The following is a 144,179-nucleotide window of genomic DNA, read 5'->3' as shown; positions in this document are numbered from 1 at the left end:
AGACCAGAGTGCTACTTAGGACATCTGCCATTCTATGAGTCTGCTGTGTATCCTGCTTCCCATGATGGATCGTTCTCTCCCTTTTTGATTCTATCAGCTAGTATTAGCAGACACTAGACTTGTTTGTGTGATCCCTTTGACTCTTGGACCTATCACTGTGATCAACTGTGAACTGAAATTGATCACTTGGACTAGTGAGATGGCATTGGTACATGCCACCTTGATGGGATTGTATATTTGATCAAGGATCCAAAACCAATCCCTGGAGTAAGGACAGTCTATTCAATAAATGGTGCTGGGAAAATTGGATTTCCACGTGCAGAACCATGAAGCAAGACCCCTACCTTTCACCTTACACAAAAATTCACTCAACATGGATTAAAGACTTAAATCTATGACCGGACACCATCAAATTATTAGAGAGCATTGGAGAAACTCTGCAATATATAGGTACTGGCAAAGACTTCTTGGAAAATACCCCAGAAGCACAGGCAGTCAAAGCCAAAATTAACATTTGAGATTGCATCAAATTGAGAAGTTTCTGTACTGCAAAAGAAACAGTCAGGAGAGTGAAGAGACAACCAACAGAATGGGAAAATATATTTGCAAACTATGCAACAGATAAAGGGTTGATAACCAGAATCTACAAAGAAATCAAGAAACTCCATGACATCAAAGCAAACAATCCACTTAGGAGATGGGCCAAGGACCTCAATAGACATTTTTCAAAAGAGGAAATCCAAATGGCCAACAGACACATGAAAAAATGTTCAAGATCACTAGCCATCAGGGAAATGCAAATCAAAACCACAATGAGGTTTCACCTCACCCCGGTTAGAATGGCTCACATTCAGAAATCTACCAACAACAGATGCTGGAGAGGATGTGAGGAAAAAGGGACACTAACCCACTGTTGGTGGGAATGCAAATTGGTCAAGCCACTATGGAAGTCAGTCTGGAGATTCCTCAGAAACCTGAAGATAACCCTACCGTTCGACCCAGCCATACCACTCCTTGGAATTTACCCAAAGGAAATGAAATTAGCAAACAAACAAGCTGTCTGCACATTAATGTTTAGTGCAGCTCAATTCACAATAGCTAAGACCTGGAGCCAACCCAAATGCCCATCAACAGTAGACTGGATAAAGAAATTATGGGACATGTACTCTATAGAATACTATACAGCAGTCAAAAACAATGAAATCCAGTCATTTGCAACAAGATGGAGGAATCTGGAAAACATTATGCTGAGTGAATTAAGCCAGTCCCAAAGGGACAAATATCATATGTTCTCCCTGATCGGCGACAACTAACTGAGCACCAAAGGGGAAACCTGTTGAAGTGAAATGGACACTATGAGAAACAGCGACTTGATCAGCTCTTGTCCTGATGGTTGATGTACAATGTAATACTTTATCTGTTTTAGTATTTTCTCTTTGTTTTGTTCTAGTACTATTGGTTGAACTCTGTGATTAACACACAATTATTCTTAGGTGTTTAAATTTTAACTGAAAAGTGATCCCTGTTAAATATAAGAGTGGGAATAAGAGAGGGAGGAGATGTACAATTTGGGACATGCTCAATCGGACTTGCCTCACTTAAAATTTATGCATTAATGTACAAGTTTATAACTGAGGATTTCATATATATACTCAAAGCTTTCAATCATGCCTTATGACTCTTCTTACTCCCTTTGATTACTCTTGTCCTTTCTCCTCCAACACCTAACATCTTATCTAACTACTTAGTCTTTATTGATGACTTTGCCTCGTACTTCATTAAAAGAACTTAGACAATCAGAAAACAATATGTGGTATCCTATGCCACATTTGCTTGTATACAGTTGTTGGATATGTAATGATTTATTGGTTACTTTAAAAAAGGAGATAAAATATTCATGCTCCTCTCTCAAACCAATCCTTTCTTTTTGTACTAGATCTTTTTTGATTCCTACTGTAGAGTTTTTATCTTATACTCAATTATTTTGTCAATGTAAAACATCTCTTCATATTTTTCATAAAGTAAAATCATGTTGTCATTATTTGATTTATCTGTTTGTTCTCCTATAATGTAAACCACTCCAAAGCAAAAACAAAATTAGGAAAAGAGGGATATCTGTTTCCTTCAGAGAAATTATTAATGAATCTTCCTTGCAAAAAGCAAGGGAGGGGGTGGGGGAGAAGACCAGACAAGTTCCATTAAAAGACCTAAACCTCTGAAAATTGGCCAAAGTCAGCCAGCCACCACATTGAGAAACACTTATTTCCCCCTCCCCAGTCTCTCTCCACACATCTCTCTTTAACTCTGTCTTTCAAATACATAAATAAAAAGTTAGAAAAAGAAGATGGTTCTTATGTTGTGTGGTGGATTGGACTAACACCTGCAATGTAGGCATCCAATATAGATGCTGGTTGTAGTCCTGGTTGCTCCATTTCTGATCAAGATCCTTGCAAATGTGCCTGGGAAGATAGTGGAGAATCCAAGTGCTTGGATCCCTGTCTCTCCACTTTGCGAGACCTTGATGGAGTTGCTGGTTCTTGGGTTGGGCCTGGCCCAGCTCCAGCCATTGCATCCATTTGGAAAGAGTATCAGAGAAAGGATGAGGATGATTCCCAACCCCAGCCTCCATAACTCTGTCTTTCAAATAAATAAATAAAAACCCAGAACCATTCATTCTTGAAAAACTCATACAGCTAAAGTCAAGTAGACCATTATTCCACCATGGTTTAGACTGGTTGACAAATTAGTGCTAACAATGGGCACACACTTAATTTGAGATGGAGGAGGAAAGGGTATCTCTCTCTCTAACTATTTCTCTTGCTCTGTTTTTCAAATAAATAAATGAAAATTTATTAAAAAGGTTAATTTATTTGGGTACAAATAAATTTAGAATGCCATGCATAATTTTTTTCATAATATGCATTTTCATGGACTTTGTGAAGATCCATCATATGGTGTTGTTTCGATAATTTTTAGTTTCCTAGATGATAATCAGGTGGTGTTACTAAGGAGAAATCTGATCTGGAGATCAAGAAAGAATTCAGCCTGAAGATTTGGAGTTAGTTAGATTAAGGAATAGGGGAAAAGTCCAAATAAAGGACACATAACATTTTTTTTTTTTTTGACAGGCAGAGTGGACAGTGAGAGAGTGAGACAGAGAGAAAGGTCTTCCTTTTTTTTTTTTTTTTGACAGGCAGAGTGGACAGTGAGAGAGAGAGACAGAGAGAAAGGTCTTCCTTTTGCCATTGGTTCACCCTCCAATGGCCGCCGCGGTCCGCGCTGCGCTGATCTGATGGCAGGAGCCAGGTATTTATCCTGGTCTCCCATGGGGTGCAGGGCCCAAGCACTTGCACCATCCTCCACTGCACTCCCTGGCCACAGCAGAGAGCTGGCCACCGGGACAGAATCCTGCGCCCCGACTGGGACTAGAACCCGGTGTGCCGGCGCCGCAAGGTGGAGGATTAGCCTATTGAGCCACGGCGCTGGCCAAGGACACATAACATGATCTCTGAAGAAGAAAAATCATCAACGGAAGTTGAGGACTGGAAATTAATTAGGAGAAAAACCAAGCAAATCTAGTGCCCCAGAAACCAAGGAAAGAATGTAATACCACAATGTGGAAATTTCTCACTGTATCTAATCCTGTTGAAAAAGAAAGGAAGAGGGGGCCAGTACTGTGGCTCACTTGGTTAATCCTCTGCCTGCGGTGCCAGCATCCCATGTTGGTGTCGATTCTAGTCCTGGTTGCTCCTCTTCCAGTCCAGCTCTCTGCTGTGGCCTGGGAAAGCAGTAGAAGATGGCCCAAGTCCTTGGGCCCCTGCACCCGCATGGGAGATCAGGAAGAAGCACTGGGCTCCTGGCTTCAGGTTGGCGCAGCACTGGCCTTGGCGGCCATTTGGGTAGTGAACCAACGGAAGGAAGACCTGTCTGTCTTTCTCTCTCTCTGTAACTCTACCTGTCAAATAAATAAAAAAGAAAAAGAAAGGGAGATAAGTAATGTTCTTTGCATTTAGCAATGAGCAGACATTGGTGACATCTGCAAACAGAGTTTCAGGGGATGAGAAAGAACACTTGCTGAAGTGAATCTAGGAGAGTTAGGTCACGGTGTTAGCACTCAGAGAAAAGAATGAGGGAGTAATGAAAAGGGCATGAAACCAGGGTAAACTTTTCTTTCACTTTTTAATTTTAGAGGAACGATTGTAAAAATTAGGAAAATAAAATATAGCTGTATGTTGATATAGCTGGTGATACACCATTCGTATAGCACTGGGATGGGTTCTGAGTTTGGATGGGTTGCCATCACAGGGATGCACTATGAAAATTCAGGTTCTCTAGAATATAGAACAAACAGCAAATACACATAGAAGCCTGAGTCCATTCAGCCTTTTGCCCTAGGAGTATATTCAAGAAGAGAGATGGTCATGTCTCCAGAGAATCACTCAAGAGGAAATGCTGGAAGAGAGTGCTCCTGGTTTTAACCTTCTGTGAAGTTGTGGTTGTCAGCACTAGAAAAGAGCCTTGTCTCCCAGACCAAGTTTTCAGTGAACTGGGGAAAAATGTTCAGCCTTGGTATTTAACCTTCCTTGAGGACGCTGTCACATTATGCCCACAGTATGGGCAGTTCATAGAAAAAGTGTAAAGGTCAGGTCTGAGTGGCGGGAGCAAAGGGGGTGTGGCCTACTGAATTTGGACAAATCATTGTCCTTGTAGATATAAGTTGATCATCTCATTAGAACCACACAGGACTTCAAAACATCATAATCAGAGAATCTGGATTTTGTGTTAGTTTTGGAATTTGTCTACTTTGCCATCCTCATTCTGATTCTGGAAGTGCTGAGCTGATCTTTTGGACTAAGCTCCCAGCCTGCCAAATGTAGTGTTTCCTTTGTGGTCACTAGTGCCTAAGAATCAATTTTCATTATTCTTCTTGCTGATTTTCACTACCCCTGATTCCAACTAGTGCATCATCATTTCACCCTTGGCTTGTCTGGGACCTGCTTCCAATTCATCTTTATATAACCATTAATGATTAAGTTATAAGTCACAGGGACAGATTCACAGACTCCATTATCTGGAGTTCTGCAACAGCCACCACTTGCAAGTCATTGGGCTAAATGGGCTGAAAGATGAGTGATTGACCCAATAAAGAATTTGATCAAACTGTATAAATAATACATGGGTGGGTATTCAGATAATTAAACATAACACAAATAGTCTTCATGGCTTATAAATGTAGAGAAAGATAATTTTCATAATCAAATATAAAGTGAATAGATGAATATTGGTTATAGATAAATTTATTGAGTATTTATTATTTGCCTAATAGTTAACTATAGTTACTGAAAAGTACCTTATTTTTATTAAAGGTAACATATTAATAGGTTTCAAGAATGTGGAAATAGACACTGAGGTCATTAGTCTGTCTATCACAATTGGTCTTTGTAAAGATTTTCTTTTACCTGCAAGCACAGGAGCTGTTAGTATCCATGTACTCTGATGAATACAAAATACTAGAGTTTTATGTCACTAAAAATTATCTTTCCTCCTCCATCTCACATCATGAAAGTATAGATATTATGCCCTAAAGATCATAAATAACTCTCCCCACACACATTATGTTTGTGCTTAGTTTAGGTTTTCACTTGATGATATTTCCTTTCTAGTTACTATTTTCAGTGTTTACTACCCACATGAATATGTAATGTCAAATTTTTCCTTAATATACTATTCTGAGAGTCAGCTAACTTCTAGATGTTTTCAAATGATGTAAATCCCTACTGGATGAAGAGGTCAATTGAGGTTATTTTTTTCCCTTTCCTTTAGATATTTTTAGCATTTCATGATCAGTAACAGAATTATTGCTTCAGGAGGCAGGGTCATTTTTTTTTTGTATTATCAGATCATGAACTTGAGTGTTAGAATAATATTTAATTCACTTCCTCTTAAGACTACCATCTCAGTATTTAGCACCACTGATTGCAATTGAAGGTTGTTTGGTTAAATGAGTCCTTGTCTTTTTGCTTAGTTAAACCTCTATTCCACTGCGTCATGACTCAGTCAACGACTGATAGCAGTATAGTATCATTGGTAGACTGGCTGTGATTTTCATGATCATATTTAATGCCTTGATGCTTTTGGTTTCTTATGTTCTAATCTTTGTGGCATTGCTTTTTTACTATTTGGCAGTGTTACTGAGGAAGAGAGGCTAAAGTCTCAATACCCACCTCACATGTTTACAGCACTGCTGTCTTATATACCCCTCATTGACATAATCCTGATTTATCACCATGAGATGTGTGTATTCTCAGTAACACACACACATGCACACACACATGGTCAGTATCAGCCTTCAGGTCCCTCCTGTGCTTAGTACCACTGTGTATAATGTTAGTACCTAGCAGATCCAATGGTGGATTCTCCATGTGCTCTGTGGTGGCACGACTGGCCCTTAATAGTGTTTACCACTTCTGTTCAAATGCAATCAAATCACAGAAGAGTATCAAATGCATCCCTGAGCAAAGAAATTCCTGCACAAATGGAAATTCTGTACTTTTCTGTTTAATGTAGAATCTACACATAGATATAGAGCACTTGAGTCTTTGATAGTGAACATGTGGTACTAAATTTTAAATCTTATTTAATTTTAATTACTTTAAATAGAAATTTAAATAGTTATAGTTAGCTAGTAGCAATTGCATCATATAGTACAAATCTAATAGATGTTGACATGCCGTTGCATACTGATTTGGATGAAAATAAGAATTTACATTACATAGTATGATAAAAAATTGATCCTTCATACCCCAATATGTTATATAGCAACTTCCCAATATTTATATATGATAAAATTTTATTATTTTGATATATAGTACTATAAGTTTTGACAGATGCATGGTCATATACCTACACTGAAACCAAGATACTAAACAACTTTTTCACTCCCTTAAATTTTCTTATGTTGTCCTTTGTAGTCAGCTGCTCTATTTACACTCAATCCCTGGAAATATTTGGTTTGTTCTCCACCCCTATAATTTTTTTTCTAGAATGCCACACAAATGGTACTCTCCAGTATCTGTTCTTCTGAGTCTAACTTCTTTATTTTTGTTCCAACCTACCCTCTCTCTCCCCCAACCCTCCTTCTTTTTTTATTTTTAATTTTACAATTAGATACTTTACATTTACTTTATAATCACAAGCTTAACCCTGAGTCTAACTTCTAGGTGTAATGAATTTGAGATTCACTCATGTTACAAGTAATGGAAGTTAGGCCGGCACCGCGGCTCACTAGGCTAATACTCTGCCTTGCGGCGCCGGCACACCGGGTTCTAGTCCCGGTCGGGGCGCCGGATTCTGTCCCGGTTTTATACCTACCTTCTCATTATATCTGAATGGTTCACACTAAGACAAGGCGCATTACTTGATGTGTGAGTTTATGAAGTTACTTAATCTCTTTAGTTATTCAGCAGAACAAGCGCCTTGTCTTAGTGTGAACCATTCAGATATAATGAGAAGGTAGGTGGGGAAAATGTTTCAAAGAGTATAAAATGCCAGAGAATATTAGATATGATCAGGATCTTTTATTTACTATCTACTGTGATGAGTTGGATTTTGATAAAAGTGAGGGTTAAACCAGATGTAGGCATGTAGTCAAGAATCAAGCAACTTATAGGATGGATTAATTGAGGACCATGCATTGAAAACACATTTCCTGAAAGTTTGAAACTGCTGAGGATAGCATATTAGTTAAAGAGCTTTGGAGATAGATAGACATGGGCTTGAACAGCCGTTCTGTAATTTTCTAGCTTTTACATGGATTAAGCAATTCAAAATCTCTCTAAGCTTCAATTTTTTCAACTGTGAAATAAAAAAGAATATTACTTAACCTATAAGATTGATCATTAATTTATAGAACAGTGTATTCAAAGAATATAGTACAGTTTACATTTTATATTATAGAGTCATCAGATATTGAGTTACTTATGCTTGACAGGAGGGTGGGCTACATATGTGGCTCAAATAGAAAGGTTTCCTTGCAGGGGTCCCTGTGTAATCCAAGGGCCATGAGAATGACTAGAGGAATGACCAGAACTGTTAGGAAGAAAACATTGAAACCGGAAAATAGAGGGGTGACTCTTTCCTCTTCTAATCCTGCTTTGACATTCTGGAAGACTTTCCGACTGAGAATATATGGCCTAAGGCTGGGTAAAGAGGAATCGGTGTACTTACCTGGTACTGGCAGGCCATTTTTGCAGACAATATTACTGTCAGCCCCTAGGGCCAGAACTCTGCTCCCAGTTCCTGATGGATGGAGTTTGCTTAGGCCCGAGAGCAGGGTTTGACACTATGTCTGAGTAGCTATGGAGTATCAGATTGAAATGGGTCCCATCACTCTTCTTCTAACCAAATATACTTATAAATAAAAATCGCTTCCTGTTGCCTGGTGACTCCACTAGGCTGCCTTAAAAAAGCCTCTATCCTTGGAAGCTGGCTTAGTCCCTGTTCTGTGATGGGACTGGAAGAACTTGATGGTGTTTCCCATTGATGTGACCAGGTAAGGAAAGTGCATATTTGGGAAGGGACAAAGGAGAAGGAATTAAAGAATGAAGAATGGTAGAAGAAGGGGGGAAGAAGAAAAAGTGATGATTCAATGGAAGTTAAAAGTGAGGTGGATGAAAGAATGGCAGGGTTCAATGGGACCTGAGAGAAAGTGAGATAGGAAGACTCACAACAGGAAGGAAATGAATGGAAAAAGAGAAGAGGAATCAGGATTCAGAACTCTTCCTGTGGCTGTGAGTGTTGAACTTTCTGTTACGCCAGATCATCCTAGGAGCTGGTATTGAGAGGTGAAAAACATACCTGATAAAACTTTCATGGAATCCACACTCTAGACAGGAAAAATGATACGTGTGTACATAAATTAGCAGTATTGGCTATGGTCCATTATTTAGAAACAAGTCAAAGCTCCAAGCATTAAATAGTGCAAAGATTTAGAGGTAGACGGAAAGTTTCAGCTTGACATGTCTTGGAGGTTTCAGAGCAGATTTTGAATTGTGGAAGGAAAACAATTCAGCGTTATGACCTAAGTTAAATACCACTAAATGAAGAGGGTAAGTCCATGTAACTACTGATACCTGAAAACATGGATGTTGTTCTTTGGATGATTAAGTTGAGTTGGATGTGTCTTATTCAAGCCATTTCATCTCATCTAGCCTTTTATGTAAGAGTGGACAAATGCCATCTCCTACCTTGCCTGCCTGATACAGATTTGTACCTGAAAACAGAGAGCATAAGTTTATTATTTTGGTTAATCAGCAATGTAGAGAAAACCTTGATGAACTGGGCTCCCAGCTCCAGAGTGGGTAGAGTCACTGAATCCAGAATCTCTGTACTTTCTGTCTGTTCATCTCCAGTCCTTAAGGAAAAGTCACCCAGCATCAAAATGAACCACTGTCTTCTTTCTTCCTACCCTCTCACATTATTCAGTGTATTATTGTGTGTGTGTGTGTGTGTGTGTGTGTGTCTTGTATGAGCTACAATTTTAAACAGAAAATAATTGGTATCTACTCTATGGGCATCTTATCTCTTGATTGATCTTCTATTCTAAAATTCCTCTGCATATGCAGATACACACAACAAGGCTACAAGCAGACATTCATGCATACTTTTAAACACACCTGAACTCCACAAATAATCTTCTTTAGACATACAGTTCTATTACTGATTTCTCATACCTTTCATCTTCTGAATTATAGGTAATTAATAGAATATAGGAATTTTGTATTATAAGAGAAGAAAATCACAATGGCCAACTATCCAAATTATCTCACAAACCTGGTCTTTATGATGGCTTATATTTTATAATAAATAATGGACTTTGGAGTTAGTAATCTGGTTTTTAATTCTGAATCTGGTCTAACTCTTTTATATTGGATACATTATGCAAAGCACTCCTGAAAAAGGTTCAACAGATATTGTGTTGCAGAGAGATTCCTGGACAGAACCACAGAAAAATAAATTCAGGTGGTATCTATGTTAATTAGGCTGTGGTGAAGAATGGTTTAGAAATTTTAATAGCCTTCTAATTATATGTATGGCTATTTGGTCTTCCTTCATTTCCTCATGATAGTGGTCCCCTAATAATGTTTTCCTTTGGTTTCTCATTTCACTCAATTCCACTACGTCCAGAGAATTTTGAATGCAGATATTGTTCTTTACCCTCTTAAGTCTCTCTGACCCTCAGCACAGTACCTTGTATTAAAATTGTCACTAAGAGTTCAGTTCAACCTTGGATAATGGAATACTATATATTTTGGCAGAGAAAGCAGTTAGTCTTTTTTCTCTTATTGGGATAACAAATGATTATTTCTATTACCATTTTCAGTAGACTAGAGGAGAGAGAGAAACATGATTAGTATTTCTGCATATTAACCCTTATATGATGAAGGGCCAAAGCTATTACTAGCAAAGTCTTTGTGTTTACTTTGTCACTGGGACAAGGAGTCTGGTCTATTAAAAGGTGAGGACTCAGGGCTGGCAATGTCCACACAACAAATAGCCTTCTTGTTAGTTCTTTGTTAATAAAAATTTAAAAATTAGCAAAGGTGATTTTTGACCAGCAGTCAATAAACAAGCCCTGAAAAGAATTGCATTCATCATCTTAAATATAAATCCTATGCTTCTGCCTCCCTACGGTATCATTTCTGTTTTCTTTGCAGCATCATTCTGCGACTTTCTTACCTATTAAACTAGTTGACATTCCAGTCTGTAATTTCACCTCAGACTTTCTGTTGCTAAATTGCTTTCTTTTATTAATCCCTGCTTCCAACCCAATCATGGTTTTTCCAAAGGTATTCATCACATGTTGCTGCACACTTCCTATCTGTTTCACTTGTCTGTGGACGGCCTGAAGGTCATGCCCACGTGAACACAGCCAGGGCTTCAGCCAGGCCTTCGAAGAGAGAACTTCACTAATTTACCTGGGATTAATCTCTCCATAGGCACATTTGGTTTCCTCTACAAGATAAGGAGAGAAAAGTTAGCAAAATGCAGTCTGGTCCTGAATCCTCCCAGTAACATAAATGCTGCAAGTATTCATAGCCCCACTAAGCATAGACAATGAAGCAAGGTGTGACCTCCACAGAGACTCACTGAATTCTTTTTTTTTTCAAGATTTTATTTATTTATTTGAAAGTCAGAGTTACACACACACAGAGGAGAGAGAGAGAGAGATAGAGAGAGAGAGATCTTCCATCTGATGGTTCACTCCCCAATTGGCCGCAACTGCCGGCGCTGCGCCAATCCGAACCAGGAGCCAGGAGCTTCTTTCGGGTCTCCCACATGGGTGCAGGGGCCCAAGGACTTGGGCCATCTTTCACTGTTGCTTTTCCAGGCCATAGCAGAGAGCTGGATCGGAAGTGGAGCAGCCGGGTCTTGACCATATGGGATTCCAGCAGTTCAGGCCATGGTGTTAACCCGCTGAGCCACAGCGCTGGCCCCAACTCACTGAATTCTAATTGTTATTTTAGCAAAATATCAGCTAAGCTTATACAGCGAGTTATTTCATCTAGGCCTACCTACTAACCCTGGATCAGGATGCTTAGGATTGTATATTCCAGAATAATGTTTGGAAACCTTTATAGGAGTCAGTGTAGTAGTCTACTCACAGTGAATGGGCTGAATACCACATGGCAGATATTCATGGACAGAAATAAGTACTGCAAAGTATAAGATGGGAAAAATAACAGGACTCTATTTTGGCAAACCTGGAAAACCATACAGAAGAACAAAAATAGAGGACAGGATGAGGCCAAGTCTCATAAATATGTGGAGTAGAGAGGGATTAAGTATGGAAACTGTATCAGTGTGGGATGGAATAGAAAAACTCAGGTACTAAAAGGAGAGTGTGAAGAGAGGGTGGCTGATAATTCAAGATTAAGGACAACCATTAATGCAACATCCCAGGCCAGCTCCCAGTAAGAACATGGTGGACCTTTACAGGTGCCCAGAGTGGTTTTATGTACTTCTTCCTTACTTCTGGGGCAATTTATGTAGCTTGGAGATCTAATGCAAGACCCATCACAGTGTAATTGTGACTGTTGCAGGTTTATTGATATGTGGGCATGTGTGGCTTAAGTCTACAAGCATTTATTACTTCAAGTCAGGGTTATTCTGGGCAATAGTGTGGGGATGAGCCTAGGAAGAATGATAGTTATAATCATGAGAGTATTATAGAGCAGGAAAATGGTGTCATGCTCTAACAAAAATTCTATCAGACACTGTAGAATTATACATTAGATGGAGTGATTAAATTGGGGGTTTTGCATTAAAAATTGTGTAATTTAAAAAGGATTCATGAGAGCATTAGGACTTTTTTTTAAAAAAAGGATCAAATTATAGATACCATCATTATTATCTTTCTTTTCAGGGTGTGTCCTCAACTCACCATGTTAATTTTCAATAACACCACATCATCTTCCTCAAACTTCCTCCTCACTGCCTTCCCTGGGCTGGAACTTGCTCATGTTTGGATTTCCATTCCTGTCTGCTGTCTCTACACCATTGCCCTCTTGGGAAACAGCATGATCTTGTTTGTCATCATCACTGAGCGGAGACTGCACAAGCCCATGTACTATTTCCTGTCCATGCTCTCAGCTGTTGATCTGTGTCTGACCATCACAACCCTTCCCACGGTGCTTGGGGTTCTCTGGTTTCATGCCAGGGAGATCAGCTTTAAAGCTTGCCTCATTCAAATGTTCTTTTTGCATGTCTTCTCCTTCCTGGAGTCCTCAGTGCTGGTAGCCATGGCCTTTGACCGTTTCATGGCTATCTGTAACCCACTGGAATATGCAACCGTGCTCACAGACATGATGAGTCTGGTCATTGGACTGGTCATCTGCATACGAGAAGTGATTTTCATGTTCCCCTGTGTGCTAGCCGTGAAGAACATGTCCTTCCACGAAGGGCAAGAACTTTCCCACCCATTTTGCTACCACCCAGATATGATCAAATATACACTTTCCAACAACTGGATCAGCAGTTTCTGGGGTTTGTTTATTCTGCTCTACCTGAATGGCACAGATCTATTGTTCATTCTTTTCTCTTATGTCCTGATCCTACGTACTGTTCTGAGTATTGTGGCCCCCAAGAAACAGCAAAAAGCACTGAGCACCTGTGTCTGTCATATCTGTGCTGTTACTGTTTTCTATGTGCCGATGATCAGCCTGTCTCTGGCGCATCGCTTCTTCAGTTCCACGCCAAGAGTGCTCTGCAGTGTTTTGGCCAATATTTATCTGCTCCTACCACCTGTACTGAACCCTATCATTTATAGTTTGAAGACAAAGACGATCCGCCAGGCGATGTTACAGCTGCTCCAGTCCAAGGGTTCGTGGGGCCTAAATGTGAGGGGTCTTCGAAGAAGCATGGACTAAAGGGGAAAAACTGCCAGCATGTAAAGTATACACATGTAAAAGAGGGCTTTGGGACAGCAACATTCTCAGGCATTTTGGTTACTGGGTTACTGAGGCAATTTCAACTGAATTATAGGAGGGAAAGACAGCTGTATTTTGTTCCTGGTTTTATCAAAGTTTTTTAAAAAAGTGCAATTTAAAATGACCTTAGTTTTGTACACGTCCCTCAAACATTTAAAGCAATGACATAGACTCCTACATGCACACATTACAAAGCATAATAAGATCACATTAATCCAATGGAACAATTTATCAGCTTTAAAACAGTAATTCTTAGATAAAAAATAATTGATAATACTGTCATTTTTGCATTCAGCTGAACAAAATCATTTTTCCCTGGAGTCAAATTACCCAGGGAAGAATGACTTTTTTTTTTCAAATAGCTTATAAAAGGAGACGTTTGCATACACCAATAAATTTGTAATTAAAACTTTAAGGAATTTTTGTACACTGGATTCAGTTCCTAGAGTCACTTCTAGAGAGCACTGTCTCTTCATAGATATATGCCCTGTACCTCTGTCTTTTCTTTAATCCTTTCTTTTTTTTTTTTTCCCTTTCTTGACTATAAGGATACTTTCAGTTCTAACTGCTACTTTGCGTACAGCATATAAATTACACATTGCCTTTCATTATTTTCCCATTGCCTAGGTATTTTTTTTTTAACAATTCATTTATGTATTTGAAAGTCAAAGTTAGGGAGAGTGAGAGAGGGAAAGACAGAGAGAGATCTTTCATCTGCTGGTTCCCTCCCCAGATGGCTGCAATGGCGAAGGCTGAGCCAGGAGCTTCCTCCAGATCTTCCAAGTGGGCACCAGGGATCCAAGTGCTTGGGCCATCTTCCACTGCTTTTCCTAGGCTATTAACATCAGAAATGGAGTAGCCAGAAGTCAAAGCAGCACCCATATTGGCCCATATTAGATGCCAGTGTCACAGGTGGTGGCTTTACCTGCTAGCCACAATGCAGGCCTCTTGGGTATCCTAATACAGCTCTGATTCTGATTTCACAGCTCTTCCTCAGAGCTAACACTGACTCAAGACTTCCTTTTTCTAAAAGCACTTGCTGTTGGGTTGTCAATTTCAACCTGGTATTGCTGCCCCCACTTTCTAATGTACTTGTCACTATAAAATCACAAAACGCTAACATGAACTGATGTGAATATATTTGTGGCCATTATTTGCTTTGCGTAGTGTGAATGTTTACACACTTCACTCAGAAATACTCATGTATTTGAACACAGGGTAATACCTCAAAAGCTGAATAATCTTTTTAAAGTTAAGAAATTCTGAATTTCAAGGGTTTTCGATGAGTGTGAAAATGTGCAATCATTTTATTTCACTTTTATGACAGTCAATGCTTAAGGCGGTGTGCCATATGTGTTTTAATCTTTTATTACTCCAAGTGTACTTTTCTTACCTGGATTAACATATTATCTGCCTGTTCAACATCAAACACAATTTCATTAATGAAATTCTTCCATAAAGTAATTGTAAAGAAGATGTGAATTTGTGTTTTGTTATTTCAAGCAGTGAATTTAATATATGTGGAGTTTTTTTTTCTGATTAAAATGTCATATAGGCTACACACAAGTAAAATTTGTGACTGTAGTGAGATATACAGAAAATTATTTTCAAAAATATTCCAATCCTAATGACAGATTATATAACATATAACCTAAACTTTTTTGGCAACATGTTCATATTACAAAATTGGCAAGGATGGGCTAATTCTAAGTTTTACATTTTGTTTTTTTACTTGAAAAGCAAAGAGACAAATGGACAGATACAGAAATCTTCTGTCTGTTGACTCATTCTTCAAAAGCCCCACCAGACAGGACTTGGCCAACTCAAAGCCAGGAACCCTAGAAAACCAATCTAATTCTCCAATGGGAGTAGCAAGGACTCAACAATGTGAGCCATGACCTGCTCCTTCCATGCTGCACATTATCAAGAAGCTGGAATACAACAGGAATTGAAGTCAAAGACTTGAACCAAGGCACATTGATATGGGATGAAGCTATCCTATTTGGCATCTGCTGTTGCTCCAAAAACTTGCCTCTCCTTTTTTTTTTTTTTTTTTAACTTTGTCTATCTGAGTAAGTACTCACAAGTAAAAGGTAGACGAGAAACAAATGATTTAAAATACCAATCATCTTTTGTTGATCATTTACCTCTTTAAAATATAGAGCCATAAATGTATGTGTATGATTTTATATTGTATAACATAAAGATATTTTTGCTAGTTAAAATTAGATCCAGCTTAGTTGGTATAATTAACTAAATAAAGGTTAAATTTATTAATGCCTAAACATCCATGAGCATTATTACTTTATAACAACTATTTTAGGGCAATTCATCAAAAATATCAGTGCTTTAAAATTATTATTATTTCTTTTTTAAAAAAATCCCTCCCATCTTTTACAAAAATCAGTAATCTCTACGTTCTCCTGTTAGTAGCTATGGCTTCTTGGGAACCCGGAGTAAATAGAGAGAAAAAAGCTGTTTTTTTTTTTTTTTTTCTTAAAGAATGTAGTCAGACTTTATCGTCATAATTCAAGGTTTGAAAACCCCAAGGGAAAGAATTTGGCCCTATTTGATTGTTAAGAGATGAGAAAAGGCCGGCGCCTCGGCTCACTGGGCTAATCTTTTGCCTGTGGCGCCGGTACCTGGGGTTCTAGTCCGGTTGGGGTGCCAGATTCTGTACCGGTTGCTCCTCTTTCTGTCCAGCTCTCTGCTGTGGCCCGGGAGGGTAGTGGAGGATGGCCCAGGTGCTTGGGCCCTGCAACTGCATGGGAGACCAGGAGGGGGCGCCTGGATCCTGGCTTCGGATCGGCACAGCGCTCGCTGTAATGGCAATTTGGGGGGTGAACCAACGGAAGGAACACCTTTCTGTCTCTCTCTCTGTCTAACTCTGCCCGTCAAAAAAAAAATTAAAAACTAAAGAGATGAGAAAAGAGGTAAGATTGTTAACCAACTCATATTTGATGATAACATTCTTTTAAAATCAGAAATCAATAATTCCCACAAAATTGAATGATAGCATACATAATAACAAACATAATGTATCTCGAAACACCTTAAAGAAAACTAGCAACTGGAGTGGGATTACTTCCAATATTCAGTTCCTTTAATATATTCATGGCCTGCAGGGTAACAGGAAGTCTACTTCCATGTGTACTTATCTTGTGCTGCAAGCAAGGGTATCAGTGTGTCTTATTTTTATTTTTTAATTATTATGAATTTTTATTGAAAGAGTGGTAGAAAGGGAGGAAGAGGCAGAGTTCTTCACTCCCTTAATGCTTTCAACACCCAGGGACAGGCCAGGCTGAAGCCAGGCCAGGAATGCTATCCAAGTCTCTCATATGGGTCACAGGAACCTCTATACTTGGGCTGTTTTCCAGGCACATGAGCAGGAGCTGTGGGAAACTTGGAGTAGTTGGGACTCAAACCAGAACTCTTAATGGAATTCAGACAGCCAAAGTGGCAGCTTAATCCACTGTGCTGCAACTCCCACCTTAGTATCAGAGAGTTAATTCAGTATTTTAATAATATTTGTGTTGTATAACTGTGCTGCACACCTTGTCAATACTCATAGCAGTTCTACAGGCACAGATGTCTTAGTCTAGACAGCCCTCAGCCTGGGAACTATACTGATTATCCGATGATTAAGAAGGATAATAATTAATCATTGATAATACATTGCTGAAAAAAATAATTTTCTTCCCCACTTCTGGCTGACTCTGCCCCATTTTCCCCCATATCTTTATTCTTAACGCAGTTTTCCTAGACACTTTCACAAATTTACTGCACTAGAGTCCAAATGTGGCACCTGAAAGAAAATGCCAGCAATGAGAATCTGTGCCACTAGGGTCTCAAACCTGCTTGCCAAAGTGGTACACAGATGCAAAAAAATTGACGGTCACATAGAAAATGAGCACAGTACAGATGTAAGTAACATAGGCTTTCAATCACTCTTTATGGGATCCAGTTCCCATTGCTGCCATTGCTGTTCTCAGGATGAACACATAGGACCAGCAATGAACATACTGTCTGACATTACACAGAAGGTGACAAAGAAAGCCTGGGAAAAGCTGCCTGTGTTCTGACTGGAGGTCAGCTTCATGCCATGCTGCTGGAGACAATAAGAGTGAGAAAGTTAACTCTTCTGTATGTTAATCTTTTAGGAGTAAAAGGAAATGGAGACCCTAACAACATGCTTTTCATGAAAAAGAGCGATCCCATTTTGTCAGCTCTGGCACTGGTGAGGACAGAATTGTATCTCAGAGGGTTTCCTATATGGCTGAAAGTTATGATAAGGAATACTGAGGACTCCTTATCTGTGAATCCATGGATAAAGAACTCTTGAACTAGACAGGTATTACTGGAGATTCTCATGCCATTGAACACAAACATCCTCAGCATAGTGGGGAAGAGGGAAAGGGGCAGGCCTAGCACAGAGATAGCCAGCCTGGAAAGAAAACAGACAGGGTTCATGAGTGAGGATTCAGTCTTGAACACAGTAGAACGGTGCAGTTGCCCAGGATGGGTGCCAGGTATCGAAGGCACATGGGGATGGAGATCCACACATGAACACGATCCAGTCCTGGGATTGACAGCAGAGGAGCTGAGAATTTTCAGAGTCTGTTGGAAAGCATTCATTCCCAGATCTGAAATGAAATGTCAGGGTGGATCTGTTGTGCTCATCATCCTCATTGCAGCACACTGTTCTGTTGAATATCCTGGCTTACTCTGATTTTATAGTTGCCTCATTTGTAATTTTTCTTCTTTTGTTTACATTCTTTCTTTGTACTTTTAAGATATTTTTTATAAAAGTCATATTACATTTAAAATTTTTCATTTTTAATCCAATAACCACTTTTCTTTTAACTAGGAAATTTAACTCATTTAAGATTACTATGGTTTTCTCATCTTCAGAACAATTTCTGCAATTTTATTTCTCACCTCCTAATCTTTATACTTTTATTCCCCATTCTATTATTTTCCTTTTATTTGAATAGGTCAAATAATATTCTGGATTAAAAATTGCTTAGCTTGTTGTGAAAATTTACCCCAAATTCAGATCCATTTTCAAGCTTATTTTTCTTTGTTGATTTCTTTTATTATTTATATTTTTCTTACATCCCACAAGATGTGAATCCATAATTAAGTTTTATAATTTTGCTGCTTTCATTGATATTTGTTGTCAGGGGTATGTCTGATAATAATCTAGGAAGAATCTTGTAGCTTGGTTCAAGTGTAGACAACAATCTGCTTTTCTAAGTTCAGCTTGGTGACTTCTGCAAGTAATGTTGATTATTCACTATTCAGCCTTCTTTTATAAATTATTCACATATAATTTTGGTTCCTCTAAATGCATAAACTAAGAAAATAATTGTAGAGCAAGGTGATTACTTGGTGGCTGATCCCAAGAAATACCCATAAGGGAGAGGAATAGTTGTATAAAGAAAAAAGTGGGAAGTAAGTATTTTTATTGAGCAAGTTACCATGAAATCTTAGTTTTTCTGGGTAACTCTGGCAGACAGTTTAGAATATGCCCTCAAAGCTTTTTCCCCTTAATAAGGACATTAGAATATTTCTGTTTATGTTTGTCAATTATTGGCGAGGGCTGTTCCAGGTGGATTTTATATCTGCAGCACATCTGGATTGCTATATACTGACTGGCCTTCACATGAAAGCCTCAAATTAAATAATTGTGTGTATTAGAATTTAGAAGTCAAACTGGCTTTTCATACAATGTTAAGTCCCAAGAGGATGGGATAGATTTGAAAAGCATCCTCTAGAATATTTCAGAATTATTATTATTATTATTATTATTATTACTATTACAGAGGCGGGGAGAGAGAGAGAGAGAGAGAGAGAAAATGAGAATGAGAATGTATCCCCATCCTCTGGCTCATCCCTCAAATGCTTATAACTCATGGGGCTGGACATGAGCTGGGAATTCAGTTCTGGGCTTTCACGTTGGGGAGAGGAACCCAACTGTTTGAGCCATCAACTGCTGCCTCCCAGGGCTTGTATTAGTGAGAACATGCAGTTGGGGGTTAGAGTTGGGACTCAAGCTCAAGTACTCTAATACGTGACATGGGAATCTTAATTAACGTCTTTCCTGCCAATTGGGCCAGATAACCAACCTCTTCCTTCTTCAGAGAAATTTATACCTTGTATTTGAGCCTTGTTATGTATTTTTATGTCATTCCTCTTTAAAATTGGAGAAATTGTTAGTTTTTTATTTGAAAAAAAAAAGTGACTGACACAAAGAATAACCCTAAACAGCTTCTAGTGAATATAACAATTCTAGCCATGTATGCTGTAGAAGACATGCAATTTTGTGATAGCTGCTTGGAATTCTAGTGTGAGGTGCCTGCTCATATCTATTTCTTTTTAGCCAACATTAATCTAATGATACTGACTAGAAATGGATCATAACAATAAGTGGAATTACAAGCAACCTATTTTCTAGATTATAAACTACTTTCATAAATATGTGACATTTGCATGGCACTATTCCTATTGTGTGGATGATTAGAGAGAGATGAAGAAAAGTCAAGTGGTATGGCTTGGAATTAGAACTAACATGTTCTGATTACAGATATCCTGTTGTTTCAGCTCTACTTCTGCATCTCTAAAAATGCTGCATGCCATATTTCTTCTTTGGATGTGATTTCTAATATTTATATTTCAGTTGAATAATCTCCCACTGTTTCATCTCTAGCTCCTGTTGCAATACCCGAGTATCAAAGAGTTAATGTATCAGCCCCAAGATAAGCCCTTTCTGTGTAAGGTTATTGGGAGTTCCCAGAGGATACTGTTTTAAAAATACTCCCAGGGGTCTACACTCCTTAGGAAAACAGAAATAGAGACATTTAGATAAAGTAGAGGTCAAAGTGGAGAGTTTTTGTTTTTATTTTTCTTGGACTTATTGAGCATCTGGTTCCTGTAAGTGTAAAGAATGAAAAATCCCTTTGGCAACCTAAAACTAAGCTTTGTTAAACAACTTATATCTGAATAAATGACTGTGAGGAGGAGAAAATAGTTGCTTTGGTGTGTGTGTGTGTGTGTGTGTGCGCGCGCGTGCTAGTAAGTGGAAGGTAGATGCTCTCAAGGTTAAATAGGAAACTTAATCATAGGATATTTTACTAATACTCTAACAGTACTTGATTCCCATTCATATGATACGCTGGCAAACAAATGAAAACATTATTGTCCATAACAAAAAAAGAAATTTCTTGTTTGGCCAGTCTAGGACTTGATGTCTGAGAGGGATGACTGTGGAATTTTTTTTAGGTAATTAGTAGTGGCTAGTATTTACTATCTTCATTGTGTTAGAGACTGTATCATGCTGGCTCAAGTCTGTGTAGGTACTGTTATTTTCTATAACATATAACAGAAGAGGAATTATCTGCATCGTGGAATAAATAGCTCTTACAGATTCACATAAAGTAAGTTACCAGCCTGACGTTTATGCACAGACATTTGTGCAGTAGCCTGAGGGAAGGTTTCTTACCTTAAAGAATCAAAATTCTCATCAGTCTGGGCAATGTTTGCTGGAAACTATTATGCAGTCAGAATTAATATTTGCAGATAGTTGTTTGTGATTTAATCGACCTAAATCTCTATTTAGTACTACATAATTATCTATAACATCAAATTTACTATGTTAGTATTCGTTTTATAGATCTAAAATGAAGAAGAGATTGGTTAAAGAATTTAAAGTCAAAGAAATGGCAAATGTGTTTCAACACAAATCTTGTGTTCATTTTAATACATTTATTAATATAATACATATATTTATTTATACAATATATATGTATATACCTCATGAAATTTAATATACTATTTATCTATTTACTTTTAAATTTATTATTTATAAAATATTTTAAGTGATTTCCTATTATTTTATTAGACTGTATTTCAAACTTCTACTAAGTTCAGGGATCTTATAAAGCTGATACTACTAAATATTGTATGGGAAAAGCAGTGGAAAAGATTCTGAGTGTTGTATTAGTGATTCAATCAACATAGCCCTACTTTGATGTATTCTGTATATTTGATAGAGAATATTGGAAAAGTAGTAAACAGTTTTATTCAAACATGTAACTTTTTTCTTGTTTGTTTGATTTCAGATCTAGTTGAAGAACTTTTGTTCATATTCATCATGTCTGTTTTTAATGACTCTGAGGTCAAATTTTTTCTTCTGATTGGGCTTCCAGGGCTGGAACATGCCCACATTTGGATCTCTATTCCCATTTGCCTCATGTACCTGGTTGCTATCATAGGCAACTCTACTATCCTCTTCATCATAAAGACAGAACCCTCACTTCATGAACCTATGTATTATTTCCTTGCCATGTTGGCTGTCTCTGATATGGGGCTGTCCCTCTCCTCCCTTCCTACAATGTTGAGGATATTCTTGTTCAGTGCCATGGAAATTTCACCTAATGCCTGCTTCGCCCAAGAATTTTTCATCCATGGATTCACAGTCATGGAATCTTCAGTACTTCTAATTATGTCTTTGGACCAGTTTCTTGCTATTCACAATCCACTAAGGTATAGTTCTATCCTCACTAGCAAAACAGTTGCTAAAGTGGGACTAATCTTAGCCATTAGGAGCATTATTTTAGTGCTTCCATTCCCTTTCACCTTAAGAAGATTAAAATATTGTCAAAAGAATATCCTTTCTCACTCCTACTGTCTTCACCAGGATACTATGAAGTTGGCCTGCTCTGATAATAGGATCAACTTCATCTATGGCTTCTTTGTTGCTCTCTGTACCATGCTGGACTTCATGTTGATTGCTCTGTCTTATGTGATGATCTTGAGGACTGTTCTCAGCATTGCATCTCTGGCAGAGAGGTTAAAGGCCCTCAATACCTGTGTCTCCCATATCTGTGCTGTGCTTGTCTTCTATGTGCCCATCATTCTTCTGGCTGCTATGCATCGCTTTGCAAAACACAAAAGCCCCCTTGTTGTAATCCTCATTGCAGATATGTTCTTATTGCTGCCACCCTTGATGAACCCCATTGTGTACTGTGTAAAGACTCGACAAATACGGGAGAAGGTCCTGGGGAAGCTGCTTCACAAGTGTGGGAGATAAGAACTTGAATATGTAGATAATGAATGACAAATCAGTATTTATTAGCAACTACTATGTGTTCAGTGCCCTGCAGTCATCATCTAGCAGGGACAGAGCAGGGAGAGTGAAAAGCTATACAGTAAATAATGTGTAATAAAATTGGGAATGCAATTTAAACAGGAAAAATAAATAATCAGAATCTATATGATGTGATTCATAGAGGTTTAGTTAACTTTTAAAGAAGTTGAAACAAAATACTTCTGTGATGGAGCAGTTTGGTTTTAGCCATCAAAGAATGGATTCACTGTAGGAAGATTAAGATTATGACTCAATTAGGATTCATTTAACAACATATATAATATATAATCTCTATACTGTCTAGGTAAGTTAAAATAGCAGAGTATTTAGTAGCTATGGAGGACGTTAGTCTGGTTGAATAGAGAATGTAATTTGGCAAATAGTGAGTGATAATATTGGAAAAAATGGATGGGGAACTGCCTTTTGTAATGTCTAGAAAAGCTTTGAAAAGTCTAAATTTAGGAGGTATTGGAAAGCCAGTTTAGTCTTACCCAACATGATAAACCTAATTTTAAGAACAGCATGTCTGAAATCCTGGGCAAGATGGATTGAATTTGAGTTAAAGAAGGGAGATCAACAGGAGACAGTGCAGCAATCCTACTGTGAAGTGGTGACTCTGGGAATGGGCAGAGAGTAAATGTAATGTTCGTGTTATTTCTGTTGTTGTAGAACAAGCATGCAACATATAGGAACGTCTCAAATTCCACCAAATGACTAATAATTAATTTCTGACTCTATGATTTTACTTGTTAGTCTTTTCTATGATGTAGTCTTTCTCCATGCCCTTTCAGTTCTTCACCATCTCTGTTTTTTTTTTAATTGGCTTCCTAAAGTGTACTGAACAGTATACCAACATATTTTCGCTAAAATTTATATTTTAAACATTTTCTCACATATAGAAGAAATATGTGAAGGAAAAACCAAGATTGCATAGACAATTGAAAATTCAGATGGGAAGAGGACAAGGAGTTAAGATCGACATGACAGTTTCTTTGGGGTATTGAACAGAACAGAACTTTTCAAAGGGTTTGGAGGTTTGAAAGGTGGATTCAAATTTTGTCTTGGTGATTTGGCACAGGCACAAGTGACTGAATACTCAAAATCAGACATCCTGTAGAGAATTGGAAAGAGGAGTCTGGTAGACTATCTGTCATGACTAGGGAAGTCATGTCTTTTTCAAGATGAGAATACTTAGATGTACATATGCAAATAAATATATATTTTAAAAGTTTTTGGTCGTCAAGCTGAAGATCCTCCCTTAGTACAGCATTTATAATTTGCTTTATTGTCTAGTAATTCCTACTGCTGCTGTGTTAGTTTAGATTTAAGACTTCCTCTGATTCTCTAATTCTCCAGTCATGTCTTACATTTAGACTAGATGTTTCTTTAGGAACTTAAGCATGCTTAAAATTCTCCAATTGCTGTCTAAAAACTTCCAAGATAATGGCAAGGCAAAGAGGCTTTGAATTGGTCAATACTTATTTTTCTCCATTTCTTTATCTGTCAATGTTCTCTGTCTTGCTCATCAGTAGTGTAACAAGAATACATGGTGTAACCAACACCTAATCCCTTACTTATGATGTGTTTTCTGCCAGGAATATTGTTTTAGTGTTCTTTTTATTAATATGAAGGGAATAGATTTCATTTAGCTCACAGATACAAATCTATGAATATGATAATTTCCTGCTTCCCTCCTTCCTTCCTTCTTTTTTCTTTTTTTAAAACAGCATACATTTAAATTTACTTTATGATCACAGACTTAATGTTCCACCAAAGAGTTCAACAAGTGAAAAACAGAAAGATCACTGTTCAGCAAAAATACAGACGCAGGTTATAAACGATAGTCAAAAACACGTTGCTTATTTATTTGAAAGACAGAGAGACATACAGAAACAGACAGAGAAAGATCTATCTGGTGGCTCATTTTCCAAATGCTCATAACTGCCTGGGGTATTTGGCTGAAGCCAGGAACCTAAAACTGAGTCCAGGTCTCCCGCATGGAAGGTAGAGACTCAAGTGCTTGAACCATCACTGCCACCTCCCAGGGTATGCATTAGCAGGTGATTGGAATTGAGAGCAGAGCTGGGACTCAGACAGAGCCACTCCAATGTGAGATATGGTCTTAACAAATGGCATTGTAACTACTACACCAAATTCCCACTCTTAGGCCTGAGTTTTTTTTTTTGTTTGTTTGTTTGTTTGTTTTTGTTTTTGTTTTTGACAGGCAGAGTGGACAGTGAGAGAGAGAGGCAGAGAGAAAGGTCTTCCTTTGCCGTTGGTTCACCCTCCAATGGCTGCCGCAGCCAGTGCGCTGCGGCTGGCGCACTGCGCTGATCTGAAGGCAGGAGCCAGCTGCTTCTCCTGGTCTCCCATGCAGGTGCAGGGCCCAAGCACTTGGGCCATCCTCCACTGCACTCCCGGGCCACAGCAGAGAGCTGGCCTGAAAGAGGGGCAACCGGGACAGAATCTGGCGCCCCGACCGGGACTGGAACCTGGTGTGCCGGCGCCGCTAGGCGGAGGATTAGCCTAGTGAGCCGCGGCGCCGGCCCAATAATTAAGGTTTTGACTTCAAAAGTATGAGGCCGAGAGAGGGAGAGAGACCATCCACTAGTTCTTTCCCCAAATGGCTGCAATAGCTGGAGCTGAACCGATCCGAAGCCAGGAGCCAGGAGCTTCTTCTGGGTCTCCCACACGGGTGCAGGTTCCCAAGGACTTAGGCAGTCTTCTACTGTTTTCCCAGGCCATAGCAGAGAGTTGGATCCGAAGTGGAGCAGCCAGGACATGAACCGGTGCCCATATGGGATGCTGGTGCTGCGGGCCGCGGTTTAACCTGCTGTGCCATAGCGCTGGCCCCCTCAATAGATTTTTTTAGAATTATTTATTTATCTTAGAGGCAGAGGGGCACATGGAGAGAGAGAAAGAAGAGAGAGTGAGCGAGTGCCCATCAGCTAGTAATTCTTTCAATGCCCACAAGCCACTGGGTTGGGTTGAAGTCAGGAGTTGGGAACTCAGTTAAGATCTGCCATGTGTGTGACAGGGACTCAATAGCTTCAGCCATCACTACTGCCTCCCAGAATTTGTACCAGCAAGAGGCTGGCGTCAGGAGCTAAAGCCTTGCATGCAGCTCAGGTACTCTGTAATGGCATGTGTACATGCTTACTGGCATTTCAGTTACTGGACCAAATGCCTGCCACTGCCCTTCATCAGTGGATTTGTTGCCTTCTGCGGAGTCTAGTCTCCTGCTACTATTTATATTCCCTTTGTTATTATTATCTAAGATTTATTTCAATATTATAAATTTGCACTATTTTCCATCCATCCATCCACACATTTTTTCACTGCAGTAGAGAGAAATATGTAATATAAAAATGTCTGAATACACAGGCAAAATCAGAAAAGTATGGCTCCTATAAAATAGGTATTTTTCCCAGTAATGATGAATGAAAGGTCGTCCAGATTAAAATGATAAAGTAGATTTTCAATGAAAAATAACATTAGAAAGAATCAGAGAGAACCACAAAGAACAGAATGATATTTTGGTAACCTAGATAAGGCACAATGGTATCTGGAACTATTGTAGAGTAACAGAGAGATGGATTTGAGAGAATTTTATTAAATGAAATCAGTCTTACTTACTAATGAATGCAGTCAGTGATGAATAGCCAGCACCATTCACTTGAGGTAGAAAAGTAGTAAGCTTGGTCTTAATTTCACTGGATTAGGGTATGTCACAGTTTTGTTTAAATATTTCTGTATTTATTTTTCTATGTCTGTAAGTTCCTATGACCAAATCTTTAGCATGTCCAGAAAAGAAACACACAAGAACACGTTTGCATAAAATAATATCATAGAAGGTACACATTAATTATGTATCATAAGAGACAAATGATGAAGGAATACACATGGTTATTGTTGGTGGCTTAAAATTAGTGTTTAATAATAATGGGATATATACATGAATTTCTGGAGAAAATTCTCAATAAGCTAAAAAATTGCACTTATTAATGGGGTGTTTTTACAGTAACCTAAGCTCTTCTCTTCCCTCATTATTTGTATGTTAATAAAAGTGACATCTACTGCAGAAGTCTTAAAATATTTTGGCCTTAGGATTCCTTGTAACTCTTGCAAATTACTGAAAACATCACATATCTTTAATTATAGCCAGTATAGACATTGATATTTATCATATTAAAAGCTAAAACCAATTAGCATTAAGTATATATATTTAGTTTTTTATTCTAATTTTAATTATTTTTGATAGATTTCAATATGGTTTGTAGATATAATTCTAAGAACAATGATATTCCCTTTCTTTCTCCCTCCCACTCTCCCCTTCTCTTCTTTCCACACTTCTTCCTTTTCTCTTTCTTACATTAAGTATATATTAATCAATCAATTAATTAAACTAGTAAGAAATACATTATGTATTAGCCTAAGCAGAACATTTTTGAAAAATAAAATGATGAAAAACTAAAATAACTTAATGAGAAGAGTGGTATTGTTTAAAATTTTTGGAAATCTTCATAATTTCTGGCTTAATAGAAAATAGTTGGATACCTGTATCTGCTGTGCTTAATCTTTTGAGTTATTACATGTCCTATGGCCCTTGTAAAATCCCATCATATGCTTGTGAAATAACATGAATGATTCTTTTTTTAAAGAGCACAAAGCCAAATACTATTACGAAAATAATTATGACCTCAGGAACTCTCAGAAGTGTCTCAGAAACCACCCAGAGGTCCCATAAAACATTTTAAAAATCATTAATTAATTTATTTTTAAAAGATTTATTTATTTTTATTTGAAAGTCAGAGTTACATGGAGAGAGAAGAGGCAGAGAGAGAGAGAGAGGGGTCTTCCATCCGATGGTTCACTCCCCAATTGGCTGCAATGGCCGGAGCTATGGCGATCTGAAGCCAGGAGCCAGGAGCTTCTTCCTGGTCTCCCACCCGGGTGCAGGGACCCAAGGAGTTGGGACATCTTCTACTGCTTTCCCAGGCCATAGCAGAGAGATGGATCGGAAGTGGAGCAGCCAGGATTAGAACTGGCACTCATATGGGATGCCGGCGCTTCAGGCCAGGTGTTAACCCGCTGTGCCACAGCGCCAGCCCCATGAGAATCATTAATTTATTAAAGTATAAGATAGAAATGACAAAAAGTCAATCATAATAGATTTCAATATGAATAATCATAAAATACATGTTCTCTTCCCTAAAAATAATTTTCATGCCAGGAGATAGAAGAGTATGTCAATGATAGAGTAATGATCTTTTTTTATGACATGTCTGGTTAAGAGAGCTGATGTTTGGGGCTGAAGCTCTAATTGGTGATTTCCAACCATGGTACATATTTGAATCATAGAAACTTGAGAGTGTGTTCATGACTTCAGGTAAGATCTGAATACATGTGATGCCATGAGCATTTGGTGTAGCGGTTAGGATGTCACTAGGGATACTTGTATCCCATATTGTGGTGCTTGGATTCAAGTTTGGCTTTGCTTCCTATTCCAGCTTCCTACTAATGCTTACTCTGGGAGGCAATAGGTAACAGCTCAAGTACTAGTGTCCCTGCCACCTCATGGGAGACTCATGTCAAGTTCTGGGTTCCTAGTTTTAGCCTGCCCAGCCCTGACTGTTGTAGGCATTTGTGCAGTGAACCAGTAGCTGAATGATCTTTCTCTGCCTCTGTCTCTCTGCCTTTCAAATAAGATAAAAATGGACATAAAACTTGTATAAAATACCAATTCTACATCTTTCCTTAAATCTACCTGTCATCATCCAAAGTCAGATTTCTAGGAATATCCTGTTTCTATGATTAGCACAGAGTTGGTCCTCTTATATAAAGCCATACTAAAAGTGAACCATAATGAAGAAGGAGATGGGAGAGGGAATGAGAGGTGGGATGGGAGGTAGGATGGGAGCTGGGTGGGGTATGGGGGAAAGAACCATTATATTACTAAAATTGTATCTATTTAAAAATGCATTCATTAGATAAAAATGAAAAAAATGAAAAATAATCCAGTGAAAACACCCTATTAGCTTTACCTTCTAAATCTCTTCCTAATTTGTTCTCTTCACTCCATCTCCATTGCTGCTACCTCAAGTCTCACAAATTTACAGTTATCTTTCACTGGAACTATGTAGTGTCATCTATAGTCTTGTTCTTTCTGAGCTTCCTGGCATGCAACTCCATCTAGGTCTCCTACATGGGTTGCAGAGTCCCACGTACTTGAGCTACTTTCCTCTTCCTTCCCAAGGCGTTAGAATGAAGCTGTATAAGAAGCAGAGTAGCCAGGACTCGAATCAGTATTCCAATATGGGTTGCTAGCTTTGCAAGCAGAGGCTTAATCCACAATACCAGCCCCTCCTAGTGATTTATAATCCATCAGTTAATGTGGCTGCTTGCTTATTTTGCTCCAGCCACACTGGTCCTCTTGCTGTTCCTGGAACACTCATGTTATCATTACCTCAGGGTCTTTGCACCTGTTCCAACTTTCTGAAATGATATTCTCTTATTTTTTTCATATATAACTTGACTGTGTCCTCAGCATTTTACTCAAAATCTCTCTGTATGATAAAGGAGGATTTTCTTATCTCATCCATTCCACCACCCTCAATCCCTCACTCAACTTTGAAAGTCTGAAATAGTTAATCATTTGCTTTTCTATTGTCTGTCTCTTCCTCAGACAAGTAATTCATGAGCAGGTCCTTTGTTATCCTTCTGCACATTATATCCTTAGAATGCTTAACTAACTGTGCCAGAAAAGAGTAAACAATCAACGCCCATTTTTTCCCAGCTAACATGTGCTTTTTCTTTAAGCCTCTGAAGGCAGCCTCTGTGGAAATGCTCCCAGGCCTCCTCCTGCTCAGGGCTGTCCCTCAGCTCCCTCATACATTTATCACATTTTCTCTATGATACATCTGGCTCTGCTGCTATGCACTTTATTTTAGAACTGAAAAGAACAAGGTTTATTGTGAGTCTCCCAGAAATGCTAAAAGGTACGTTAGAAACTTCCATATATACTATATATAATTATGTACACAATATTATGAGATGGACATTGTTAGACCCCTTTCAAATGGAAAATTGAGTTCAAATAAGTAGAATAATTTGCCCATATTACAGAGTTAAAATGGTTAATATACTTTCTTGTATATCAAAATAACTCTTCAATTCATTGCAGGGGATGGAACATATGAGCACATAGTACTATAGAGACTCACTGTGTGTTGTTTGTATGCCTCAGAGTGCTCAGTGGTTTTTCTCAAGTTCTGTGTGCCCATGGGCAGATGCACAGAGATAAGCCACCCATGACCCTGACATGCACATTCTACTTTACTCTGCATGTATAGCTCATTTTCAACCTCCCACGTGAAGACACCAAGGTTCACATATAAACATCATTACAGAAACAGTTTTCTTATGACAGACAGGGTGAGGCACTATTGGTGGGGTTAGGGGCATGACAAAAATTAAATATCATGAGAGTGAGAGAGCGATAATACCTTTTATGGCCTACTCTTGAAAATCTCACAAGGTCATTTAACAAGGTTCAATTCATTGAGGCAGTTACAAAGTCCTACCCAGTTACTTACAAGGGCAGAATAAATAGACCTAATACCTTGATGAAGAGTGACAAGTTTCTAGAAGAGAATGTGGGGTTAGAACATTTTTGTGGCCAATTTTGGAAACTGTAATCATCCTATATTAAATTCTCCACACTTGCACTCTTGATCTTCTGCCTCCAGTGTCATAGTTTGTGAGGGCTGTGACATATTGTTCAGTCCCACGTATATTTCCTGAGTGAATGATGTCTTTTCAATTGCATGCACAGGTATACCATAAAGAACGCAGGAATAAGGATACATTTAAGGAGATAGTGTCTCCAAGTCTAGACCTAGTTAGCAACAAAAGGCATGGGTCACCCGGTCTCGGATCTGTTTGGTCTTCACACTGTAGACAATGGGATTCATCAGGGGAGGGCATAGAAGGTACACAAAACCCATGATCACCTGGACCAGATGGGGTGCCTGCTTCCCAAAGCGGTGGATGACAGACAAACCAATCATGGGGATGTAGAAGAGGAGAACAGCACAGATGTGGGAAACACACGTGTTAAGAGCTTTGAGTCTCTCGGCCCTGGAGGCAATGGAGAGCACAGTGCGCAGGATCATGGCGTAAGAGAAGAGAATGAGCAGTGAGTCCACACCCACCGTGGAAACAATGACAAACATGCCATAGATGCTATTTGCCTTGATGTCTCCACAGGCCAATTTCATTACTTCTTGGTGGAGACAATAGGAGTGTGAAAGGACAGGGGAGCCACAGTAGGGGAATCTTTTGAGCATGAAAGGCAAGGGGAAAATGAGTGCCACACTACGGCCCAGGGAAGCCAGGCCAATCCTGCCAATAACCGTGTTGGTGAGGATGGAAGCATAGTGCAAGGGGCGGCAAATGGCCACAAAGCGATCAAAGGCCATGGACAGCAGCACGGAGGACTCCAAGAAGGACAAGCAGTGAATGAAGAAGAGCTGGGCAAAACAGGCGTCATGACCGATATCTCGTGCCCCAACCCAAAAGATGCCCAGCACCGTAGGGATGGTGCAGAGGGACAGACCCAGATCTGTGAGAGCCAGCATGGATAGGAAGAGGTACATGGGCTCATGAAGCGAGGGCTCTGTTTTGATGATAAAAAGAATGGTGCAGTTTCCCAGGATGGAAACTAGGTACAGGAAGCACAGAGGGATGGAGATCCAGATGTGCGTGTGCTCCAGCCCAGGAATGCCAGTCAGCAGAAAGGTAGAGGAAAGGCCGCTGCTGTTTCCCAGGAAGCCCAGGGCCATGGTGTGTGCAGAGAAGTGGGGAGCTGGATTCCCTTCAGAATTCTGGAACAAAGTGAGAAAGCACTGGTTGTACCTGGCAGAAATTCTTTAAAAAGAAGAAAAGAGATTAGAATCAAACAGACCTGGAATTGTACAGCTTCTTCCTTAGTTTATTTCATTCTGGTCCCTGGCTTCCTTGCAAAACCTTTTAAGGGAAATATTTTTTCAGTTTCATGGTCTCAACAAGAAGCAAAGATGTGGAACTGTGAAGTGGCTTGCTGAGGTCATGCAAGAGTTAATCTAATCCTACATGAGCGTTCCACCATTCTCACTCTGCTGGGACCTCTCTCAGTAACATGCACTTAGGAGAGAAGAGCCTGGAATGGGGGAGAGTTTGGGATCTCTCCCTGTGGCATTGAAGGTCAGTAATTACTGTGCCCACCACTGATGGTTGCTGGTCTTATTGGCAAACTGAGTTCTATAGCAGCAAACTTGTACTTCCTTGAATTCTAGCGACTGCTCTTTCTGCTGCTTCCAGCTAATGGGCAGCAGCAACTTTATAATTTCCTTGGCCACGATGTCTACCCCTTATGAATAGACCTCTCATTAAACACTCATCGCAGGCCTCTTTTCTCCCAAGCCCTAGTTAATGCCCCAACTTTCTTCTGTTTTCCCATTCTTTCTCATGTCTTGCTTTTGATGCTATTATTTTATCTTTATCTTTCCTTTCTCTTTTCTATTTATTTTTAACATCACAGGCCACATAAAACTCCTAGCCCTAGGCACAGAGTAACCCTTCACTCACCTTCTCCCTCCAGATAGCTCGTAAATGCTGCTCAGCCCAAGGAGAACTGTGAGGCTATTCCCGACTCCAAGAATATGAAATCAAAGGCACAATATTCCGCCCAATAGTAACTGATATTCCTGGAAGTCTAGAAATCCAAGTGCCATAGGTGGATCTAGGTGGGAGATGTTGAAGCCTCATTAGCCATGGACACATTCTTAATCATAAGGCTGAATCTACCAGAGTCCATTGAACAAAGGGCAATGACACTGATAAGGCTGTTTTCCCACAGAGGAGGCAATAGACTCAGGTGAATTCAATCACTGGGCATAGATCAGGCTCCAGTTAAGGCCTCCTAACTTCTGGAGCAGTGATCTGCCTACTCCCCATTAATAATTCCTCTAGAATGTCAACTCAAAGAAGACGGGGGACTCATTTTGCTTTCCTCTGTAAAGCCAGTGTTCAGAATATGACCTGGTGTCTAGCATGTGTTCTGCATAATTTCCTCCTTCATTTGAGAGTTGAATTGTATTTAGTTTGCTATTAGTAAATTGGTGCATATTTATCTTTTGAAAATATCCAGTAAATAAAGTTATATGTTTGGTAGCATGAGGAAACAAAGCTTACAGAAAATTTTAACATTTCTAAAATCAGAGAAATAGTGCCCAAAATGTAATTTCAACCATGATTTGACTTCTATAAATCCCAGTCTGTTATACTGTTATAACTATTACACTGTTATATACAGAATATACTGTTATATAGCTGTTATACTTTCTTCCCACATAAGTGATAATTCAGTGTCAAAAAGAAGCAGTTAGCTTACTAGGCATTTTTTAGAAGTGCTGACTCTTCAGCTAAGTTAATAAATTAATTTGAAAAATACAGAAATATATAGATAGACATTTTATTTCTCACACCAAATACCAGTGACACTAACAGCCAGTGTCATTAACTCACTGTCCACTTGAGGTCAGGTTGGCTACTGTGTTGTGCTCCTTCTTTTCTGGTGTGGCCATGACTTGTGGTTACCACATTATTCATCACTGTGAATTCAGGAGAGCTGTGGTAAAGGGACTTGGTGAGGGCAAGCAAGCTATGTGCTGGTTCATAATACAGCTCATAAAGCCTAAGACAGAAAACAATTCTGACATGAAGATGAAGTAGGGTCATGACAAAGAAAGAATCAGATTTAGACCTTAGAAATGCCTTGTAAATATTATTACCTTGGTTTGCTATCAAGGAAAGAAGTTTTAGGGAATTTATTAATGTGTCTAAAGTCAGATGGCCAATAGGTACTAGAACTGAAATTCAACATAGATCTCTGGGGCTGCAAAGTTCATATTGAAAATTTGGAAAACTTTAGGTTAACAGATCCAAGCAACTATTTAAATGAGCGGAGTTTAAATGACAAATGGAATCAATAAAATCTGGTTCCCAACTTCTGTTTGCTATAAACTTCGGAGAGACTCTTTTTGGAACTGGAAGTTGTGCTTCATATTTTCATTGGAATAGAGAAGAGTAGGAATCAGAAGGAAAATGATGAAGATAGGTTGGAGGAGGAGACCTGGAAATAAAAAAAAATTGGAGTAATGAAGCAGAGAAAATCTGCCCTGGAAAGATCACTTTGAGCATGTTGGGTGATGAGCTCTTAGTAAGATAACTAACTATTCTAACTGCTTATTATTTAAAGATTATCAGTGTAGCCCTTATAAAGGTTTGGGGAGGAGTCCATTGATCCTGACCAGTAGGAAAGCAGTTGTTCAGAAAATGTGAACATGAGGGGATTTTTTTAACTTAATATTTCATTTACTATCTTTGAGATAACATTTTAATTTACAGTATATCAAAGGCTTAATGCTCCACCAAATAAAAAGACATAGAAAGTAAAGAGACCATAGTTGAACAGAAAAATAGACAAAGGTTACAAATAATAATCAAATAAAAAGATGCTCAACTTCACTCATACAAGTTTTAAAATAAAATAGTCACAAAATCATGAAAACTTTAGTAGCATATGATCCTTAGCAATTTTGTTAACAAAAGCTTGACAAAACACTGGATTAAAGTAAAACTGTCATGAAGGGATTTAAGCCCTGGCCTTTCTGCTTGTAAAACTACTTTTTGAATGTACTTAAGCAAGGTCAATGGCGATTCCAATTCTGTCACTCACACTCTGTGGTCACTCACAGAAATGTTCTTTGATGTCACAGAAAATATTTTCTTCTTAAGGATCAGATTCTTTTCTAGCTATCTCTCTCCTGGCTTATTGGAAGTAACTCCTGCTTCAATTCATCCTCTGCTTAAAGATAAGGAGCATATGCTGAGCCATCAGCGAAGCTCATCTCATGCCTGTACCTCAGTTTTGCCCAGAAAACTTAGTTATCACCCTTGGTCTCATCAATACTCCAACTGTTATTGAAGGGATGGGAAACCCAGGGAGTGAACAGACGTGAGAAAACTGTTTTCTGCTGCCTGAGCTACTGCTAAGAGCAGACCTGGGTTCCCACAAAAGGAATTAGAGTTGATTATATTGGTTACCATCTTCTGCAGGCACCCGCTCTCCTCTCCAATGCTACAGCTCAGGCTGAGCCTTCTGAGATCTCTTAAGGCTTCACAACTCAGCACCTAGTATTTGCCTAGCACATTGACTCATTGCACGCCAAGGTGAGGTCCAGAGACTCTAGACCTTACAACAAAAGGAGGGAAGGCTGAAACTGGCAGTCATGGGAAGGATGGAGAGATTGGGTAGCGGATATTTAAATCCCAAATTTTTATGCAACTGCCTGAGGTACCCATTGAGACAAAGTTGAGGTGTCTTTAGTCAATTCCCTGCCAGGACTGGATCCCTGGATGTTATTACCTCAGACCCTGGGGATAAAGAAAAAAGAGGAGAGAAACAGCTTGGGAGATACTTACATGGAAACCCCATAGGGTACGAGGCACTGGTAGTCATTGCTGAAGGATATGGTGAAAGTTCCGAACAAAAGTAACAACTTCTGAAAGCAAAGTTTCTGTTATTGATAATGCTTGGCATATGATGAAGTACAACTATAGTTTATGCACATACGGAATGAGAATGTGCAGGCTAGATACGGGTACTTAAAAAGTCATGGGAATTATCTTTTTTATTTTGATGCAATAAAATTTTGAAATCTATGTCATAGTTTATTTTGAAATGCATAATGAATGTTTTATTTTTTCCAATTTTTATTTAATAAATATAAATTTCCAAAGTAAAACTTGTGGATTATACCAGCTTTTTTCCCCATAACCTCCCTCCCTCCCACAACCATCCCATCTCTTACTTCTTCTCCCATCCCATTTTTCATCGATTCATTTTCAATTATCTTTATATGCAGAAGATCAACTTCTTTTTTTTTAATTTTTGACAGGCAGAGTGGACAGTGAGAGAGAGAGACAGAGAGACAGGTCTTCCTATTTGCCGTTGGTTCACCCTCCAATGGCCGCCGCGGCCTGAATGCTGCGGCCGGCGCACCGCGCTGATCCGAAGGCAGGAGCCAGGTGCTTCTCCTTGTCTCCCATGTAGGTGCGGGGCCCAAGGACTTGGGCCATCCTCCACTGCACTCCCTGGTCACAGCAGAGAGCTGGCCTGGAAGAGGGGCACCGGGACAGAATCCGGCGCCCCGACGGGGACTAGAACCCAATCTGCCGGCGCCGCTAGGTGGAGGATTAGCCTATTGAGCCGTGGCACTGGCCAAGAAGATCAACTTCTATATACTTATATATAAGTAAAGATTTCAACAGACTGCACCCACACAGACACACAAAGTATAGAGTACTGTTTGGGTAGTAGTTTTACCATAGTAAAACATAGTACACGCATAGTACACGCATAGTACAACACATTAAGGACAGAGATCCTACATGGGGAGTAGGTGCATATTGATTCCTGTTATTGATTTAGCAATTGACACTCTTATTTATGATGTCAGTAATCACCGAAGGCTCTTGTCATGAGCTGCCAAAACCATGGAAGCTTCTTGAGTTCACCAACTCCACTCTTATTTAGAAAAGGCCATATTCAAAGTGGAAGTTCTCTCCTCCCTTCAGAGAAAGGTACCTCCTTCTTTGATGGCCCATTCTTTCTGCTGGGCTCTCACTCACAGAGATCTTTCATTTAGGTCATTTTTTTTTTTTTTTTTTTTTGCCAGAGTGTCTTGGCTTTCCATGCCTGCAAAAATCTCAGGTGCTTTTTAGCCAGATTTGAATGCCTTAAGGGCTGATTCTGAGGCCAGAGTGCTATTTAGGACATCTGCCATTCTATGAGTCTGCTGTGTATCCTGCTTCCCATGTTGGATTGTTCTCTCCTTTTTAATTCTTTCAGTTAGTATTAGCAAACAATTGTTTATGTGATATGTGTTTTGTTTATGTGATCCCTTTGACATGTAATCCTATCATTATGATCAATTATGAACTGAAACTGATCACTTTGACTAGTAAGATGGCATTGGTACATGCCACCTTGATGTGGTTGAATTGGAATCCCCCGGCATGTTTCTAGCTCTACCATTAGGGGTAAGTCCGAGTGAGCATGTTCCAAACTGTGCATCTCCCTCTCTTATTCCCACTCTTATATTTAACAGGGATCACTTTTCAGTTAAATTTAAACACCAAAGAATAATTGTGTGTTAATTAAAGAGTTCAACCAATGGTATTAAGTAGAACAAAAAAAATTCACAATAGCTAAGACATGGAATCAACCTAAATGCCCATCAACAGAAGACTGGATAAAAAAATTATGGGATATGTACTCTATAGAATACTATATAGCAGTAAAAAAAAAAGTGAAATCCAGTCATTTGGAATCTGGAAAACATGCTGAGTGAAATAAGCCAGTTCCAAAGGGACAAATAGATGCTCTCCGTGATCTGTGACAACTAACTGAGCACCTAAAAGGAAACCTGTTGAAGTGAAATGGACACTATTAGAAACACTGACTTGTTCTGCCCTTGTCCTGACTGTCGAGGAACAACTTACTATTTTATTTCTTTTAGTATTGTTTTGTTCTACTTAATGCCATAGTTTTTTTTTTTCATTTTATACTTATGCATGGACTCTTTCAAGTATCCTCATATGTAAAACTAAAAAAGGCTTTTTGATTAAGCTTTTTTCCCATCATCAATTGAAAGAAGGCAGTCAGTCCACGTTTAGAAATGCCGTCATGGTGTTGATGCTTGTTCTTAGTGCCTCCAGTTACCCAGTGTGCTCTATCCTCTACCTATGTGCCTGCAGTCCATCTCCTCTTCCTTCTCTGATCTACCCAGGATGCAGCCTTTTGTTTTTATATATCAAAAGAACTAACAGGAGAAACTAATCTATTTTTATACCTGTGTAAGTGATTTGAAGCCTGGAAAGGACAACTAAAACTGAGAAGGAGTTTTTACATGTTAACATAGGGATATAAAGAGCTAATCACCCACTCTTAGATTCCGTGAAAACTGATTGAGAAGACACTTTAGAGAGAGGAATGGAAGGCCGTTTCTCTGTACTTATTATCCACATACCTTGGATCTAGCCTACGGGATCTCTCTTGGGATTATAAAGGAATAAATATTAAGGAATGTTCCAGGATCTCCAAACAAATCACTAGCGGTCATTCTAATTCATTGACCAGGCTGCTTCCTTTGGAGTGTTGCAGGCTTCCTCCTGTTGCCACCTTCAAGTAACTTTTGATCAAGCATATTGCATGTTATTTAAGTATTATGAAGCAATGCTTTTCAAATCACAGTCCTCAGATGATGTGGATCAAGATCTGTTGTGATGCATAATAAAGTGCAAATTTATAGGTCTCATCTTTACCAGGCAGAATCAGAAAGTTTGACATTTGTTTCAACTACAAAAGTTTAGGGATTTTCAGACATTTTTTCTTTATGATTTGTTTTCAACTTAGATTCTAGAACATTCTATCATCTCCATAGTTAAATGGACATTTTCACTTTTAGTCTGGAATTTGTTCCCAAACATAGTTACCTATTATGTTAGTTTGCTAGGTTTGCCCTATAAAACTGCGGACTGGATAGCTTAACAACAGAAATTTTTCTTTCACTGTTCTGGAGACCAGCAAAATCTGATTAAGATATTGACAAGTTAATTTCTCCTGAGGCCTCTCGGTTTATAGATGATCATCTTCAGTATGTCTTTCCATGGCCTTTCCTCTGTAGTGTACACTTTTGGTTTCTTTTTAAGGCCAAGATTCCTCTTTCGATAAAGACAACAGTTCTATTAGATTGGGATCCACCATTTTGGTGTCATTTTAACTCAGTAGCCTCTTTAACAATCTTCTTTCCAAATATATTTGTATCTTGAGGTCCTGGGAATTGAGCCATTACCATAATCAACATATGAATTTTTGGCAGAAACAATTCATTCCATTAAACTTTCTGCCAATTATTTATTTGTCTATTTAGCTAATATTTCATAATAAATGTAATGTATTGCAGATAATAAAATGAAGAATTTAATTCTTTACTCCCTACTCCAAATAATATATATATATATATATGTATATATATATATATATTCACAGGGTCTGAGGTCAAACTCTGGGAAGAGAGGACTATCATTACTTGATATTACATATGTTTTTAGTAGAAGATAGGTTTGAATGCTGCTGGATAGATAGAGAGAGATAGGAGAAGGGAAGGGAGATAGAAGAGAGGAGAATTTAGGTTGTCTACAATTAATCTTTTAACAGCTTCAAGTAGAAAGAACATAGAGATTGACCCATAATCAGAAAGTATACTACTGTCTGCTTTAAATCTGAGCTGTGACTCTTCTATGAGAAAGATACCCAACATGATCTGATGTGGGGAACAAGAGTTCAGAAAGTTTAAACATCTCATTATCAGTAAGTTCAGGCTTTGAGTTCAGACAGGCCAGCATGTGGTTCTGAGCTCCATTTTTCAGATATGTGATATTGGCTGGAGTAATTTTTTTAGCCTATTGTCTAAAACATTTATGTAAGAATCAAAGAGGAAACAAATCCTTTTATAATGGTAAAATGGTGCTGAATAAAACTAAAATGAAGAAAGTAAAGTTTTATCAAAATGATTGATATTCAATGCTAGACAAATGACCATTTCTAAACATGTGTTAAAAGCACATCTTATAACTAACTTTCAGGCAGAAATGGACACTAAAAAATTGAAAAATGTAAGCCATTTAGAACATGTCAGCATTTATCATTACAAAGACAGTCATGAGAGTCTAGCATTGTGGCTCACAGGGTTAAGCTGCTGCCTACATTGCCAGCATCCCATGTGGGCGCCAGTTCAAGTTTCAGCTACTCCACTTCCAATCCAGCTCTTTGCTAATGCTCCTGGGAAAGCAACGGAAAATGGCCAAGGTACTTGGGCCCCTGCCAGCCATTTGGGAGGCCCAGATTAAGCTTCTGGGTTTGGCCTTACTTAATCCTAGCTGTTGTGGCCATTGGGAGAGTGAACCAGGGACTGGAGAATCTCTGTCTCTCCCTATCTGTAACTCTTTCTTTAAAAAACATAAATATATCTTCATTTAAAAAATTCATGAACCGTATAGTTTGAAGAATAGAAAAGAGATTTTTTTGCTGACAAACACTATTTAGTACAAGAACAGTGAGAAGGTAGGAAACTCAGGTAATCAGTGTAGGCTCCCAGGTGCAGTCATACAAGCCACTAGTATATATGAGATAAGGGTGTAGAAGGTGACAACAAGGAGCGCACCCATACCCAAAGCTGCAACAGTTCCACAGGCTATAAATGTACTTTGTGGCTATACAAGAGCAGGCCAAGTTCATATTATCTTGATGTGAATTGGAATGGGGTAGAGTGCTCAGAATCATCAAAGAAAGAGAAGAAGAGAAGGACCAGTCTCTTACAAAAAACTTAAAAAAAAAAAAAAACATGAAAAATCATCCCACTTATTGGCCTTTGGAAACAGTAAGCATTGAGGTGCATCTCACAGGGTCAGAAATCACTGCCCAGTGGCCCAAGACCATAGCAAGAAGAACTGAAAATTCAAAGCAGGAGGAAAAATAGATGCAGACATGAAGACAACTTCAACAACATCAGATGATTAAACCAGGAGGTTACCAGGATACCAGAAAGGTTAGAATTGCATTATAATGTATATTTATTTGAATATATGCATTTAAAATACTTGAATCATTGTTTAAATATATTGTGTAATTTTGGATGTATTTCTGTCCATAAGTGCCTATGTAAAATTGTTTTAAAGTGGCTATTCTGGTAGTTCTCTTTCTTCCTGTGTTTCTCACAGGGAAAAATTAGGTTCCAAAATTGATTATTTAAAAATATAGCTGACTTTCTCTTATCATCAATAATTCTATTTTCATCCACTTCATGATGAATGTTGTATCTTTGTGCTTCTTTTACAATGACTTCTTGGCATCTGGAGTCAAGACAAAGTAATTTGTAGGGAAAGAAACTACTGAACCTAAACTTTGCTTCCCATGACTCTAGGTAAAATCTTTCAGGAGGACACATCTGCCTATATGAAAGCTACATGAATATATAAAGCATTAAAATTTATTCAATATGCATCTAAACATATGTGATAATGTACAGAAATGAATTCAAACAAAATGACCAACTGGAACATGTATACCAACACAAATAAGCATGGAACACCAAATAAACCTACACAAGAACATCAAAAAACAATAAGAACACAACAACAAAAATGTCTGTGTGTGTGTGTGTGTGCATTATTTGACATGGCTAGATACATAGATGAGAGAAACATCTTGCAAATAAACATCAAATAATGCATGATTTTCTACCACTTTCCCCCCCTAGTATACTTAACAACTAAATCAAGAGATCAAACCCTTCAACTATATCCTAAAGATGTTGGGTGATAATGCTTAACCTCAGTTACTTTTCCTGAAGACTATTCATAAATAATTTTGTATTATTTCAATCTGATACCTTCTCTCAAACTTATCTACTCCTTTATTTAATTTGGGGATATGCATTTGGCAAGCACCTTCATGAAACGTCATTACTTGGTCTGCAGGTATGGGAAATGCAATGTGTTATAAATGAATAAAATGATAATTATAATAAAGCAACACAAATAAATTAAAACATCAGTTAAAAATCAGTTATTGGTGAATCTCTACGCACCAGAAAATTGAAAGATAAAACTAATATATTCTTTTAGATTTCCTCAGGTAATAATAGCTAATAATTATTGAAAATTCTATATCCTAAACATCATTACTATGTTAAAGATTTATACAAGTTATCTCACTTAATTTTCATATCCTTCCTATGAGAAAGGAAGGTATTATAATTGCTTCCATGCTTATTTCTCCAATTGAGAAAACTGAAGAACAGAGATAGGTAACCTTCCCAAAGTCACCCATTTTGCATGTTGAATAGGTAATTACCTTTTGTTTCTCATTGGGAGTATATTGTGTTTTGTTTTTTAGTGGAATCTAATTAAAGAAAAAAGCAACAAGAATCTGTTTACTTTGTGCCCAGACTTTCTTCCTTTCATGTTAACCTAATCCTGAGGAAAACATCTAAAGGGATTTTAGAAACTCAAACTTCTTAATAATACGGAGGCGGATTTGCTTGGTCTTGATGCTGTAGACAATGGGGTTCATGAGGGGTGGTACCAGCAGATATACGTAAGACATGAGGAGGTGTACAATACGGGGCAGATGTTCACCAAAGCGGTGCACGAGAGACAAACCAATCATGGGGATGTAGAAGAGCAGCACAGCACAGATGTGGGAGACACAGGTGTTGAGGGCTCGAAGTCGCTCCTGGCGGGAGGCGATGCTCAGCACGGTGCGGAGGATAAGGGCATACGAGAGGAAGATGAGGAGGGAGTCCACGCCCACAGTGCACGCCACAACGAAGAGCCCATAGATGTGATTCACCATGATGCTAGAGCAGGCCAGCTTCATGATCTCTAGGTGCAAACAATAGGCATGAGCCAGCACATGGGAGCGGCAGTACTGGAAGCGCTTAAGGAGGAAGGGCAAGGGGAGGATGAGGAGGGAGCTTCTAATCACTGAACTCAGTCCCATCTTGACAATACGAGCAGGTGTCAGGATGGTGGAGTAGTGTAGTGGGTTACAGATGGCCACATAGCGGTCAATGGACATGGACAACAGAACTGATGATTCCACTAGAGACAAGGTATGGATGAAGAAGAGCTGAGTAAAGCAGGCAGGGATGCCAATTTCTCTGGCATCAAACCAAAAGATGCCCAGCACAGTGGGCAGAGTGGAAAGGCAAAGGCCCAAGTCTGTGAGGGCAAGCATGGCCAAGAAATAGTACATGGGTTCATGGAGGGTGGCATCAGTACGGATGACATGGAGGATGGTAAGGTTCCCCAAAATAACTGTCAAGTAGATGGAGCAGAAGGGAATAGAGATCCAGCCATGGAGATCTTCCAGACCTTGGAAGCCTGTCAGGAAGAAAGTGGCTTTTTGGAGGCTGCAATTTTGAAGGATGGTCATGGCTTACAATCTTGGATTCACCAACCTGCAATACAGAAGGAGATTCTTACAGAGTGATAACGTGAATTGCTACCTAAAAGTGCCAGTGTCACTGGATCAGGAAGAGTCTGAAGGTGGTGTGAGAGAGAGTTGAAGGGACCTGATTGATGTATTAGCCTTTACCAGAGGATCTAGGAAGGGGGCTTCTGGAGTGGATTAGTAGAGCACATATATACAGCATGAATTAGAATCATGGTGATAAATACACCAGTGTTGCCCTCTCAGAAGTTCAATAAGATCATCTCAGATGGTGCTTTTTTCATGTGTTCTTCCCTGAAAGATTCTTCAATTCAATTACTAAAACATTCAGAATCTATATCAGATATATGGGGAATTGGTACTACCCATCATTTTTATAACTGTCTACTAGGATGAACCATATAATATGAAACTTTGTATGTATTTGTAATTTGCCTGTGGGTTTTATTTCATGCCATGGTATTTGGTCTACAGGGAAGTATTTAATAAATGTATGTTGAACTCCTTGAACTTGCAACTTCTGATCAGAGTAGCAGTTGGTGGTAAAGACACAAATGGTAAAATGCAAATTTGAAACCTGGAACTGAGGGACTGTTATTAGAATATTCGGGAACTTCTGAAAACAATTATAGCAAAGACAGCTTTGAGATTCTGAGAGACACCAGGGGAGACATGTGTTTCCACTTACAGGTTGGCTAAGCCAGGTCTTGATGTGTAGATTTGGATGCAAAAGGGGTATGCATCAGATCTAAAGCACAAGAACAAATAAGGGAACTTTGAAATAGCCAGGAAAAGCCTCTGATCTTTAGCTTAGATTGAAAAGGCTAAATCTGAAGGTACTCAGAGTGAGGTATGCCTCTTGGGTTTGGAGAGATATGACATTTAGATATAGTTCTAATCTTATAACATTATATATTTTAAGATTGTTTTATTTATTTGAAGATCAGAGTTATTGGGGAGAGACAGACAGAGAGAGACTCTTCCATCTGCTTCTTCACTGTCCAAATGGCTGCAACAGCCAGGACTGGGCCAGCCCAAAACCGGGAGTCTGGAGATTCATCCAGGTTTTCCACATGGGTGCAGGGTCCAAACCCTTGGGCCATCTTCCGCTGCTTTTCCCAGGCCATTAGCAGGGTACTATATTAGAAGTGGAGCAGCCAATACATGAACCAGCATCTTCACCCACCATGCCACAACATAAGCCTGTTGATCCTATATGATTTAAATTGGATTTTCCTTTGCTCTGCCTTCAGAATTTTTATTCAATTACATTATAAAATGCTTTATGTATACAATATACATATTTTATGTATACAGTATTATGCAATTAGTATATTGTTGATCACATGCATATAAACTTTAAAGAGATAATATTTATTAAATATTGCATGTTCTTGTAACCTTTTTAATGCCTAATGTGTATTATGTCATTTAACTCTGGCACCAATTTTATCAGGTTTTATAGTTAGGAGCAAAGTGCAGGGTGAGAAAATTGTGACTTTCAGAGATCAAGTAACCTGGGTAAGTATATAGAGCCAGTAAAGGAGGAAATTCAGTGCCAGAGTCTACCTTACTGTTTTTATATCATATTTCCTACAGCTGTTGCATAGAAAATTAGCTGCTAGAAGAATCAGAAAATTAAAAAAATAAATCTGGTGGGTTTCCTACCTTGGATAAGTCCATGATATTCATTTTTATATCAACAACATTAGATAAACTGAGATGTATCATAACGGAACTGGGACATGTTTTGGCAATGGAGTTCAATTTGAGGCATGTTGTAGGTGACTTTAGTAAAGAATTCCTGGTTAAAGTGCATTGATCTCTGGTTTGAATGAGAGCTTGAATTTCAAGATATCAGCCATGAGTAAGGAAAGTTTCTAAGAGATACAATGTGGAAAGCAAAGATTTGCTCAGATCATAACACTGGGTGCTGTTTTAAAGAGAGCAGAACATAATATTTGAGTTAGAAAACAGAAAGAATGCAACAAGCATCAGAGAGGCAGGGGAAAATAGAAGAATGTGATGTCAATAGATACAAGTCACCACTGTTAATTCCAAAAATTAGATGGAGTAGGATAAGGGTTTTTAAAGAAAAATTGTGCTTGTGATGGTGAACTCAACATGAGTTTTTCAAAGTATATTTGAATAGCCTGGAGAAGAATTATAAGGATTTAAGTTATCAGTAGGTGAGGGCAGAATGAGTACAAAGTCTTTACTCTGTGTAATTTCCCTCTATGAGAAGAATCTACTGATGGATGAGAATATTGGGAATTTGTTTAAGGGAGAAAGATGGGAAGTTGAGTGTACACTTTCAAAAAGCTTTCTTTTTCCAAGTAAGGTACAGGGACGTTGAAAACATGAGGTTGAAGAAATAACAAAGTCCCTATCCTGTTTTTGCTTCTCACACTTCAAACCAAAGGAAGTTATTATGGCACACTAATAAAATAATGAAGTAATAAAACCACTATGCTTTTTCTGATTCTCAAGGAGAAACAAGGAAAGAATGTGAAGAGGGACAGTTGGAAAGGAGAAAAAGTGAAAGGGGGAAGTGGAAGCTTGGCGAGGGGTGGGCTGAGAAGGAATAATGGGTGTGGGAGGGGTAGGAGGGCATGTGGGTGGTCCAGCAATCATACTAGCTCCATCTGAGATTGAGAGAAGTGTTAAGGGAGTGATCACAAGATTATCTTCACAATAATTTGCCTGGGATTTCCTATGAGTAAGGGACTATGCAAACAAAAGTCTGAGTATCTGCATAGTCTTTCAGCAGCAAACTCACAGGGAGTATCATTTCCTCTATCTCACATTGAGACATTCTAGCTTGAGAAATGAACATTCAGAGATCACCTACAAGAATATTTCAAAAATTTCATGGGGACATGGAATTAAAAGATGTGTAATTTAATGCAACTTTTTTTTGGGGAATCTATGTACTTTCTTCATAATACACATTTTCCATGAACTTTTTGAAGGCCAGAAAGGGAAGTTATTCTGCCTGCCAAGTGAGAAACTGTATAGTGTTCCATCCCAGCTATTATTTCCTCTCTCAAATATATTCACATTTTGGGTTGTTAAGAGGCAAGTGTATATGAGGCTGGCTCTGTGGCATAGTAGGCTGACTTTGCCTGCAGCACTGACATCCCATATAGGTGCTGGTTCATGTCCCAGCTACTCCTCTTCTGATCCAGTTCTCTGCTGATGGCCCTGGAAAGCAGTAGAAGATGGCCCAAAGGATTGGGCCTCTGCACCCACATGGGAGACCTAGAAGAATCTCCTGGATCCTGGCTTTGGATAGGCCCAGCTCCAGCCATTGTAGCCCAGTTCCAGCCATTGTAGCCATTTGGGGAGTGAACTAGTAGATGAAAGACTTTTCTGCCTCTCTCCCTTTCTGTGTAAACTACCTCTCAAATAAATAAATAAATATTTTTTTAAAAAAAGCGGTAAATGTACAAGGTATGAAGAGACAAATATTCACTATCACGCAAGAGACAGAAAATCTTGAGATCCTGGCATAGACCTAGAACTTCATAGAATGCTGAGAAAGAGAGGTGGTATAGGAGAGGTTAAATGCAACAATTTTTCATGCAGTATTATACATGTTCTTAATGGTACTCACCTGGAGATCAATGAATCAGAGAACCGTCAGCTGATTCTTTCATTAGACTATATGATACAGTCTAAATAACTTCTTCAGCTCTAATTTATTGGAATAAAGTGATGTCATCCTATGGTCAAAAAAAGAAAGGTAGAGGGAGAGGGAGAGAGGGAGAGAGGGAGAGTGGGAGAGATAAGAAGAAGGAGGAGGAGGAGCAGGAGAAGGAGGAGGAGGAGGACTGAATAATGATCTCTTGATGATCTGACTTTCTGACTGAAATTCCTATTGCAACTGCACACAAAGATTGGCTATTATCAGCCTCTGACTTTTGTATGGATGATCACAAATAGATGTCAAATCCACTTTAATACCTAGTTATAAAAATTCAATAGTAAGTTAAAGAAAACATAAAGATTATAATTCTAATTTTAAACACAAGGAACTAGTACCCCAAATGCTAGTAAAGAGATAATAAATAGTAGGAAATAAACAATGATTATGATGACTTCCAGAAGATCACACAGTGATAAAACTAAGACTAAAATGGCAGATCTTGTATGTAAGTGGATCTGCCTCTCAAAACTGCCTCGACTAATGTGATGCAGAGGTTTAGCATGTGACTAGGACTGAGCTCAGTGTATGGCTTTGTTCTATAAGCACAGTTATTCCTGAGATGCTGACACAGTTATCTGTGTGACTGTAGTACGTACCTAGGCAGCTGGGGAGAAAAGGGCTTGCAGGGATTGCTTCCATCCAGAACTTGGGTCAGATGGTAGTTCAGCTACAAGAATATTCTCTATTTAAAATAAGTGTCTTTTTAAAGTGCCCAGGAGGTTCTCCTCAGGGGCTTATGCCAAGGCTGAGAATTCCCTAAAGAGTTCACACAGCACTTCATTGAGAATAGAGGCCCTGAGAGGTTAAGCAACCCCAATATCTGAGAATCAAGAAACAAACAAATAATTCAGGAAAAAAAAGCAAGACTCAAGTGTAAAGGGTTGGGGTGGGGTGAGGTGGGTGTTCACCTTCTCTGTGGACAGGGGAGATCTTTGAGATGTGAATGTGTTTCTAGTTATGGATTTCATGTGGTGAAACTGGAAAAGAAAACAGATTGTCCTGGAGAGTAATACACACACACACACACACACATACACACACAGAGATTTGTTTGAAATTTAGATTAAAAAATAAAGCTGATTCTAACCTTATCTGTGATACTTTCTAATGATGTGACCCAGGGAAAGTTTCCCTCTGAGATTTTTCTTTGTGACATGTAGTAAGCATCTTTCTCTCCGTCTTTCTTTTCCTCCCTCCCTTCCTCACTTATTTTTCTTTAGTACAGTTTCTGGTACCATCAAGCATTCTCTGTTTTGGGAGGTGACTGATGAATGTGATTTGGTTTGAGGTTAGGGAGAAGGAAGTTCCTCTTTGACCGCTGGTCTTAAACTACAGTTTTCTTCATTACTATTGGCCATTCTTTGTGTTATCTCCCTAAGATACACGTGGTTTAAGTCATAATTCAGAAGCATACATTCCAAATGCCAATTTTATACCTTCAAATAGTTCTCTAACCTATTTTAACTACCAACATCTATATCAAGAGTTCTCCCAGGGTACATTTAAATGATTAAAATAACCACTGGAAATGAATAGCTGATGCTTAATGGGTTCTCAGTAAACACCATCATTAAAATAATTAATAGAGTGAACAGGATCATGAGCCTAATTCTTCAAGCCTGATATATACTTGTTGTCTTGATTTTTCAATCTTTTTGAACCTGTCCCAGGTTCTTCCATTTCCTTCAAAGTGTGATAGGTAATTTCATTAAATAAGCCAAGATAGGTTGCTAGATCTTCACTCTGTAATTCAAGTTTCTGCTGTAGCTTCATTTAATAGAACATGAGAAACATGTACAGGAATCACATTTCCTACTGTAACACATTTCTAAATTTGAAGATGACAGCTGGTATCCTATATCCCCTTTCTTGATCATTTCCAATGCAGAATTAACAAAGCTATAAAGATATCAAGCAGGGTTTTCCCTGATAAAAATGAAATGTACTGATAAACAAGCCTGTAGATACAGCTTACTCCTTTCAGGATTGGTGATGGGAAAAGGGAAAAATATATATATATAATATATCATTTATATATAATATAAATTTTATATATATAGGCCAGTAGTATAAAATAAATTTTCCACTTGTTATCATATATTATATATATATAAATATTTATTTTAAAGGCAGAGTGACAGAGAGGAAGAAAGACACACATATACATACACACACAAACATGAGAGAGAGAGAGAGAGAGAGAGATCGAGAGAGATCTCTTCCATCCACTATTTTACTCCCCAAATGCTCACAATATTCAGGGCTAGATGAGGCCAAAGCCAGGATCATGAAACTCCATCCGAATGCCCCATATAGGTGGCAGGAATCCAAGTACTTTAGCGTCATCCATTGCCTCCCAGGCACATTAGCATGAAGATGAATCAGAAGTATGGAATAGCTAGGACTTGAATCTGACCCTCTGATATGAGATATGTGCATCTCAAGCATCTGCTTAACTGGTTGTGTCACAAAACCCAACCACCAAACACCTTTTTAGCCATTCATTTTTATTACTCCTTGTGCTAAATCCACTTTGAAGTGAATGAAACCTATGAGCTTCCAATTGTTGATGAACAGTAGAAAATGATCTGATTAAGTGAACCCAAAAATATGTACAGGAAATAAAGACCAATGAGTCTATGAAGCTTATTATTTAAGTAGTGGAATGATTTACTTAATTGTCTGAAAAGCTTAATTTAAAATAAATCCATTGGCCATGTACATCGTAATGAATCAATGTTCATACTTTAAATTTGAATTATTTATAGTTCTTAGGAAATTTGGTATTGACCTTAAAACTCATGCAAAATGTTTTCCAACATATCTCATCAATGTGGTAGCCAAATTGATATAATTAATCACATGACATCCAGAATAAAACAATAGCATTTACTTCAAAAATTTGGAAATTTTTTTTTAAGAACACTGTATCTGCACCTGGCTATCATATATGGCTTTGAAGGTAGACTTACCTGTTCTGCTTTAAATTCAGGATTTTTCACATAAATTGCATAACTATTTATTCAGATTAATTGTATTTCTTTTTAGTTGCAAGTTTCCCAATCATTATGAAAAGGGAAGTGGTAGTATTACCTCCATAGACAAATGCTAACTTAAATCACTCTTCAGGCAATTCAGATAGAAAGCAGTTAATTATATAAGTTCTTTAATTATATTATTCCAACTCATTATTCAAAGGAAAAATTTTAAGCATTTATTTAGTCCAAATTATACTCTGTAAAACAAGTAAACTTGTATGAATGCAGTTTTGAATTCAGTTAAGAAATTTAATAATAAATTTACATTCTTTCAAATGTAGCCATAATGCAGTTGAATATTTAGCAACAAAACAATTTCCTTGCAAAATTAAGAAGTTTCTTAGAAATGTACTCAGAGTATTGTGGTGCAAATATAACTCATGATTACATCCAGAAATATCTTCTTTCCAGGATATTTTGTTTTTGTTTTTATTTTTGTATATATTAATGTTGACTGGAAAATTAGGAAAATTTTGTGACAAGGCTAATTTCTAATTTAAAAAATAAGAATTTTGGTATTTGGGTACACATTTTATCTTTTTCTGATAATCTTTAATTATATTCTAAAGGCAGAGGATTTGGAAGCACTAGCGGGTCCATCAGCACAGTCTGGTGCAATGAGAATGAAGATTCACTGCTCATATCCCGCTTGCAGAAAACAATTTGTCTCCCAGTTGCAGTGTGGTCAGCTTCAGGATTTACTTTATTTTTCCAGCAAAGGTCACACTCTTCTCTGATAGATAATGAATGAACAAAGTGGTGGTGTAAATGCTTGGTTCTTTGTGAATCATAGAAACCTGTGTCAATCAATTTTGACTTGGGAACTCCCATATCAGCAAGCAGAGTCTTCATCATCTCTGAATTATGGGTAATGACACTGCCTACTCAATCCCGACTCTAACCTCTCTTCTTCATATATGTGAACCTTTTAATTGATAACTCTGGCTCAGTACCTGCTTTCCAGAGAACCCAAACTCTTGTTTTGTGTTTTGCTGAAAAAGTTAGTTACATCTAATTAAGGTATTGAAAAATCAGATTGCCAAAAGTTTAGCTTTACTGTTTTTAGAAAGTTAAAATTATTTCCTAATATAAAGCTTACAACAGCAACTTGTAAAAAAGTATATAGATTGCTTTACTTTAGAGTAGACTTTGCCCCAAAAATGATCAAAACTGTTTTACTCATCATAAAAGATGTTACATTTTCCAATTAATAAATATTATATGTAATCATATATAATTTTATTTATTGTTTTCATTTAATAAATATTGTATATAATGTGTACATACATAATCTTTAAAGATTTATTTATTATTTTTTTAAAGAAAGTTAGAGAAAGGAAGACACACACACATACACACACAGATATCTTCTATCTGCTGCTTCATTCCCTAAATACCCACAACATCCACGAGTAGGCCAAGGCAAATGGCAGTCTGGGCCTTCTATATCGGTGACAAGAAACCAAGTACCTGGGCCATGATTTACTGATCCTCAGGCTTATTAGAAGGATGTTGGATCAGAAGTGGAGATCCAGCATTCAAACCAGTGCTCCAGTATGGGAAAAGGGCATGCCAAAAAGCACTGCAATGCCTGCCCCTGCATATGCGATTGTATTGATTTTTCTAACCCTGTTGATTTTAAGAAGTGCCTAATTATTAACTTTGAAAGTTTTAATTATTAATGAAAAGAATGCATTTTGAGATGTTAGAAAAAATATAAGTATAAACAAAACTAGAAGTTAAGTTTAATTATATTTAATTTCAAAAAATTTTTACTTAGTTTTTATTATTTCTTCATAAAGATTTAATTATTCATTTGAAATTCAGAGTTACCAAGATAGAGGTAACTGGCTTACTCCTCAAGTGGCTGCAACAGCCAGGGCTAAGCCAGGAGCCTGGAAGTTCATCCAATCTCCCATGAGAGTGGCAGGTGCCCAAGTACTTTGGCCATCTTTGCTATCCCAGTCACATTAGAAAGGAACCAGATATAAAGAGGAGCAGAGAGGACTTGGAACTCGCACTCCAAGATGGGATGCTACTGTCATAAACACTGGTTTTACCCACTCCACAACAATGAGTATGTGGTTTGAGTCCCAGCTATTCCACTTCCCATTTAGCCACTTGCTAAAGGACACCTGAGAGGCAGTAGATGATGGCTCAAGTATTTGGGGCCTTGCTACACACAAAGGATATCTGGATGAAGTTTCTCTCTCTCTCTCTCTCTCTCTCTCTTTCTCTCTCTCTTTCTCTCCCTTTGAAATAAAATTAAAATAAATAGATAAAAATTAAGAAGAAAGCAATTTCCATAAATGATTATATGTAAAATGGAATTTAAATTATTTTTTGTTTTGTTTTCACAAAGACCACTAATTAATGGAGATATGATCATTGCATTTTTTTTTAAAAATAGCCTTGGTATTATAATAATGTAATTGTCTTGTATGACTTTCAACTTAATGGTCCATATAGTTTAAATCTGTGTGCAATTATGCTGTTGTTGTACAGATTTTAAAATTAGTGACCATCTACAGGGTTTTCTGGAGTTAAACTGATCAACCACAGCATCATCACGAACTGAAGAAATGCTACAGCTTTTGTTTTCTTAAAAAGTGAAGAAAGTAGGGGAACTTTTTTTTTTTTTTTTACACAGGCAATGATATGTGTACTCTAATAAAATTATTTACTGGCATAAATTCTAAAATACTGGAAACAGAAACTTCCAGTCTTCCCTCATGACTCAGATTTTTTTTTTTTTTGACAGGCAGAGTTAGACAGTGAGTGAGAGAGAGACGGAGAGAAAGGTCTTCCTTTTTCCGTTGGTTCACCCCCCAAATGGCAGCCACGGCCAGCGCGCTGATCCAAAGCCAGGAGCCAGGTACTTCCTCTTGGTCTCCCATCTGTGTGCAGGGCCCAAGGACTTGGGCCATCCTCCACTGCACTCCCAGGCCACAGCAGAGAGCTGGACTGGAAGAGGGGCATCCGGGACGGAATCTGGTGCCCCAAATGGGACTAGAACCTGGGGTGCTGGCGCCGCAGGCGGAGGATTAGCTTAGTGAGCCGTGGCTCCGGCCTTGACTCAGATTTTTAGATGCACTATCTAGGGATCAGAGCTAGAGTGCTTTCTCAAGAACCCAGGGACTTTAAGGATTCTTACGGTACTGAGTATCAGAAGCCCTTAGATCTCTGAGCTCTTTCTGACTGTAACACTCAAGACCGTTCTACTGTTTCTTGCTTTGGCATTGGCATTGAAAGCTTGTTTAGATATCACTTATACATCCAAATGGAAAAACAGGTAGTCTTCCTGCCTATTTATAGAAGGCACTCTGAGTCATACTGAATAGGTAGTCTTTGGCTAATACATTCTAACTTACCTCCAATATTAATATTTTTTTATTTGACAGATAGAATTAGACAGTGAGAGAGAGAGAGACAGAGAGAAAGGTCTTCCTTCCATTGGTTCAACCCCCAAAATGGCCGCCACGGCCAGTGCGCTGCGCCGATCCAAAACCAGGAGCCAGGTGCTTCCTCCTGGTCTCCCATGCGGGTGCAGGGACCCAAGCAACTGGGCCATCCTCCACTGCCTTCCAGGGCAACAGCAGAGAGCTGGACTGGAAGAAGAGCAACCAGGACTAGAACCCAGAGCCGATATGAGATGCCGGCGCCGCAGGTGGAGGATTAACCAAGTGAGCCAAGGCGCTGGCCCCCGATATTAATATGCTAAATATTACCTAAAATTTTCCTTTCTATGATTGAATACTCAGATTGTTTTTCTTCCTTGAATTTAATTAACATGTGTGTTTTAAAAAGATTTTATTTATTTATTTGAGAGGTAGAGTTACAGTGAGAGGGAGAGACAGAAGGTCTTCCATTTGCTGGTTCACTCCCCAAATAGCCACAAGGTTGGGAGCTGGGCTGATCCGAAGACAGGAGCTTCTTTTGGGTCTTCCATGTGGGTTCAGGGTTCCAAGTACTTGGGCCATTTTCTACAGCTTTCCCAGGCCATTAGCAGAGAGCTGGAAAGGAAGATGAGTAGCTGGGGCACAAACCAGCACCCATATGGAAAGCTAACGCAGCAGGTGGAGGCTAAGGCTATCATGCCACCATGCAGGCCCCTTGATATAGGTTTCTAAAAACTCCAGTATTGTTTTCTCCTGCAAATACATAATCTAATTCCATTTACACAAAGTAACTTCTGTATTATTTCCCATAATGTTGTCTGATTAATAGATATCTTTGCCTAATAGTAGAAAATAAGGATAGGAGATCATTGCACTGTTGACTGCCTCATTTCCAGTACTTAGCACAGCAACTGTAATTCAGTTGCAGCATCATAATTATTTATTTTGCCAAATTTGAAGACAGTAATAATTTCCTCAATTTTTCAGGCTAAAATCTACCTGTTCTATCAAATAATAGAGATATAAATTTTCCATGCTTCTTTGTTTTGTTTTGGATTCCTTGTCCTGTGCTCCTCAAACAAACAAAAAATAATTCTGAAAGCTTTTTATTCAAGTCATTATGGTATTGAATCCATTTAACAAAAAGATGACAGATGTAATGGTAAACACCGGGAAGCACACATTTCCATTTTGAAAGAAAACATGTTATAAACACACAAAGATGCAGCAAATATTATAATATTCAGGGTGGTTTTTTTTGACATTTCAGGTGTGAAATATTTTTAAGATAAATTTGTTTTAAAATAATTAATAATTTCCATAGACTTATAAAAACAATTGAGATCAATATTTGGAGACCCTGACATCCACAAGATGCTCTTGAATAATGTCAGTTCAATAAAAAATTACCAAAATGGAGTTCATATTTTTTCACCATTAAATATATTAAATATATCAAATTACCAATATAAAAATCTGCTAAAATTGACATTCCAAGTGAGGGCAGTGCCAAAGAAAAACAACATCAGGTTCTTGAATATTGCAAAGTGTTTATGCAAGATTTCTTTAGCCATTGCTGCCATTTGGGGAGTGAATCAATGGATGGAAGACTTCTCTCTCTCTCTGCCTCTGCCTCTCTGTAACTCTGCCTTTCAAATAAATAAATAAATCTTAAAAAAAAAGATTTCTTTGGTGTGTTCATGAAAAGGGAACTTTCATTAAAGCCTATATAATTGATACATCAACAAAAAAGTGATAACTACTTAAATATTTTCATATGTAGCTGTAGCTATTTGTTTTAGAAACCCAAGTTCTTATGCTTTTAAAATATTTATTTATTTATTTAAAAGGCAGAAATACAGAGACAAGGAGAGAGCAATAGCCAGAGCTGGGCCAGGCCAAAGCCAGGAGCCAGGAACTTCTTCCAGGTCTCCCAAGGGGGTACAGGGGCCCAACCACTTGGGTCATCTTCCACTGCTTTCCTAGTTTGTCAGCAGAGAGCTGGATCAGAAGAGGAGTAGCCAGAACATGAGCCACATGAGCCAGTACCCATATGGGATGCCGGTGCCTGAGGCGGAGGCTTAGCCTACTACACCACAGTGCTGGCCCCTTACGTGTGCCTTCTAAAGAAGGAAAGTTGACAATTTCTTATCCAAAAAACCCCAAACAATAAATTCTCTTTAATATCAAATCTGATTCTCCTATTTTCAAAAACTTTGAGCATCTGTGATATGTCTACACTTGGAATATACAACTTAAGAAAATTGCATGCTGTGTCAGGGGGATACTACTGAGCTCAAAACAAACAATACCTTTATTCCAAATATGCCATTGTTATCTTTTTTTAAAAAACTTTTATTTAATAAATAAATTTCAAAAGTACAACTTTTGGATTATAGCAGTTTTTCCCTCCATAACCACCCTTCCAACTGCAAACCATCTCATCTACTCCCTCTCCCATCCCATTCTTAAGATTCATTTTTAATTATCTTTATATGAAGAAGATCAACTTAGTATATACTAAGTAAAGATTTTAATAGTTTTCACCTACACATTCACACATTAGCAGTTGTTTACTGAGATCTACTCTGTGCCAGAAATATACTAGATATTAGGTATGTATATATAAAGGCAATAAATGAGTATCTCCATTCACTGAGAACAATTTTATCAGGAAGCAGACAGAAAGTAAATATACCCACATGATATTTGTAATTTAAGATAATAACTATAATTAAAAGTAAAAAAGTTGGAGTTTGACGTGCACAGGGCCAGAGACGCTGCAGCTCCGCCACCCGGAGCAGCTCGGAGCGGTGAATAATAGCTCTTCAAGTCTGTAATAAAAAATGGCCTCCAATAAAACTACATTGCAAAAAATGGGAAAGAAACAGAGTGGAAAGAGTAAAAAGGTCGAAGAGGCAGAGCCTGAAGAATTTGTGGTGGAGAAAGTATTGGACTGACGTGTAGTGAATGGGAAGGTGGAGTATTTCCTGAAGTGGAAGGGATTTACAGATGCTGACAATACTTGGGAACCTGAAGAAAATTTAGATTGTCCAGAGTTAATTGAAGATTTCTTAATTCTCAAAAAGCTGGTAAAGAAAAGAAAATCTTTATCTGACAGTGAATCTGATGATAGCAAATCAAAGACGAGAGATGCTGCTGACAAACCAAGAGGCTTTGCCAGAGGTCGCGATCCTGAAAGAATAATTGGTGCCACAGACAGCAGTGGAGAATTGATGTTTCTCATGAAATGGAAAGATTCAGATGAGGCTGACTTGGTGCTGGCAAAAGAGGCAAATAAGAAATGTCCTCAGATTGTGATTGCTTTTTATGAAGAGAGATTAACTTGGCATTCTTGTCCAGAAGATGAAGCTCAGTAATTGTTTGCATTGTGTGTGTGTGTGTGTGTGTGTGTGTGTGTATATATATATATATATATAAAATCTGGGTCTTGGTTTTTGATTTACTAGTGTGAAGAAATAACTACATTCTAATGAAAATCAAGTTTGATACATTGGTTTTGAAAGTAGTATTGGGGGAGTTGTGAATTTTTTAATTTTTATTTTTTTTTGCATCGGTAGCACTGGTTACTTCTAACAGATAAAAGCTTTCTGAAGTTGCTTCCTTTATCAGAAAAGAACATTTGCTTTTCTGAATATTGGGGAAAGTTGTCATAGTCAGTTCTTCAATCAGAACTTGATTTTAACTGATACTAAAGGACCATTCTGGGTTGTTGTATATGTATACTTTCATAAATGGTTTTCTTTTTTTGTTTTTAAATTTTACCAAAAGAAAAACCATGGGAAGACCCATGTTTCTGAGGTTCCATCATTCTGAGCAACCTAAGAAATAAGTCCCTTCAAGTTAAACTGAAGATTTTTCATGAAGCCATAACCTTTTAAATTAGTTTGTAAGTCATTTGGACAAGTTAAATTAGATAATTTAAAAGAAGCCATATCAGAACCTGTATCTAAATCTATAGTCATAAATGCAATGGCTTATAAAAACTTTATTGGTACTAGTAGTCATCCCTCCCGAGATCAGAAAATAGACATCCTGGTGTGCTGTAATAAACTAAGCAAGGTAAATGGACATTTGAATATTTGTTCTAGCGAGCCATTACTTTACAAACGCCAAAATCTTGTGCTGTATCAACTAAAAGGCCGTGATTCATGGAATGACTAAGATTTGGCTGCTGAAAACCTGATCAGATTGTTAGAGACATTGGCAGTTTAGGACCTGCTGGCATAAGTGGGTAAACAAGTGGTTGTAATCTAAATTATTAAGCTGCATGTTTTGTCTTTGTCCTGTCTCATTCCTTACATGTAGGCTCAATCTTCGCGGTATTTGGGTTACTGGTTCAGCAGATGCCAGGAAAAATAACTTTGTAGTAATCAGAATGTTATTGTTTACTTTATTGTAAATACTGGTGAACAGTGGTCAATAAATAGTTTTATATTCCTTTAAAAAAAGTAAAGAAGTTACTAATAACACGAATTAAAGTAAGCTATAGTGAAATTGAGCTGAAATTTTAAAAAATGAACAAAAATGAGTTAGATGTAATTGAAGCTAAAATATTTTAATAAAAATAGCTTTATGTGAAATCCACAGGAAACAAGGAAATTTGTAAATTCAAGAGATTTTCAGAAGATCACTGTGGCTGGAGTTTAATCATTATCAGATGATACTGGAGAAGCAGAATCTGTCCTGTCCACATTTCTTTCTCCAGTATCATCAGATAATAATTATTTATGATTTACTTACTTATATCTATATATCTAATAGCTAGAGTATGTACTTTATTGATTTACTTGTGTAGATAATTAGGTAAGGTTTATTTTTAAGACAAGGACTTCACCACATAATTTACCTTTTGGAAAAAATGATTCTTGTAAAGGGAGTCAATTGGAAGTCAAGTAGACATTCAGAAGCTTAGGGAGAGGGATTGCATTATTTCCTAAAGAAATGCTGGTGACAGAATGCTTAGAAAGGAGGGAATAAGGAGGACATAGAATTAACATGTAACTCAGATCAAGAGTGAAAAGATTTTTGAAAGATAAATTGATGGTGGGGATAAGGATCCACTTCGGTTAGTGCTATATACATGATCTTTTTTCTGTCTTGGTTAAAATTTGTTGCCTTTGTCAAAGATGACATTATAAGACATCTGTTTTTGGTTTTCTTAACTGAAATAGATACCTCAGATAACATGCTTCCAGTTTCCAGTTCAATATCTATTCTTAGTATCTAGAGTGAATGAATAAACCTGATACCAATAACAAAACATGTATATTGATGGCTCTTTGTGTCAAATATTGGATTTCCTCATGTTTGCTTTAAATCTCTTACTAAAGACATCTGTCACTGTTTCTTATCACAAATCACTGCTATATCTGCTTCTTACATAATTTTGCTACGACTCTCACTCTGATCTGCTTAGTGTTATCACAACAATTGGATTCATCTGTGGAGGTACATATAAGAGAACATTTGCCATTAGAACATTAATGAGGGGAGAGACATGCCAGGAAAAGCAGTGGACAATACCCAGGTTTACGATAGGCGGATAGAAGATGACCACTGTGCAGGTGTGTGAAACACAAGTATTGGGAGCCTTGAGCTGTACTTATGCAGTCACTGAGAAGGACATTCTGCTTGGTGGTACTTCTTTCAGATTCCTTCTGCTCTGTGCAAAGTTCTATGTGGCTGAATTCCAAAAAGAGAAGTAAAGGCCAACTAAACAAGGTTTCTGGGCTTCTACCAGAGAGTTGATATTTTGGTGAGCACGTCTGAGAAAAGATAGAAAATGCTGGTAAATAAATTCAAGGTATCATTAAATTTGTCACTGAAACGTTCTCCTGATGTTTAAGGGGTAAATCTCTTCCTATTCTAATCATCTGCTGCAGGCTCACTGAGACTCTAGGAGATTGCAGCCAGTCTGGATGTGTTCTGAGCATAAGAATGAACATTTATAGATGCAGTAAGTCCACAGAGATAGTTGATACCAGATCATTACAATCATTCAGATCATGCACAAGGGACTGTTTTGGAGCAGGCAACAGAAAGATGAGCTAAATCCTTTGTAAACATTATGATTCCCTTGTTGAATAATTGGCTTACATATTGCTCCTCTACCAGGAGAGGCTAAGCAGAGATGCATGAGTTAAGTCTGCATATCCAAAGAAATGTTTCAGGACAAACCCCTGAGACATATTTGTAGGCTAGACTTTAATCCTGAACACTGGAGCCATCCTTCCAGGTCCTAAGAATATTATTAACAAAACATCCCTTAAAACAATCTTGTTTAATTTAGATAGATGCAACAGATAAAGGGTTAATAACCAGAATCTACAAAGAGATCAAGAAACTCCACAAAAACAAAACCAACAACCCACTTAAGAGATGGGCCAAGGACCTCAATAGACATTTTTCAAAAGAGGAAATCCAAATGGCCAACAGGCACATGAAAAAATGTTCAAGGTCATTAGCAATCAGGGAAATGCAAATCAAAACCACAATGAGGTTTCACCTCACCCCGGTTAGAATGGCTCACATGCAGAAATCTACCAACAACAGATGCTGGCGAGGATGTGGGGAAAAAGGGACACTAACCCACTGTTGGTGGGAATGCAAACTGGTCAAGCCACTATGGAAGTCAGTCTGGAGATTCCTCAGAAACCTGAAGATAACCCTACCGTTCGACCCAGCCATCCCACTCCTTGGAATTTACCCAAAGGAATTTAAATTGGCAAACAAAAAAGCGGTCTGCACCCTAATGTTTATTGCAGCTCAATTCACAATAGCTAAGACCTGGAACCAACCTAAATGCCCATCAACGGTAGACTGGATAAAGAAATTATGGGATATGTACTCTTTAGAATACTATACCGCAGTAAGAAACAACGAAATCCAGTCATTTGCAACAAAATGGAGGAATCTGGAACACATCATGCTGAGTGAAATAAGCCAGTCCCAAAGGGACAAATACCATATGTTCTCCCTGATCGGTGACAACTGACTGAACACCAAAAAGGAAACCTGTTGAAGTGAAATGGACACTGTGGGAAACGGTGACTTGATCAGCATAGCCCTGACTGTTAATGAACAACTTAATACATTATCCCTCTTAGTATTTTTTTTTGTCTGTTCTACTTAATATGACTGGTTTAATTCTGTAATTAATACACAGTTATTCTTAAGTGTTGAAAATTAACTGAAAGGTGATCCCTGTTAAACATAAGAGTAGGAATAAGAGACGGAAGAGATGTACAATTTGGGACATGCTCAAGCTGACTTGCCGCAAATGGTAGAGTTAGAAACATACCAGGGGATTCCAATTCAATCCCATCAAGGTGGCATGTACCAATGCCATCTCACTATTCCAAGCGATCAATTTCAGTTCACAATTTATCATAATGAAAGGACTAAGAGTCAAAGGGAGCACATAAACAAGTCTAGTACCTGCTAACACTAACCGATAGAATAAATAAAGGGGAGAGTGATCCAACATGGGAAGTGAGATACTCAGCAGACTCATAGAATGGCAGATGTCCTAAATAGCACTCTGGCCTCAGAATCAGCCCTAAAGTCATTTGGATCTGGCTGAAAAGCCCATGAGAGTATTTCAGGCATGGAAAGCCAAGACACTCTGGCAAAAGATCTCTGCGAGTGAGATCCCAGTGGAAAGAACAGGTCATCAAAGAAGGAGGTACCTTTCTCTGAAGGGAGGAGAGAACCTCCACTTTGACTATGACCTTGTCTAAACAAGATAAGAGTCGGAGAACTCAGAGGGCTTCCATAGCCTTGGAAACTCATGACTGGAGCATAGGGAGATTACTGATGCCATAGACAGGAGTATCAATTGGTAAAGTCAACAACAGGAGTCACTGTGCACTTACTCCTCATGTAGGATCTCTGTCCTTAATGTGCTGTGCATTGAGATTTAATGCTATAACAAGTACTCAAACAATATATTTCACTTTGTGTTTCTATGGGGGTGCAAACTATTGAAATCTTTACTTAATGCATACTAAACTGATCCTCTGTAAAAAAAAAAAAAAAGAAATTATTAACTCCCAACTTGACTCTCACTGGGATTAAACATGACAATAGGTCTGATCTGATTTCATCATCATTTAAAAAAATCATCTATTATTTTTCACTTTATGTTTCTGTGTGGGAGCAAACTGTTGAAATCCTTACTTAATGTATACTAAGCTGATCTTCTGTATATTAAGATAATCGAAAATGAATCTTGATGTGAATGGAAGGGGAGAGGGAGTGGGAAAGGGGAGGGTTGTGGGTGGGAGGGACGGTATGGGGGGGGAAGCCATTGTAATCCATAAATCGTACTTTGGAAATTTATATTCATTAAATAAAAGTTGAAAAAATTGTGCTTTTGAATGTTTGTGTCTCACACTAGATTTAACTTTCTCAAAAATGCAAGCTTTTCCTTTTACAAATCAAGAAGTTTTTTCTTTTAATTATATATTGGTGTCTACTTCTCGACCCATTTTCCTTCCTTTAGTATGGTTCCTGGTTGAATCAATCTGGTTATTGTCCTGTCAGTTACTGGTTGGGTTTCCATGAGGTGAAGCATCCCAGTGAGCTTTACTTCTGGCGCAGTTTCCCTACAATCAGGCTTCTTATCTGCTGACTCTTCACACAGTACACAATGGGGTTCATCAGTGGAGGCACCAGGAGGAAAACATCAGCCATAAGGATTCTGCTGATTGGAGAACTGTGTTTGGATAACCGGTAGATGACAGAAAGGGAGATAATAGGCACGTAGAAGATGAGCACAGCACAGACGTGGGAAACACAGGTGTTGAGGACCTTGAACCTTTCCTTTTGGGATGCTATGCTTAACACTGCTTTCAGTATCATCACATAGGACATGAAAATAAATGTTATGTCTAAGATGCCTGAGAGAGCCACAAATAAGCCATAGATGACATTGACCTTGTTGTCAGAGCAGGCCAGCTTCATGACATCCTGATGGAGGCAGTAGGCATGGGACAGGAGGTTCTTCTTACAGTATCTTAGATGTTTTAAAGTGATAGGAAAAGGAAGAATCAACAAAAAATTTTTGAGAGAAAAGGCAAGTCCAATTTGAGTGACTCTGGCACTGGTAAGAATGGTGGTATATCTCAGAGGGTTGCAGATGGCAATGAAGCGATCAAAAGACATAATGAGAAGCACAGAAGACTCCATAGCTGAGAATCCATGGATGAAAAACTCTTGCGCAAAGCAGGCATCAAGAGAAATTCCTGGAGCATTGAACAAGAAAATTCTCAGCATGGTAGGGAGAGAAGAGAAGGAAAGTCCTAGGTCAGAGAGAGCCAACATGGAGAGGAAATAGTACATGGGCTCATGCAAAGAAGGCTCTGTTTTTATGAAAAATAGGATGGTACAGTTTCCCAGGATAGCAATGATGTACACAAGACAAATGGGGATAGAAATCCAAATATTGGCAGATTCCAACCCTGGGAACCCAACTAAATAGAAAGTAGAGATTTCAATCTCAGAGATGTTGAGTATGGACATCTCAATATGTGAGGTAATCAAGATGAAAGGCTCAGAACAGTCTTCTTGTGATGGTGCAAGTAGGTTGGCTTAAAAGCTGACTCTTTGCTTTTGAAATCATTGTGGCCTTGTGAAACCAAGTAAAAGGGACATGATTCTCAGATACAAACCTAAAGAAAGAGAAATAGGTCAAGAAGTAAACATCAATATGTAATTAAAAGAAAAAACAGAAAATGAAAGCAAACTGATTTAAAAATCTAATCTTAAAATAAATACAGGTAACATACAAGTCCTATACAAAGAAATTCGTTTGGCAAAGATAATTGTGAGGGTACTTATTATCAACTTAAAAATATGACACTTTGATTTTTATGTAAATATTGATAATAATGTATTTAAAATCTCAGTTAATTTACATAAATTCCAGAAAAATATATTTATGTCTTTTAATGTAACTATGTGTTTTACTTTTCTTTTCTCAAATTTTCTTTTTCCTTTCTCAAAATATGTTGTCATTTTTCCATAGATTTTCTGTTGCTTATAAAATATGCTTTTCATAATCTTTATGATGTTTTTGCTGAATTTCATTTATTCTAGATTTTTTTTCTATTTTTCATAGTGGTTACTGGCCATGTAGAAGAACATTATAAATTTTATTGTAGAGCCCTGTAATCATCTTATGCTGCTTTTTTCCTGTTCAGGTCCCCTCTTTTCCATAGATCATTGAATTCTTCTGCATTTCCTGTTGTTACCATAATGTACACACTTCTGAAAAGAAATCCTTCAATAAAAACTTCTCAATGGACTCAATATATATTGAGTTCTTGCTAACATGAAAGCTTTTAGATATTCTCTTTATTATCGATGTTCTGTACTGCAATATCTAGTGCACAGGTAGGAGTTTATAATTAATTTATTTTGCTTAGAACTTGGTAAGCATTTCTAATGAGAAAGTCATACATTTCTTTTACTTTGGATATCGTCAACACCTTTTAATAATGTGTATTAAGCAGTCTATCTTGGTGAAAAATATAGAAATTCCTCAGTCTAATTTTCTAGCTAGATTGCTTCGTATTTTCAAATTCTTCATTCACTTGTGTTCCATTTCTGGTGCATCTCTTACTATTATTTCCTTATTTATTAAGTTCTGTTTTCACATGTGTATTGTCTTAAATATATCCTATTTATTATTTTTCTTTCAACTATTTTGTTTTTGAGTGAAGGTTATCTTAAATGACCTTTCATTTCATTCATATCTACCAATCTCTCCACAGTGTTTCATTTATTTTATTCTTGCTACATTTCCTTTCAATTTTGAGGATCTTTCATATCTACTTTAAAATTCATTTTAGTTTCATTTCCTATTTCTTTTTTCATGAATGGATATTGTTACTTTTAATTGATAAGTTACAACTACATATTTTTGAGATACACTGTGATGTTCTGATATATGTACATGTTCTGTGGTTACATCTCTGACACCTCATATACTGATTTTTGTGAGAACATTTGGAATTTACTCTTTCAGTAACTGAAATATATAGCACATTATCAGTAACTATAGGTACCATGTTGTTCAATGGATCTCTAAATATTATTTTTCCCAACAGAAATGTTGTACACTTTGATTAACAGCTCCTCAATTCCTTATTCATTATAATTGAAAACAGAGTTTCTTTCATAGTGTCTGTCTTCATATCTGTGTTTGAATTTTGTTTGTAATCTCATCTTCAGGGGAAATTTCTCTGTTTTTCTGATGCTGTATTTTTCATATGACCCACAATTAGACATGGTAATTGACTGTTGCTCTTTTCCTGAAGTTTGCCATATTACTAGGTTTTTAAATAACAGTTAAAAGATTTTTTTTCAAATGAGAAATGAGTACAGCTTTGACCATTTTTTCCTACCTATTCCAAGACCGGCCTTGTTTTGGGCATTGACTTCAGCTGTAATGATAACTATTTCCACATCCCTTGCAGTTTAACATCTTTATGCCCAATCTGGAACAGTTTAGACACACAGAGAACTATCATGCTGAGTCCTACACAGGTATTAAACTACCAACCATCAGTATGTCCCCAAACTAGAAGTCAAGTGGACCCAAGGCTTTAACTCCAATGCACAATTATGTGTTTTCACTAAAGCCTGTTATCTATCTGGCATATATGTTCCTATACATTTTTCAATGGAGCATATTTTTTTACAGCATGTCTGCTGTAAACACTAATTCAGTTGTATAAAGTGGTTAAACTATCAATAGAGAGCTATTTTTCAGACTTAATGTCCTCTAAGTCTCAAGACTTGCTTCTGATGCTAATCTGAATGAAGTGAGAGAAGTGTTCAGTGGAAAACTGAGGACATGAGGTCCTTTTAAAAGAGTTCATAGAAAAAATGGAATAAAAAGATAAGTTTATTTGGTGCAAAATATACTCAAGACATGAGATGGATGGGGCGGAGCCATGGTACAGTAGGTTAATCCTCTGCCTGAGGTGCCAGCATACCACGTGGGCACCTGATTTAGTCCTGGTGCCCCTCTTCCAACCCAGCTCTCTGTTATTGCCTGGGGAAGCAATAGAGGATGGCCCACGTGTTTGGGCCCCTGCACCCGCATGGGAGACTGGGAAGAAGCACCTGGCTCCTGGCTTTGGATCGGCACAGCTCTGGCTGTTGTGGCCATCTGGGGAGTGAACCAACGGAAGGAAGACCTTTCTCTCTGTCTTTCCCTCTCATTGTCTGTAACTCTACCTCTCAAATAAATAAATAAAATCTTAAAAAAATGAAAAGACATGAGATGGTGTCAATAATACTAACCTTTCCACAATAAACACTATATATAATATATACAACACTATATATAATATAAAGAACATGATGAACAATTTTATATTTAACAATGTCTGTATATATACTGAATTTTAATCTATCTTCATTATTGACCAAAATTCTGTATGTGTTACTTCAAATATGTGGTGACTTTTGGTTCCCTTAACATATTTTATGAACTAGAGAATGTAGTAGTGTATGCCCTTTTGAGTTAAGACAGAATAATGGAAGATCATGTGCTTATGTCTCTGTTTTTCTTTAGATTCTCTAAAAAGGGCACGCTTTCTAATAAAATAAAATGTTTTTATCCAGCCACGTATAGGTAGAAACACATCTAAACCGAGAAATTGTAATAGGTTATTAGGATTAAGACATTTATCCAAATGCCCTGGATTGATGAGATTCACAGTTGAAACATTAAGGTTTTCAATACTTACCATGATGACTACCATTTGAGATGCACATTCAAGTTCAACTGAGATGAAGTCAGGATGAAACCAATACAAGTTATAAGGCACAAGTATAGATTATAATAGTCTGATTCTTGCCTTCTCCCCTGACACTTTTTAATTGAACAGAGGCTTCTAGGGATGACAACTCAGGGAGCTAGCTATATCTAGAGGTTCTAGAATCCCACAGGTCTTTCACACAAGTGAGCCCTTAAATGAGAGTAGACTCAAGAATAATTCACTGTATTCCCACTATGCATGTAGATTAGCCATATGGTTAATACCTTTTAAGGCCTCCCTTGCTCCAGACAACAGAATTAATTGCTCTCTCCCTTGCAGTTTCAGGTTCTTCTAGAGAATTGGGCAAATTTCATTTTCTAAAGTGATTATTTTATACCACTAGAAGATTTGTTTTCGCTTTTTACTGGTAAATGTGATTGTCACTTTACAAAAAGAAACATGTTAGTCTTCTTTGTATGTTCAAGAAAATTTGAATTTCTTTTTAAGGTTCAGTTTATGGAATCTTTTGTCCATTTAAATTTTATTTATTACTTTTGAGAGTCCTTTTCATGTCAAACAAATCAGTCTTTTATTTGAGATGTCATTTGCAAAGAATTTTTCTTTTTGTGTCACTTGTATTTGTTTTTGATAATTAGGTAGTTCCAAGCTGGATTTCTTTTAATTAAACACTGGAGTAAGCATTTGTGTACAGAAGTTTATTCAGGGTGTGCTCTCAAGTTAAACAGCCAAGTAGGCAAGAAGGAAATGGAACTAGTGGAGAGAGAAGTTGAACTCCATTAATTATAATGAAAGCATCCTCCAATCCTCCAATCCTTCAATCTCTGGAACCAAGATGTCTGACTTCCTTTCAGAATTTTTGTGAATGCAAGAAAGGTCTGGACCTTTGTAAATACCTATTGACTGGTCATTGCATGTGGTTTTTCATGTGGAGGGCACATGACTTTGAGAAAGGTGACTCCGATCAGAGGACAGAAATTCTTAAGAAACACTCATATGAGACCTGTAATCTGTAACATTCTTACTAGAGAAGTGGGAGCTGATTCTGGCCTGGCAGGATGCTATGCCAGTGATGTACTATGGCATCAACTACAGACAAAAAACCATTGGACCTAAACACTCTGGAATAAACTCTGGAAGCAGCTTCCTTAGGAATCATGCAACTTTATTTTATTCACTGTGAAAGGAAAGTAGGATGAGGAATATGGTGATCTACAGATCCCTATGTTGCTGCTGTCCTGAGCCTCTGACTATTATATACTACCTCTCTTCTATAATTTTAGATTCCCATTACTGTAAACTAGTATTTCATCCTCAGTCACCATAGATTTCTCAAACTGTGACTTTTCATTTATTCATTCAAAACCAGGCAAGACGTATCAAAATATGCCCAAGAATCATCTAACTATAAGCATATTTTCACTTGACTGCATTGCCACATTGAATGTCAGTGGTACTAAGTCATCCTGATTATTAGGGTCAGTTAATTCCTTTCTTTACTTCCTGGTATCTTAGAATAACATGGTGGCAACTCCAAATGAAGTTTTAAAAGGATTGCAGGCCTGTTGGCATAATACTCCACCTCTGGAACCAGGGTCCCTAAACCACAATGCTCAGCACAGGGTAGAAAACACAGATTCCTTGTGTGGGTAACTGGAGGTACTGTTTAGTGATGGTGACACTGTTTCTACCCCCAGGCCCATGTTTTCTCCTCATTGCAGAGAAGAGTATAATGAATAATGCCTTTTTTTTTTTTTTAAGTTCTGTACCATGTCTAGGAGGACTTTGCCAGAGCATCTCAGATATCACCACTAAGGCAGTTTCAACTTTGACAGGGCATGACATCACACTCTGTCAGACTAGAATCACCTATCACCTATGGAGTAAAGTCTGGGAAAGAACAAGAGAGTCAGATTGTTAGGGTTCTACTTAGTTGACTTTCTTTGCTTACATTTGGGTCTCTTGGTTGGACTTGATATCATTCCAGATGCTGTGACAGTGTCACTGATGCTCTGTGGAAAGAAAATTGACAGGGATGAGTGTTAGGCAATTGTAAGTCAAGCATGAAAGCAAGTGGGTTTCTTAATAGTAAACTAATAAGCTCTCATTTCCTACAGCAGAGCATAGAGGAAGCTAAAAACCAATATCAGGACTTAATTGTAGAGAGACTGAACTTCAGCAAAGATAAACATCCAGCCATGGCAGGTTTCCGATACTAAGATCAAGGTCCTAGAAGTGAAAACCTAGGCCCTAGTACATGAGATAAATATTAGTGGATAGACCCAAGGATTTTGACTTCCACAAACTATTCTGCAACTTCTGATAATGCAGAAGTAAGAAATATCTCTCCTTCCTAAGTGTTAGTATCTTCTCTCTTCCCCAGTTCTTTGGAATACTGTAGAGGCGTGATCCCTTCAAGCCAGTATGTGCCCCTCTCAGGCCCTATCATCACCTACTTTGCTGATGCAAGGCCTATATTTAGGGATAATTTGCATCATAATGAAATAGTAAGGTGCTGGGCTTGATGAGAGAAGAAAGGGATGATGCTTTATAGGAGCTGTAAGAACAAGATTACATGTACCAGCAAGATACAGCAAATTAAGCATGTTATTGTATACTGAATATACTTCAACCAAAGGACTGGAAAGCACAATTAGGTTAGGAAGAGTAAAAATTACTTGTGAGCACTCTCCCAACATATGTATTTGGTACACAGAAAGTCCCTGATGATCTGGTACAATTTTTTAAGGTTATCACAAACACATATGAAAACTGATACTTTCATATTCAAAAAATTAAGAGATAAGAATAGTATATGGTAAAGGAAGGAATTAAACGATTCAGGAGTGAGTCTTCTGCAAGAATAGGTTATATACAGCCAGAAGATCTGACAGTAATTATGCACCACAGGAAGACCTGGAGGACACACTGTTTCTTCTGTTTCCTAAGCTTAAGGATCGGGTTGGTGAGAGTAACACCAGAATCAGAAATCAATGGTGGTTTTCTTATGGAGACCAGAATTGGTGTTAGGAGAGAGTTTTCTATTAACTACTCCATGACAGAAATGGGGAAGATACTATCCCCAAATTACAGAAGCTACTATGGAGGACAATTATAATGATACGTAATAAGATCAGAACAGCAGCAAATGAAAGCCAAGACACAGAGAAGCAAAAACAGTTAACATTTTATGGAAATAGTTGAAATTTTTATCATTTGTAAGAGGGAAATAATAAGTTAATATGGTGATATTTAGCTCATATCTGCAGAATAGAAGACAGATGATCATGAAGCTAGGAGCAGAAGCCTATCAGTGGTTTATAAGTTCTTGGCCAGTCTCTATATATGAAGTAGTTTTAGACTCAAAATTAAATGACTGATGTAAACTGGTCTCAAGGTAGGAGTTTCTAATAACAGTGTGATACTTATCCACAATACTGATTTCATTATTCTTTCCCAATGGGATTTAGGACTGTTTGCTCAAGTAACTGTACTTTGGTGAAAAAATGAATAGTCAGATAATTTGAGGACTGCTGGATAAAAGATGTGAACCAACATCGATGCCTGGAATGCATAATTGAAGTTGTGGCTTATTCCCCACATGTGCCTATGCTTTATTGAGTAGGAGACTTTGCCACACAGAAGGCCAACTAGAAGCCTATGATATGTAGTCATTGATATGTCTAACATTTCTATTCTCTCCTAGTATGAAAAACATGAAAAGATTAAAAATGTCACAAATGAGAGAACTATGCAATTCTTTTCTTTCTTTCTTTCTTTCTTTCTTTCTCTTTTTTTTTTTTTGACAGGCAGAATTAGACAGTGATAGAGAGAGAGACAGAGAGAAAAGTCTTTCTTTTTCCATTGGTTCACCCCCCAAGTGGCCGTTACGGCCGGCGTGTTTGCTGAGTCCACAATTGTGAGGACAGAAAATACAATACCTCCTGTGACACATGTATTCTTTCTTTGGGGTCATAGGAATTTTTGTAAAACATATACATATCTACTGTGTGTATTAGTGTACCTTCCCGTCTCTCTCTCTCTCTCTCTCTCTCTCTCTCTCTCTATATATATATATATATAAATATATGTATATGTGTGTGGGTGTGTGTGCTTGTGTGAAAGTTAAGAATTGCAGGCTCTGTCTGTCATAAACTAACTTTGTTCAATCTATTTAATTCACTGTCTTAATTCTCTAATCTGTAAAATGAGGGTTGTTCATATAATTATATCAGAGAATTTATGTAGCAAACAGTAGGCATTGACTGCTCTTATTATCATGGCTACCATTTTCATATTTATTATACTTGTTTGAATTAGCACCAATATAAATAAACACTTATAAGATGTAAATAGCATTCAATTTTGTCTGTGACTTATTAAATCCCAAGGATCTGGTCCTTATCTCCCTCTCCATCCGTATCTCTATCAGCCAAATTTATACTCCAACCTAAAGAAATGACCTAAGGTTCTCTGCTGTCCTCCTTAGTTTCTACAATACTGTTTAAATCTATAGGCCCAGTACGCTTCATCTCCTCTGTGAATCTCCTCTGATCAACTCAGCAAGCTAAGATCTCACTCCTGTTAGTTTCTAGACTGCCTTGTGCATGTTTATTAAAGGCTTATCATTGACTCACAATTGTATGTTTAATTAACAGACAACCTACGGGATTGTAAAATAGCTTAAAGAGTGATCTGAGTCTCAGTAACCTTTCATCACCAATTCTATAGTCTTCTCTGTATGGAAAAGTAAATGATTAATGCAGGCTAGATTTAGTAGAGAAAACATGTGTCCCATGCTAATAAACACTCCTGTGGTCTGTACTTCCAGAGGAATATTTATGACTCTTTGTAGCCTGCGCTGTCCCATTGTCCTCATCTCTCATTAAGCTCTATGTGCCATATCAGTAATTCTTTCAATGAAAGCCCTTAGTCAGTCCCTGTGGTGGAAGAATTTGTTCTACATTAAGATGAACTAGATATCCAGTAATTCTTTCCAAGCAGAGCTGCCAGTGTTGTAACAAAGACCAATTTTCCAGTGGTAGAAAGCATCCCCTAAGTTCCTTCTCCCCTCTTTTGGCTTTGGAGGTCATGGAAAAGGTGATTAGGATTCTTATGCTTTCAAAACTGCTTTTCTCCTGCTTTCAAGACAGTTTGCCCAGAAGATAGGGACCCATCCAGACTTCTAGAAAAGGTTGCTTTCAGCTCCAGATATTATTTGTTATGGGCATGATGAAGGTAAGAGGAAAGATATGTTCCTGTTTCTCATAGTTTGAAAATTTTAAAAAATTTATTTTTTAAAAAAATGAAATATTAAACTTGCTATATGTTCTTATTTGATTCACAGTTTCTGCATTTCCTGCATATGCTATAAAGCTGCTTCATAAATCCAAACTATGGTCTTAAATCAGCAGCTTTGACATCACCTAGGAGTTTGTTGCAAATTTGAGATCTATTAAATCTGAATATATATTTTTGTTAATATTCTCAGGTGACACATATGTATATTTCATCTTGAGAAACATTGCCATACTTTGAATATACTTTCCTATCTGCAGCTGAATCATTAATAAGTTCATCATTTTCTTTCTTAGTTAAGCTGAATCTCAGCACTCAGCACTCATTCATTTTTGTGCTGGGTCAATCTTACTGTTGGTCACTCACCTAAATCTGCCCTATCAGATTATATAGCGTGCACTAATGCTTCCAGGAGCTGCCTCAGAGAGAAGTGTGACACCCCGAGAAAGCGGTCATGTCAAAAGTAGAAGTCTGGTCTAGTGATTAAAGGTTCTGTCTTCAGAATAAAAGACTATTTATAACTTTTATATCCTGATTTGAGCATTGTGACAAATGATGATCAAATGACGTCAAAAACCCATTTCCTCAATTACAAAATGAAAGTAATAAAGCACCTACTTTATCAGATGATTTTGTTGATGAAGAGAGCTATTATATTTTTGGCACCATGTATTTGCTTAATAAATTATTGTAGTAATAAGCTGCCTTGGGCTGAGAGAGCAGAATTATATGCTCATATTTGTCACTAGTAAATGTGTGCAGGTACACATAAATAACTCATTTCCAGTCTCATTAGTAGCTATGAGAATCTTTTCCTAATAACTATTATTAAGTTACTAAACAATAAGTTCCTTTTAGATTGCAAAGACAATACTACATTATTAATTCAAACAAGAAGTATCTGTCATCAATGCATCTGCTGTACAGGTATAGATATGTAAATATAGGAGGGTCCCCTTTTTTGAGAGAGAGACTCCCCTCTGCTGGTTTACACAGCCAGAGCAGGGCTGGGTCAAGCCAAAGCCCAGAGTTGGAAATTCTTCCCGGAACACAGTCCTGGTCTCCCACATGAGTAGCAGGCACCCAATTACTTTGAACCACCACTTGCTGCCTGTCAGGATACATTAGTGGGAGCTGGAGTTGAGATATAGGTATGGGATGTAGTTGTCATAAACTGTAACTTAACACCTGTACCAAACGCTCACCTCATTTATTCTGTTAATGATGCACCCATATAACCTGAGACTTAGTTTCATTTCCTTAACCACAAGGATCCTGAGGGCTGTCAGGTGTGAAATGAGTGTGCAAATACATCCTGGAGCTGCTGCCATCACCTTGGTAGGCTATTCACTCTTACCTCGATCTCACATGGGTAAAGACAACATTCACTCATGCAAAGAAAGAGCAAACTAGCAGTGTGAGTCACTGATTCTGGTACTTCTATAAAAGCCTGGTGATCCATGTGGGGTACATGAATTCGGGCAGTAGGAAAAATGAGTGTTTGCATAAAGACTGCCATCTTTAAATTCACTGTCTTTCTGCCTGTGTGTCTGGCTTTTCCAGTGCCTCCTGCAACAAAATTTGAAGGATGGGACTTTGTCAAGGTAGGAGTGCTAACTAAGACTACTTTATCACATTTTGACATGTGTGGGCTCTTCTGTGTGTGTGTGTGTATGTGTATGTATATGTGAGGGATATCAAAGTGTGTATAGAATATGCACCTTAATGTTTAATTCCATTTTTCCATGATCTTTTTGTGGTACCTCATTGTGTGATTTCATGGACAATTAGATACACACATATGCATATAAAGACATATATATTTATACATATATATGATCACATGGTATAAGACAAATATATCACAACATATTAAAGCATTTTATTCAATCTATGTGTTAATATTTTTCTTCGGGTTCTAAAACATTTTGGTGGCCCTCTGAAAGTATTTTTGGCCATTCTCATTGTTCCTGATGCACCTAATGAACAATACAGGTCTCCTGTTCATTTCTCATACTCTTAGCCTTTTGTATGGTTAGGATGAATAATTCAGTATATGGATCTCAGAGTATGTTAGATTGTGAGGGATACAGGGAAGTAATTCAAGTGGATTAATATGTTGTTCCTATTGAATGACATATCTTCCAAATAGTCTACCGTACACTTTCAATTCTTCAAGAAGCTGGATTTGTTCAATATCCTTTAAGCATTCAAAATTTAAAAAAAAAAAAAAAAAACTTGTTTCAGTCTTGTATTTTCTAATTTTTTAACAAACTGGCTTATTTTCCTACTAATATTTAGCTCAGAAAGATATGGTAACTCATTCATTTCTGAGAACCCAGAATAGCTAATAATAAAACAAAGACATTGAAATGCAGTTTAAAGCAATATGCATAAATCTATCAATGAAATACTGTCATTAAGAACAGTGGGATAGATACAATTTTATTAAACAGAGTGTGGCCCTTAAATTACTTTGAGTGTTGCTGGTGCTCAACTGTAAATATAGAAATTCTGATTGTAATCCAAGGTGTTAGTGTTTTTCAGCAGCTGAGATTTAGTACATTGGAGTAGTAATGGAAACAGCAGAGATAAGGAAAAGGTGAATAATGGGCTCTTAGCATTTTAATGGACTAGGTTATAAAAATGCAAATGGACTGAGGAATACAAAAAAAATGGCCAAATCCCTGGTTTTAGGAATCACTTATTCTGTCTTGACTGAAAGAGCCTAAATTGGTTTGAAACACTAAGGCCCTGTTCTCCAGACATTGTTCTTTTTTTTTTTTTTTTTTTTTTTTTTTTGACAGGCAGAGTGGACAGTGAGTGAGTGAGACAGAGAGAAAGGTCTTCCTTTGCCATTGGTTCACCCTCCAATGGCCGCCGCAGCTGGCAAGCTGCTGCCAGCGCACCGTGCTGATCCGATGGCAGGAGCCAGGTACTTATCCTGGTCTCCCATGAGGTGCAGGGCCCAAGCACTTGGGCCATCCTCCACTGCACTCCCTGGCCACAGCAGAGAGCTGGCCTGGAAGAGGGGCAACCGGGACAGAATCTGGCGCCCCGACCAGGACTAGAACCCAGTGTGCTGGCGCCGCAAGGTGGAGGATTAGCCTAGTGTGCTGTGGAGCCGGCCAGACATTGCTCTTAAAAATTTCCTTTTCTTTATACTTAAGTTCTCTGTCCTGAAACTCAGATGCCTTATTCTTGAAGAACTGCTTGCAACTTATGTAGCTCAGTTTTATTCTGTTACCTATGATTAGTATCATCTCTCCAGTGACATGGAAAATTAGGAATGGTTGGCACCTTCTGACTGAGAATGGAAGGTGTAAGAAAGCCAACTCAACAAAAAGCCATCTTTGGTAGGCCCTCAAGAAAGACTAAGCCCTGGGAAAGTGATACTCTGAGTCTTCCCTATTGTCTCTAAGTTCTCATCCTTCCTTGATCTGTCACCCAGGACTATTTCCATCCATTTTTCCTGATGAAGAAGGAGTCACCACTTCTTGCTTATGAGGAGAAGACAAAGTTCACGCAGCCGATTGATCAAAATGGAACAGGCCTATTAGATGAGAAGATTGTAACAGTGATGCACCAGCCTCGCTGTGGGGTACCTGATGGGATTCATCACTCTACCAACCCAGGAAGGCCCAAGTGGAATAAGTCCAATCTGACTTACAGGTGCTCACTAAGACCTGTGGGGTGTGTGGGAGGATTCCCTAGGAGCACTTTCTACAATGAGGTTCTCTGTTGTCCTCTTTCCCTGACAGTTTCTCTAAAGCTCAAAATCTCCCTCAGAGAAAGCAGTTTTCCCAGTTATTCTAGTTTCCTAAAAGCATGTCTTTAGGAAGTGGAGTTTAACCACTCTGCTTCAGTCATAATGATTATTTATCCTTAAATATTTCTCTTTTTTTTGTTGTGGGTGATTATAAGACATAATTTTGAAAATTTTACTCTCTGCCTATGTTATTCTTTCTTTTGGAGATTCTAAATATATTGAAGACATCCAAAACAAAAAAATAATGCTAAACTGTGTAGAATGCTATATGAATCAATTTAGTTCACATTGACTTATTTGCTTTTCCCCCAATCACCATGTAAGGCTTGTATTTTTCATTCAGGCTTCAGTTCATGTGACAGTAATGTGGGGTATTTACTGAAGTCTTTGGAAATCTATAGTTTGCATGTTTAATTCCTTGACTTTCTGATTCAGTTAGTGTAGGATTAACTCAATTATGTAGGTAAGCAAAATGAAGTCTAAAAATATTAAGTAATTTTCCCCAAAGCAGAATCATTCATTTTTAGAGTTTTTACTCCCATACCTGTGAACTATGTCACTCACATATTTTTTTATTCTTAGTATCATCAATTATCCATATGGCATGAGGCCATCCACAGTGAGTGGCATTATAGGTGGCGCAATTTCCGTCTGGAGCAGTGTGACCCCCTTGATGTTTCAGCAAGTGGAGAGCCAGGATGCAGACATTGAGCTTTCATTCCGGAAGAGGGGTAAGAACTTAGACATGAGAGGGAAGGCATGATGCATGGTGTAAGGACAAGGGACTCATTCCATAAACACAACCAGCCCACCTAGCATAGCTTCTGAGAAACAATGAATCCCCATGCAAGCCAACGTCTATAACACAGGGAAGACGTTTTTAGTACTGTGAAACAATAGTTAGGGGAGTTAGAGGTGTGGATAGAGTAAGGTGAGAAACTGCACATTTCTTTTTAAAAAGATGTTGTTTAACTCCAAAATCTGTTGAAATTGCTATTCAACATTGGTTAACCTATAAGAACTTTCTCTCTTTCCACATTATTTCGAATGTTTTTGGTGTTTAAATGTAAATTTCACTCAGTCTCTGAAATCCATTCCTCTTTTACCTCAGAAGGTAGATTTCTGACCTACCTTATTTCTTTACATACATGGTGCCTTTGCCTTGTGATGTCCCAACATATCCAGTTGCACGAGGCCCTAAGACACTGAGGTTTACTTAAGAAAATTCCTGTCCTTGTCTTCCCCTTCCTTCCATTGTGATCATAGCTTCTGTCATTCACAGCCCATGGAGACGGCTGGTCCTTTGATGGGCCAGGTGGCATCTTAGGCCACGCCTTTTTACCAGATTCTCAAAGTCAAGGAGCTGTTCATTTTGATAAGGATGAACATTGGTCAACTTCAAACAGAGGTAAAGGCTTTTTCTGATGGGTTTGCTAGAACTCTCTGGAAACTTTGGGGCTGGTATATAGGATCCCCATCCTGGATTAGGATGCAATAAAGAGGGTAGAGGGAAGGATCAAGTGGCTGGGCTGAGATGGGAAAATTTGATGGAAGAATTGGGTCTTTTATATGAGTGGGGAGAAGAGGTATCATTATTGAACACAGATGTCCTTTATTGAACATATGCTTCTCTCTCTTCTTGTATCTTTGTTCCCATTCACAGGTCTCTAAACTTTCTCCATGTATCTTCTTCACTTTCTTTTTTATCTTTCCCCCCTTCTCTACCTTTTCCTCATCTTCTTTTTTTTAATGTTACATTAATTAATTTATCTTTTTATTTAATAAATGTAAATTTACAAAGTGCAACTTTTGCATTGTTGTGGCTTTTTCCCCCATAACCTCCCTCCCACCTGCAGCTATCTCATCTCCCACTCCCTCTCCCATCCCACTCTTCATCAAGTTTCATTTTCAATTATCTTTATATACAGAAGATCAACTTAGTATATAGTAAGCAAATATTTTAACAGACTGCACCCACACTTTTTTCTTCTTTCTTTTTCAAACATTGCCTCCCTGTGGATGGCTAATTTTGTTCTTTTGTCAATGTTCTTTCAGGATTTAATCTGTTCCTGGTTTCCATTCATGAGATTGGTCATTCTCTGGGTCTGCCACACTCTACGAATCGGAATTCCATAATGTATCCCACCTATTGGTATCAGAATCCTAAAAAATTTCACCTCAGTGATGAGGATATCCAAAGAATCCAGCAACTCTATGGTCTGTGCCTGCTGGTAGAAAGGGGGTGTAGGTAGTAAATTCCACTTGAAATTTACTGTTTTCTTTTGTCTTCACAAGGAGGAAAGTATTCATCTGCAATTCCCTAATGCTGTCATGGAAGAGTCATTCAACATGAACTTTCAGTGCCTTTACTGAAGGATCAAAGAATTCGAAGCACAGAAGCAGCCTTGGGGACAGGGACCAAGTTCTGAAGAATAGAATTTAAGACAGTTGATTCAAGACTGAGAGCATGTGTGGGTCACAATAAAGATGGCTTTGTTAGATTGCCAATTTGTCTTCACAATTTGATACATCTCAGCATTTGATATACCCAAGCACCATGATCATGAGAGAAGAAAAGAATACAGTGGTGTGGATGACTCTAGCATGGATGGTCATGAAACTAGAATTAGATGCAAGATAAGGAATGAAAATTAGGAATAGGACTTTCGTAGGTTACTACATGGGTAGAGTTTAAGGAATGCTGTATATGCTCTATTTAAGATGTTAGCTTTTGAGGCTAATTGTTGGTGTTCATGGTTTATTCATTTATGAGCTAAGAGAATTTGATCAATTTATTTCTTTATGACTCAGATTCCACATTTATTAAGTAATTATAATAACTTTATTGACATAGGTCTAGGTGATATATAATAAACAAAACTCATTTCACTTGTTGGTGGCTATGATTAATATTGTTGAGATACTAGATGCAAATTTATAACTGCTTTCATTTAGGGGAAGAAATTCTGGATGGAGAGTTTGGAAATGTAGGTCTTCAGCACATGATGAGACACATAGTAGAAGCCACAGAGAGTGATATACAAGGGTGTCAAACTGAAGGATTGCTCCATTCACCTGCCCAGACATAGGCATTTGTCTTCCTATTTTAGAATCAAGGTGATTCATGAAATAGTGTAACATAATGATTTATTCTGATTCATGTACTACTATCCCTTTGGTAATGAAAAACCTGAAAGGAGGAAATTAAATTTTGGGTGATAAGCTGAAGTGAAGAAGTTCTGTCAAGGAAGTGAGACTAGTAGACTACATTTAGTAATCAAATAGATTGGGAGAGGTACTATTACTAGTGCATAAAAAGGGAAAAAATAAAGTCATATAAAATAAACAACTCATTGTAGTAATATTTTAGTATCAGTGTGTTCATTATAAAAGACAATATAGCTAAGAATAATTTCAGTACATATGCATTTTTGAGAGTACCAAGAGAATTTGAGAGTGATTTCTGCAGAATTCAGTTTCTTTGCACCAGATGATAATTCTGAGTTTTTTTTTTTTTTTTTTAAGAGCAACTGGAGGAAAGTCAATGAGAAATAAGCCAGTAAAACTGATGAGAACTCTTTGAGTTTGGAGGCATAACCTTAGCAGCAGTGTACTTGCTCTTCCTCCAGGGTTTGTCTCAGCTTTCAGAGAATCATGTCCCTGTGGTCACCTCCTTCCAGGGCATCCCACATTAGATAAACAAGTGGAGCAGGAGTGGGACTGTGTAAAATCAGCGTTAATAATGAAAAATGGAGATAGTTCAATACTCCTGAAGACACCGAAAAATCATAAAGGTACTTAATGAACAACTCTCAGGCAATGAATATCAGAGCATATATGTTTTGATATCCAAAGTACATATTCCTAGATAAATGTAACTTACAAAAAATAATAAGTAAAAAATTCGAATTATTCTATAATATGTAAAAGTAATATCCTCAATTATTCTCCACAAATTGCTTTAAAACTGACAAAAGAGAAAAACGGAATTGTCTATAATAATTAACTAACAAGCCTATAATTAAAAATTGCCCTTTGGCAATTAAATATAATTAAAAATGCCCAAATGGGCATTTGGCATAGTAATTAATATGCCCCTTGCAAGTCTGCATCCTATATCAGAGTGCCTGGGTTTGCATTCTGGCTTTGCTCCTAACTCAAGCCTCCTGCTAATGCTCACACTGGGAGGCAGCAGGTGATGGTTAAGTAGCTGTAACACTTTTGTCCACAGGGGAGGCACAGATGGAGCTTTCAGTTTCTGCTTTTGGTCTGGACCAAGACTGCTATTATGGACAGATTTGAGGGAGTGAATCAGAAAATGGGAGATCTGACTCTCTGTGTGCCTCCTTCTCTGTATTTCTCTCTCACTTTATTTTCCAAATAAATAAAATGTTAAAAATTACCCTCAAGTACCCATTTAATGAAAAAATCATGCAAAATGTATATAAAAATCTTCTGGAGGAGTGCTTTCTATTACTTTTGAGTTCTACAAATTCAGAGCAATACACAACAAAGACATTATAAGTATGGAAAATTGCAGCCTACTCTCACCAATGAATGTTGACATAAAAATAATAACAAATAAAATCTGGCAGTAAACAAGGGAAAATAAAGTGATATTGTCCCACTTAGGTTTATTTAGAAATACAAGATTGAATTTGAAAATTCACCAATGTAATCAATCACGCTAACAACATGAAAAAGGAAAATCATATGAATCATAAAATTGGAAATCACAATGGACAGAAAATAATTTTATGAAATTTGACATCTGTTTCTTTTAACAGATGCATTTGCTTATTTGAAAGGCAGAGAAGAGGGAGAGACAGGGGCAGAGAGAGAGAGAGAGAGAGGTCTTCTATCCACAGGTTCGCTCTCCAAATGGCTGCAATGGCCAGAGCTGGGCCGAACTGAAGCCAGGAGCCAGGAGCTTCATCCTGGTCAACCATATGTGTGCAGGGACCCAAGCACTTGGGCCATTTTCTGCTGTTTCCCCAAGTGTATTAACAGGGAGCTGAATTGGAAGTGAAGCAGAGACTTGAACTGGTACTCATATGAGATATCAGCATTGCAAGAAGCCGCTTAACCCACTAGGCCACGCTGGCCCCTGGCATCTATCCTTGATAAAAGCCCTTATTATATGAAAAACAGAAGGTGGTCATATTATCTGATAAAGGTAGTTCTAAACAACAACACATTCAGCAAGCTCACTGACATGTTGAGAACTTTTACCTGTGATATGTGCAGAGAGAAAAGAAAGCAGTATTTATCACTCTGCCAAACACTGCACTGAAGATCTTAGCTAGTGCAGTATACAAATAGATTAAATAAAAGATGCAAGGATTGAAGGGGGCTGTGTTGTGGTAAAGTGGGTTAAGCTGCACCTATGATGCCAGCATCCCACATGGGTACCAGTTTGTGTCCCTACTGCTCCACTTCCAGTACAGCTCCCTTCTAATGGCCTGGGAAAAGCAACAGAAGATGGCCCATGTTACTGGGCCCCTGCCACTCACAAGAGACCCAGATGAATTTCCTGTCTTCCAGCTTTAGCCTAGCTCAGCCCTGGCCATTGCAGCCATCTGGGGAATGAACCAACAGATAGAAGCTCTCCCTCTATTTCCTTTCCTTTCCTTTCCTTTCCTTTCCTTTCCTTTCCTTTCCTTTCCTTTCCTTTCCTTTCCTTTCCTTTCCTTTCCTTTCCTTTCCTTTCCTTTCCTTTCTTTCTTTCTTTCGACAGGCAGAGTGGACAGTGAGAGAGAGAGAGACAGAGAGAAAGGTCTTCCTTTGCCGTTGGTTCACCCTCCAATGGCCGCCGCGGCCAGCGCGCTGCGGCCAGCGCGCTGCGGCCGGCGCACCGCGCGGAACCGAAGGCAGGAGCCAGGTGCTTCTCCTGGTCTCCCATGGAGTGCAGGGCCCAAGGACTTGGGCCATCCTCCACTGCACTCCCTGGCCACAGCAGAGAGCTGGCCTGGAAGAGGGGCAACTGGGACAGAATCCGGCGTCCCGACTGAGACTAGAACCCGGTGTGCTGGCGCTGCAAGGCGGAGGATTAGCCTATTGAGCCATGGTGCCGGCCCATCCCTCTATTTCTGTAACTCTGACTTTCAAATAATTAAGTGAATCTTAAAAAAGATATAAAGATCAGAAAGAAGAGAGGAAGAAGCTGGCATTACTTTTGGAGTTGTGAATTGGCACACAATAAGATCTAAAAAGTCTACCTATAGCTTATTTTTTTCTTAAAAGATTTATTTATTTTGAAAGTCAGAGTTATAGTGAGAGAGGGAGAGGGAGAGGGAGAAGGAGAGAGAAAGAGGAAAGAGAGAGAGAGCTTCCATCCACTTGTTCACTCCCCAGATGACCACAATGTACAATGCTGGGGCAAGCCAAATCTAGGAGCCAGGAGCTACTTGATGTGCCAGGGGCCCTGTACATGGGCAATCATCCACTAGTTTTTCCAGGACATCATCAAGAAGCTGGATCAGATGCGGAACAACTGAAAAATGGACCAGTACCCATAGAGAATGCTGGCATCACAGGGGCAGCTTTATTCACTATACATAATGCTGGTCCCCTTATAGCATTTATTTTAAGATTTTATTTATTTATTTGAAAGTTAGAATTAGAGGGAGAGAGGGATGGGGGGAGGGAGAGAGGGAGGGAGAGAGAGACAGAGAGAGATAGAGAAAGGTCTTCCATCTGGTGGTTCACTCCCCAAATGGCCGCAATAGTCGGAGCTAGGCTGATCCAAAGCCAGAAACTAGGAGCATTTTCTGGGTCTCCCAGGTGGGTGCAGGGGCCCAAGTACCTGGGCCATCTTCCACTGCTTTCCCAGGCCTTAGCAGAGAGCTGGACCAGAAGAGGAGCAGCTAGGACTAGAACCGGCACCCGTATGGGATGCTGGCCCTGCTTAGCCTACTAAACCATAATGCCGGTCCTCCTTATAACTTATTAAAAGCAAAAATAAGTTGAACAGTTTTTCTTGAAAAAGGTAAAATCTAAATTGCTTTTTTTACAAACTAATAACACAGATTTAGAAAAATATAACTTATAAGTGCCATTTACATTTACCTAAAAATGAATGTTCATTAAAAAGTAATGAACAGTGAATTTAGTGTTCATAATCCTAACCCAATGTCATCTTCAAAAAGAAATGCTTACAACAATAGAGAAAAACACAAACCCTTGACTAATTGAGGTCCATGTTCATGGATTGTAATATCTGATATTCCAAATTTTTCATTTCTCCCCAAATTGATCTTGAATTTCAATACATTCTCAGTGAAGTTTCTCAGTATACTCTTATGTCTTGTTAGAAATTGGTGATTTATTTCTAAAATCACAGAGGTAGGATGACCAAGATGCAAAGAACAATAGTGTGCTGGGATGCCGTGTTCATGAAGAGCAATGGAAGGCCCTTGCTCTATAAGGTGATTATATTGTTTTCACTGAACAGAGTTATTTGTTAGCCACGTGTTTAATAAACATTAATTAATGGCAGGATTCAAGCTTTCTTATGCAAATTAACAACATGCTGCCAATTAAAGCTGAGGTTTCAGTATTGCAGTGTGTCAGGCGGTCATTGTGAAATAATTATGTTATGCTTATTTTAGCAGAGAAAACTATTGTATTTCAAAGAAAGGATAGGGAGTGGTGCTTAGAAGCAGAGATACATTTCTGCCGCAGCTGTGTTTAAGGGCAGTTTACATTCATTTCATCCCCGGGGATCCAGCTGACTCTCACACCAATACCCAATTTTCAACTCCACGTGAAACCTGGAATACTTAAAGAGATGGCAGAATCATTCAGCTCTCACTACAAAATCTAAGGTTTTCAAGAATGAGGTCCACAGTGAACCAGAATTGCAGTGTGTGTAATTAGCACAAGCTTAATCTTCAGATAGAGATGGAAACTCCTCTCAGGTGAGGGGTAAGCCAAAAGAGCAACAGTTGAAAGCACAGAAATATGAAGAGATGTGGGAAGAAATACAGAGACAATAAATGGCAAGATCAAAAGAAATGTGAGCAAGAGGTAGAATATGAAATATAAATATATTTAGAGAGTAGTCAAGATGATAGAAGAAGAGAAAGTCACAGAAGTAAGAAAAGAAAAAGAATGTGACTTTAGCTACAGTGGAGGAAACTCTAGTCAGAGAAATGCAAAACAGAACTGTGATTCCTTGGGAAATACACTAATGCTTGTAGACTGAGCAGTCATATTGATGCAATTGTCTTATATATAAATTTGAGGTAAGTATTAATTTTTAAGTTACAACTAAATTGTGGATAGCTTTTAGTATATTTTGTGTTAAGATATAGTGCCAAATAGAGTACAGTTGTTAGAAATACAATGTACAATATATTCAAGACAGAAAAATGTGACATTCCCTGTGAATATTTTTGAAATTTGTGACATATATCTTTCTCAGCAACTTTAAGAGAAACTGTTCTGTGTGAAAGAAGTTTTGGAGTTTTCAGCTAAAATGATGGACAGGCTGTAAGAGAGTGGTTGTAGCCTCAGTGGTTCTCCCTCAGTTACTTGGAAGAGGTGAGTGTGACATGAATTTTTCATGCTTCTGCCCTTTGAAACAATCACTGTTACTTCTAGTTCCTTCCTGTTACTTCTCTTTCAACATTGATGTGGTTAAATTGTACTACCACAAATAAATAAGGACAATGAAGCATTGTCAATGACTTACAAATGGAGTAGGAAGAAAATGACCATTTAATACTTGAGTTGACTATTCCATTGTCTATTTCTCTTTTTTTTTTTTTTCCTAATTGGCATGTATGCTTGAACCATTATTCTTTTTTAATGGCTTATTTATTTAAAAAAGTTACAGAGAGAGCGCGAGAGAGAAACAGATAGAGATAGCTTTTAAAAATATTCTTTTTTTTTTTTTTTTTTTTGACAGGCAAAGGTCTTCCTTTGCCTTTGGTTCACCCTCCAATGGGCGCTGCGGCCGGCACACCGCACTGATCCGATGGCAGGAGCCAGGTACTTCTCCTGGTCTCCCATGGGGTGCAGGGCCCAAGCACTTGGGCCATCCTCCACTGCACTCCCTGGCCACAGCAGAGAGCTGGCCTGGAAGAGGGGCAACCCGGACAGAATCTGGCGCCCCGACCGGGACTAGAACCCGGTGTGCTGGCGCCACAAGGCGGAGGATCAGCCTAGTGAGCTGTGGCGCTGGCAAAAATATTCTTCTTTAAAAGTGTTATTAAAATTAAAAAAGTTATAAGAATCATTTTAGGAAAATAAATCAATTAAGAAATCAACACAAATAGAGTGAAACAATACCCATTTTATTTATTTAAGACATATGTAGCAGATATTGTTGTTTGCATATTACTTTGTCCTTTAAAAATTTTTATAGTTACATTGTGACCTTTTGCCCTAAAGATTTATTTTCAAAGTGTGAAAGGTCTGATATGATGATATATATGTATATATATAATTTATTTAAATGTGTATATAAGTATATATTCATATACACATATTTTATATGGGTATTTCAGAAGTTCATAGAAAACAAATTAAAGAAAACTTTAAGGAAAATGCATTTTTTCTAACAATTAAAGCATCCATATTGCATATTGGAATCTTTCAGTTTGATACCTGCTTCTAGTCCTGATTCTGCCTTCCTGCTAACACAGATCCTGAGAGGCAGTAGTGATGGTTCAAGTGATAGGGCTTCTGCCACCCTTACGGGAGGTTTAGGCTGATTTCTGGCTCCCAGCTTGAGCCTCAGCTCAGCCCAGGCTTTTGCCAGCATTGGGGTGTGAAACCACGAATAGAAGCATTTCTCTCTCTCTCTAACTCTAGTTCTCTCTCAAGCAAAAAAATTCATCTTGCACAAAAATTGTTGAAACCCATGCATAGTTTTCCTAATATGTGTTTTCCACAAACTTATGAAAATCCTTCATACTATAAAGCTTGTATATATGTGTGTGTGTATGTATAACTTTTGTTTTTTTTTTTTTTTATCATGAGCATGAGTGGTTTTGAGGTTAGGGGACTATTTGCTAGAGTTAATAGCTAAAATAAAGCAAATGTCCTGAAATTATGCATTTTTTTGTTTAACATATTTTTTTCATTTAATGGAATTTCATCTTTTATCTTTAAAACATAAATGTTTAAATACCGTAAACTATCAAATAAAATAAAAATTTGAATGGAAATTAGGTTAATTTTTAAAAAATCAGTTAAATTTCACAGAAGCAGTAACTAATTCATTTAGGAACATTATTGCCAGGAAGTTTAGTCAAAGCTATAGGTATTCTGACTTTTCTCTATTTTCATATTTATAATTTGTAGTAAATTTTTCTCTCTCTATTCCTGTGTTGCTTAAACTTTGCAGCGTGCTTGATGCAAATCCAACAAACTCCTGGTAAGAGATGATCATATTTGTGCAGACTACATTTTTGCTACAGTTTGCTTCTCTTTAATATTGGAAAATGTTTCTTACACAGAGACCATGCTATACCTTCATTATTGCTCTGTGAAATTAGAGGAAAGATATAGTTTGACTTGATCACATCATGTATGCTTATAGATAATTTTGTAGGAATAACACACAGTGTTTCTCACCATATGCCACATTACTGGAGGATCACCATGGTGATGTGGAATAACAGCAATGCTATGGAAACCATCTTTATCCTGAAGGGTTTTCCTGGTCTGGAATATGTTTATTCTTGGCTCTCTATCCCATTCTGTGTTGCATATTTGGTAGCATTTATTGGTAATGTTACCATTCTCTCTGTCATTTGGGTAGAGTCCTCTCTCCAACAGCCCATGTATTACTTCCTTTCCATCTTGGCACTGACTGACCTGGGTATGTCCCTCTCTACACTTCCCACCATACTTGTTGTATTATGGTTGGATGCTCGGGAGATCCAGGCAAGTGCTTGCTATGCTCAGCTGTTCTTTATCCACACATTCACATTCTTGGAGTCCTCAGTGCTGCTTGCCATGGCCTTTGACCGTTTTGTTGCTATCTGCCGTCCACTGCACTATGCCTCTATCCTCACCAACAGCGTGATTGGCAAGATTGGTTTGGTTTGCTTGCTACGAAGCATGGGAGTTGTACTGCCAACACCTTTGTTACTGAGACGCTATCACTACTGCCGCATCAACCACCTGTCCCATGCCTTCTGCCTGCACCAGGATGTTCTGAAACTCTCCTGTTCTGATGCCAGAATCAACAGCGTTTATGGACTGTGTGTAGTCATTGCCACACTAGGTGTGGATTCAGTCTTCATCCTTCTTTCCTATGTTCTGATTCTGAATGCTGTGCTGGGTATAGCATCCCGTGAAGAGCGGCTAAAGGCACTCAACACGTGTGTATCTCATATCTGTGTGGTGCTCATCTTCTTTGTGCCAGTCATTGGGGTGTCAATGGTCCATCGCTTTGGGAAGAATTTGTCTCCTACAGTTCACATGCTCATGGCTGACATCTACTTGCTTCTTCCCCCTGTACTTAACCCCATTGTCTACAGTGTCCGGACAAAGCAGATTCGTCTAGGTATTCTCCGCAAATTTGGACTAGGAGAGAGGTTTTAGGTAACTTCTGTCCTTTAGTTTACCATTGAAAATCTTGGGGAATCCATTTTTGCATAGGAGAAGTAAAATACTTATATATTGATTATCTGGTTAAATTACTAATTCTTTCATTTCCTCTTTAACTTTTATAAGATTCAAATTTCTTATGGTCAAATTGTAATAATAACAAATATTTTATCAATTCCTGATATCTTTACAAGACAATGTATGTAATAGAATTTATTTTTGAAAACAGTGCAAATTTGTTAATAGTAGTTATTAATTATAGTAATAGCAATAATTTTACTTATGAAATGTAACCATGCATACACAGTTTCTCATATCAATAGTAAAGATGGAAATACATCTTTCTACCTTTCTCCTTTTAGAATAGCTTTGTCCATATTTGTTTCTCATCTCACAAAGTCAGAGAAAGTTTGGAAATGGAATTTCTATGTTGGTTTTGAACTAATCAATCCTAATTATTATTTGTAACATCATCACTGGGCAATGATATGTCCTTCCCCCATTGCCATCCTACATATACTCTCTCTCTCTGTCAATTTGCCGGTACATATTAAGGCCCATATAAGAGTGTTGGCCAAGAAATTCTGCCAGTACATTTCTGAACCTCTGAACAATGGTGTAGAAACTCTATTGAGAACCATAGGACAGAATTCCACATCTCAGTCTGTGAATGGGTTGGGACTTGTGCAAAGTTTCCATTCTCATAGTTTGGTACTATTTCCTCTTGTTTTATGTCTGTGTGGCTCTTTAGTATTTTGTCCTTATCAATTTATCTCTTTTTGATATACAATTACCTCTTCATTTTTCACTGGGATGATCCACATGTATGATTTTGAATGATATCTTATTATTTCATGCACATTCACTTTCTTCTCAGCTTTATTGCCAACTTTTTTGTATTCTTTTATATTTTTGAAAGAGTTACACAGAGAAGAACAGACACAAGGAGAGAAAGATTATTTTGCCTAAAGTCTGTTTCCCAGAGATACCTGGTAGATTGGTTCCTAGAAAACCTATGACACAGAGGAGAGATAAAACAAATTCTCAAAAGCATTATTTTTCAGGCATATGGAATAGGATGAGAACTTAAGAGGAGATATCTGTAATTTTTAACTCCCTAAGTTTTAAGTAGAATATAAAATGTATATCAGCCTATGACACTGGAGACGATATTGTAAGATATATAGTAAAATATCTTTTATACTCTATGTATCCTCTTACTGGTTTCTTTATTCCATTTTATTTGAAAGGCAGACACACACTCACACACACACACACATATTTGCAACACCAGGGCCAACCAGAAGTCAGGAGCTAGGAACTCAATTTGTTTCTTTCATGTGGTTTTCAGGAACCCAAATAATTGAGCCATCACCTACTGCCACCCAGAATACACATTGGCAGGAAGTTGGAATTGGAAATAGAGCCAGAACTAGAACCTGAGTGCTCCAGTAAGGGAAGTGGTATCTTAATCGCTGCACCAAATGCTTGCCTTTCTAAATGACGTCTTTGATGACCATATGATTAAGTTGAATTTATAATTCTTTAAAACTTATTTTTATTACTGTAAAGAAATATTTGCCTACTACATCTATCATTCATGTTTCAAACAGAAGACAAAAAAACTCACAGTGAGTTGAATCAAGTTAGTTAATACCTGTACAAATAATTATTAACTTTGTCAAGGAATTAATTTTAAAGGACAAAGATAACTCTGAATAATACCACAGGGCTAAAGGAGAACATTTAGGGAAGGAGCAAATTTGAGAGCTTGGACGGAGGAGGTCCTCCCAGAACCCAAGTTAGAGATTTCTTTGGAGAATGTGTGGCTTCAGTACACATTAGATGTCATCCATGAGATGACAGAAGTTTGGCTCAATTATCTTGGGCAAGAAGGAAAGACCCCTTTGCAACATAATCAATTAATACAGGCAGACTGAGATACCTTGTCAGGGCTGGGAAAGAGTCATTCTCCCATAGGTATAGGCTGGCTGAAGCTGCTGGTAGGGAATCATTTCTGGGTTTGGCAAGCAATTCACACCACTTTAAAGTGCATAGGTAGGAAGGAAATGAGAGAGCAGAGAGGTTAGGGCTAGAAAGCCAACCACCAAGATAACTGCAAGACTCAGTGAGAGTCTAGCCATAGAAGTAATGCTGAAATTTGGTAAGATGAGTGTCACTGAATATCTCCCACACATACCTCAGTAACCTACTTGGTAGAGCAAGAAGAATCAACTAGAATTACAAAAGTACTTCCCACCAGTGTCCCTGCAGCATCCTCTACTGGCCACACTAATGATATGCTGTCTGAAAGGGAAAAGTGTCTTGAGTGCCATTGCATTACTGCAGAATAGGCGATGAAGGCTATGTTTGAGGCTGGGGGAAATGAATATATAATTAACACAGTTATTGATATTGTCAAATATACTCTTCTGTGTAAATTTTCAAAATTTTATGGCTTTACTTTTTGTATTTGGATATATAACACATGAATTTAATTTTGCAAATAGGAGATCAGAGCAAGGCATATAATTTGATGCATATTTATATATATATATCTCAAAATGATTTACTGAGCAAAGCATTATCATTTTGCCACAGTGCTGTCTTTGTCATATAATATAAATGTATATGTATTAGTTATTTCTGATCTTTGTATTCTGTTTCACTGAAAAATATTTTCAATTTATGTACTAATCCAATGTTGTCATTAATTACTGTGTTTTTTGTCAAGTTAAGCCTAGCAAACAGGTTTTTTGTATTTTAAGCAGTCTTAACCATTTTTTGTGTTCATATATTAAAGTTTCTATTAGATATACAAACTTCTAAAAATCCTGAGTTTGCTTTAGAGACTATTTGCAATGATTAACCATTCTTACAATATGGCATCTTCTGTAAACAGTGCATCTCTTGATTGGCTTGTCTTCAATTTAATTCAGTAATCTTTGAAATTTTCAGTGTGATAGTCTTGTGCATATTTCATTAAATCTCCCGCTGAGGGCTGGAGCTATGGTTTGAAGGGTTGAGCCACTGTTTGTGATGCCAGCAATCCATATGGGCACCAGTTCAAGTCTCAGCTGCTCCATTTCTGATTCAGCTCCCTGATTATGTCAAGCTGACCTCACCAGGTCTTCTCAATTCCTATAAACTCGATTTCCTAATCCCATTAGCAGGTATTTCCTGTATATCTCATTCATTAGCTCTAGGTTAAAGTCTAATTATCTTGTTTGCAGACAGGCAATTTTTCTATCTAGATTCCCATTAGATATAGTCCCCACATGGCCTGAACTTGTATAGATAAGTTTCAGCATGTCTCTGGTATCACCTACCTTCTTTGTTAAATTCCCTCTTTTAGGTCACTTCCGTCTGGTCCTTCCTATGTAGTACATATCTCAAAGGAGTTTTACTGGGGAGAATTTTATTCCCCAACTACGTTCTCTTAACGTCTCTGTTAAATTCTGATTGTTTAAAGCAGCTGAGTTTTTATTAAGAGTTATGTTTTTGAGTATATACTTATTCTAAAACATTTGAGTAATAACTTTGTATTAGTGATCAAATCTGGTCTATATTTAAGCAATGTTTCCAAATACGTGTATTCTTACAATCAAATTTATAGAAGGCATTGGACCTTTTAAATATGTTTTCCTAAGTCATTATTTAATAGTTAAAATTGCTTGGTAATTTTTCATTTGATATTAAATTGACAGCTATTTGGAAAGCCTGACTTGTTCCTTCATTTCTCTATTGTCTTCAAGATAGGAAACTGAGTCTATACTGAAGGACTCTCCAGGATGTACAGTTTGATCTTTAGACCTTATAAAAGTGATGGCTAATATTTTTTCTGTAATAAAATTATAGATGAAATGAGAGCTTAAATTGCCATTTCACATCTAGATTTACTTTTCCATGGGTACAGTAAATAGGCAAAACTTCCCTTTCAGACCAAATGAAGGTAGAGAAAATTTTAAAATGAGGACATAGCTTTCCTCATGGACATTGTCTACCTCACAGAAAAACCTCTATCAGAACATGCCTGTGACTATAGACCTCTAGTTTAGGCTACCAAAGATTAGGGACAGAGCACCCCTTGACTTACTTCCTCTTATTGATTTCTTCTGGTCTGCTTTAACAAAAACCAGGAGGAAGAGAAAGCTAGACAGCAGAAGCAGTGTACAGATAGGTGGTAGGCCACTTAATGGCTGCTTTACACAGTGACCTGCCATCAGGGAGACCTAACAGGCCAGTCCACTGCGTTCATTTTTGAGGTGGGAAATCAGGGGACTTCAACAGAAGTAAGTTTATGAAGAGCCCTGGCAGCTATGCCAGCCAAGAGTTGGGTCACTGGAAGCAGAACTGCCCTTGCATTGAATGACACCCAGGTCAGAGCCTAAGACCTTGTTGGTTCTAAGCCGAAAAGCCCTTCATTTCTGCCCAGGTTCCAAAGTAACCACTGATGCTGAGGGAAAGGCCAAATAGGGTCAACAACATTGCAGGCAGAACTGTAAATTTCCTGTTATAGATGCCACCTGCTTTTACCTGGTCAGTTCTTCTCTCAGGCCATCCAGGTAATGGAAGTCAACAGGGTGCCTTCCCCAAGGAGGTTCTCACCTCCCTTATTATGTACTCCATGTGAAGAGACAGATAGGCCTGGACCTCACAACTGGCAAGGCCTTAAACCCACCTGATTACTGCCCCTCTGTCAGTTTCCATTTGCCTCTCAATTGGAAAACTTATTTATGGTATGGACAGCACCTTTCTTAGGTCCTCCAATAATGTCTATATCCTTTGTTCTAGACCCTGTTTAGCCTACTTGGGGCCTTAGTCCTTTGTAATCATAGCCTTTTCTCTTACATCAATGACTCTATTCCTGACATGTGTGTATTAATGGCCCTCTTTCCACTTAACGTTGTATGACTGTTCAGAATTTTTCTACAGCAAACTCTCTACCTGCAAGAGATGATTGGCTTTTCTCCCAGTCTTGGTTGGGATCAGCTTCACAACATCCTTCTTCTTGGTAGTGACCTCAGGAACAGCTTTGGGCCACACTCCAAAAACAACTCCAACAGTTACAAGAAGAGACCACTAGGTCCACTGAGACCCCAGCTGATGCCATCCGAGGTCTCCAAAGCCTTATCACCTCACTGACAGGTGGTGTGGTACTACAGAACAGACTGACCATAACTGTGTCGTTATTATGTTAACCAATCAGGCCACATAAAAACCACAACCATCAGGCCGGCGCCACAGCTCACTTAGCTAATCCTCCACCTGCAGCACCTGTACTCCAGGTTCTAGTCCTGGTTGGGGTGCTGGATTCTGTCCCGGTTGCTCCTCTTCCAGTCCAGCTCTCTGCTGTGGCCCGGGAGTGCAGTGGAAGATGGCCCAAGTCCTTGGGACCTGCACCTGCATGGGAGACCAGGAGGAAGCACCTGGTTCCTGGCTTCGGATCGGTGCAGTGTGCCAGCTGTGGCGGCCATTTGGGGGTTGAACCAACAGAAGGAAGGCTTTTCTCTCTCTCTCTCTCTCTCTCTCTCTCTCTTACTGTCTAACTCTGCCTGTCAAAAACAAACAAACAAACAAAAACCACATCCGTCAAACAGTCTTCACTAGGGTCCAGAGACTGCCTCATTCCTCTGCTCTATGAAATCTTCTCACTACTTGGCTAATGATATTCCTAGCACCATGGCTGCTAGTCTCAAACTAGCTTTTATAATACCTTGTCTGTTTAAGTGTTTATAGGAGGTGATAACAGAATGAACCAAAGCCTTTACCAACCAGGTGGTCAACCAAATGGTACTAAAGAAATGTATTCAGCTCCCCACCCAAGAGATCACAACTTGAGGTGTTGCCCCACCAGTGGAGAATGACTCATCATCCCATGTCAGCAGGAAGCAGCTATAGAAGATAGACCATTGACTCTCCATCCTTCCTGGGCTTTTTGGGGCCAATGTAATCCCATACAACATTTGCATTATAATAAACAGAAGGGGGGAATGTTAGTAAAATGGTGCCATGTTATCTGTGGTGCCATCTTAAGCCGTAAGTACCATCTTAGGCTCTGGACCCATAACCATTTTGTACAATAAACTTTGATATTAAACCTAGCCTGGCTTACTAGAGGTCAGGTGACCAAATTGCCCAACCATAAGTGGCAGCTTCACCCCCACCCTAACAGGATTTTCTGCTCCCACTTAGTTTTCTCTGCAAAGCCATGTAAGACCTGTTCTCCTAGTACAGGCTACTGTTTTCTCCTGCACAGGGAGGTAGCCTGTCAGGTTTCCCCCATCCCACAATAAACCTTCCTTACTCCAGCGTCTGGTATGTTTTGTGGTGACCTTTCAAGTGCTAAGTGGGAATTCTAGAAAGGATAATGCAACAAGGACATAAGCCTCAGCTATTTTATGTTCTTGTTATCCCTGCCTTTTTCAAGATATTGGTTCAGTCTCACACTGTGTATAGTTCCCCATTCCACCCCCTGCATTCTTCCCCAGGTTTGGAAGCCAGTGGGCCAAACTTGAAGAACCAGTATAGAGAAGCTCATCTCTGCCTACTGTCCCCCACCTCCTAGCCCACCTAAGATATAGCAAATTTTACCTTTTTGCAATTTATAATTCACTTGTAAATTATATACATGCATACCCTTTTTCCTGAAAGCAGGTATTCATGTGTTAATATCACTTAGGCTGGGATCCATGTCAAAGATCATAAGTGAGGGAATAGGGTGTATTATTATGTGAAGAGTATAATTCAATGAAGACAACATTAAATATCTATATACAAAATAATGTCATCCTCACATTTTAAAAACATTTATTGATCTATGTGGGAGAATTACAGAGAGAGAGAGAGTTAGAGAGATCTTCCATCTGCTTGTTCACTGCCCAGATGGCCAGAGATGGGTCAAGGTGGAGCCAGGAGCCAGGAGCTTCATCTGGGTCTCCCATGTGGGTAGCAGGGGCCCAGACACTTGGGCTATTTTCCACTGCTTTTTCCAGGCCATTGGCAGGGAGCTGGACTGGAAATAGACCAGCTAGGACATGAACCAGCACCCATATGTGTCTGTTGGCCATTTGGATTTCCTCTTTTGAAAAATGTCTGCTTAAGTCCTTTGCCCATCTCTTAACTAGGTTTTTTTGTTTTGTTGTTATGGAGATTCTTAATCTCTTTGTAGATTCTGGTTATTAATCCTTTATCCGTTGCATAGTTTGCAAATAATTTCCCCCATTCTGTTGGTTGCCTCTTTACATTCCTGACTGTTTCTTTGCTGTACAGAAGCTCTCAATTTGAAGTTATCCCATTTGTTAATTTTGGCTTTGACTGCCTGTGCCTCTGGGGTCTTTTCCAGGGATTCTTTGCCCATGCCAATGTCTTGCAGGGTTTCCCCAATGTTCTCAGTTAATTTGATGATGTCAGGTCATAGATTTAGATCTTTAATCCATGTTGAGTGGATTTCTGTGTAAGGTGTAAGATAGGGGTTTTGCTTCATATTTCTGCATGTGGAAATCCAGTTTTCCTAGCACCATTTGTTGAAAAGACTGTCTTTGCTCCAAGAATAGTTTTAGCTTACATTTTGTTACTTTCTTTTTGTATAGGGTATAAAACAGATTTCTCTATTTCTTCCTTCCTTCCTTCCTTCCTTCCTTCCTTCCTTCCTTTCTTCCTTTCTTCCTTTCTTCCTTTCTTCCTTTCTTCCTTTCTTTCCTTCCTTCCTTCCTTCCTTCCTTCCTTCCTTCCTTCCTTCCTTCCTTCCTTCCTTCTTTCAAATCCTGCATGTGAAAATCCAATTTTCTCAATATCACTTGTTGAAGAGAAAATGTTGATTGTAAATATCAAACTTATTTCTGGGATTTTGTTCTGTTCCATTGGTCTACCTATTTATTTTTATGCCAGTACCACCTCGCGTTCCAGCCGCTGGTGCATTGATTCCGCCGCTGGTGTCCTGAGCCATGGGCTCCCATGCCCTCCACGCAAGTCCACTGTGAATCACTAGTTCCAGAAGAGTTTCCTCTGCTGTTTCTTCCCCAACTCTTCCTTGAACCTGCAGTATCTCCACTTTTATTAAACTGTCCCTTCCCGGACTATCAGTGTGATCCCTTCCTATTCCGCCATCTTGCTGCTCCAGTACCATGCTGTTTTGTTATGATATTCCTGTAATAAATTTTGAAATCTAGTATTGAAATGCCACCAGCTTTGTTTATACTGTTCAAGATTTCTTTGGCTATTTGGGATCTTTCACATTTCCATATGAATTTTAGAATTTTCTTAAAATTCTTTGACAAATGCCACTAGTACTACTTTTATGCTTTACTTATTTATTTGAAAGTCAAAGTAATGGGGGGGCATCAGAGAGTGATAGCTGCCATTCACGATTTTTTCCCCAAAATGCCTGCAACAGCCAAGGCTCAACCAGGTTGAATCCAGCAGCCAGGGACCCAAGTACTTGAGCTACCACCTACTGCCTTCCAGGTGCACTAGCAGGAAGCTGTATTGGAAGCCTGGAGTAGATAATACATGAGTCAGGCATTCCAGAATGGGCTATTAGTTCCCCAAGCAGCAGCTGAACCCTCTGTACCACAACACTTTCCCTTTACATTGATATTTTAAAAAGGATTTCATTGACTCTATGAATTGCTTTGAATAGTTTGGAACATTTTAATAATATTAATTCTTCCAATGCTTGAAATTGGGGAAGTTTTTCCAATTTTGTTCTCTATTTCTTTCATTAGTATTTTGTAATTTTCATTGTAAATATCTTTCTCATCCTCAGTTATCCCATGGTATTTAATTATTATTTTTGTAGCTGTTGTGAATGATATTGATCTTATAATTTATTTCTCAAGATCACTGGTGGTGTTTAAAAATGCTACTGATTTTTGTATTGTGTAATTTTGCTGAATTCTTCTGTTGGTTCTAATAGTCTCCTTGGTAGAGTCTTTTGGATACCTTATCTGTAGAATAATGTCAGTCTGCGAACATTGATAATTTGACTTCGTTTTTTCTGATTTGTGTACCTTTTTGTTCTTCCTCTTGCCTAATGGCTCTAGCTTATTTGTCCAGAACTATACTGAATAAAAATGGCAAGGTTAGAATCCATGTTTGGTTCTTGGTCTTAGTGGAAATGCTTCCAGAATTTCCCCAATCAAAGTGATGTTATCACATTGGGCTTATCACATATATTCTTTGTTTCTGTGTTGGGTTATGTTCCTTTTGTAATTTGTCTAAGTATTTTTTTAATCAGGCAGAGATGTGTTTTATCAAATGCTTTCTCTGCATCTATTGAGATAATCTTATGATTTTATCCTTACTTCCATTTTTGTAATGTATCATATTTATTGATTTGCCTATGTTAAGCCTGCAGTAGGATAACTATATTATGCAGGCTTCCTTGTTGCTTAATTTCTCTTAAATGTTAAAATATTAATGGCATTATTGATGCTTACATGAAACATTAAATTGTGAAGTTTCATCTAAACAATTGACTAAGAATTGATTAATTGTGTTTTTTTTGCCATTTTTTGCCAGTAATTCTAGAAAATAGTGAATTATTATAAATTTTAGGAAAATTTTCTAAAAATAATGTAAACATATTAAACATTTTTGATTAAGAAAATATCATAAAGCCAAATATTAGGAAAGCATACATTTGATGGATCAGCAAAAAGAATGTATTCTTTGAGGCAGATATGGCATCCCTAAAAGCCAAAATGAAGTCATTTTCTTTTGAATTAAGATTTTATTTGAAATCACTTGAATTACTCTAGCATTGAAAAGAATGAAAACAGCATGATGGAACCGAGAGATAGCTACATTGTTATCAGTGATATATCAATTAGTTACACAGTGAGTTAAGAAACAAAGAAAAAAAGAAACAGCAGCAATGACAAACTTGAGATAAATTTTACTGTGGCAAAAGATAAACAGCAATAGAGAAGGAAGACCTGAATAATTTAGGAGGAAGAGCAGGTACCTTTTATAATTGTACTTTAGGGGTTTTTTATTTCTTTACTAAATAGTATACAGGAGGTGCAAGTACTTGGGCCATCCTCCACTGCTTTCCCAGGCACATTAGCAGGGTGCTGGATTAGAAATGGGGCAGCTGGGACTCGAACCGGTGCCTATATGGAATGCCAGCACTACAGGCTGGGGCATTAACAAGCTGAGCCACAGTACCGGCCCCATGGACTTTTGTTACTTATGTTTGCCACTAGAAGCACTGGTTTTGAGTACTGAGTTTATATTTTATGCACATGATTTTAAACTCTTTACAGTAATTTAATAATGTATATTTCACAATTCATATAATATAGTTGCAGAATTGTGGTCTTAAAAAGGCACTAATTTTCTCAGCATCAGTTGGTAACTGCTGTGCCTATACATAATTCTGAGTGACTAAGCTCATTGCTTTGTCCCATTAGATGATCCCAGGACACTTCTCAAATGCTATCTCCTGTGCTTGAGCGAGAGAAATAACTTCAGAAGCTTTGATATCATTTGTCCTCCCTAGTGGTTGTCTTCAGAGAAAATGTGGTCCCAGGGCAATAGAGTAGCCAAGAGAGGCCAACATGTTAGAGCAGTTAAAGCACAGAAATTCAGTGCTGCTAAAGCACCCAGCTAGATATATGCTGAAAGTGATAGAAACCCTGCCTTGCCTCTGTAGTCACTGAAGAAGAGACTGATGCCTTGCTAAGGACATCTATGTGTCCTTGAGGAACTGTCTGCCTTAGGATACACTGCATATTTTATTCTTAAGCCCATCTTCAGTGGTTTTTTTTTTTTTTTTTTTTTTTTTTTTTTTTTTTTTCCTACAAGAAATCCCTAAGCTTGACATCCTGGAGATCCAGACAACTTGCACCACAGTGATTGGCTGTCTGCACCTGAGGGCTCAGGCATACCAGAAGGGAGCATTTGAGGTGAGAAGAATGGGTAAGAGGTTAGTAGTTAGATAATTGCAGAATCCAGGTAGTGCAAGGAATGTCAAGAGCTAGGACTGTTGACTCATGTTAAAACTGCTTTGGGGTAGGTCAGAGGTACGGATCGCCATTCCCCTAAAATGACTGTCATTCTCACAAGCTTCACAGGAGAACTCTGGGTTGGGATAGTCTTTTAAACTCACCTCCAGGCCCCAGTGGACACAAAAATATACAGAATCATTGACCTTATAACATATATTTTTAAAATTTTTCTCACTCAATATCTGATGACACACATTGTTTATGTTATATTTTTCTTCCAAGATGGCTTTTATAACCTATCTATTCTCCATAATGCATACTATCAGATTTCACTTTCAAGTACTTGGTAATTACTTCAGTAGATTCCTGAAGACATTCCTTGTTTTCTCTCCAGCCAATATTCAGACCAATTTTAACATTGATCCTAGTTTGACACTGATATAATATAAACTTAAAGAAATTATCTATTTTCATTACAATTACTGCATTATGTGCTCTATGCCCAAGGTCTTCATTTCTACACACAATTTCCTTCAAAAATTCTGGTACATTTTGATCTAATCTTAGCTCCAAAAAGCGTATGAAGAGCCAGATCCTCTAGTTTCACTTTATTATATTTGCTTATACTTGTAATATAGCAGTCTCCCACCCACCCATGCTTTCACTTTCACTGTTTCAGTTACCTGTGGCCAACTTCAGTCCAAAAACAGTTGTTGGAAAATTTCAAAAATAAACATTTCATAAGATTTAAGTAACATTTATTATAGTACATGAACATTATCAGACTTGTTCTACTTTATTATTAGTTATTGTTGTTAATCTCTTCCTATGCCTAGTTTATAAAGTAAATCTAATCATAAGTAGATATGTATAGGAAAAAACAGTGTGTGTGGTTTCAAGTGTCCACTGAACGTCTTGAAGCATATCTCCTGGGGGCAAGTGGGGGCTGTTCTGTAGTCTCTAACACCTTTCTGTATTTACATGGGTGTCAATCAGTGCAGGATACACATCAAATCATTTGATCCCATTTAACCCACAGTCTTCATTTGAGATCCAATTAAAGATTCACTTGCAGTGAATCTTCCTGACCTCCCTGTATCAAATCAGTTTCCTCTTCTCTGTTTTATGCCTTCTTGTATTTTTATATTACTTTTAAAGTATCAATCTAAGAACTTTCCTGTAGCTCTCTCTCCACTGGCTTGTGAGTATTTGGAGTCATTTCTAATACATTTCTCTATTCTTACAACTACTTAATTTCCTTTAATAAAATGTTCTTAGTGAATTTCCAATTAATAAGGGGCAAATTAATTGTTAAAATAAATCTGATGGTAATTAAATGTAATAAACAGATGGGTGGTTAAATGTCTAAAGGCAGAGCAGCATACATCAAAGCATTGTTCCTGGTTATCATGTTGACTTTTGCCCTATTTTTCCATATTCTTGTCTCCCTATCTAGACTGAAAGCAGTGCCATTAACACAATGTCTGTCTTCAATAATTCTGCCCTATACCCATGCTTTCTTCTGACTGGCTTCTCAGGCCTTGAAAGCAGATATGGCTTGATTTCTCTCCCCATCCTCTTGGTTTATGCCACCTCAATTGCAGGGAACATTACCATCCTCTACATTATCAGAACAGAGTCTTCTCTCCACCAACCAATGTACTACTTTCTGTCAATGCTGGCACTCACTGACCTGGGCCTATCCACCACTACCTTGCCTACTATGTTCAGGGTTTTCTGGTTCCACGCTCGGGAGATCCCCTTCAATGCTTGTTTGGTCCAGATGTACTTCATTCATGTTTTCTCAATAATTGAATCAGCTGTGCTATTGGCCATGGCCTTTGACCGCTTTGTAGCAATCCGAGAGCCCCTGCGCTACGCTGCCATTCTAACCAATAGTGTAATCATTGGCATTGGATTGGCAATTACTGGCAGGGCTGTGGCTCTTGTCTTCCCAGCTTCCTTCCTCCTGAAGAGGCTTCAATATCGTGCCGTCAATGTCCTCTCCTACCCCTTTTGCCTGCATCAGGACCTCATAAAGACAACAGTGTCCAACCGTCGGGTCAGCAGCATCTATGGCCTCATGGTGGTCATCTGCTCCATGGGACTTGATTCGGTGCTTCTCCTCCTCTCCTATCTCCTCATCCTAGGCACGGTGTTGAGTATAGCTTCCAAAGCAGAGAGAGTTAAAGCCCTCAATACTTGTATCTCTCACATCTGTGCTGTACTCACCTTCTATGCACCAATGATTGGGCTATCTATGATTCGTCGCTATGGGCAGAATGCTTCCCCTATCATCCATGTGCTCATGGCCAACGTCTACTTGCTGGTTCCACCTCTGATGAACCCTGTTGTCTACAGTGTGAAGACCAAGCAGATTCGTGACAGGCTCATCAAGAAATTTAAGAAACACCAAGTTTAGGTGAAAGAGTAGCATGGGACTTTCCCACCTCCCTCCCTCCACCTTACTCTCCACAGCCTTTGGTGACAGATATTCAACTTTCAAGTTGCATGAGATTAACTGTTTCAGATTACACATGTAAGTGAGATCACAAGAGTTGTCTTTCTGGCCTCTCTTATTTTACTTAATATAGTGTCTTCTAGGTCCATCCATGTTGTCAAAAATAATATGGTTTCTGTCTTTTTCATGATGGATTAGTATTTCATTGTGTATTAATACCACATTTTGTTTACTCATACATCAATTAATTGACATTTATGCTGATTCTATATTTTGGCTATTGTGAATAGTGCTGCAACTAGCATGGGATTGTAATTTACTTAACAAACTGAAATGCATTGTTAGTGTGAAACACACATTGTATTAAAATAACATTTTGAAAATTTAAGAAATGTAATTTTCTTGAGAAACATGTGATATGTGTATTTCTGTGCCTGGCCTATTTTTCTTAGCATAGTGATCTAGAGTTTCATACATTATGCTGGAAGTGCCAGTTTCACTAATTTTTATGGCTGAATAATATTCCACCATGTATATTTACAATACTTTTCTTATCCAGTCAACATCTTATGGATATCTATGGTGACAATACTGGCAAGAAAAATGTAAGAGGATTTGGATGAATCCTGGCCATTAAAATATTTAAATTTTCCTACTTTTATGGGGGAACACACAAAAGAAAGGGCAGTGAATGTTCGGGAGCTGGTTTTGGTTAGAAAAAAAAAACTCTCCTAATAAAAATGTAGAAAATATAACAATATTTTAAGGCTATGTGTCAACTCCATTTCCTATAGTGCAAGTGCTAATCTGTTGAATACGTTTCCAATACAAACTCACAGGCATCAGGTGCTTCCACAAAGGGCTTTTAGTGACTTAAAAGTTTCTATGAAGAGTGGCATATATGTGGAGATCTTTAGACTTCTTGAGACTATTTGGCCAAAGCTTGGACATACAGAGGGAATATTATCCCTCTCTTTTGTACCTGTGGTTCTGCCACCATTAGGGGACAATTATGTGTTTCAGTATTTCCATTATAGAGGCTCTAACTCTGGGACAGCATATATTTGGAATATATAGTGGTAATAACATCCACACCTAATGTTTAAAGCAGACACAAGTAATGCATTATCATATTATTTCTCATGGAGCTTAGCAAGATTCAGAGGCAGACCTTCTCAAAATGGTACACCTGCCATTTGCCATCAACTATAGATACTAATGTTATAGATGAACCAGACTTTCCCTACTTTTCTCAAAAGTTGTAAGTGTATGGATCTATTTGAAGGTCTCATGATTTGCATGCTTTCATAAATTGAACAGTAAGAGTATCCTCCTATTGGACTGTTCTCACCAACAGATGCCCACTCAGTATCAGATTCACCTTTTGACTGTTTCTGTCCATATCGAAATCCATCTGTCTACTCTGGCTCATAAGGAATCAGTTGGTTTAGTGTTCAGGACCCGTTGCTTCTAACCCAGGCAGATATGGATTTATGTCTTAACTTTTCCATGTACTGATGGCCTTAGACAAGTCACTCCCTAAGTGTTATTTTATTTATGTATAGAGGTTAAGATAATAGAAAGTTTCAACCTCATGTGACTCACCCTTATAAAAAATGTTATGTATGATATACCTAACAAACTATCTTGGCATTGGATCTATATTAATGTCAGGTAGAATAATTTGTTATTATTGTCCATGAGTTTTCCTCTTGCTGCTAATATTTGATTTCTACATAAAACACAGACATTTTACTAATTTACTAATTTACATACTAATATGTAATTCATTATCCTAGAAAGGACCATGTGAACTGTGTTTCCACCTTGCAGTCTAAACTGAAACCTAGGACTTTACTCCAATTAGATTAGAAGCCTGAGTGTCAAAGCATCTTTATTATATTCTAGGAATATCCTGCATATTTAGTTAGGGAATAATTGGTGAAACTTTCAGGATCTTTTGTGACATCCATTTAGAAATTAATATACAAATCATTTAAATGTTATCCTGGAATATGGACTATGTAAGTTAAAATTGCTGAGATCAGAACAAACTGTGGCTCTAACTAAAATTTTTATATTATTTTTTGTCACTCAAACTGGGAAAGACACTGTCAGCTTTTTACAATCTGATCCCGGACACTGATTAATGTCCAGATGGAAGAGGTAAGGGTATACTTAATTTGGATCCCAGAATGCAAAAATCATCTGCAAGGGCTTATGTCTGGTAATATCCACAAACTGTTTCTTTTTTTTTTTTTAGATTTTATTTATTTATTTGAGAGGAGAGTTACTGACAAAGAGAGGGAGAGATTGAGAGAAAGATATTTCATCTGCTGGTTCACTCCCCAAATAGCCACAACAGCCAAAGCTGGGCCGATCAGAAGCCTGGAGCCAGAATCTTCTTCTGGGTTGCCTACAACAGTACAGGGGCCCGAGCACTTGGGCCATCTTCCACTGCTTTCCCAGGCCATAGCAGAGTGCAGGACTGGAAGACGTGCAGCTGTGGCTTGAAACGGCGCCCATATGGGGTGCTGTCGCTGCAGATGGAGGCTTAGCCTACTACACCCCAGGGCTGGCCCCAAGCTGTTTTCACTAAAAACTACCACATTGGTCTTTTGATAGATTCCAAGATTCTGGAAACTGATCAGTCAGCTAGACCCATGTCTGCAGTAAAAAAGTACACTACACCATGTCTGGGTGTTCACTCCCTCTTGCTGAAGTAAAGGGAGCCTGTCACTTTCGTCTGTGAAATGCCTGTGTGTGGTGTGACTGGGTGATGCACCCATGGAAATGCTCCTCAATGTCCACTGGGCTGAACTGACCCGCTTGTATCAGACTTGTCATGGGAGACCCCCTCAAATGCAAAATACAACCTGGACTTCTTTTCCAAAGGCAACGTTTTGTTTCTTCTTGCAGTGTTAGGCTGACCTTCCTGCCCAGAATCCCCCAGTAGGAGGCATTCATGAAGAGGAGGTGGCTCCTCTGAGATGGACAGGGGTATCTGAGAGGCTGAATTACTCAGCTATAGTTGGTTGGTTCAAACTAAGCCAGTCTGTAGTAATAAAACTTGGCATGTTCTACGTGGCTAATTATTTTGTCTCATAGGAATACTATGAATATATATTTTTCAAGTATGTCCTATTCACCTTTTATTCACATATCTGAATTAATAGATATGCTCTTGCTTTGTATAATAGCATTTTATTTTTTATTTTTTAAAGATTTATTTATTTATTTATTTGAAAATCAGAGTTACACAGAGAGAGGAGAGGCAGAGAGAGAGAGAGAGAGGTCTTTCATCCAATGGCTCACTCCCCAACTGGCTGCAATGGCTGGAGCTGCGCCAATCCGAAGCCAGGAGCCAGGAGCTTCCTCTGGGTCTCCCACATGGGTTCAGGGGACCAAGGACTTGGGCCATCTTCCACTGCTTTCCCAGGCCATAGCAGAGAGCTGGATCGGAAGTGGAGCAGCCAGGGCTCGAACCAGTGCCTCAGGCCAGGATATTAACCCATTGCACCACAGCACTGGCCCCTATATAATTGCATTTTAAATTATGTGATATCATGTTGACCCCTACATTTTTTCTGAATATTTTTTCATCTACTTTATGCTTGTTTCTACATTAAATCACAGAAGAAAATTAAGAGAATGAGATCCAGATCACCAATGAATAGCAGGAACTCCAGTTACTTGAGAAACCACTGTTGCCTACCAGGATATTCTTAGCAGAAACTGAAATCAGGAGATGGAGTAGTAGAATATCAAATCCTGCACTCAGGTGTGAGAGGCAGGCTCCTCAATTGGGCTCTTAGCCACTAGGCTAAACACTCATTCTTCATGAAATATTTGAAGGGAATGTTAATTTAAAAAGTGAGAAGGCATACCTGCTTTTTATTTTATGAATCTGTGAAATCGTTTTGTTTGACATGGTCATCTGCATGTCAGTCTTTGTTTTGTTAACTATGAAAATATTTTATGAGATTATTCATCTTCCTTTCCACTGCCCATTCTCACTTTCTTTTTTTTTTTTATTTTTTTGACAGGCAGAGTGGACAGTGAGAGAGAGAGACATAGAGAAAGGTCTTCCTTTTTTACCGTTGGTTCACCCTCTAATGGCCGCCGCGGCCGGCGCACTGCGCTGATCCGATGGCAGGAGCCGGGTACTTATCCTGTTCTCCCATGGGGTGCAGGGCCCAAGCACTTGGGCCATCCTCCACTGCACTCCCTGGCCACAGCAGAGAGCTGGCCTGGAATAGGGGCAACCGGGACAGGATCCGGTGCCCCAACCGGGACTAGAACCCGGTGTGCCGGCACCGCAAGGCGGAGGGTTAGCCTATTGAGCAGCGGTGCCAGCCTTTCTCACTTTCAATTTGTAGTATTGCTATAAGCCAACCCATATGAGCAAGATATCCTGAAGTGGATCAGACAACAACAACAAAAAAAAAACAGTATAAGCCTTCGTATTTTTTCCTCATTTACTCATGCTAGTTTTCAGTAATATTGTTCTCTCTTTAGAAATGGAGTTTATGTTCTTTTTATGCAGCTTTCTTGCGATTCATAAACCTTTCATTTCTTCCAATTAAATGATTTGATTGTGTATATATTAACCTCCCCTTTTCCTACAAATCACCTCTCCTTAATACTCTCTATTATATATTATCCTTCTTTTGATTCTCTTAACTATTAAAAGGGGTACTATGTAGTGATGATTTCTTACTGTAGTTATAATAATTCAATGAGTTAACACAAAATTATGACATTATACCTGACTCATGATATGCACTCTATAAAAGCATGGTATTACTTTACTACTCACTTTCTACTAACTCCATATGCTTTTTCATGTGGATTCCAATTTATTTGTTATATCATTGGAATTTGTGGAAAAATGGTTGGAGCTATACTTATATAAAATGTTAATTATAATTTATTTGGCGTTTCTCACCGATGTAAGTGAAAGATTTATGAATCTGTACATAAGATACTGTACTACCCCCAGGTGCTGAAAAGTAGAGAGTAAGTTCCATTTCTTCTAAGCAGATCTCTTAATCTGTGAAGTCCAAGTTTCATAATTTATTTTTGAATGTTCTCATTACTTGTTCTCTGATTTGCTTAGTTCTGACCCCATAAATAACAGGGTTGAGAGCAGGTGGGATGACAACGTAAAAGTTAGCAAGAAGAATATGAATGTATTGGGGGACATTCCTGCCAAACCGATGGGTCATGAAAGAGAAAAAAGCTGGCGTATAAAAGGCCAACATGACACAGACATGGGAGCCACAGGTGCTAAGTGCCTTCAGTCGGGCATCTCTGGAAGGAAGGTGGAACACAGCACGGAGGATCTGGACATAAGATAGGATAATGGCTATGATGTCAAACACCAGGATAGAAATGGCACATAAGCCATAAATTATGTTGACCTTGATGCTGGCACAGGCCAGGCGGGCAATGCCCATGTGTTCACAGTAGGTGTGAGGAATGATTTGATGTCCACAGAAGGGAAGTCTTAGAATAAGCAGAACAAAGGGGATTGCAAAGGCTAAAGGTCTCAGGAGGATGATCAATGCTATGATGGACACCACCTTGTTTGTTAGCACTAATGTATAATGAAGAGGGTTACAGATGGCCACGTAGCGGTCATAGGCCATGGCCACGAGCACAGCTGACTCCATGCCAGTGCACAAGTGGATAAAGAACATCTGGATGAGACATCCTTCAAAAGCGATTTCTTTCAGATTGAACCAGAAGATGCCAAGCATCTTGGGAATGGTGGATGTGGACAGGCCCAGGTCAATGGAAGACAGAATGGCCAGAAAGTAAAACATGGGCTGATGGAGACTTTGTTCAGTCTGAATCACACAGAGAATTGTGATGTTTCCCAGGAGGGCAGTCAAATATACAGCACAAAATGGAAAACCAATCCACATATGTACATCTTGAAGCCCTGGGATCCCCAGAAGGAAAAAATAGTAGGGATGAAACCGTGTGCTGTTAGGAGGGACCATGCTTCTGTGGCCCTTTTATAGCTGCACACAGGCCAGGTGTCCAATTCCCTGAGAGGCTCCAGTTCTTCTTATCCAAAGGCATTGATGTCCTATAAAATTACATAAAATGTAATTTGTATTTTCTAGTAACCAAACCCATCATGACATAAGTATAACTTTTGTGACAATTTGACTATGTGCTATTTTTGCTTGCTTTAAATAAAATTAATCAGATTAATTACATTTTTCCATTCATATGGCCAACATACTTAAATAAACCTTTAGAAACACCAACATTACCAAGAAAATGGTAGATATTTGATCTTCAGAGACGTACTATGCAATAGTGTTACTTTTAGGGAAGTTCTGTGCAATTTGTTCTACATCTTGGCTATTGATAATAGAGCTGTGATGAAAATGAGAGTGTTAATATCTATTCCAGATTCTGTCTTCAATTATTTTTAATAATTGAATAATGTGATTCAAAAGTGATATTCCTGAATCACATAATGGTCCCATTTTAATATTTTGATGAATCTCTGTATTGTTTCACATAATAGACACATTATGTTGCATCCTCACCATCAGTGCACAAGGGTATTGTTTTTTCTACATCCCTGCCAACATTTGTTTTATCATACACACATATATGTAAATATACTCACATATACATATATATGTCATTCTAATAGGTGTGACATGATATTATAGTTTTGAATTACCTTTTCCTGCTGATGTATGTGTTTAGCTCCACTTCATATATCTGATAATTTTCTGTATGACTTTACAGAATTATCTGTTCGAGTATTTAGCCCACTTTAAAATTACATTATTGATTTTTTTGCCATTTAGTTGTAGGAAACCTCCTATATGTATTTTGGATACTTACTTCTTATCTTTTTTACTAACATAAAGAGAATAGATTCCATGTATTTCATAGATACAATTCTAAGATTATAATTATACTTTCCTCGCTCCCTCCTTCCTTCTACCTTCCTTACATTTTTCTTTTAAATGTTGAGATGGGCTACTTTCCATTTACTTTATAATCACTGACTTGACATTCCTCTAAATAAAGAGTTCTACAAGTAAAAAAATAGAAAGATCACTGATCCACAGGAATATAGACAAGGGTTATAAATAATAATCAAAGAATAAGATGTCAATTTTGTTCATATAGACTAAAGCTTTTTGGGGGGACTCTTTACATTAGCAACCACCAAACAGAGAAAATGTAAAGTATTTGTCTTTTTGGGTCTGGAAGTTCATGGAAAATGTGCATTATGAGGAACCACACACAGAGTTCTAAATATGTTTGTATTAAAATAAACTTACCTTTTAATTATATAGTATGTCATTTCATTCAGTCTGTTGATTGTTTCTTTTGTTGCACAAAAACCTTTTAGTTTGTTGTAGTGCCACCAGTCTATTTTTCTGTTACCTGCACTTTTGGTGTCATTTTTTTAAAAATGTAACAAATTACTTGAAAAGTAGAGAGAAAGACACGCACACACACACACACACACACACACAGAACTGCAGCATCCTGGTCTGGGTCAAGCTGAAGCCAGCAGCCAGGAGCTCAGTCCATGTCTTTTCACCTGGGTGGCAGCAACCCAGCTATTTTAACCATCATATGCTCCTCCATGGGTGTGCATTTTGCAGGAAGATATAATCAGGAAAATAGTTGGGAATCTGATATATGTGACATAGGCATACCAAACAGTGCCTTATTTCCTGTCAAATGCCCAACCCCGGTGTCATTTTTATGACTTAATCATTCCTGTAATTTTCAAGTGTATGAAACTGCGAAACTGCTCTGTCTTAGACATTGAGTTAGTCTCACTCCTGGTTTACTATCATCCTAACAGTCATTTCAATTATTCTTCTTTAATTCTTGTTTATATTCTAGGGTGCTCTTGTCAGTTCCTGCTTTGCTATTGGTTAACACAGCTCTGAAGAATATTATAAACTGGACTGGGTGAAGAACCACGTATCTATGAGAAGTTAATGTGCTTCTTGTTCATACTTTGCTCCAAAGAATGACTTCTCATAGATGAATGGTATTGAAAATTTCTACTGAGTTTTATTTATTTTTTCCCACTCTTAGATGTTTACAGTGCACATCAATGTTATAAGAGACTCTCTTGAATTTAACTGGTGATTTCACAAATGTATTTGACTCAGGAAAACTTCTAACAAAATATAAACAAGATCACTGCAGAATAAAGTTTCAGACTCAAAAATGTGAAAAAAAGACTTTATAGTGAAATGAATGCTTTTCTGTAGTGTGTTCAAGTAAGTTTAACTGATGAACAATTTATATATAAAGCATAAATGTGTAATGGAAATAAAAGGTAGATAAAGGACACTGTCAATATTATTCTTAGCATAGTATCTGATATTTTTGGAGTTATTCAATTTTATAAATCTTCACGAGCATGAATTAAATGCAGATAAGTGTCAGAAATCTGGCATACATTATTTCTTTTAATTTCATTTCCATAATTTTAGAATGACAAGTTATGATTGCCTTAATTATAATGAAGAAGAGAGTGAGGCTTAGATGTTCATATAGTCACCTAGTCATTTAGTCACCTAGTTAACTCTCTTCCAAAATACTAGAATGAGTTCAGATTCAAAATCCACGGTTGTTGCAATATGTCATGTTGCCATCTAAGAATTTAGCGAACATAATCAACTGGTTATTTATAATTAAAACACCTCCAGCGTAGGGTATACTGGGCTCAAATTGAAGGATGAGATTCAATATGATTGAATTTTACATCCAGAGAGAGAAAGTTCAGATATTAAAGGCATGTCACTGAGAACATACATACTAGCTGGCTGTTCTAAATCATGCTGGAATATTGTAATCTTTTACTATTTTGCTTGTCTTACTTCTTCCTCTTTCATGCCCACACTCCACTTCGTATTTCTATGTCAGATATTGACCGTTCTTGAAAATTGCCTGTTACTTTCCCTTAATTCATAACATTAATAATTTTTCTATTTAGTGTCAAATGTTTACTTAACATTGTATTTAGAACCGGAGATTGAAAATTGGAGAGGAAATATCATGGCTTTATTGAACTTGTCCTGTGTGGCAGCACGCTACTAGGCAGTTAAATCGAGAACAGCTGAACTGCCCTTTAAAGCTACAATACATTAAAGTAGACAGGGAATGAACTAAGGCTTCCCATTAGATCCCTGTAATCAAACACTAAGAGGTGGCTTCATAGCAAAGGGCTTCTAACTGTGACTACGTAATAAGCCCAGTGTAGTGTCAGATGGAAATCCTGACACTGGAGATTCTGAATCTTTAGCTATACAAGGAAATGTGTCAGGATACAATAACACACAAAAGCAATTATTAGTTGAAATGTGTTCATTTTCTACAAATGAAATTAATATAGCAAAGTGTGATTCAGTATCTCTAAATTCTGACTTCATATTTTCCCTTCCTTTCATTGCAGTATTGAAAGAAAAGTATGGATATTGATTCTACGCTCTACCCTGCTGCTTTCTGATCTGCAGTGCTTTATCCCTACTCTCTGAGGTTACATGTGGGGAACTTTTTGCTTCACTGCATTTAATCTTCCAATCACTTAAACATACAACTTAATAATTCTCAAAAAATGTATCTTAAGGAAAAAATGACCATTATATGTCAAATATAATAACAATAAGACTAGTAAATCTTTCTTAGGATTAGCACAAGTCTGCACTATCCTGTAAAGGGAAAATGAATAGCAAAATGTATACAGTATTGACCTGGGTAACTCATTTTCTCTCTTTCAGAAATGAGCAATGCAGGCTCTTGGAACTCTTATTATTCTCCAGCTTCAAGCTGAAGATTTCCATGGATTTCACAACTGCTGTGCAAAACTACCAGCTAATCAAGGAAAAATATTTTCTTTTTGGGCCCTATTCATATCAAGAATAGCACTTTAAATGATCAGGGACTTTTCCGTAAACTTCTATGATAATGCTAGAGACAAGGGAAGAATAATAAATTTGCATAGAAGATATGATGATTGATGATGATGATATATACCCAAGAGTTACAATTATGAAGTTAAAACTTATAAAAGAGATTTCTTTGCCTATATTCTGGGCTCAGATAGACAAAAACAGCTTTTGGATATGTGATAAGAGAGTTCAAACTTTGGAACTGGAAAAGTTTCTGTTAAATGATAGTTCTGTTTTTTTCAAACTGTCAATATTCATATACTTTCTTTAATGATAAGCTGCAGATTTAATTCAGAAACTGTAAATGAATCTGGGCGATATATTAAAAATCAAAATAAATTAAAATTATAACAAATTATGTGCTAAATTTCCTTTTTATGTTTCATTATGTTTGTAGTATTTATTAAATTCCAACTAGGAAATAATGTGAAGTAATTTATAGAATTATAATTATATTTAGATAGAATATTTCTTAGGTATCCTAAACTAGAATGTTTAGAAAATTTGGGGGCTGGATTTCTGAAAAATTTTTATTAATATAAAAAGAATGAATTGCATGGATCCCATAGATGCTGTTGCAAGAAGACAACCACTTCCTTCCCTCCTCTGCTTCCCTCCGAATCTCCTTCCTCCCCTTCTCTCTCTTCATCAGCTCTTGCAAAGCCATAATTTTAATCCATTCTATATTCAAAGGCTTAATTAGCCACTAATCATAATACTCAACAAGTAAAAATTAAGAAGACCAAAGTTCCATGGGGTATAAAGAAGGGCTATAAATGACAATCATATCCCCAAATAACCATTTAATTCCTATACATTTTGGGGGATTCAAAGATACTATTGTAATTGCTTTGGGAATTTAAAGATTATTGTTCTGGTGTTTCAAATCACCACGTTAGATGTGTTGTGATGCTTCCATGTCAAGAGGGAAGTGGAAGATTAAGAGATCTACAAAGTTAGGTTAAGTTTCAGAGGATAGATTTGAAATAGTTACAGCTAGGAGAAAGCAAGGATTAAAGGTTAAAATATGAGTGCAATATGCAAGAGATTAAAGTCAGATGGTCTATCAAAAGACAAACAAATAATTAAAGGCAGGCAGCAAGAAAGTTATAAAGGTATTTGCATAAGTACACACACAGATACACATCCTTCTCCAAAAATTTCAGATTATTATCTAATTAATCTTTATTGGAGCACACACATCTGAGCTTCTGTGAATTGGTATATTGTTATACTATGGGATCACTAATGTCTTTCATATTTGGTAATCTTTCATTTTTCATTTCTTGTTGACTATTTTACCTTCTTAACCTAAATCTCAATGGAATATCACAATAAAATAGTTCTTATCATAGTGATGGCTTTCTAGTCCCAAAGACAGACTTACCAGCAAAGTTGTCTAGAGGAGCTGGTTCACCTGTCCCAGGATGTTTCCATTCTCACCCACTTTGACTGAAATGAGAGCCTTATGTTATAACCACTGTCCTTAAAATGGAATGCAAAAACATAGATGCTCCCTGGAGAATAGAGATACCCAAAGGCAGTGATGTTAGATATCATGTAAATCTGAAGCATGGCACGGCTAGCCGTGGAGGCGACCTATGATGTAGGGACTTATGTCTATGCAAGAGAGGCTATGACAAGGGCTTGACTGCCTTGCTTGTCTTCAAAATCCCTCTATTTCTAGATCTGTCCTTAATGTCCCATGTCAAAGTTCAAATCACAAAGAAACAGGGGTGATTAGGCAAAACGGCCTGGTTGGCAGGTTGGCTGGCTCACTTTACTGCTCCCTATATCCTTCTCTCTCCCTCTCCTGCCACTCCCCTCCCCCCAGGCACTCACTGGTATTGAATAGTTTGAGAATCCATGTTAGTTATTCCTTAAAAGTTGACAGAATTTAGTAGTGAAGCCACCCAGCCCTGCACTCTTCTTTGCTTTTCTTTGTGGGGAGATTACGTATTACTGATTGAATTTCAGCCTGGGTTATTGGTCGACTCAGGTTTTCTGTCTTTGTGCCTCAATTTTCATAAATCAAACATGTCCAGAAATCTATCCCTTTCTTTTAGATTTTACAATTTGTTGCCATATAGCTGTTCATAATAGTTCCAAAGAGTTTTATTTCTTGTCCCTCTTTTTATGGTAATCACATTGCAATATCTCTATTTTAGAATAATTTATATGGCTCCATATTTCTGGCAATATATGAGGGTGGTAAACACATCAAGGTGAAAAAAATAAAAGAAGTGTTATAGCCATTCTGATGTTAAAGGAGACACAGAAATACAAACACACACACAGGTTTCATGAGTTATATTGTGCAAAGACTGTCTAATTTGTTGGGTTTTGTTTAAGATTTATTTATTTATTTGAAGGGCAGAGTTACAGAGAGGCAGAGGCAGAGAGAGAAAGAGAAGTCTTCCATCTACCTGTTGGTTTATTCCCCAAATGGCCACAATGGCCAGGGCTGGGCCAGGCTGAAACCAAGCAGGACTTTCTTCTGGGTCTCCCACATGGGTGCAGGGACCCAAACACTTGGGCCATCTTCTGCTGCTTTCCCAAGTGCATTGCAGAGAGCTGGATTGGAAGTGGAGCCCTGTGGGTTGCCAGCACTGTTGGCAGAGGCTTAATCTATGCCAGAGCAGCAGGCCCCTCATTTGTGTTTTTTGTAATCTGAGATGTCTGGGTGAAGGCTATGGCTCAGTCACAGTTGGAAAAGAATAAGCCTTTTAGATGTCATGATGCTCACTTTGGGGGTCACTTCTGGAAGTAATTGCATCACCACCAACTCTATTTCATTACCCACAACCCATTGCAGAAGCAGATATTACACTTGATCAACCAACCATACAATCACTTTGTATATAAATTTTAAATACCTCAAATAGTCTATGTGTTATAAAGTGAACTGGTATCCATTTAAAAACTGCTGATATTCAGAAATTGATCTATATTGTACATATAGATATTAAGCCCAGTGATATCAGCCATATTTGATCATCTCTCTTGTATTTGACCATAATGCAGACCAAAATCAAGAGAAAATTCAGCTGCAACACTTCGTTTTTCATAAAGAGATTGGAGAACCCTATTAAGCAGCACAGCACTATATTTACTTTTTATTTATTACAAAGAGAGTAGCTTTATGTTAAGGTTCTAGTTACTTACAATTTTGTAAAAATAGAGTTAATTCCATGGTCTACACTAAATGGCAGCCACTATGGGGTTAAATCCTGTGAGACTGACAAAGAAGACCCCTGGACCCAGGTCTGGCCAAACAGAAGTGCAAATTGACATGGATAGGATTTACCTGTAATAACTTACAGATGTGGAGACAAGTTATATTAGCGATATGGCGATATGATAGGTACTTCCATTTTCCTCTATGTATAATTTTACAGCAAAATTCTAAGGCTTGTTGTTTTCTAGATACAAACAGTTTTCCATCCATATTAAATAACCTAAGTTAACACAGGAAATTCTGGGATTTGGAATTCCTTTTTCAGACTCAGCTCTCACTATTCCTATTCATTGGCTATAAGTGTTTTCTATTCATTGGAAGTTTGACAGGGCTGGCACTGTGGCATAGTGGTTAAAGCCACCACATGCAGTGCCAGCATCTCATATGGGGACCAGTTCTAGTCCTGGCTGCTGCACTTCCCTTCCAGCTTTCTGCTATGGCCTGGGAAAGCAGTAGAAGATGGCCCAAGTCCTTGGGCCCCTGCACCAGCATAGGAAAACCTTGCGGAAGCTCCTGGTTCCTGGCTTTGGATTGGTGCAGCTCTGGCCGTTGCAGCGAATTGGGGAGTGAACCAGCAGATGGAAGACATCTCTCTCTCTCTCTCTCTCTCTCTCTCTCTCTCTCTCTTTGCCTCTCCCTCTTTTTCTGTGTTACTCTTTCAAATAAATAAATAAATCTGAAAAAAAAGTTTGACTCTATGGATAGATAACATGGTCTTCTGTGCATGGTTATTCCTCTCACTTTATTCCTTGCCAATTTTGCATGTCTATATTACAAAGACCATATAAAGAAGTTGTAAGAATACTCAGTTCTGGGGTCAGTTAACTTCAGTTCAAATATTGGATTTCCTATACAATAACACTATCATCTTGAATGATTTTCTAATCATTTCTACATCCCATTTTTCTCAGCTAGAAAACTAAGGATGAGAGTAGTACCAACAGTGTAGGCCATTTTGAAGAAGATATGAAGTAGAGACTGTAGGGAGCATAGTAATAAAATCTGCACGTTCTAAGTGGCTAGTTAAAGTTAGTTTCCTTTTTTTTTTTTTTTTTTTTTTGGCAGGCAGAGTGGACAGTGAGAGAGTGAGACAGAGAGAAAAGTCTTCCTTTTCCATTGGTTCACGCTCCAATGTCCTCTGCGGCCGGCGCACCGCGCTGATCCGAAGCCAGGAGCCAAGTGCTTCTCCTGGTCTCCCATGCGGGTGCCGGGCCCAAGGACTTGGGCCATGCTCCACTGCACTCCCGGGCCACAGCAGAGAGCTGGCCTGGAAGAGGGGCAACTGGGACAGAATCTGGTGCCCCGACCGGGACTAGAACCCAGGGTGCTAGTGCTGCAGGGGGAGGATTAGCCTATTGAGCCGTGGCGCCAGCCGTAATGTTAGTTTCTTACCAATCAGTGGTTCACTCTTCAAATGGAAGCATCCAGGCCTAAACTAGGATGCTTGAGCACAACAGTTTTTTCACATGGGCATCAGGAACCCAATTACTTGAGTCATCACCACTGCCTTAACAGGTCCAGATCAGCAGGAATCTGAAATCAGGAGCCACATCTAGGTATAGAAACCAGACACTCTGAAGTGGAACACACACATTTTAATCGATATCTTCATCACTAGGCCAAGTTTCTATCACCAATTCTCAGAATTTAGCAAAGGGAAATGAAAGAAAAATATGTTTAGTGAACAAACTGTAGATAAATGTTGATGACAGCTTCATTCATCATATCCAAAAACCTGAATAAACCTAAATTCCTTTCAACTAGTGAGTGAATGAACCATCTGTATTTCATCCATGTTAGACTACTACTCAGCAATACAAATAATTAACTATTCATAATGTAGGGATATGGATGAACCTCAAATGTACTCTGCTGAGTGAAAGAAGCCAGACTCAAAAAGCTCCCGACTGACTTTCTAGAAAAGGCAAAGCCATAGAACCATGAAGAGAAGGGCCAGGGTTGCCAGAGTCTGGTGGTCTGGGGAGAGATGGATTACAGGTGAACGCAAGAGAATCTTAGAGTAATTGAACTGTTGTATATGCTGCATGTGATGATGCGAGAGTCACATGACCCTATATTTGTTAATACTCACAATTATGCACCAAGAAGAGTGATTCTTAGTCTATGTAAATTGTCCCTTTGATAGGAAAATGGAAGATGTTTATTATAGGAAGCATACAATAATATGTAACGCATACATTCTAAAATGTTAATGTCTTTCACAATTGAACTTTTCTCTGATTGTAACTGTTTTTTCTCAAGGCATTTCAGGTCATGTAATGGTTATAATGGCCATTGTTTCATTTCACTGAAACAAAGACAATGGTTTGTCTCACAGTCACGGTGTCTTACATTTCATTATGTGTGCTATGCATATGCAATATTTCTGGTTAGTTAAGTAACACATACTTAGTTTAGAAAATTTGCTAAATATATATGTGAGAAGATGAAAGTGAAATTAGTGAATAGTTTTAGAAACTAAAGCAATGCTATTTTTGGAAAAATAAAAAAGTTAAATTCTATTTTCATAAAATTCAACACACAACCTTTATATTTCTTGAACAATCAGATTAAGAACTTTTTCAGATTTTGTCTTGGGCCAGCACTGTGGCATAGTAGGCTAACTTTCCTTTCTGCCTGTGGCACCAGTAACCCATATGGTCACAGGTTCGTGTCCTGGATGCCTCTCTTCCAATCTAGCTCCCTGCTGTGGCCTAGGAGGGCAGTGGAGGATAGCCCAAGTGGTTAGGCCTTTTGTGCCCACGTGGGAGACCCTGAGGGAGCTCCTGGCTCCTGGCTTTGGATCAGTCCAGCTCCGGACATTGTGGCCATTTGGAGAGTGAGCCAGAGGATGGAAGACCTTTCTCTTTGTCTCTCCCTCTCTCTGCCTGTAACTCTACATCTCAAATAAATAAATAAATAAATAAAATATCTAAAAAAATTATGTCTCAATGCCCTCATTTATCTTAAACATTATATCCTATTCTCTATTTCTCTGCCAAATGTATACATGTGAGAGTTCTTTTAAAAGTTCACAGTAAAATTCAATTACATAAAAGTTTACTTTGGTGCAATTTTTTTTAGAAATCCATGATTGATTTCAAAGTCAAAGGGCCTTTAAATATTTTGTGGCAACATGCAATATGAAAAAAATTTTGTATGGATTTCAGAAAAATCACGCCAATATAAACTTACCATTTAATTTCATATTTTTGTAAACCTAAAAAATGTTAAAAGATTTATCCACTTATTTAAAAGCAGAAATACTTAAAGAAAGAGAAAGAGAGAGAGAGAGAGAGAGAGAGAGAGAGAGATCTTCCATCCACTGGCTAACTTCCCAAAAGGCTGCAATTCCCAGAGCTGGACAGATAGAAACCAAGTGCCAGGAACTTCTGGGTCTTCCATGTGGGTGCAGGAGTCCAAGAACAGGAGAGGGGTACAGGTATTCTACAAAGACACATGAAGAGTAATCAGTTCGGTGTAGAGCTACAGAACTGAGGGCACTAGGAGGAAAGTAACTAAGAGGAATGGAGTTAAATCTGTATCTGCTGGAAAATTTTACATTATAGGATTTTGAAAAAAAAATTCATTAATCATTAAAGATGATTTATCGACTCCAACAACAATAAGTTGATTTTATTTTATATTCAAATGCTGTTTGAATAACTAAATGGTATCATTGGAGAGCAATTCATTTTTAATATATGGTGTTGAAATTCTGTTTCTTATCATCATTTTTTTAAAGATGCTCTTCAAATGGAGCCAGTATATCCTTAACAGCTTTCAACTTTAAAGACTTATGTATTTATCTACAATGCAAAGTTACGGGGGGCGGGGAGAGAAAGTGAGCTTCGAACTTTTGAGACTTCCTTACTCACACAGAGAAAAGAAATGACCCATTGTGCAAATATCTTAAGATTGATTTTGATTAGGCATGATGATATGATTAGATCCAAGAGAATATCTCATCGTATATATGTATAGGTAAATAAAAATGGTGAATTTGGAGGAGATAGCTTTAATGTTTAAATGGAATGCTGAAGAAGATAGAAAAAGTCTGAAAAAAAGATGACTTCTCATGCTTTGTTTCCAAAGCCTGATGCTGTCTTTTGGAGATTCTTACAAAGCTCAACTATGTGATAAGAGATCTAACTTTTTCACTCTGAAAAAATCAATCACATTCTAATAGGAACTATATAATATAAACATTATTGACTGAAAAATAGACAGAAAACGTTTGGTATCACTAGAGCATTCAATAGAGAAATAGCTACAGAATTGGTAGTGTAAGTGATTCCTTAATCTGTTTTGCATAACTCACATCTGAGCACTCTGTCTTATGAGTTGAAGACTAAAATGATAGTAATAATTTAAAAAGTCTATGATTGACAGCTTACTATGTACAAAACAGCATTCTAAATGCCTCAGAAAAATCTAACTTATGTCTCAAGTTTTCTTAATTAGGGAAGTGCAGTTATTATTCCCATATTTTACAGTTAAGGAAATTGAGATGTGCATGATAGATAAATAACACAAAGCCACAACACTATTACATGACAAAGCCAGGTTTCGAACACCACCAGTTTGACTCCAGGATAGAGAATTTATACTGTAATGAATAGATTCTTAAAGTTCTATGTAGAACATTTTGGTGGAAGAGGTGGGGAACTTGCAGGGAGTTAACAGTATGGACAAATGATCATGGCTCTGTGTCCTTGTGCAAACCAGGGGAACTGAAAACAGTTAAATTATGTTGGAAAAGTATCAGGGTATAAAATAGAAATATCCGAAGTCAAAAAAGAATCCTGTCATCCTGATTAAACATTTGAAATTAAATTTACTAATTTTGTCAACTAGAAATGCAGTTATGTATTTTGATGCTTGTCAAGAATAGATGACAGTAACTGTGCTTTTTGTCCTCTTTTTTTTTTTTTTTTTGGTGTTTATTTACATACTCTTCGCTTGCCTCTATGTCCTTGGGCTTTTCTGCTTATGGAGCATCAACCAGGAGATTGTGAGCAGTCTCTAAGGACTCAATCCCAGAGCTCCGTCTAAAGTTAAGACTAAAGGGATGTGCTCTTAGCAGCATCCCTTAGGTGCTAGAGACCGAATATAAACATGCTTTCCTGTACTCATAATTTGGAGAAAGTTCCGTGCAGCTTGATATTTTGTGTGATCTTGAATCCTGGGGAAGAATGAAGAGAATCAGCTGCTAAATTTTTGGTGAGTAGGTGTAGCAGTCAATGGAGTTATACATTTCCAGGGCAGGCTGAGTGCTGGATCATGTGGCTAACATGAACCACAAGCAGAAACAAGTTATTTGTTAAATCATAATGCATAAAACTAAAATGTACATATATATACACAAAAGTTCTATATTAAATTATTTATTCAGTTTAAAAGTCTTGTATGAAATCTCACAGGATGACCCAAGACGTATGACATCCTATAAATTTCAAAAGATGAAATTAATTTCTTTGCAGTAGAAAGAAATGAAGCTAGTAGAGAGGGCTCCTAGATTTAAGTGCAGAGAAAGCCGAAGGAACTCAATAGCTTTGGTGTTGCCATTATCTTTCTATGATGCTTTTCTTGACCAGGTATCTATAATTTTATAGAACATGAATAATTTAATGAACTTTGTTTGCCTATACTTCTGGGGTCTTTTCTAAGAAATCTTTTCCTATGCCAATGTTTTGCAGAGTTTCTCCAATGTCCTCTAGTTATTTGATGACATCATGTCATAGATTTAGGTCTCTGACCCATTTTGAGTGGATTTTTCTGTAATGTGTGAGGTAGTGGTCTTGCTTCATAATTCTGCATGTGAAGAACCAGTTTTCCTAGCACAACTTGTTGAAGAGACTGTCTTGGCTCCAGAGATTGATTTTTGCTCTGTTGTCAAAGATAAGTTGGTTGTAGATGGGTGGATTGATTTCTGGAGTTTCCATTCTGTTCCATTGATCTACATGACTGTTTTTGTGCCAGTACCAGGCTGTTTTGATTATAACTGCCCTGTAGTATGTCTTGAGATCTGGCAATGTGATGCCTTCAGCTTTATTTTTGTTTTTTTTAAGATTGCTTAAGCTATTTGGGGTCCATATGGATATTAGCATCATTTTTTCTAGCTCTGAGAAGAATGCTGTTGGTGTTTTCATTGGGATCATACTGAATCTATAAATTGCTTTTGGTAGTATGGGCATTTTGATGATGTTGTTCTTCCAATCCTTGAACTTGAAAGATTTTTACACATTTTTTTGTCTCCTTCTATTTTTTCTTTAATGTTTTATAGTTTTCATTATAGGGATCTTTGATGTTCTTGGTTAAATTTATTCCAAGGTACTGTGCAGGCATATCCAGGGACCAGCACTTGTCTGAGAACATCTATTTCAGTATCTGTGAGGCTACATGGTTCGGGCCAGAGTTTATGCCAGTCAGTAATGAGGAGTCAGAAAAAAGTAGATTTCATTGTGTTAGTGTCAATACACTTAAGTCCATAATTTATTTCTTGTACAGATTGTACCAGGGCTTTGTGATTGCCTCTGTAGTGCACTCACTTTACAGTATTGATGTTTCCAGTGTCACTCACCAGAGAGTATCTTCTCAAGTGAAGAGAAATGTTGAATTGTTACAAATTTAATTGAATTTGCTTCAAACCTCCATAGTCAGCAGGAAGAATAAAAATTCTGAATTTGGTAACACCCTACTCTATTTAAATGGCTAAGAGAATAACTCAATATATGATTTCTATATCACAAGTAAAAGTGACTTCAATTCTGTGCTAAAACAGAGCTGGCAATGGATCCACCATCTCTATCATATTCTCTGCCTCTGCTTTTCTCTCAACAGGAGAAAGTTTCTCCTCTTCTGACCAGTGCATGATGATATATCACAACAACGGGAGCATTTTTCACCCAGCCACATTCTTCCTCGTTGGAATCCCCGGTCTGGAAGATGTCCATGTCTGGATCTCCCTGCCTTTCTGTTCTATTTACCTTGTGGCTTTATTGGGAAACACCACAAATCTACTTGTCATCCAGACAGAGCCATCCCTCCGGGAGCCCATGTTCTACTTTTTGGCCATACTTTCCTCAGTTGACTTGGCCCTTTCCACAACATCTGTGCCCCGCATGTTGGGTATCTTTTGGTTTGATGCTCACGAGATTAACTTTGGGGCTTGTGTGGCCCAGATGTTTTTGATCCATGCATTCACTGGCATGGAAGCTGAGGTCCTGCTGGCCATGGCCTTTGACCGTTATGTAGCCATCTGTGCTCCACTCCATTACACTACCATATTGACCTCTAGGGTGCTAATGGGCATCAGTTTGTGTATTGTCATTCGTCCAGCTATGTTTATACTTCCCCTGGTCTTTCTCATCTATCGCCTGCCCTTTTGTCAGGCCCACATAATAGCCCATTCCTACTGTGAGCACATGGGTATTGCAAAATTATCCTGTGGAAGCATCCATATTAATACCATCTATGGGCTCTTTGTAGTCACCCTCTTTCTTCTGAACCTGGTCCTTATTGGCATCTCATATGTTTATATTCTCCAGGCCGTCTTTCATCTCCCTTCCAAGGATGCACGAGTAAAAGCCCTAAGCACTTGTGGGTCTCATATGGCAGTCCTCTGTGTTTTCTATATCCCCTCAATATTCTCTTTCCTCACTCACCGATTTGGTCACAACATACCACACTACCTTCACATTCTTATTGCCAATCTCTATTTAGTTCTCCCACCTTCACTCAACCCAATCATTTATGGAGTAAGGACCAAACAGATACGGGAGCGAGTGCTCTCTGTGTTTACTAAAAACTAAAAACTAATACTCTTGCCACTTTGTTTTATTAAGGATTTTAATCTTCCTAGGAATATTCTTATGTTCTTGTCTCAGTATCTCCTTGCTCTTATCTTATTGCTACCAACTTGCAATACAAGTTGATTTGAACCTAGCTACTGACTAATGGGTCCAAAGAATTCCAGTAACTATTGTCTTTCAAGTTCAAGGATTCATGGACCATCTATGTTAGGACCCCCTTGGAGAGAGATATGTGGCCTCTGTGCATGGCCTCATGCATAATTCCTGATAGTAAAAAGCTACTTATTTTCAGGGGAATATATAATACTGGGTCTTGCTACTTTGTCATTTGGGATACATTGTACTGGAGATTTCACCCTGTAAACTACTTATTTTTTTCTTTCTCTAGTCTGCCTTTCCTTCCTTCCTTCTTTCCTTCATTCCATCCTCCCTCCCTCCATCCCTCCCTCCTTCCCTTCCCTTCCCATCCCTTCCCTTCAGGTTTTCTTCTCCTGTCTTTCTCTCATGCTTCCATTCTTTTCAATTTTCTTTTAGTTTATACTAATTTTATATTTATTGTACATCTTGAAAAATTATAAATGCTGGGGCTAAATCGAGGAACCACATTCACACTGATGTCTGGCTCTGTGGCCCTTGCACTCTGTTTGCCTTTATAGAGTCACAACCTTAGGTTCAAAACATTCCCTACCAAATCTGTGGCTTGAAGTGGAAGATCTGCCAAATATATAAGATTCATGCAATGATGGCCAAAACAAATAACTTGTATTATGAAACACATAATTTCAGAACTGTTTACCATTAATACCAGCAGCAATTTATCACTGAATTGCCCTCTGCCATTAGGCCCATAGCATAATGCTAGGTATGGGCTTGCTACCTAGTTACATATAGTGAATTTTTTTTTTTGTAATCTATGAGATACATGCTGCCTTTGCCTATTACTTTATTCAGTTTCAGTCTTTCAATTAACATTTGACCCTGAATAATCTATTCTTCAAATTGAAGACCTCTTATCCTAGACTGACTGTAGTTCTCCCACAGATGTTAAGGTAAAAATCGTCAGACCAAGATACCAATAGCCACTTTTCAGGTGAAAGCTTTTGATTGACTTAATAAAACTCCCAAAGACCATGCAAAGACGTTTTGTATCATGAAACTTGTCACTCTTCTTTATATACGTAATATATATCATTATCACAATACTGATCATTTGTTCTTGCAATCTGGAATTAATATTTTATATTGCACTCATCTCTAAGATAATACTTAATAAAGAAAACAAAAAATTAAAAACAAATCACCTGGAATTCTTCTCCAACAAGTTTATTTCCTGTTTTTCCAGAGATGAAGTACAGTACCTGTTTTTCTGATATCACTATATAAATGCTTAGTTTTATTGTCAATTGCATTATTTTAGTTGGATCCATTGTGGTTAACTTATATAGATTAGAATACATTGCTTTGTGGCATTAATTTCATTTACATGTTGATATATCAGTAGGTATTAATGTTATTATTTTTAAATTAGAAAATAAGCTGTACATTCTTTCATACAAGAGGTATTCAGAGTTCATGAAAATAGGTTTATATTCATTAAATAAAAGTAAAAAAAAAAGAAAATAGGTATTAAGAAAAAACTCATGGATTTCAAAAGTTTTGTACCAAAATCAATCCAATTTCTATTTCCATTTTCCAGGAACTTTTATAAGTTACCCTGTTAATCTGGGTACATTTTTGTTAATTTATTTCTCCTACCTTCACTCAACCCCATCATTTATGGAGTGAAGTAGAATTGTAAGGGAGCAGAATTATAATCAATCACATGTCTGTTTTCTTGAACTTCATTTTTAATTCACTCTTAAAATTATCCATTTCCCATATTTTTCTTTTTCTTTTCTTTTCTCTCCCTTCAGCTTCATGCTTTCCATTATTTTATTTCATTCTTTGTTAAGCATTCTGATATCCTAAAATTGTATTATGTTGCATTTAGGGTAATAATTTATTTAAATAATGTTCAGTATTCAGTAAGTTCTTATATTCTAGAACTTTATATCTCTATGACTTCTAAGATATTTTAAAACTTTACCTCTTTAGCCATTTTCTTATGAATTCTTTCCATATTTACCTATAAAAATTTTAAAATAAAGATTAAACTCTTGTCTTTCTTCAATGGATTTTAACTTTCTTTCTTCATAACACTTTACCCATTTACTGTAGTCCTAAGAATTCAGTACAAATGAATAAATCTTTAACAACCACAACAAAAAATAGAAAGGGGGTGGTGTAACATTATGGCATAGGAAAACCCTCTATTGGTAATATCCCCACAAAAATTTTTATATGAACAACTATTCACACATGAAAATATCTTCACAAAAGCTAGGGAAATCAGATAGGTGTAAGAGATTACAATACTGGATTTTAGCATAGCAATGAAGAGATTCAGGAGTAAGGCAAGATGGAGAGAGTGGACCATTCCACCAATTCCAAACAGCAAAGCTTGGGGAGAAATATTTCCCATTTATTGAATGCAAAGGGAGTTAAGTGTAGGCTCTGATGTACTGTACCAGGTTCACTATGGTGAAATCCAATGCTGGCGGTCCTTGGCATACTGCCTATAGACAGATCCTCTGGACACATATTGACTTTGGCAGTTAATGCATTACCTCAACCACCCCTCCTCCAACATTGGCAGTACAGGATAAAGAAATACTCTAATTGTTGCAGAGTGGGTAAGTCAGAGAAATAAGCACAAAATGTTGCCTTGGAACTCAACACCAAACATGCTGTGATAAAACTAACACTAGGCAAAATTGAACAGCCCCTTTCCCTAAGCTAATACCTATGTGTGGAGCTTCTGGATGAACCTCATTGCTACAGTATGTTGCAACTTGTGTTTTGTATGGATTATTTCAAGTCTCCATGTGTTTGCATATATTCTAGAGATTCTTGAGTTGTTAACTTCCTGTTTTATTCCATTGTGATCAGAAAAGATGCATGGTATGATTTCAATTATTTGGACTTTGATGAGACTTACTTTATGACTTACCATATGGTCTATCCTAGAGAAAGTTCTATGCACTGATGAAAAGAATGTGTATTCTGCAACTGTGGGATGAAAAGTTCTGTAGATATCAGTTAGGTCCATTTGGTCCATAGTGTCAGCTTGTTCTGCTGTTTCTTTGTTGATGATTTTTTTTTGTCCAGTTGATCTGTCCCTCGATGAAATTGGGGGGTTGAATTCCCTCTTTACTATTGAATTAGAGTCTGTCTGTCTTTATATCCAGCCTGTATCTTTTAATTGGATAATTTAGTTCATTTACTTTCACGGTTACTATTGATAAGTAACAACTTGGCTCTGTCATTTTCTTGTGAATACCCTTATTCTTGGCTTTATATGTCCCTTGTAGTTATACTGGGAGAATGTCTGCCTTCACATTATTTCATAAGGGTGACTATCCTTCTGTGTTTCTGTGTGCAGTACACCTGTAAGCATAATTTGTAAGGCTGGATGAGTGGTGACAAATTCTTTCAATTTCTGTTTGTTATGGAAGTTCTTTTTTCACCTTCATTCATAAATGAGAGCTTTGTCGGGTACAGTATTCTGGGTTGAGTTTCTTTCTTTTATGACTTGGGCTATATCTCTCCTTTCTCTCCTAGCCTGTAGGGTTTCTGTCTTCCCTTTATGTTTTACTGTTGAAAGTTTGATTTCAATGTGTTGTGCTAAAGATATTTTTTGGTCATGTATATTAGGAGTTTTATGTGCCTTATGTACTTGGATATCCATTTCGTTCTCCAAATTAGGGATTTTTTTGTAATTATTTCACTGAATAGGCCTTATAATACATTCTCTTCACACCTTCAAGCACTCCTAATATCTGTATGTTGGGTCGTGTGATAGTGTCCCATAAATCTCCAACGCTTTTTCTAATTTCTCTTGTTCTCATCTTCCTCCTCTTCACACAAGGTTGCAGCTGGGCCCAAGCAGAAGATGGCATCTGAGGCTTCAGATAGCACCCCAGGTAAAATGGCACCATTTTACTAATATTCATCCCTTGTGTTTTCCATAAAACATTAAATTGCCCCCAAAGCCTGGGGGATGGAGGGATGCTTATGTATCTTCTAGAGCTGCTTCCTGCTGACGTGCGGTGATGAGTTGCTCTCTGCTGGCTTGGGGCAATGACTCAAGTAGTGATCTCCTAGGTAGGGAGCTGAGCATATCCCTGTAGCAGCATTTGGTTAACTACCTGGTTGGTGAAGGCTTTGGTTTGTTCCATTATCACTTCCTGTAAGCTTTTAAACAGACAAGGTAATAAAAAAGCCAGGATGAGAATAGAAAAAAATGGTCCTAGTAGAGGCATTAACCAAGTAATTTAATATTTTGTTTTACCTGGCCTGATTGATTAACATAATATCAACATTGTTCTTTGTGGGAGGCAGGGCCCGTCTCCCACAACATGGTGCTGAGAGGGAGTAAACAAATTGTGCACAGCTGCTTCATCAATTTGATTAAGAAGCTGCAGGAGCTGATCCTACCTCTGATTGGAAGAGAACAGCATACTCAGCACGTGGACAGCAGAGCACGGATTGGTGGGAGAGGACTATAAAGGGGGAGAGAGACGGCACGGTGGGGGTTGGTTGGAGAGTTGGTTGGAGAGCTCTCTGGGGAGTTCGTTATCTCGTTCTTTCTTTCTTCTCTTTACTTGTGCTTGCTTTACTGTAGAAAAAACCTACTGAAAGGGAATAACAGCGTCCGGTCTGGTGCCGCTCCTCCACTTGCGGAGGAGCAACATTCTTCCAAAAATATACAAGTTTCCCCTTTTTAGCTTTTATAAGGCCTAAAGACTGTTTGGTAGTACAATGCCAGTTAGTGAGGTGATTTGGCTTTGATGACCTTGAATAGAATCAGCGGAGATTTCAGTGGACCTAATGACTTCCTCTTGTAACTGTTGGAGTTGTTTTGGAGTCAGTTAGTTGAGATAATGTGGCCCAAAGCTGTTCCTGAGATCACTACTGAGGAGAGGGAGGCTGTGAAGATGATCCCAACCAAATCCAGGAGAAACACCATTCATCTCTTGTGCATAGAGGGGTTTGCAGAAAAAAAATCAGAATAATCATACAATGTTAAATGAGGGAAAAGAACCACCAACACACATGGGCCAGGAGTAGAGATATTGATGTAAGAGTAGAGGTTATGATTACAAAGCAATGAGGAACAAAGTGGGCTAGACAGGGTCCAAAACAAAGGACAGAGTCCTCACTGGAGGACCTAAGAGAATGCTGTCCAAACCACAAGCAATTCTTCTCATTGAAAGACAAATAGAAACTGACAGAAAAGGCTCAATAATAGTCAGGCTGGCTCCAAAGCCTTGCCAATTATGAGGCCCAGACCCATCCATCACTTCACATGTGGTACATCATAAGGGAGGTATGAACAACCTTAGAGAATGTGCCCTGTAGACTTCCATTGCCTAGCTGGCCTGGAAGGAGAGATAGCCAGGCAAAGGCAGGTGGCACCTCGAACAGGAAATTTGCAGTTCTATCTGCAATGTTGCTGACCCTTCTTGGCCGTCCCCTCAGCAGCAGCGGTTACTTTAGAAGCTGGGCAGAGTGAAGGGCTTTTCAGCTTAGAGCCAACAAGGTCTGGCTCTGGCCTGGGAGTCCTTTGATTCCAGGGCAGTTCTGTTTCCAGCAACCCAACTCTTGGCTGGCAGAGATGCCACAGCTCTTCATAAGCTGATTTCTGCAAAGCCCTGGCATTCTACCTTAAAAATCAATGCTGTGGACCTGCTTGTTGAGTCTCCCTGATGGCAGGTCACTATATAAAGCAGCCATTAATTGCCCTGTCACCTATCTTTACATTGCTTCTGCTGTCTAGCTTTCTTTTCCTCCTGGATTTTGTGAAAGCAGACGAAAGGAAAACTTTAAGAGGATGCAAGTCAAGGGTGTGCTCCATACCCAGGCTTTGGTGGCCTAAACTAGAAATCTGTAGTCACAGGAGTGTTCTGATAGTGGTTTTTCTGTGAGGTAGACAATGTCCATGAGGAAAGCTATGTCCTCACTTTAAAACTTTGTCTCCTTTTAGTCTTAAAGCGAGCTTTTGCCTATTTATTGTACCCATGGTGAAGTAAATCTGGATGTGAGATGATAATTTAAACTCTCATTTTATCTACAATATTATTACAGAAAAATGTTAGCCATCCCTTTTATAAGGTCTAAAGATCAAACTGTACATCCTGGAGAGTCCTTCAATATAGAGTCAGTTTCCCATCTTGAAGAGAATAGAGAAATAAGGGAACAAGTCAGGCTTCCCAGATCACTTACTGTCAATAACTTAATATCAAATGAAAAATTACCAGGCGAATTTAACTGTTAAACAACAGCTTATGAAAACATTTACCAAAAGGTCCAACACCTTCTATAAATTTCAAGGTAAGAATACATGTATTTGGAAACATGTCTTAAATATCTAGCATAGTGTAACTTGTTTGAGCAGCAAACTTGGCACAAACATGAAAAAAACACTTACAGTTTATTACTATCAACAAATTTAAAACATCTGATATAGAGATTTTTTTTAACTTTTATTTAATGAATATAAATTTCCAAAGTACAACTTATGGATTACAATGGCTTCCCCCCCATAACGTCCCTCCCACCCGCAACCCTCCCCTTTCCTACTCCCTCTCCCCTTCCATTCACATCAAGATTCATTTTCTAATCTTTTTATATACAGAAGATCAGTTTAGCATACATTAAGTAAAGATTTCAACAGTTTGCTCCCACACAGAAGCATACAGTGAACAATACTGTTTGAGTACTAGTTATAGTATTAAATCTCAATGTACAGCACACTAAGGACAGAGATCCTACATGAGGAGTAAGTGCACAGTGACTCCTGTTGTTGACTTAACAAATTGACACTCTTGTTTATGGCATCAGTAATCACTCTAGGCTCTTGTCATGAGCTGCCAAGGCTATGGAAGCCCCCTGAGTTCACCGACTGTGATCATATTTAGACAAGGCCATGGTCAAAGTGGAAGTTCTCTCCTCCCTTCAGGGAAAGGTACCTCTTTCTTTGATGACCCGTTCTTTCCACTGGGATCACTGGGATCTCAATCGCAGAGATCTTTCATTTAGATTTTTTTTTTTTTTTTTTGCCAGAGTGTCTTGGCTTTCCATGCCTGAAATACTCTCATGGGCTTTTCAGCTGCATCTGCATGCCTTAAGGGCTGATTCTGAGGCCAGAGTGCTGTTTAGGACATCTGCCATTCTATGGGTCTGCTGTGTATCTCACTTCCCATGTTGGATCGTTCTCACCCTTTTTTATTCTATCAGCTAGTATTTGCAGACACAATTCTTGTTTATGTGCTCCCTTTGGTTCTTAGTCCTATCATTATGATCAATTGTGAACAGAAATTGATCACCGGGACTAGTGAGATGGCATTGGTACATGCCACCTTGATGGGATTGAATTGGAATCCCCTGGTATGTTTCTAACTCTACCGTTTGAGGTAAGTCAGCTTGAGCATGTCCCAAATTGCACATCTCTTCCCTCTGATATAGAGATTTTTTAAAAAAGATGTATTTATTTATTTGAAATCCAGAGTTACACAGACAGAGGAGAGGCAGAGAGACAGAGAGAGGTCTTCCATCCATTGCTTCATTCCCCAGTTGGCTGCAATGGCCAGAGCTGTGATGATCCAAAGCCAGGAGCCAGGAGCTTCTTCTAGTTCTCCCACAAGGGTGCAGAGGCCCAAGGATTGAGCCTTCTTGTACTGCTTTCCCAGGTCATAGCAGAGAGCTGGATCAGAAGTAGAGCAGCCAGTACTTGAAGCAACACCCACATGGTATGCTGGCACTGCAGGTGGCGGCTTTACCCACTATGCCACAGTGCTGGCCCCATGATACAGAGATTTAGCTAGGTTATGTAAACCAAAAGGGTATCTTTGGTTAATTCAGCAGTTTAAATTCATGAACAATTTTTTATCTTAAGCCAATTAAAACAGAGTTCTTAATAAATACATTTTCCCATGTAGACATACAATATGTACACACATATAATATAACCTACAAGATAGGATAGCAGTCAGTAATAGCTTCTTGAAATCTTTTTTTTAAAATTACCAATTTTAATTCAAATTACTTTCTGCTCTTAGTAACCTCAATTAACCATACTTTCTCTCATTTGGAACCTATAGTCCATCATTGGCTTTATATGCTTGCTGAGCCATCCCAAACTACTGAAGACATTAGGAGTCACTGGAGAAGTCCTTCAGAACGTATAGGAGGACACAGTTAAACACAGAACCAACAATGTCTTAGTTTTCATGAGCAGCAAATCTATTTTTTTTGTGTGTTTGGAAAAGAACACAAACTATGGATGACATAAGACTTTAAATGCCATGGTTAAAATTACAAACTCATTAACCAACAAGAACAGGCACTTGCTTACTCTATGCAGATTTTAGAAAGCACCTGTAGGATTTTACAAAACATTTATCCCTTTTAGGCCTCTGAACCTTTCTCATTAAGATAATCATTTTGTCTAGTAATACAAGATCATTAGACTTTTTAACTTTTAGACATTTTTATTAGTAACATTTTACATTATCATAATTTCAAATTGAGCACCACTTCACATCTTGATAGAGCCTATAATATAATCAAAATAGTCTGATTAGTTGGTTTCTCTCCAAGATGAGAGACATATATCTTTTCATATTTCCAAAGGGCCAACTGAAAATAATCAAGTCCAAAGAATTTGGAATTTTAATTTTTTGAATGCCTGTCAAAGATGCCAAGAAGGCTTAAAATATCTGATAGAAAAAGGATCCCTTAACATCATGACATAATATAGACCAGATTTGATCATTGCTACAAACTGATTACTCAAATGTTTTAGAAAAAGCTTATATTTATTTTATTTTTAATTTTTTTGAGAGGTAGAGTTATAGGCAGTGAGAGACAGAGAGAAAGGTCTTCGTTCCGTTGGTTCACTCCCCAAGTGGCCACCATGGCCGGTGCTGCACTGATCAGAAGCCAGGAGCCAGGTTCTTCTTCCTGGTCTCCCACATGGGAGCAGGAGACCAAGCACTCGGGCCATCCTCCACTGCACTCCCGGGCCACAGCCTAGAGCTGGAGTGGAAGAGGAGCAACCGGGACTAGAACCCAGTGCCCATATGGGATGCCAGCACTTCAGGCGGAGGATTAACCAAGTGAACCATGCCACTGGCCTGAATAAGCATATATTTAAACAAACTATAACTCTTAATAAAAACTCAGCTGATTTAAACAATAAGAAATTAACAGAGACATTAAGAGAACATAATAGATTATCTTAACAGAACACAAAATCTGTGTATCTTTGGTAACCTTTTAAAAATCTACAAATTAAGACAACATTTTCTAAATAAGATAACATAAAATTTCAGCCTTAGTTACTTTTAAGCATTGAACTATTTTTCATATGGACAATTTATGAAAAGATGTTAGCAAACCCAAATAGTTTTTCTTCATAGAATATACTGTGTTAAGAGTGCCAAAGTTTACATTTAGACATATTTATATCATTTGCCTTTACTCAGTTTACATTTAGCAATTACACCTAGTTGACTTAAGATGCTGATATTACATATATATAGAGATAGATATAGATATAAATATAGATATATACCTCTATCTGAATTAAGGTCAAATTACATTTATAATATGTAATTTATAAGGATTCTACTCTTTTTTTCATAAAACTCCAGCAATAAATTAATGCCATTAAACCAGATTGCAAAATCCACCTTATGGGCTGTAATGAGTACTGATTACCCATTGCTAAATCAGCAGAAACTTGATAAACCAGATTGCAAAACAATTTGGCAAGTTATTGTTCACTATTATGTTAGGTTTAATGGGAGATGACATCCATCAGTGCAGATGGGCACCCCTCCAGAGATTCCTATAGAGAATCTGATAGATGACAAAATAAGGTGCAGTTAAGGAAAAGGAGCTGTCTGGAAATATTAATTGACTTGGGGACCTGCTGGTTTGAAGGGCCAGTAGTCTTGATCATTATTTCACATAGGTTGGGAGAGATATCTCTCAGGGTAATGTTGTCTTTGGAGGGGGATCTTTATTTTGTTAGGTTTTAGGTTTTAGTACTATCAAAATATCAGCTATTCCACCAAGGTTGGATGCATTCAAATCTGATATACGATCATCCACCGATATTGAAAATAACAGAAAAATATGGCACAACCTGGTAAAATGAAATTATCAGGGAATTGAAGAGAGAAGAAGGAAGCAACAGTTATTAAGAAGAAGAGGGATAAAAAGCAAGTGGCAAAATGATGCATTTAAATAAGATTTACAATGAATATGTAAGATTGAAAAACAATTTTGGGATAAGGCATCTCTTTGGCTGAACTTTCACAAAATTCCAAATGAAACTTCACATGTGTTAAGTGCTATTTCTTTTCTGTTCCCAGCTTATGTAATAATTTCTTCACACCATGATAAATCTGCTTGGTTCTGACTCCATATATGACAGGATTAAGCATCGGTGGCACTACAACATAAAGATTAGCTAAAAGTATATGGATATAGCGGGGAACATTTTGGCCAAAGCGATGTGTCATAAAGGAAAAGAGGGCTGGTGTATAGAAGGCAAGGATTACACAAACATGAGAACCACATGTGCTGAGGGACTTGAGTCGTGCTTCATGGGAAGGAAGACGAAAAACAGCACGGAGGATCTGAACATAAGAAAGGGCAATGGCTATAATATCAAACACCAGATTACCGATGGCACATAAGCCATAAATAATATTGATCTTGATACTGGCACAAGACAGACGAGCAAGTCCCATGTGCTCACAGTAGGTGTGGGGAATGATGTGATTCCCACAGAAAGGTAATCTCAGTATGAGAAATACAAATGGAATGACAAAAATAATTGCTCTCACTAACACACCAAGACCAATCACAGAAACAACCTTATTGGTGAGGACAGTGCTGTATCGGAGGGGGTTGCAGATGGCCACATAGCGATCATAAGCCATGGCCAAGAGGACTGCTGACTCCATAAGTGTGAAGTTGTGGATGAAAAACATCTGTGTGAGGCAGGCATCAAAGATAATCTCCCTGAGACTAAACCAGAAGATTCCAAGCATCTTAGGGATGGTAGCTGTTGAGAGTCCCAAGTCAATGGTTGCCAACATGGCTAGGAAGTAGAACATGGGCTGGTGTAGGCTGTTCTCAGTCTTGATTACCAAGAGAATGGTGAAGTTGCCTATGAGTGCAATCATGTACACAGCACCAAATGGAAAGCCAATCCAGATATGAAGAGCTTCTAGTCCTGGGATCCCCAGCAACAAGAAGGAGGAAGGGTGAAACTGAGTGTCATTGAGTAGGAACATTCTTCTTGGTATAGCATAAGTCCATGGTCCCAAAATGCGTGCTCACATAACCTTCATGTTACCATACAGCTTTAACTATGGAGCCCTAAAGGTAATACAGAGAACGTTATGCATTTGTGTGCTTGTTCTGCAAGCAGTTTGATCAATTTTCAATGCACTATGTATAGAGTACTTCAGACAAGTGATATCTGAGGCATAACTTCCCTTGAGGAAACCACAATAAATTGAAATAAAATGTCCCACATGATGCTTTCAACTGAGCAGCACACCAATATTTTAATCTAAACACCCCTATTATTAAATTCAATCATTTATCCTCAAGCCATTTTAATCTATTCTGAAATTTAATCATTTTAATTCATTCTTAAATTCACAAAGTGAAATTCTCAAAATTATAAGACATTCTGATAGATGCCTACATGGAATATTTCAATAATGTGATCAAATGCTTCCCTATAAAAATCAGCATTGCCTTGTATACTGACTTTTATAACTGTGAAGTTACATAATCAATTTTTATAAGCCTGGATGGATGAATACTATAGTATTGAATATTTATGATTTTCTCTCTCCCTAGTTTCATCTTAGTCTTCCTGGAAGACATTTGTTCTTATGGCAATTTGTTAAATATTGATGACTCTTAACCTTTCTTTCTCCCTCCCTTACTCCCTGCTTCCTTTCTTCCTTCTTTTTTCCCATCCTTCCTTCCCTCCTTCTTGGTAAAATAGAAGAACACTGATATGAATTTGGGGAGTTACTATCCAACCAAATATGTAGAACATTCGTTTTCCAAATTTATACCCCAATTCTTATTTAATGTATTTAAGTGTTAAAATAAATAAATACTGGAAAAAAATAATATCTTCACACAACAAATATTAAACATCTTCATGAAAATATGTAAATAACAAAACAATTTAAGCTACTACTTTTCTGAATATATGACTTTATAGATTGTAGCTGTTTGTCAAAAGATATCTAAAATAAAAATATCAGGTGTTGCACTGTATTGCTGAGAAATAAGTGCTCCCATCCAGTTTTATATCAAATAATCCTCATATGTTAAAATGTTTTCTGAACGAGATTATATCTCATTCAGAAATCCTTAGGCAAATTTTCCAGTGAAATAAAATAATATATTTCCAATTTCAGGAGAGAGTTTCTTCTTAGAATCACCCTTGAGAAAGTGTGATGTTACATCTTCAAACTGAAGAATTACAAAGTTCCTTCTGAATTACTTTATTTTCAACATCAAAGCATAATTTGAGAAAGATATACCTCAATCAATGTGAACTGGAAATAACCAAGGAGATTATCAGAAATAAAAGCTATTTTTAAGTAAAGAAATCAAACAGACTTTTTTTATTATTTTAGCATGTACTACACTTTATATAATATGTATTCACTTATTGATTACAATTTTATGTACTTTACGTATACTATACACTATGTGTATTATATACATACACACAAACACTACGTAGATAATGTTTTACATACCTATAAAACTTGAACACATTTACGCCAGTCACATATATATAAAACTGCAAAAACGGGATAAAACAGTACTCATTAGCTTTCATAGCTAAGTTGGAGTACTAGCACTTTAATATCAGTTTTTCCATACTTTTTTCTTTTACTTTTTCATGATAATATAATGTTATTACAAAGAGAACAGACTCAATGTAGTTCATAGATACAGTTCTATGACAATCCTTTACTTCCTCCCGCCCCCATTCCCTCTCTTCCTCCTTCCTTCTCCTTTCCTTCTTCTTGTCTTTTCTCATCTCATCTGGTCTCCTCTTCTCTCCTTTCTTTTCCTTCCCTTAAAAATATAGTAGTATATCATTCTTAACCATTGGTTTGGCAAAGATATACAGCAAGGTTTGACACAACTGTATTTGCAGTAGAACTGATACACACAGGCTTTTCTTTATTTTGAATTTGCTTTCTTTTTTCTTTGAAAATTGTATCTTCTTTCTATATGAAGAACATGCACTACCTGTCTTTCTGCGTCCAGCTTATTTCATTCAACATGGGATCCTCCAATTGCATGCATTTTGCTGCAAATGGAAGAATTTCATTCTTTTTATAGTTGAATAATATTTCATTGTATCCTGATATAACAAATAAATAATAAGCCTGTGTATCTAATATCTGTGTATTTATCCCTTTACTGATCAACCATCTATCCTTATTTGTGATGATCAGATATCATGAGATGATTTCTTTTTTCTGTTTTATTTTTAGTAATTTTTATAATTTTAATTTTATTTAATTAAAATCTTTTTTCAGATTTAACAATTGTTAGCATTTTGTCATATTCATTTCATCTGTAAATATCATGTATATACACATGCAAACTATTTTTATTGAAAGGAGGGATATTAGTCCACATAATGTGGGATTCATGAGATAATTTCTTTTACTTTTTCTGTCTTTAAAGGCAGAGAGAGAGAGAGCAACTGAATGAATAAGAGATAGAGAGAGATCCAATCCACTGATTCACTTCCAAAATTCTAGGTTTGGGCCAAGCAGAAACCAGGAGCCAGGAATTAAGCTGAGTCTCTCATGTGAGTGGCAGAGCTCAGCTGCTTGGGCCATCACCTCCTGCCTCTGTAAGTGTACATTAAAAGGAGGATGGAATCAGACTCATAGCCAGTGCTTGAATCCGAACACTCTGATATAGTATGCGAGTGTCCCAAGTGACATCCTAACTGCTGCAAAATCCTTACTTTCTTTTGATATTTTAACCCTCATAAAGCCAATTTTATCAGTCAAACTCTTAGCTTGGTGTTCTTAGCCAAACTGAACTTTTAGTTGACATTTAGAAAGTAGAGATTCCCATCATCGCTTTATCATTTTTTAAAAGATGGAGTAATTTTTATGAATCAGTAAAAATTGATTAAATATTCTTGGTTGCATTAGTCATATGGTCTCCTTTGTTTTCCTTCACATCTTCCATTTTATTGTATATTATTTTCATAGGGCTTCTAACCCCTACTGTCAACACATAGACACAATATATATGCCCACATACTAGGTGACCCTAATTTTTCCAGAGAAGAGCCAATAAAATATTTATTTCATCAAAAACTTTAATATAAAAATATTTGGGTTATAGATGGAGTAGTCTAACACCCATTTAGGAAAATATACTTATAAAACTGACTAGGAGACATTTCAAACACATGGTATAATTGTAAAGTAATATGTTATTTATAATGCTGTTTCATTTCAGCTCCATATTATGAATATGTTTGTACCACCTCTTCACAAAACTAGCACTTTCAATGTCTATATATTTTGAGGCCCCTGAAAATTTTATCTCATGGCACAGGATTTGACTTGCTCCACAATAGTATAGTTTGTATAATTTCTTAAATATGTTTATGTTTATACTCTACATAAGCTGGCACCTACTTAGTTGCTCCTTAACTTGAGAGGTTTATCTACACAACACCATATTTGCAATTGTGAGGAACTCCTGTTCACTCAATTCAATCTCTATGAACAGTCTTATCCATGTTAATTGTTTTGGTAGCTATTTCATGGTTATGATGCCCAGATAACTGTCTCCATCTTCAGTATTGTAAGGGCCTCAGATTCCCATAACCACATCCCTCCTAGATAAGCACTGTCATTTTTATTTTGCAAAAATAGTACAAATTAGATGTTTCTAGAATTGAATTCTCAGCCTTGCTTCTTCCAAAAGTCAACTCCTAATTGTTTTGCTGGTGTCTATCTCTGTGAATGCCATTATCACTCAGTGATTTATTCAGAAATATGGCCATCATTTCCTTTTTTTTTTTTTTTTTTTTGACAGGCAGAATGGACAGTGAGAAAGAGAGATGGAGAGAAAGGTCTTCCTTTGCCGTTGGCTCACCCTCCAATGGCCGCCACGGCTGGCGCACTGCAGCCAGCACACCGCGCTGATCCGAAGGCAGGAGCCAGGTGCTTCTCCTGGTCTCCCATGTGGGTGCAGGGCTCAAGCACTTGGGCCATCCTCCACTGCCTTCCCGGGCCACAGCAGAGAGCTGGCATGGAAGAAGGGCAACCGGGAAAGAATCCGGCGCCCCGACCGGGACTAGAACCCTGTGTGCTGGCGCCGCTAGGTGGAGGATTAGCCTATTGGGCCACTGCGCCGGCCATCATTTCCTTTCTTTACCTATTTGAAGAAAAATATTAATTCAACTTTTAAAAACTATCAAAATCTCTATACTTGTTTCTGTTCTTATTGGGACTGTTCAAGCCACTACGTCTTCTTGAGATGCTTACAGCACAATGCTTTCTAATGATTGACAGCACAAGCTCTGTAGTCCAACTAGTCATGAAGGTGCACTGTGGATTTAGATGGAAGCAAGTAACACACGATACTTATTAGCTGTGTGAACTTGCCCAACTTACCAACTCTATTAGGTAATTCTTTTATATAGAAAATAGTGACAGTAAGGTTAAAATTCTTACATTTGTTATTAGTTTTAGGGCAGATAATGCTTTCAAAACACTTTGAACCATGTTATGAAGATATAATGCAGTCCATCTGCTCTAGATATCAGGCAGACTAATTTTTCTAAAAGGTGCATTGAATAGATTTATGGTGAATCCAAATATTTTGAATGTTTACTAGCCATGATCTATTCTTTCCCTTCATACTTAGTCTTCTTTCCAGCAAAATAAATCCCTTGTCTCCTATCTCCCTCCTTCATCCCACTTCTTTCCTTTTGTTCATCACAGTGTACCAAGGTTGCACCTGTTGTCTGGGAGACGGGGAAGACTCACCAGGCTGAGCACCAGGATGGACTCCTGTCTTGTGTTGTCTCAACCTGTTCAGTCTTTATGAGAATGCTGCTCCATGCCTGAGCTAAGCTTTCGTTAGAAAATCCCCTGGAAGCAGTGTTGTGAAGGACACGAGGTCTCTGAGGATTTCTGTTTTTAACCTGAGCCTACACCTGGTATCCTGGTTTATAAGGAAACACAAACTGAAAAAAGTGAGATTCTTGATTACTTTGCAAGTCTCTGTGAACCTTTTGCTAACTCACTCTGCATTAGAGCTCACAGTGTTTGAAGGAGCTCCGTGTTTCATTACCCTGGACCATCATTTGGAGGGAAAGTATACCTTAGCACTAAAGTAAAAGGGGGTTGTGTGTTGTGGCACAGTGGTTTTCGCTGACACTTGTGATGTCAACATCCCATTTAAGAATGCCTCTGTCTGTCTCCAATCCAGCTTCCTGCTAATATACTGGAAGGCAGCAGATTGTGGCCCAACTACTCAGGCCCCTGCCTCTCAAATGGAAGATTCAGATGGAGTTCTTGACTCCTGGCTTTGGCCTGGCCAAATAACCTTTAAAATTAAAAGTGCAAGCCCTCTGATTAGAATATCTCTGTTCTACATGTAGTTATAGAAATTGAGTCGTTAAAGTGATCTTGTACAATTTATTTAATCTTTTAATTTATTTTCCTTTTGTTTACCAGTTGCTCCTTGTTTTTCTACCATAACCAATATCTCATTCATAGTTAATCTCATTACTTTTCCACTTATTTTTACTGTTAATTTTGCACTTAAATCTGGAATAATATCCAATAGACATAAAATATATAATTGTATACCTGTATATTTACCCCTAAGTTTAACATATGCTAATATTGTGTCTCATTTGTTTCAAGTAAATTTTATTTACTCTATGAACAATAAAAGTATTACTGGTGCAAGCATGTCTTCTTTATTTTTGTGGGGGAATGAAACAGTGGGTGGAAGATCTTTTGCTCTCATTGTCACTCTGCCTTTCAAATAGATGAAAGCATAAATCTTTAAAAAATATTTATTTTTTCTTTATTTGAGAGACAGAGACAGTGAGAGTGAGAGAGCTCATCTACATTGATGTACTCATCCAGGCAATCATCAGAGCTGGACAAGGGCTGGAGGCAGGAATTGAGAGTGCAGTCCAGGTCTCTAATGCGGGTGGCAGGCACTCAAAAGCTGAGTCATTACTTCAGCCTTATAGGATCTGCTTTGACATGAAGCTGTAGTCAGGAACTAGAGCTGGAAATCAAACCCAGGTATTCTGATGTGGGATTCAGGCATCTTAACTAGTAGGCGAAATACCTGCTCTGAGTGTAACAGTTTTGATGTGGAGTCTTTAAAGTTATATATATATATATATATATATATATATAAACATCATTGGCAAGCAGGGATCATTTTAATAATTCCTATATGGTTTGCATGATTTTGTTCCTTTTTTTGTTTAATTAATCTGGCAAAGACTTTCATTAATATGTTGCATATCAATGATGACAATGGGCATCCTTGCTTTGTACCAGATATTAGAGGAAAAGTTTTCTGGTGTTTGCTTACCATTGCGTATAATGTTACATGTGAGCTTCATGTATATGACTTTTGTTATACTGGCATAAATTCCTTTAAACATAACTTATTGAAGGCTGCTATATAAATAGAATTTAATTTCGTGAAAATTTTTCTGTGAATCATTGAAATGATCACATAAACTTTGTTCTTCAGTTTGCCAGTATGGTATAATCCATTTTTTGATTTCCATATGGTGAAGGAAATCTGCATCCAAGAGACAATTCTCAGTTGGTCGTGTATAGTGTGTCATTCTATTTATGTATTGTTTAGCTGGGTTTGCTAATATTTTGTTGAGGATTTTGTATCCACGTTCATCAGGAATATTGGTATGGAGTTTTCTTGTAATATCTTTGTATGTGGATCCTCTGGCCCTATAATATTAATTTGAAGTTTCTTTGGTGTTTCTCTGCCTAGTTGATCTGTCCATTGATGAAAGCCAGTTGTTGAAGTCCCTCGTCACTATTGAATTGGAGTCTATGTCTCTCTTTAGATCCAATAATATTAGTTTTAAATAACCAGGCATCTTGGCATTGGATACACAGACATTTGTTATAGTCATGTTTCCTGTTGAATTAATCCCTTGATCAGTGCATAATGCCCTGCTTTGTCTTTTGTAACAAATCTTGTGTGACAGTCTATTTTGTCTGATGTTAAGATGTCTACACCTGCTCTTTTTTGTTTCCATTAGTAGAGGATATCTTTTTCCATCTTTTCAATTTCAGTCTGCATGTATCTGTTGGTGAGGTATTTCTAATAGGAAGCAAGTAGACAGGTCTTGTTTTTTAAGCCAATCAGCTAGTTTGTGTCATTCAATTGGATAATTTAGGCCATTTACATTCAAGGTTATTATTGATAAATAATGATTTGTCCTACAATTTTTTCATACATATTCTTATTGCTTGCTTTGGATTTCCTTTATACTTTTACTAGATTTTATACCTTCATATTCTTTCATAATGATGACTATTATTCTCTGTTTCTGTGTGTAGTACAACCTTAAGGATCATTTGTGGGGCTGGACAAGTGGTGACAAATTCTTTCAATTTCTGTTTGTTTCAGAAGGTCTTTATTTTACCTTCATTGATAAATGAGAGCTTTGCTGGATACAGAATTCCAGGTTGATAGATTCTTTCTTTAAGGACTTGAGCTATGTCTCTCCATTCTCTCCTAGCTGGTAGAGTTTTTGATGAGAATTCAATAGATAGTCTAATTGAGAATCCTCTGAAGGAAATCTGGTGTTTCACTCATACACATTTTAGCCTCTGAGCTTTTTTTCTTTTTTACTGTTGAAAGTTTGATTATAATATGTCATGGTAAAAATCTTTCTGATAATGTCTGTTAGTAGTTCTATATACTTGGATGTCATATTCTTTCTCCAAATTAGGGAACTTTTCTGCTATGATTTTGTTTTATAGTCTTTCTAATCTAGTCGCTCTTTCCAAGACTTCAGTAACTCCTAAAATATGTGTGCTTGATTGTTTGATAGTATCTCATTTAACTCAAGCACTATTTTCAGTTTGTCTAATTTCTTCTTCTTTTTTCTTTTTGCTTAACTGTGATAATTCCAAGGATTTGCCTTCCAGCTTGAATATTATTTTTTCTTCCTCACCAAGTCTGTCGTTAAGGTGTTCCACTATATTTTCTTTTATTTAGATTATTTATTTATTTATTTATTTGACAGATAGAGCTACAGACAGTGAGAGAGAGAGAGACAGAGAGAAAGGTCTTCTTTCCGTTAGTTCATTCCCCAAGTGGCCGCAATGGCCGGAGCTGCGCCGATCCAAAGCCAGGAGCCAGGTGCTTCCTCCTGGTCTCCCATGTGGGTGCAGAGGCTCAAACACTTGGGCCATCCTCTACTGCCCTCCCAGGCCACAGCAGAGAGCTGGACTGGAAGAGGAGCAACTGGAACTAGAACTGACACCCATATGGGATGCCTGTGCCGCAGGCAGAGGATTAACCTAGGACACCACGGTGCTGGCCCTCACTACATTTTCTATTTGATATATTGAATTCTTCATTTCTAATATGTCAGTTTGATTTTTCTTAAATATCTCAATCTCTCAGAAAAAAATTTCATTCATATCGTGTATGGATTTCTTTAACTCATGAATTTGTTTCTCTGTTTCTGTGTCATTTTATAATAATTCTTTTGAATTCATTTTCAAGCATTTCTTCATCTCTTTTCTTCACATTCTAATATTGAAGGGTTGTTATGTTCCCTGACTTGAATCATGTTGCCTTCCGTGTTCTTGTTTCTTGTATTTAGGAGTTTATGGAAACACTTCTTGGTTTTTTTTCCACTAATGGAATTTATCTTGGGACTATGCCTCTGTGGTTTAGTAGAGTGTGTGCTCCTTCAGTGAATACTGAGATGTATATGCAGATGAGGTCAGAGAGCTCTGGTCAGTGCTGAATTGTGAGAATTCAGGGTGACACTCAAGTTGATCATGGTATATCTGCTCTATTGTCAGCAGGCCAAGGGTATGATCACGCCTGTATGTGTAAATCGCAACATCACCTCCTCTTTTCCAAGGTGATCAACCCCCAGGGTTAGCCCACAGTGGCACATGAACCTCACTAAGGATCTTTGCTGTTCTCAGTGTGAGCACAAATGATATGAAAGATATGCAATAAGCTGCTCCAACCAATCAGGGAGTCCCGAGCCTCTGAAGCCAGACAGTAATTTCTCAGAGACCCAACTACACCTTACACCCTATCATGCAGTCACAGAATTCTGAGAGTGGCAACAGAAAATGCTCCCACAATCACCGGGTGCAGAGGATCCCCACTCAGCCCTGTGATTCTGTCCCATTCATGGAGAGAGCAGAGTGTTTCCCAGATCCAGTTGCCTGTAGGTGCTCCACATTGGCAGAGCCCCAGAGCCTATGATAGTGTAAGAGGATGGAAGAACCACACAATCCTAAGTGAGTGCCAAGCCCCCAATCAGCCCTCCCATCCAAACTCAAAGTCAGTGAGAAACATGGATTTTTCCTCTGGAAAGTTTGCTTTTTGAAAATAGAAATATAGGAATCTGTGTTGTGGCATAGTAGGCTAAGCCTCCACCAGCAGCACCAGCATCCCATATGGGTACTCGTTCATGTCCTAGCTGTTCCTCTTCTCATCCAGCTATCTGCTCATGGCCTGGGAAAGCAATGGAAGATGGCCCAGCTCTTGATCCCCTACACCCACATGGGAGACATGGAAGAAGCTCCTGTTCCTAGTTTCAGACTGGCCCAACTCTGGCCATTGCAGCCATTCGGGGAGTGAACCAGCAGATGGAAGATCTCTCTCTCTCTCTCTCTCTCTCTCTCTCTTCCTCTCTCTGTCTGTAACTCTGCCTCTAGAATAAACAAATAAATCTTTAAAAATAAAAATGTATCATTTGTTTTATTTCAGGTTAAAAATCTCTAAGTGTGAGATATAGTGGGTGAAACAAGTAGTGGAAGGCAAACCAAGGCCCAAATTGTAGCCAATCTTGGTGGCTCTGAGTAGCCTTGAGGGCAGGAACCAGATGGAAACACAGAGTACTGAAATACATAAGCTCCCTGTCCACATTAGAATTCAGGATAAAATGTTTTCCTTGTCATTGGATATGAGGTGTGGACTCAGGAGAAGGGTGGCAGTGAGCAGCAGAAAGGAAGCAGCTGTTTCAGCAGAAAACTCGTGTCCCTGCATAGAACTCACTCTGAAGCAACGTAGGTATTTTGGTTCTGCTATGTATGGAATGGGGCTCTGGGAACAAAGGACTGGACTGTATTTTGGAGCTCTGGCCAGGACATGCACTGTGGAATGCATGAATGTCTAAGACATGATGAGCAATCAAGATTCACTGACTAAAGGTTGGATAAAGCTTAATTTCCCTTTAATTTAACGTTGACCTTAACCATGCAAAAAGATAATGCAGAGCCTGGTAATATTTCCAAGAAAGAAAATAAATCCATGTTTATCTCAGGATATTTATTATGCATATCCTTTAAGAAAAAGAAAACTCCTAATTGGAGATGTCTAAACTGGACATCTGGTGGGGTGTAGGGTGTGAAAGAGATGTAAGACTCCCTGTGAAATCCAGTCCAGGATGAATTCTGTGGGTTGCATTTCTGGGCAAGTTTCTGAAAACCAAAGACACTGACTGAAGCATGTAGTAAGCCATTGATGATTTCTCCTTTTGCCTTCAAGAGGCCCAGCCCTTTGTCTGAATACAAGATACCATTCTCTGTTTCCTGATGTCCATGTCTAGAAGGAAATGACTGTGGTACTTCAACCTCACCAGGGTGTACAATGAGTGGGATTCCTTTCTTTTTTTCCAGGGAACACTTTTCCATGGTATATGCTAAAAGCAGGAGTGAAGGCTCTTTCCTCAGAGATGTCAACTGTAATTGAGAAGTAGAGATATACATAGAGGGTACACTTCTCCATGGCTCACTGCTTACAGCTCTTAATACACTTGGCTTCCTGGGGGACACTCATAAACTTTTAGGAACCTTCACAATTCTCACATTTTATTCGTACTTTTAGTTACAGAATCGTGTTTTGTTCTAAGTAAGTAGCAGAGAGGTGTTAAACACAGACTAGCTGCAAAGACTTTGCAAAGCCAGGTTTATTCTATGATGAGGACCTGTTTTAGTTAATGGACAAATTAAGGGCTCATCTTGCATACGCCAAAAATCCTAGATAGAGTGGGACCTACAGCCTCATAGCATCAAGCCAGGGCTGTTCTGAAGAAAGATGTAGCTGTCCCTCTGCAGCCACTCTTAATTGATCTGAAAAAAGATTTGGCAGCTCTGAAAAAAAATTAAAAGATAGAATGCGAAAGAAAGGAAGAGGGGGTATGGGAGCCTGGACATGAAGGAGTGTAGGTTGGGAAGTTTCATTATGTTCCTAGATGACTGTAAGTAAAATACATGGATTTTGTTTACCTTATATAAACACAAAAACTAAAACATCTACTGAGTCAAGAGGAGTCTGGCACTGCAAACATGTCACACTGAGGAGGCCTCTTCCTGCTACTGTCAACCCCCTCAGAAGGTCAGGGGGCACCAAAAATACCTCCACGTTTGCCTTGTGGAGAAAACAGTACAGGAAGAGAGATGTTTTAGCACTATTGGAAGCACACTGTATATCCAGAACTCTCAGTAACACAGCAGAAGACTGATGATAACTTGGTAGGAATTTAGGGAAGAGGAAAAGGACCAATTGACATATGATTTAGGAACAGTCTAATTTCTCTTCTCACTTTGCTCTAACTTTTCAAATCTCCCTCTTTCCTTTCTTGTCCACTTGAACACCTGACTCATGGCATGACGCTAGCCAGGCACTGCCCTTCCCTCCACGCAAGTCTATCACTCCCCTTTCTCCCACATATTACATCTGTGAATACATGTGAGATGCCACAAAGTGAAGGGATAGACTCTAAGTTGTTTCAATTCTAATACCCTTCATCTCCTGCACCTACTCCCATTCATTTCTTCAGTACTGATTGTGAACTGTTGTATGTATATTTCTGTATCTTTTCAATACATAAACATATACATTTTCCCATAAGTACCTCTAATAGCATTACCTGAACATTATCTGTCTGTGAGAAAGACTTCCAACCAATGGAACGAAATCAAGTACATTGCACAT

The 144,179-nt window shown here is 38.0% G+C and overlaps 11 protein-coding genes and 2 pseudogenes across 12 annotated transcripts; 7 read left to right on the top strand and 6 right to left on the bottom strand.

Moving 5' to 3' along the window:
* The first annotated feature begins 12,443 nt into the window (after positions 1-12,443).
* Positions 12,444-13,427, top strand: OR51T1 (olfactory receptor family 51 subfamily T member 1). The gene has a single exon (XM_008267888.4). The coding sequence runs from the start codon at positions 12,444-12,446 to the stop codon at positions 13,425-13,427; it is 984 nt and encodes a 327-aa protein (XP_008266110.1).
* A 3,829-nt stretch (positions 13,428-17,256) lies between these two features.
* On the bottom strand, positions 17,257-20,957 carry LOC138846031 (olfactory receptor 51A7-like; annotated as a pseudogene).
* Positions 20,958-21,639: 682 nt separating this feature from the next.
* Positions 21,640-22,578, top strand: OR51A7 (olfactory receptor family 51 subfamily A member 7). Its single transcript, NM_001171434.1, has one exon. It carries the CDS (start codon positions 21,640-21,642, stop codon positions 22,576-22,578), a length of 939 nt encoding a protein of 312 aa, NP_001164905.1.
* Positions 22,579-30,536: 7,958 nt separating this feature from the next.
* Positions 30,537-31,478, bottom strand: OR51G2 (olfactory receptor family 51 subfamily G member 2). Its single transcript, NM_001171435.1, has one exon. The coding sequence runs from the start codon at positions 31,476-31,478 to the stop codon at positions 30,537-30,539; it is 942 nt and encodes a 313-aa protein (NP_001164906.1).
* A 10,313-nt stretch (positions 31,479-41,791) lies between these two features.
* OR51G1 (olfactory receptor family 51 subfamily G member 1) lies at positions 41,792-42,739 on the bottom strand. Its single transcript, NM_001171436.1, has one exon. The coding sequence runs from the start codon at positions 42,737-42,739 to the stop codon at positions 41,792-41,794; it is 948 nt and encodes a 315-aa protein (NP_001164907.1).
* Positions 42,740-55,676: 12,937 nt separating this feature from the next.
* On the top strand, positions 55,677-56,283 carry LOC100349123 (chromobox protein homolog 3 pseudogene; annotated as a pseudogene).
* Positions 56,284-58,289: 2,006 nt separating this feature from the next.
* On the bottom strand, positions 58,290-62,448 carry LOC100348626 (olfactory receptor 51A4-like). 2 transcript variants are annotated; one of them, XM_051823239.1, is made up of 2 exons: positions 61,545-62,448; positions 58,290-58,327 (listed from the first exon to the last, which is right to left on the bottom strand). In XM_051823239.1, the coding sequence occupies exons 1-2, from the start codon at positions 62,446-62,448 to the stop codon at positions 58,290-58,292; spliced, it is 942 nt and encodes a 313-aa protein (XP_051679199.1). The 2 variants fall into 2 exon arrangements, with proteins under 2 accessions (XP_051679199.1, XP_008263200.2); XM_008264978.4 differs by lacking the exon at positions 58,290-58,327 and having other exon boundaries at positions 61,513-62,448.
* A 12,050-nt stretch (positions 62,449-74,498) lies between these two features.
* Positions 74,499-78,133, top strand: MMP26 (matrix metallopeptidase 26). The gene is made up of 5 exons (XM_051823250.2): positions 74,499-74,687; positions 75,367-75,515; positions 76,067-76,192; positions 76,840-77,001; positions 77,080-78,133. The coding sequence occupies exons 1-5, from the start codon at positions 74,596-74,598 to the stop codon at positions 77,106-77,108; spliced, it is 558 nt and encodes a 185-aa protein (XP_051679210.2). The 5' UTR covers positions 74,499-74,595; the 3' UTR covers positions 77,109-78,133.
* A 7,262-nt stretch (positions 78,134-85,395) lies between these two features.
* OR51L1 (olfactory receptor, family 51, subfamily L, member 1) lies at positions 85,396-86,343 on the top strand. The gene has a single exon (NM_001171437.1). It carries the CDS (start codon positions 85,396-85,398, stop codon positions 86,341-86,343), a length of 948 nt encoding a protein of 315 aa, NP_001164908.1.
* A 12,438-nt stretch (positions 86,344-98,781) lies between these two features.
* COR51P3 (cOR51P3 olfactory receptor family 51 subfamily P-like) lies at positions 98,782-99,723 on the top strand. Its single transcript, NM_001171438.1, has one exon. The coding sequence runs from the start codon at positions 98,782-98,784 to the stop codon at positions 99,721-99,723; it is 942 nt and encodes a 313-aa protein (NP_001164909.1).
* A 5,108-nt stretch (positions 99,724-104,831) lies between these two features.
* Positions 104,832-105,770, bottom strand: OR52E1 (olfactory receptor 52E1). Its single transcript, NM_001171439.1, has one exon. It carries the CDS (start codon positions 105,768-105,770, stop codon positions 104,832-104,834), a length of 939 nt encoding a protein of 312 aa, NP_001164910.1.
* A 14,064-nt stretch (positions 105,771-119,834) lies between these two features.
* On the top strand, positions 119,835-120,773 carry OR52J3 (olfactory receptor, family 52, subfamily J, member 3). Its single transcript, NM_001171440.1, has one exon. The coding sequence runs from the start codon at positions 119,835-119,837 to the stop codon at positions 120,771-120,773; it is 939 nt and encodes a 312-aa protein (NP_001164911.1).
* A 10,460-nt stretch (positions 120,774-131,233) lies between these two features.
* Positions 131,234-132,184, bottom strand: OR52E2 (olfactory receptor, family 52, subfamily E, member 2). The gene is given in 1 exon segment (NM_001171441.1): positions 131,234-132,184. A coding segment is annotated over 1 exon segment (951 nt).
* Positions 132,185-144,179: the final 11,995 nt, after the last annotated feature.

Source organism: Oryctolagus cuniculus, chromosome 1 (genome assembly GCF_964237555.1).
Source record: "Oryctolagus cuniculus chromosome 1, mOryCun1.1, whole genome shotgun sequence".
Taxonomy (NCBI): domain Eukaryota; kingdom Metazoa; phylum Chordata; class Mammalia; order Lagomorpha; family Leporidae; genus Oryctolagus; species Oryctolagus cuniculus.
Note: the sequence above shows the minus strand (reverse complement) of the source record. Positions and strands in the feature narration are given on the sequence as shown.

What these genes read in the sequence shown, in the direction of transcription:
- MMP26 (XM_051823250.2), top strand. Translation starts at nt 74,596, where the DNA reads ATGCACCAGCCTCGCTGTGGGGTACCTGATGGGATTCATCACTCTACC. An exon ending in GCTTTCATTCCGGAAGAGGG is followed by an intron (nt 75,516 to 76,066) that starts GTAAGAACTTAG and finishes TGTCATTCACAG; the next exon opens with CCCATGGAGACGGCTGGTCC. An exon ending in TTGGTCAACTTCAAACAGAG is followed by an intron (nt 76,193 to 76,839) that starts GTAAAGGCTTTT and finishes ATGTTCTTTCAG; the next exon opens with GATTTAATCTGTTCCTGGTT.
- COR51P3 (NM_001171438.1), top strand. Translation starts at nt 98,782, where the DNA reads ATGTCTGTCTTCAATAATTCTGCCCTATACCCATGCTTTCTTCTGACT.
- OR51G2 (NM_001171435.1), bottom strand. Translation starts at nt 31,478, where the DNA reads ATGGCCCTGGGCTTCCTGGGAAACAGCAGCGGCCTTTCCTCTACCTTT.
- OR51T1 (XM_008267888.4), top strand. Translation starts at nt 12,444, where the DNA reads ATGTTAATTTTCAATAACACCACATCATCTTCCTCAAACTTCCTCCTC.
- OR51G1 (NM_001171436.1), bottom strand. Translation starts at nt 42,739, where the DNA reads ATGACCATCCTTCAAAATTGCAGCCTCCAAAAAGCCACTTTCTTCCTG.
- OR51L1 (NM_001171437.1), top strand. Translation starts at nt 85,396, where the DNA reads ATGGTGATGTGGAATAACAGCAATGCTATGGAAACCATCTTTATCCTG.
- LOC100348626 (XM_051823239.1), bottom strand. Translation starts at nt 62,448, where the DNA reads ATGTCCATACTCAACATCTCTGAGATTGAAATCTCTACTTTCTATTTA. An exon ending in GAAGAGTCAGCAGATAAGAA is followed by an intron (nt 58,328 to 61,544) that starts GCCTGATTGTAG and finishes AGCAGATCAGAG; the next exon opens with TGAGAGTCGTAGCAAAATTA.
- OR52J3 (NM_001171440.1), top strand. Translation starts at nt 119,835, where the DNA reads ATGATATATCACAACAACGGGAGCATTTTTCACCCAGCCACATTCTTC.
- OR51A7 (NM_001171434.1), top strand. Translation starts at nt 21,640, where the DNA reads ATGTCTGTTTTTAATGACTCTGAGGTCAAATTTTTTCTTCTGATTGGG.
- OR52E1 (NM_001171439.1), bottom strand. Translation starts at nt 105,770, where the DNA reads ATGGTCCCTCCTAACAGCACACGGTTTCATCCCTACTATTTTTTCCTT.